This window comes from Pelophylax lessonae, assembly GCF_965119305.1.
Source record: "Pelophylax lessonae genome assembly, chromosome: 4".
NCBI lineage: Eukaryota > Metazoa > Chordata > Amphibia > Anura > Ranidae > Pelophylax > Pelophylax lessonae.
In genome coordinates this window covers 604,032,215-604,176,393 of record NC_138771.1, presented here as the reverse complement: position 1 = coordinate 604,176,393, position 144,179 = coordinate 604,032,215, and the positions used below count along the sequence as shown (strand labels likewise).

Sequence of the window (144,179 nt, the reverse complement as noted above, 5' to 3'; positions counted from 1 at the left end):
GTTTTTCTTTACGTTTGTGATGAGCAAACAAAATGCTATTCACGTAGGCTACAATAGACTTGCTCAGTATCTAAGCGATCGGTATTGATCATCTTGAATTTTGATGTAAATCTATTAAACTGATGTAGTGACTCCCCCTGGCTGGGAAAGGAAAAATCTCCAGTACAGGGGTGGACCTCTATTATTCCAGGGCCATTCATGGCCGCAGTGGAGAGATACAATAACGAAGGGCACCTGTCACTTTAGTCTTTTTTCCGAGTGTTATCTGCTCAGGCTCACAGGCAGAGAGGTTTAGGGCTTCAGATACCTCCAGCAACATTGGTTCCAAGCTTTTCACAAACCTCCGTCCAATGAGTGCCAGGATCCTCTGAGGGAAGATGCCATCCCCCTCGAGGAGAACTCTCCCTGGTTCTCCATTCTGGGTGCTGTACGCTTCTTGACCTGCCAAGGCGGCTTGAGGGTTCTGTGTTTGGTCCAAACCGGCTTCTGGCCTAATGAGCACAGAACTGCGCACACCAATGGCGCTTTTCCACTGCATGGAACCGAACGGTTCGGCTCGCTTTTGTGCTTTTCCACTGCTGGTACCGCATGGTATAGTGTAGGAACGGTTCGGTACGGCGGCGCTTTTCCACTGCATGGAACCGAACGGTACGGCTCTGAAAAAACAGTACCTACTCGATTGTGGTTCCAACAGGTACCAAACTGGTACCATATCCCACAATCCTTTTGCATGCAGTCACTACTAGCCACTGATTGGTCAGAGAATCCCACCCACCCCGTTGTTATCCCACCCACTTAACTTTAGTACTACTTTAGTGGAAAAGCAAACCTATACCGTACCGTACCGAACCGTACCATGCGGTACCAGCGGTGGAAAAGCAAACAGGGCCAAGCAGGACCGAGTAGAGCCGAGCCAGTACTTGCAGTGGAAAAGTGCCACAAGAAAAGAAGCTCACCGGGCCACCCCACCATCTTTATACCCTCCTCCAGCTTCACCACTGGCCTCCTAGTGGTTGACCAGGAGGGACATAAATATTCATAGCCCAGTATTGCTGCAGCTCCCTTGTCCATTGCCCTGTGTCAGTGATGCCTAGGAACAGCAACACTGAGCTTAACTAATTGAAAGTCTATAAACCAACCCGGGGTACTTACCATCTGGCAGAGCTAAATTTACAAGTCACCTCTGCTTATGGCAGGGTGCCTACACTGGGCAATTTGAAATGAGCAAATCCATGAGCTGGAAAAAAAAATATACGAGCAGAGGTTACATTGAGGGAAACCTGCTTGTTAAAACGTTCCGTAGATCCAGAGATGGAGGCAGCTGATGATATATGCAACTCAGCATTTTTACTGGAACTGTTGTATTCCCAGCCTTTCTATTGGCATTTTTATATTGCTGACCAATAGAGAAGGGGAGGGGGGGATGAAACCCATGTTTTCTAGAACAAGTTAATTTGCATATAACTTTCCCTGCCAATATCTCTGGACCTGAGGATTTGTTTCAGCATGTGTCTTTCTTTATTGTTTCAGCATGCAGCCTGTTTATTGTATGCTCTCTATGAATTGCTTTAAGAAGGGCCAATATATATACTCAGACTAGGGTGAGATGGAGGTGATTACTGTATAAATCCTGCTTTTATGGGTCAGTCCATCTGAAATGGATATTATTTATTCTAGGGGGTGATTAGTAAATGAACCCCTTTCTTTTCTCAGAAATACAAAGTCTTCTCCCTAGGATTCTTCACCATTATAATGCAACAAAAGAGGCTGACTGTTTCTGCTATTGTGCTGTGTGTTGCTGTTGTGCTTTGACTGCACCCCCACCTAAATCTTTGGATTCCTTAAAGGATAAGTTCACCTTTTAATAAAATAAATAATAAATGCACATATTTTTGTAGGTAAGAAAATATGCATTTATTATGTTTCTGGAGCCTCTGAAGCATTGCACCAGGGATCAGCAGATCACTGGTGCCATGCAGGTCTCCTGCAGATCTGTCAGTGTATGTGTGTGCCCATACATTGTACAGGCAAGCAAATGCAATCTGACAGGAAGACTCAATGAACTACCACAACGCATCATTGAAAACTATAAGCCGGAAGCCACAAAGGCTGTCGTGGCTTGTAGTTTTCAATTCACAAAACACTCTGAGTGACTTGGCCTTGTTTTTAAAAAAAAAAAGTGGCAGCTGGCACAGGGGAGAAGTTCCCTGCTACCTGGCAGATCCAGGGGAGCATGGACTGGGCCATTCCATCTGTAAAATGTAACCTGTTACACTCATATTTGGGGTGTAACATGTTGTTAAGAAAGATGCACTTATCCTGTTGGCAAATGGAAAATATCCGGTACAGCAGACCCTGGTTTTAATGGCAAAGTTGGAGTGCAGACAGTACCAATAAGGGGGTAGCACTGGCCCTTCTGTATGGGGGTCCAGGCTGCTTTCTGGTGCAGGCAGTTCACCAAAGGGGGGGGCTGCGTTTTTCAGCACTATTTATGAAACTGATCCCCCTGTGCCCCCACCCCCCAAGCACAGCTAGATTCTCCTCTCTCTCTCCTGTTGGATTTCAGCTCCAGGAGAATCCATGGGGGGGGGATTGGTTCCAGTAATTGTGTTGTGTTTTCTGGCCCATTCATTCCTGAATGAACACAGTGGACAATTGGTACTGGGAAGGGGGAGGGGTAATGGGGCCTTGTCAGGTAGACTGTACAGGGCCCCATGATTTCTAACCGCCCTAGCAGACAGGTTAAATCAGGTGCAGAGGTCTCTGGTAGATTACCTGCAGGACTTAGAAAGTTAATAGATGACTGGTCCGGTCAACAAATTCCCCAAAGCAGAAATACTTACATTTCTCTTACGTCCTCCGACAGTCGCCGCCTCCTCTAAGTCATCACTATTGGGTATTGACTTCCGCTCCGCAGGAGTAGCTAGGCATAAGACTTAGGCAAAAGAACAAAAGCATTTGCATAGACACACCCATGGGGGCTGTCCCACTGGTCAATACCCCCCTGCAGTGATCAATCCCAACTCAGTTTGTTTCTGCCTAGCGTCAGGTCTGCGGCGACCATTGCCAAATGGATCAGACAGTCCATTGAACAGGCCTATGCTTTGAAGGAACGGGTTCCACCCTTCCCTGTTAAGGCGCACTCTACTAGATCTTTGAGTGCGTCCTGGGCCTATTGGCATCGAGCCTCGGTGGCCCAGGTGTGCAAGGCTGCGACTTGTTTGTTGGTGCACACCTTTTCCAAATTCTATAAGGTGGATGTTCTGGCATCAGCTGATGCCTCCTTTGGCCGCAAAGTTCTCAGTGCGGCAGTGCCATAGGGGACCCTTGTTTTTTTTGTGGGTCCCTGGCTGTTGGGGTTGTTTATCCCCTGGGTTATTTGCTTTCCTGGGCTGTTGCTCCTGTTGAGCCTTGTTTTTTTCTATTGCCCAGAAGGTTCTCTTACTGTGCTGGTAAGGTTCCTTTCTCTGATGTGGGTACTGCGTTGCCTTTTCTACGGTTGCGTCTCCCACCCCTCATGTCTACACTGCTTTGGGACATCCCAATAGTGATGACTTAGAGGAGGCGGCGACTGTCGGACGTAAGAGAAAACTGAATTTTTGTAAAATCTTACCTGTAATATTCCTTTCTTTGTGTCCTCCGACAGTCGCCGCCCCCGCCCCTCTTTTGGGGTTTTTTCTTGTACACCTACTGCTATTCTACCAAACTGAGTTGGGAGGGATCACTGCAGGGGGGTATTGACCAGTGGGATAGCCCCCATGGGTGTGTCTATGCAAATGCTTTTGTTCTTTTGACTACGTCTTATGCCTAGCTACTCCTGCAGAGCGGAAGTCAATACCCAATAGTGATGACTTAGAGGAGGCGGCGACTGTCGGAGGACTCAGAGAAAGGAATTTTACAGGTAAGATTTTACAAAAATTCAGTTTTTTCATGTGTTTAGGCCGGTCTTCTTCCTTTTTCAGATCTTCCCTGGCTTTGGGCAATCAATGAATGTAAGTGGAGAATACTGTGGTGATTCCAGCTTAGGAGCCTGACCCCCTGTACTCACAGAATGTCCTCATCACCCAGAATGGTGCTGGATGTCATTTCACCCAGATGATTGAGGACAAATAGTGTCAGAAAGTATTACCTGTGTGAGACAACACTTGAGGGGAGGTGGATATGTATGGTAGATACAGATTTTTTTAGTTCTTTAAATCCCTAATGGGGTTTTAATTAAAACAAAAAATGATCTGGAGTTGGGCTCTCTGTTGCTACATTCTCATTCAAAGTTGGTCACTTGCAAAGTATTGAAGACGCTGGATTAGCATGGAAACCTTTTGGAAAGGAGATCAGTAATGGCAGCTTAGATATTGTCATTATACTTCAGCCTTGCACAGGCTCATCTCTTGTACTAAAATTGTATAGGAAAAGTGGCCACACGCTGCTGCCTTGATCTGAATTAAAGTCCTTTATTGTGTGAAACGCATTAACAGCTTGTCAAGTCCCAGTTTGGATAAATAAAGTGTTTAATCATAACTGAAGTTGCATACAGTACTCTGATTTCACTGCACACTGAAAGCTTCTCACAGTATGCATTTGAGCAGCAAGTCAGCACTCTCCTCTACTGCCTTTCTAAGCTGGAGGTTTTAAGCAGGGATCCTCAAACTATGGCTCTCCAGCTGTTGTGGAACTACACATCCCATGAGGCATTGTAAAACTCTGACATTCAGACATGACTAGACATGATGGTAATTGCAGTTCCTGAACAACTGGAGGGCCCTAGTTTGAAGACACCTGATGTAAAGTTTCATCCAGCTCATTCCTCCTCAGCCTAGGTCTCAGCTCATTCAATCATGGAGGCTCGGTATCACATATGGGTGCTACCTAGGTGGTCTGAATGCAAATGCAGTCTTCCTAGGAAAGCCCACCCCAGACTGACTGCCATCAAGGCATCTTGATATTTTCATAATTCCTCCCAAAAAGCCCGCCCACTGCTTGCATCAGGTCTTATAGGTGCACTGACACAAGGTGCTGTGATTTTTTCAGGAAGTTATGTATAGCACACTACCAGGCCCCTCCCTCCAGCAATAATCTGCCTACATTACATAGAGAGGTACAGAGACCCAGTGGTGAGATTACCAGGTAAGGTATGTAATGAAAATGGAAAGGTCTTTAAATATTTCATTAGCGAGTTGAGGCAAGGGGGTCCTGGGAGGGCAAAATACAAGCTGATCAAACTTTGGCAAAACACAAGTGAGAAAAACCTATCTCGCCAACAGTAATCCAGGTAAAGATGATCTGCACCAGCCTGCTACCTTTTTTTCTTTTTAAATCCTCTGTTTCCAAGGCTCCTTGAGACACTATATGTGCATGTCCTTTAAATTCTGATCTCTGCCCATTTCTTCCTGCCCTCAAGTAAATGCCATTATTCTGTGTGGTGAGCCTGTCCAATCTGGGGTTAAGCCTCACTTTGCAAATCATGAGGCCACAATACCATATAGCATGTATAACATATGACCTATTTATTCTCCTGTGTTTTACTCTGCACTGAAGTAATAAAACGCTTGTATACGGTTTTCTTTGGCCAGGAGCTCTTCTTTATTCCAACTCCTTTAAAAAAAAAAAAAAAAAATGGTGTTAAAGGGCATAGCTTACGTGCCGTCATTCCGTGCTAGGCACTGCGTTGCCCAACTCCATGAAGTGGGGTGCCCTGGAACTAGCGCTGCTTTCAAGATTCAAGCAATGGTTCTGCTGTAAAGTGTACTTTGGCACCACCTGCTGGTCATTTTTGATAAAGCAGTCACCTTTCTGATTTTATATAAATTCTCACCATGTACCTTTTGTATCGCATTCATTTGAAGAGAATACTATTTGTGTGGAAGAGTCTTGCAGGCATGCAGAATGCATTATTAGCTGCATGTGCCACAACCAAATCTCCATACCCTCTCTGTGTGCAGCTCCTGTGTAATCTCATCTCTACCACTGTCTGTGGCTCCTGTGTCATCCCATCCCTACCCTCTGTGTGGCTCCTTTGTCATCCCTACCCCGTGTGTGGCTCTGGGAAACTTTCTCCTCTATATGTAGCTTCTGAGAGCTCTCATCCCTCTCCCCTATATACTGCTTCTAGGACCTCTCGCAGCTCTCCTCTGTCTTCAGCTCCTGACCTCTCTCCCCTTTCCTCCGTCGTTAGCTTCTCCATCTTCCTTTTCCTCTGTTCCTTTAAGTATAGGTACTGGGACCTCTCACCCCTCTCCTCTGTGTGTGCCCCCCTGGACCTCTAACCCCTCTCCTCTGTGTGTGCCCCCCTGGACCTCTAACCCCTCTCCTCTGTGTGTGCCCCCCTGGACCTCTAACCCCTCTCCTCTGTGTGTGTGTGTGTGTGTGTGCCTCCCTGGACCTCTCACCCGTCCTCTGTGTGCAGCTGCTCGCTTTGTTACTCAACATATTGTATCTCCTCTATCTTCCCTTCAGACCCCATCACTTCCCACATTGAGCTGTACTTCACATCACTCCACTGACTCTCTACACTGTGCTGTACATTATGTATTGTGCATTGCTTCACTCTCTACACTGTTCTGCACATTACATACAGTACCTCGCAAAAGTGAGTACACCCCTCATATTTTTGTAAATATTTTATTATATCTTTTCATGTGACAACACTGAAGAAATGACACTTTGCTACAAAGTAACATAGTGAGTGTACAGCTTGTATAACAGTGTAAATTTCCTGTCCCCTCAAAATAACTCAACACACAGCCATTAATGTCTAAATTGTTGGATACAAAAGTAAGTACACCCCTAAGTGAAAATATCCATATTGGGCCTAAAGTGTCAATATTTTGTGTGGCCACCATTATTTTCCAGCACTGCCTTAACCCTCTTGGGCGTGGAGTTCACCAGAGCCTCATGGGTTGCCACTGGAGTCCTCTTCCACTCCTCCATGATGGCATCACAGAGCTGGTAGATGTTAGAGACCTTGCGCTCCTCCACCTTCCATTTGAGGATGCCTTACAGATGCTCAATAGGGTTTAGGTGTGGAGACATGCTTGGCCAGTCCATCATCTTTACCCTCAGCTTCTTTAGCAAGGCAGTGGTTGTCTTGGAGGTGTGTTTGGGGTCGTTATTATGTTGGAATACTGCCCTGCGGCCCATTCTCCGAATGGAAGTGATCATGCTCTGCTTCAGTATGTCACAGTACATGATGGCCTTCATGGTTTCCTCAATGAACTGTAGCTCCCCAGTGCCGGCAGCACTCATGCATCCCCAGACCATGACACTCCCACTACCATGCTTGACTGTAGGCAAGACACAATTGTCTTTGTAGTCCTCACCTGGTTGCCACCACACACGCTTGACACCATCTGAACCAAATACGTTTATCTTGGTCTCATCAGACCACAGGACAGGGTTCCAGTAATCCATGTCCTTAGTCTGTTTGTCTTCAGAAAACTGGACTTTCTTGTGCATCACCTTTAGAAAAGGCTTCCTTATGGGATGACAGCCATGCAGACCAATTTGATGCAGTGTGCGGCGTATGGTCTGAACACTGACAGGCTGAACCCCCCCCCACCCCCCCACCCCTTCAACCTCTGCAGCAATGCTGGCAGCACTCATTGCTGCAGAGGTTGAACTCACTGGTCTAGGCCATCTTTATGTAGAGCAACAATTCTTTTTTTCAGATCCTCAAAGAGTTTTTTGCCATGAGGTGCCATGTTGAACATCCAGTGACCAGTATGAGAGAGCCATAACACCAAATTTAACCCACCCGCTCCCCATTCACACCTGAGACCTTGTAACACTAACGAGTCACATGACACCGGGGAGGGAAAATGGCTAATTGGGCTCAATTTGGACATTTTAACTTAGGGGTGTACTCCCTTTTGTTGCCAGCAGGTTGGACATGAATGGCTGTGTGTTGAGTTATTTTGAGGGGACAGTAAATTTACACTGTTATACAAGCTGTACACTCACTACTTTACATTGTAGCAAAGTGTAATTTCTTCAGTGTTGTCACATGAAAAGATATAATAAAATATTTACAAAAATGTGAGGGGTGTACTATAGTATACTATACTACAGATCACACAGGGCTGTACATTATGGATTGTGCATCACTCCACTATCTACACTGTGCTGTACATTATGTATTGTGCATCGCTGCACATTGCCTTGTGTGTTACCTACTCCTAATTGGCTAACTGTATAAACCAATGGGGAGCCAATTATTTGAAAGTTGAACACTAACAAAACCATGCTTACTGGGAATTGTCAGCTTCACCCGAGCGTATAATGCCAGGGCCGGGGGTATCCCTCTCAATATTAGGCAAAGTGCTGGTCATCAGTGTTGCTTCCTAAAGGGAAGCTGTAAAAGTGTGGACTGCAAAAAAAAAAAATTAACCTCCTTCTTTTCCGTGGATGGGCAAAGCACATGTTCAACTTAACAAAATCTCCAGGAATGCTAATTAGAAAGGACATTACAATATGTATCCTCTTTTTGTGGGATTTTTAAGGCAATTTAAACATCAATATATATATATATATATATATATATTATAAATATCTTTTATTTCTTTATTACTTAAAAAGTAGAAATATAAAAAAATTTTCAAACCTCATAGATATTTTATACAATGGCATATGACACAGTGACATCAATCATAAAAAAGCATCCAGATTGCATTGAAGTGGTTTTCCCCAGCTACTTGCTGTTCAGTTCCATCATCAATTGAACAACTGGAGATGGTTCCCAATAGGTGGGGATATCCAACGCGTTTCAAAAAAAATACAGATAAATTCTTCTTCAGGGATTCTTCCCTCTTCTGTAACATAGAATAATTTGGCTTTAGAATTAATAATCATTTATTTGTACATTAAATTTGTTTAATTCATTTAACAAATGCTTACATTGTGTGCTATCCTTAGCTGGAGTTTTCCCAAAGAAAACTTCTATTCCATAATTGTGATGCCTTATTCATGCTATGCAGAGACTGCTGGACAGTGTCCAAAGGATGTTGACACCGTAGCTTAAAAAAGGGGAGAGGGGGGAGACTAATTAAAATAAGTAATGTGCATTTTCCACTGGATGGGAGATAAAGATTATTGTTATCCATTTAATCCATGTATCGAAAATCAAAACTCAAGAATGGATTAACACCCAAAAGCGGGAAATGGGCCACAAAAACTTACAGAAAGCAACTCTGCAATGTGCCTGCACAATTCAAACCCATCTGGTGAAGAGGCCGATCCACATCCATGTGCAATCCCCAAGCTCTCTCTCCCATGTAGATCAAAATAGTAGCTACCAGGGAATCCACCTATCCATCTCTATCAATGAGGGCAAGGGAAATGGCGTCAAATGCAGTCCATGGAATGCTGTGAAGGTTCCTGACTATGCCCGCCACAGGAAGGACCCTACAAATCTGTTAGGGGACCTTACAACTTTCGTGCGCGTACTGAGAATTATTGGGACATTTCCCGTCTCTGGCAATAGAGACATCCTGTGTCGGCAGCGTTTTGTCTCCAATATGGCTGCTACGGGTCTCCGGATATTGTCATCGCGGATACTGGAAATGAGGTGGTGACGCATAACATCATTGCGACGTGCATGGGTGATGTATTAGCTGGAATGAGGGAGTTTGGGGTGGAGGAGTCCTGACCTCAACCTGATAGAACACCTTTGGAATGAATTAGAGCAGAGACTGCGAGCCAGGCCTTCTCATCCAATATCAGTGCCTGACCTCACAAATGCACTTCTGGAAGAATGGTCAAACATTCCAATAGACACTCCTAAACCTTGTGGACAGCCTTCCCAGAAGAGTTGAAGCTGTTAAAGCAACTCAATATTGAACCCTAAGGACTAAGACTGGGATGCCATTAAAGTTCATGTGCGTGTAAAGGCAGAAGTCCCAATACTTTTGACAATATATTGTACTGTATCTGCGCAGGTCTGTGTTCTGCATGTAGGCTTCCCATTCATTTTGCACACATTCCCCACCTGCAGATGTGTGAACCTAGCCTGAGGCCTAGGCTAGGTTCACACTTGTGTGAGCTGTGCGGCCCACATTTGCTCGGGCAGGACAGCCCATTCATTTGAATGGGCTGCTGTGCACAGTGAAACACAGGAAAGAAATCCCTGCACTACTTTGGAAATTGCAGCCCTCACGGGAACCGCTAGTTCAGCACAGTTCCCAGTGTGGGAGCGATTTCCATTGTGGGCGGCATGCAATTAGGATCACTGTGAGGGTTCCGGTTGCAGGAATTTGTGTGGGTCCTGCAGCGGCACCACCCTCACAGGTGTGAACCTAGCCTTAGGGAAGGTTATAACCAGTGGTGGCTGGTGCTCGATAATTTGCGGGGGGGGGGGGGGGCGGGGGCACTGGAAACCAATGACAGCCCCACAGAGATATACATAAATGCGGGGAACAGTGGGAACAACACCCCCTCCCCCATAGGAGACAGCCTCCTTACCTTGGGAGGCGGATGTCCTGCCCAAGAGGACTCTGATCTCCCCTCCTCCTCCCTCCCCTGTCCAAGTCAGGGAGTGCTGGATGGCTAAGCGGCTGCAGGTGAGTCATCCATGGAGACAGTGGTGGCTGGTGGGTCGGTCCGTTGAGCTTCTTGTACTTCTCCTCCAGCCATGCGTCTCCTCCTTGGCCAAAAAGATTGCTTCTCCTTTCGGCTAATCAGGAAACGGGTCTCATGACCTGCTTCCTGATTGGCTGGGAGGAGAATCAGTGTGACAATAGCGAATATTCTTTTGCTATTGTCACACAACTCTGTGCTCCAAGCCCACCTTTTTTTTTTAAGCCTATTAGAGCCTCTGGCTCTAATCACGTGCTTAAAAAAAAAAAAAATCCACTGGAATCTAGTGGTCGGGCGCCCCGCATGTAGATTAGAGGGCCAGACGCATGGATGGGCAGCCACACGTTATAACCCTTTGACCATCTGTGTCTCAGATGTGTTCACTTCACTTCCTGTCCCATAGCCAAACAGGAATGAGAGGAAATCCCTCCAAAGTGAGGGAATCCCGGGGTGTCACCAGAACTAGTGTCACCATTGGATGATTTCCCCTCTCCTGGTGCCAATCCAAAATTGGAGATTTTCTTTCCCTTTCAGTGATAAGGGTTGCCAGGACAAATAGAAAGCGGCTGAATCTCCCTAACGGGGGGGGGGGGGGCAGATAGCAATAATCCCCATTCACTATAGCCAAAATTAAGAAAATTTTACCTTTAGTTCTACTTTAGGCTGCTTTCACACTGATGCGTTGTTAAAAATGCAATAAAAATATTTCCCTTTAACCACTTAAGCCCCGGAGGATTTGGCTGCTCAATGACCAGGCCCCATTTTGCGATTCGGCACTGCGTGAATGTAACGGACAATTGCGCGGTCGTGCGACGCTGTACCCAAATTAAATTAACTTCCTTTTTTTCTCAAAAATAGAGCTTTCTTTTGGTGGTATTTGATCACCTGTGTGATTTTTATTTTTTGCGCTTTAAACAAAAAAAGAGCGACAATTTTGAAAAAATAACAACATTTTTACTTTTTTTTATATGAAATTCTCAAAATAAATGTAAAAATCAAATTTTTTTAACATTTTAGGCCAATTTGTTTTCTGCTACATATTTAGTAATAATAAAATAATAATTAATTTAATAAGCGTATTTTGATTGGTTTGTGCAAAAGTTATTGCGTTTGCTAACTACGGGAAAGATTTATTTCATTTTTATTGTTTTTTTTTTAACTAGTAATCGATCTGCGATTTTTTTTGCAGGACTGCGACATTGCGGCGGACAGATCGGACCCTTGACTGACATTTTTAGGGTTACCAGTGACATTACTATCGTAATCAGTGCTATACATATGCACTGTTACTGTAAAAATGACACTTGCAGGGAAGGGATTAATGCTGGTCATACACGCAGAGAATTTCGTCCGAAAATGGTAGTTTTAGGAAAGATCATTCGAAAATCGGGCCGTTAGTGAACACAAGTTTACCAACGATTTTGATCGTGTGCCCGGCTAATGTCGATGGATCCATAGTGAAAACTTTTATCGTTTCTACGAAAGTTTTTACGTGTATGGTAAAATTGAAATGAAAATAATATTCTGACTCGTATTGTGCATGTTATCGAACGATCATTATGATCATGAAAACGATTATGTAAAAGAGTTTTGACCGACGAATAATCGTTCAGTCAGCAAACGGCCGAAATTCTGTGCGTGTATGGCCAGCATAACTTTATTGGTGATCAGAGGGTTAAATGTATCCCTAGGGGCGTGATTCTAACTGTAGAGGGGCGTGGCTTGTGATGTAACCACAGAGACATACGATCCTACAGATCGTATATTCTCTGTGCTTACATCAGGGAGAAAGACAGGCAGCTGTGTTTACATCGGCCATTTGCCTTTCTCCCTCTCCTGCGGGAGATCGCGATTGGCCGGCGGACATCGGAGCCGCCAGTCACACGCGCGGGGATCCCTGTGAACAAGCGGGGGCGGGAGCGCGCCACCGGCGGTGCGTGCTCGCCCCCTACAGACTCCTGGGCGAGCGACGTAGCCCTATGTTGGTTTGCCCAGGAGCGCGGTAAATAGGGTAACCCGCAGCCTAGGACAGGTACGATTCTTATAACTCTTGGGCACTTTATAGGCAATACCACTTCAGTTTCTGTTCTGATAGGCTGCACTGATGGGCACTGATAAGGCTGCACTGATAGGGCTGTACTGTTGGGCACTGATGGGACTGTACTGATGGGCACTGACATGCGGCACTGATGAGTAATGATGAGGCGGCACTTACGGGCACTGACAAGGCCGCACTGATGGGCACCTATAAGCTGCACTGATAAGGCGGCACTGATAATGCTGCTGTGATGGGCACTGATGGAGCTGCACTGATGAGAACTAATAAGGCTGCACTGATGGGCCCTAGTGAGGTGGCACTGATGGGCACTTTTAATGTACAGAGAGGAAGAGGTGGAGCTCTAAGAGAAAAAGGTGGAGCCTAAAGAGGAAGGGGTGTGATTTATAGAGTACAGGGCAGGTCTTAAACAGGAATGGGTGTGGCCTTGACAGGAGGGGTGGGTCATATTTAAATTAGGGGGTGCACTAGTTTAGTCAGGCCTAGGGCAGCACAAAACCTAAATACACCACTTACACCAGCTGCTGTAGTATTGCTAACATGACATTATCTCCTGGGTCCCAAATATCACAGCTAAAATGACACATAGTGGTTGCTGTGTGAAGGAGGAGGTTGCAGACACTGAGGCTGTAGACATCCCCTTGGACTCCTGCTGGGCACTAGATTTCCACTTGTGGTGCTTTGTGACCATGGTGCCATGTCTTGTTCTGTACTGTGTCTCTATGTGGAGGCGGCCATGTTGGTAGAGGCAGGGCTTTTCTTCCTCATGTCAGAGCCTCCAGCAAGGAGAACAGTGAGCTGCACAGTAGTGACAGCACTAAACCTCACTCCAAATTTCCTTAGACTAGCAGTCAGTGACAGCAGTGCCTTAGATCTCACACTGAAGATATAGAGCTATAAGGCTGTAGGAACAGGAGTGCCTAGGCACACTCGCATACCATTTTTCCAGGAAAAATTTCAGATAAAGGTGAAATTTTGAGGGCACTGCCTAGCCATAATAAGGTTTGTACCACCTATAGAGGCTGGCACAGTGTCCACTCTGGGCACTCCATCCTCAGTACATGTCCAGCCCCTGGGCCACACTGCGTCATTGGTTGTTATGGTGCAAGTGACAAAAATGGCCGCCAAAAGCAGCATCCTCCCCCAGCATGGCCCTGGGCATAGTTAACATTTATAGATGTTTCCTATAACATAGAAAATCTTCTCTTTTTCAGTTCAGTTTCCAAATAAATAATACAAGGGTGCAAAGCTGCCAGAGAGGGATCCCTTTGATATGCACTATAATATATGGGAACGGAGAATTCTTGGGGGGTGTACTGTATTGCACTATGCATCTTATCATTGTATTTGGTACTTGTGGTCATGGTCACACCCCTCTAGTGCCTCAAATATTGTATCATAAAAATATTTGTCCAAAACATATTAGTCCAATTCCCGGGGATGCTGTCACCTTCATCCATGGTCCACACTTCATACGTCCACTTTCCAAGAGGGCCGTGACCACTTTCTGATGTATTTTCACCCCTAGATATGTGGGAGCCGCCCACTCAACATCACACTCACCTCAGTTGATATCCTTTTGTTTAGTTACTGAGCATGCTCAGTAACTCAAGAACTCAAGTAGGGGGGGTGCTGTGATCCCAGGACACAGCATCATTGGGACAGAGGTCCTAGATGCAGGACTATCCTGGCAAATGTGGGACAGTTGGCATCTATGCATACAGTAAGGCTCCGTTCACATGTAGGCGTTGGCGTTTTTCAGGCGTTTGTTTATCGTTTTTCAGGCGTTTTACAGGCGTTTTTATAGGCGTTTTTGCAAGCGTTTGCAAGCGTTTTACAGGCGTTTTTTTGGGCGTTTTTAACAGGTGTTTTTGGTGACCAATGGAAAAGCAGAGTGTTTTTTTTACAACATTTGCAAAGGAACCTCCCAGGGACCTCCTCCTCTGCATGATCTTTTTTTTTTCTTGTTCTGGACATGCTACAGAGCTGAAACTTCACAGGTACACTTTTTAGACCCCCCAGACACTAAATCCAAAGAAATCTTTTTTTTTTTATTTTTTTTATGTTTTTTTTAATTTTTTCAATAATTGGCTCTCTATCAAAAACGACAATTTTTAAGAACTTTTTTTTTGCCTGATTCATAGTCCCTGGGGCATGATCCAGAACCCTAGGCACTTTTTAGGGGCATTTATTGGGTTTTAGGGCTTCAAAATGGTGTTTTTTGATTCCATATATATATCTACATTACGGTCACCTTGGCATAGCAGAGTCAATTTACCCTAAACTACATTACGGTCACCTTGGCATGGAAGAGTTTGGTCACCCTGGCATAGTAGAGTCAGTTCACCTAAACTTCGTTACGGTCACCTTGGCATGGAAGGGTTTGGTCACCCTGGCATAGTAGAGTCAGTTCACAGTCACCTTGAGTTTGGTCACCCTGGCATAGCAGACTCAGTTCACCTAAACTACATTACGGTCACCTTGGTATGGCAGGGTCTGGTCACCTAAACTGCCTAACTGCTGTTCTCCATGTTTCAGGAAAATGTGCTCACAGCAGAGGCATGCCAAGGGGTGGAGACCTGGGTGGAGAGCTGGGTGGAGAGCTGGGTGGAGAGCTGGGTGGAGAGTTGTGCTGTTTGAGCTGATCAGGAGCAACTAAACGCTTGTAAAACGCCTGTGAAATGCCAAATATCACTTTACATTGAGGTCTATGGGACAAAACGCCTGTGATCTGCCCAAAAAGAAGCTCAAGTACTTTTTTGAGTGTTGGGCGTTTTCCTTAGGGCGTCAAAACGCTCAGATGTGAACAGGGGTCATTGCAATGAATGGGATTTGTCTTGTTGGGCGTTTTGAGAGCTGATCAGTGAGCAGAAAAACGCTCCAAAAACGCCCAAAAATGCCTACATGTGAACGGAGCCTAAATGCTGTTGGATTTGAGCACTTTTTGGAGTTTTCTAATACAGTAATCGCTGTTCTAAACAGAAGACCTTCAAGCAACACAGGACAGCTGCGGATCCCCCTCACTTAAACTCCACTTTTGCTGAAAAAAAAAACCCCCATTCCGCTCTGGATGATCTATGTTGCAAACATTTTTGCAGATTCCTACCTTTTGTTATCCTGAAGAAAAAGCTGTTTGTTTGTCTGTGTCCAAGTGTAAAGTGAATCTGTATGGGAAGGATTTTTTAATTATCAATCAGTTGCTCCACTTGCAAGGTTCTAATGAGGAATATGGCAGGGTCTGCACCCTTTTCAGATGTGATTTTCCTTTAGGAGTATCTCGCTAAAAAAAATGTTGTTGCAGGGGATGCCCAAAATCGAATTTGCAGACTTCTGGGAAATTCAATAAGCCAATCAAGAAAGCAGGAAATGACATTTCTGGGGGGCGTTCTGTACACCATCTGTGTGTAGAACTCCCCCAGGTTGCCATTGGTTGCATTGCATTTTACAGAAAATTACAGCGGCTGCAGATTGAAAAGGAAAGGTCATTTTTAATAACATTCAATTACAATATGACTTGTGTCACAATTGTATAGCTCCCAACTGTCCCTGATTTCGAGGGACTGTCCCTGATTTGGAACAAAGTCCCTCTGTCCCCCTTTCCTCCTCATTTGTCCCTCATTTTGGTCTGATCTATATAATTGTATATAAAATGCACTTTTTATCTGTCCAAAAGTGTTTTCCAGTGCTAAACTTTTCATCACATTTCTAAATTGCTGAATTTGTAAATTTCAAAAGCCAGTATAAAGGAATAATAGTGATAAAAAAAACACTTGTTGGTTTAATGAATCATTTCTTTTTGTATAATTCTTCTTTAACCACTTCTGGACCGGGCCTTTTACTGACACTTGTTTATAAGTTAAAATCAGTTTTTTTGCTAGAAAATTACTTAGAACCCCCAAACATTATATATATATTTTTTTTTTAGCAGAGACCCTAGAGAATAAAATGGAGATCGTTGCAATATATTTTATCACACCGTATTTGCGCAGCGGTCTTACAAATGCGATTTTTCTGGGAAAAAAAATCACTTTTTTAATAAAAAAATAAGAAAGAAGTAAAGTTAGCCCAATTTGTTTCTATAATGTGAAAGAGAATGTTATGCCGAGTAGATACCCAAAATGTTATGCTTCAGAATTGCGCACGCTCGTGGAATGGCAACAAACATTGGTACTTAAACATCCCCATAGGCGACACTTTAAAAATTTCTACAGGTTAACAATTTAGAGTTACAGAGGAGGTCCAGCACTCAAACTATTGCTCTCGCTCTAAAGATCGCAGCAATACCTCACATGTGTGGTTTGAACACATATACGTATGTGGGCGCGACTTGCGTATGCCTTCGCTTCTGCACGTGAGCTAACGGGGACAGAGCACTTTCATTTTTTTTTTTTCCTAATTATTTTATCTTTTATTTTTACACTTTTTTTTTTTTTTTTGATAACTTTTATTCCTATTACAAGGAATGTAAACATCCTTTGAAATTAGAAATAAGCATGACAGGGCCTCTTTAATGTGAGATCTGGGGTGAAAAAGACCTCACATCTCACATCTACAGTGGTGATCGAAAGTTTGGGCACCCCAGGTAAAAATTTGTATTTATGTGCATAAAGAAGCCAAGGAAAGATGGAAAAATCTTCAAAAGGCATCAAATTACAGATTAGACATTCCTATAATATGTCAACAAAAGTTAGATTTTATTCCCATCATTTACACTTTCAAAATTACAGAAAACAAAAAAATGGTGTCTGCAAAAGTTTGGGCACCCTGCAGAGTTAATATCTTTTGCTGCCCCCTTCTTTATGCACATTAATACAAATTTTTACCTGGGGTGCCCAAACTTTCAATCACCACTGTACACTAAAAAAGAAAAACAAATAAAAAATAATTTTTTTCGTGATGAAAAAAATGGGCTCTTTAAATCCGTTGCTAGGAAGCGACGTATGACATCGCTCCGGTCCTCCAAGGCCATAGAGTGGAGTGGGGGGGGGGTTTGTGGAACTCAGATGCAGTGTAGTTGCGCTTTATCTGATTGCCGACCACATGCCGTGCATTTACTGCAGCAGTGTGGCTCTCCCAGGCAAACCGACGTATGGCTACATTGGTCGCAAGCAGGGAGCTAGGGGGCGGTCGTCAGCAGGGAAGCCGATGCAGCGGGCAGGCGGCTCCGATTGTTGCCTGACACCCGTGATCGCTCCCCGCTGAGAGAGAAGAACGGTCAGCTGTTATAAACACAGCCGACCGTTCTTCTCCCTGGAATGATCATAGAGCCCATGTGATCCTTCTAAGTAGGAACACATTTCTCTATGATCATTTTAGAAGCCACACCCCCCCCCCCCCCCACAGTTAGAATCACTTCCCTAGGTACACATTTAACTCCTTGATCACCCACAGTGTTAACCCCTTCCCTGCCAGTGTCATTATTACAATAACAGTGCATATTTTTAGCACTGATTACTGTAGTAATGTCACTGGTCCTCCCAAAAGTGTCAAAAATGTCAGTTAGGGGGCCGATCTGTCTGCCACAATGTCGCAGTCCCGCTAAAAAACGCGGATCACCGCCATTACTAGTAAAACAAAAAATAAAAACAATAAAAATGAGATAAATCTTTCCCGTAGTTAGTAGACGCGATAACTTTTGCGCAAACCAATCAAAATACGCTTATTGCGATTTGTTTTACCAAAAATATGTTGCAGAAAACAAATTGGCCTAAAATATTAAATATATTTGATTTCAATTTTTTTTTTTTAGAATGTTATATAGCAGAATGTGAAAAATATTGTTTTCTTTTTTTCAGAATCATCGCTCTTTTTTGTTTATAGCGCAAAAAATAAAAATCGCACAGGTGATCAAATACCACCAAAAGAAAGCTCTAGTTTGTGGGGGAAAAAGGACATCAATTTTATTTAAGTACAGTGTCACACGACTGTGCAATTGTCAGTTAAAGTAACGCAGTGCCAAAATGCAAAATATGGCCTGGTCATTAACCACTTTAGCCCCAGAGGATTTGGCTGCTCAAAGACCAGGGCCTATTTTGCGATTCGGCATTGCGTGACTTTAACGGACAATTGCACGGTCGTGCGATGATGTACCCAAATGAAATTGACGTCCTTTTTTTCCCACAAACAGAGCTTTCTTTTGGTGGTATTTGATCACCTGTGCGATTTTTATTTTTTGCGTTAAAAACAAAAAAAAGAGCCACAATTTTGAAAAAATAACAATATTTTTCACATGTTTTTATATGAAATTCCCCCCCCCCCCAAAAAAAAATTTAAAAATCAACATTTTTTAACATTTTAGGCCAATTTGTTTTCTGCTACATATTTTTGGTGAAAAAAATCGCAATAAGCCTATTTTGATTGGTTTGCGCAAAAGTTATTGCGTTTACTAAGGGAAAGATTTATGTCATTTTTATTGTTTTTTTTTTTTTAACTAGTAATGGCGGTGATCTGCGATTTTTTTTGCGGGACTGCGACTTTGTGGCGGACAGATCGGACCCCTGACTGACATTTTTGACACTTTTGGGGGTACCAGTGACATTACTACAGTAATCAGTGCTATACATATGCACTGTTACTGTAAAAATGACACTGGCAGGGAAGGGGTTAACTTTATTAGACATCCAGGGGTTAAGTGTGTCCCTAGGGGCGTGCTTCTAACTGTCAAGGGGTGTGGCTTTTGATGTAACCACAGAGACATACGATCCTACATAGCAGGACCGTATGATCTCTGCTGTTACACCAGGGACAATGACAGACGGCTGTGTTTACATTAGCCACCTGCCTTTCTCCCTCTCCAGCGGGAGATCGCGAGTGACTGGTGGACATCGGAGCCACCGGTCACTCGCGCGCGCTCGCCCCCTATTGGCTCGCGGGTGAGTGAACGATACGTCACTTTGCCCAGGGGGGCTGACCGCCGCACTATATGTACTTGCGGCGGTCGGCAAGTGGTTAAGGGGGAAAATCTTCTGGTCCAGAAGTGGTTAAGGCTTGACAACATAAGAGGAAGGGGTTTTGTTTTGCACCTTATCTACATTTATAAATTGCTGAAGAATGATGTTGGTGTACTGACAGATACCTGTAAAGCTGGAAGAACAGAGGATGTCTAGGTCCTAGGTATAATCCTAGACTCTGAACTATCCTTTCAGCCACACATCCAGTCACTGTCCAAAGCTTGCCAACCTCAACCTCCGCAACATCTCCAAGATACGTCCCTTCCTAACCAATGATGCCACAAAGCTTCTAATCCGCTCCCTGGTCATCTATCGTCTCGATTACTGTCACTCCATTCTCATTGGCTTACCTTTAAAAAGACGATCCCCCCTTCAGTCCATCATTAACGCTGCTGCCAGGCTCATCCACTTTGCAAACCGTTCTGTGTCTGCTACCCCTCTTTGCCAATCCCTCCATTGGCTGCCACCCAACCAGTGAATTAAATTTAAGTTACTAACCATAACTTACAAAGCCATCCATAACCTGGCGCCCAGCTACATCACTAGCCTAGTCTCAAAATACCAACCAACTCGTTCTCTTCGTTCCTCCCAGGACCTCCTGCTCTCTAGCTCCCTTGTAACCACTTCCCATGCTCGCCTCCAGGACTTCTCCCGAGCTTCTCCCATCCTCTGGAATGCTCTACCCCCATCTGTCGGACTATCTCCTACTTTGTCTACTTTCAGACGATCCCTGAAAACACATCTCTTCAGAGAAACCTAACAACTGTACTTTTATTTTCTCCATCAGCCCATCCCCCACAGTTATTACCTATTGTATCTCTTAACCGTCCCTCTTAGATTGTAAGTTCTAACGAGCAGGGTCCTTTGATTCCTACTGTATCAGCCCCGGTTCACACTTGTGCGTGTGCGGGGTTCGCATGTAATGTCGGAGCGCACTGCTCCTTCATTACATGCGATCGGCTGTGCGGTGCGAGTTTAGCCATACAGTTTGTATGGCTAAATTCGCACCGCAGCCGCACCAAACACGCACAGGGACCCTTTTTTGGAAGCCGCATCAGGATCGGATCGCACAGCGGTTCACACTTGTGCGATCCGATCCTGTGCGAACTGCACGATCGCACTGCGATATGCGATCAAACTGGGGGTGTCGTTAAGATTACATTGACACCCCCAGCGTATCGCATATGGCAGTGTGAACTGCCGGGGGTGCGTGTGCGATGCGGGAACAGGCTGCGGATTCGCAGCCTTCCCGCATCGCATCAGTGTGAACCCAGGCTTAAAGTGTATTGTATTTGTACTGTCTACTCTTAAGTTGTAAAGCGCTGCGTAAACTGTCGGCGCTATATAAATACTATATTATAATAATAATAATAATGTCTAGGTACTGTCGCATGTTTTTTTTTTTTTTCCTCCTAAAATCAATCTTTTTCTTTTGTTCTTCATATTATTCACTTTTATTGTCTTGCACTCTTGATGGACAGCTTCCTTACCTGATTTCCTTTTTTTTTTTTTTTTGTATATTATTCACTTTTATTGTCTTGCACTCTTGATGGACAGCTTCCTTACCTGATTTACTTTTTTTTTTTTTGTTTTCTTTGCTTACCTTTACTCCCTTGATCCTGAAGCAGCATTTCGTTCATCCAAAATAATCAAACGCAAACATATATATTTTTTTATTAATAATTATCTTTTTTATTTTCTTTTTATACATTTTATTATTCAGTGCGCTCAGCTCAATGGATTTTCAAACCAGCTTATAAAAAATGCACATTATTCTTTTTTTGTGATTTGTGTTTTTTTAAACAATGTTTCAACCCCCTTTCTTCTTTCTTTAAATAAATTATCACCTTTTCCTCCAATGCCGAGTAAACCCTTTTTCCTTGGTGAAGAAGGGCTTTGACAAAAATAAAAAAGAAAAAAGAAAAAAAAAAGAAACTTTGTTTGCTTAGGCTCTGAACAAACATAAATATGCACATATTTATACCCACACAAATAAAGAATAAATACTTCGAAATAAGTTAAAACAACAGTTCAAAAGATCTCGCCAGGTGTTTTTTTTTTTTCTTTAAAGATTTTTGTTCGCTTTTTTTCTTTACATAAATGTCCATTTTTTTTTTTTTAACCTCTGTTGACTCTTTTATGTTTAATTTGAGAGATCCTACAACATTCTACTAAACACAGTCAAATAAACCACACATAAACTAGTAACAAATAACTAACTAAAATTTGGGGATTTTTTTTTTTGGTAAGAGATGTTGCTCTCCACCTTATCCCGACTACGTTATTTTATTTATTAGAAAATAAACACAAAAAGCAATTAAATAATATTAAAACACATCCACTGGGGCGTTAACCTAAAAATAAACGAAAAAACGATTTAGAGAACAGACGCTAACTTAACTAATGAACAACCAAATTTTTCTTCTAGCTATTATTTTGCTACACAATGATTCGATGCCAAGCTATTTCAACTGATATATTATGAATATTTGCTATAAATTAAGGCTGCAGTCCCACTTTCAATTTTTTATTTTTTTAACAGTATGTGTATCAAGTGTACTTTAACATTTATTTGCCACAGAGAAGAGCCGGCTCAAGGCTGTCTGGTAGGGAAACTGAAACTATGGCTATAGGTGACTTGGCAAAAACCAACTTTTTAAAATATTTGTTTAGCCTCTTAAAAAAATGGCCAAGAACAGAGTCCTTTTGCCAGAAAAAAAAAAAAAAAAACCTTTGTGCTATAGTCCTTTGCCAGAGATAGTGCTTTCATTTTTGTCCAACAGATAAAAAAATATTTGGACTAGAGATGTAAAATTATATAAATCTTAGATTTAATATGTACCAGGAACACATTTGACCTATCTTTCAACAAAACCCTATAATATCTGAAAACTACCTTCCTCCAAAGGAACTATTTAATTGCTCACGACACACCAGGAGCCGGTCCACTTATTTATCCCAGGGATTTTTTTTTCCTAAATCTTAAATCCCACATTAAAATTGTATTTTTTTTTTCAACATACTTTTCTCATTTCAAATAAAAATCTTAAAAATATATATTTGTTCTCTGTCAGGATGCAGAAAATGTAGATTTGTCCTGAATAAGTGGGGCTGAAGCTATAATTTTCATTTGCTCTAATTTTTTTTAACCCAAACCTGGCACAATATTCACTATTAATATTTAATAAAAATACACAAAAATTTGGATTCCCCTTTATGAGTGGGGGGTGTGTGAATGATTTTAATTACCAAACCAGGGGCCAATGTGTAAAATATATAAAGTCTCAGAATGAAAAGGCTTTTAACAAGTCCCAAAACGTAGGAATCCCTTAACAAATAAGTATTTTATTAAAATATTATTACTTGGGGGATAATTACTTATAAAGATAATATATAATATGTTCAAAACATGAATTATATACATATTTAGTGACATGATGCATATTTATGTCTTTATATTTTTCTTTCCTTTTTTTTTAGGGAGTTTTTGTTTTTTTTTTGCTGGTTCATTTTAATCCCTTATGGAATTGACAGTCACAGAAAGGAATTAAAAAAAAAAGATTAAATCCGATAGTGACTTGAACACTATTTTGTGTGTATATTTGTTAACGGACTCATGTGTTTTGGGACAAGTGTGAAAGGCTTAAAATGTTCACGGGATTTTTTTTTTCCTTTTTTATAAAAATAGATATTTTTTTTCTCTCTTGTTTCTGCGCCCGTCTCATTTCTTCGTTTATTACTCTTTAGAAGGAAGGATGTTGAGTGGTAAAACATGGAGTAGAGATAGAGGCAGTGAAACGGTGCAAAGCCTTGTGGCAGAGGGAAACCAAAACTAGTTCATGGCCAAAGTGAGAGAGGCACTCTTAGTCTTAACCATAGAGTTTTCAGGCTCTAAACCTCCCATACCAGCCACAGAGCTCCTAAGTATCTGTTTTCCTTGGAAGTGCTCAGTTTACACATCTCAGTACTTTCTAAATACACTTTTAGTCTGCCCAGCCATTCATTTCTGATTCCTTTTTGGTTCTGAAGCTTCTAAAACTGATTTCATAATGTCCTGTGTTCATATTTTACAGACAAAATCTACTCGGACCTGCACATACTTACTTATTTAAAACCCAATGGCATCGGAATCCCAACAAGAACATCGGAATCCCAACAAGAACATCGGAATCCCAACAAGAACAACAGAAGTGCCATTTTAGCTCTAGCATCGCCATACTACAAATCGATTGCACCAGAACTGGGGATGCTTGTGTTAACATTTTTTTACCCAGCTTTAGAATTAGCATATTGCTTAGCCCTTCCTTTATTCTAAAGCCCCTCATTTATTGGGGCTTGTTTCCCCATGTGTCCAACCTTAATGATGGTAAAACATTTTAAAGTTCCACTGATTTTTGCCTTCTCTCTCCCTTTTTCATGCCCCCTCTCTTGCACCTCTTCCCCCATTTCTATCTCTTTCTCCCTCCACTCAATGTGCTCCCTTTCATGCTTTGTGCTGTTTACTGGTCTTGAATGACACTTGCAAGACCCTATCTCCAAGCCGGTATCCGTTCAGGCTGGCGATGGCCATGGCTGCTTCATCGTAGTTTGTCATGGTGACAAATCCAAAGCCTTTGCACTTGTTGGTGGTAAAGTCCCGAATTACTTTCACATTTGTCACTGCTCCGAATGGCCCAAACAGTTGCCACAGGACACTCTCATCGGCCTCTGGGGAGAGGTTGTAGACGAAGATACACCAGCCCGCCGAAGTGGGACCGGTCAAGCTGACTCCAGCAAGGTTGGTAACACTGTCAATGGTGATAGGAGAGAACCTGGGAAGGAAAGAGAGCGGACTACATTGGGTGTAAGGAATAGGTCTATGACAGACGGAAGGAGGAGTGATGGTTTGAGAAGAAAGACATAGAAGATGTAGAAAAGCTGCACATGAAAGATTGAAGGAGGAGGTACACATACAATGCAGAAGGTGGTCAGAACTGCACTACGACTAGATGAAATCTATGTACTAAATAAAGGGCCTATGCCAAACAGGCAAGTAGATTAATCTAAGGTTTGAGCAATAGAAGTCAGCAGATGTTTTCTAGACCAAATGGACCAAAGCATGATGACTAATGTAAAGAAAAATTAATTCAAGTTATATATAAGAGAGAAACAATAAGAACAGAGATCAGAAAGCTTGAAATAAAATGATCTAGTCATGAAATGGAAAAAAGAGGAAAAAAATGACCCTTTGGTTGGGAACAGTGGCCTATCAAGTGGAAGACAACATGTTGATTTACTGAAACCTGATGATGGCAAACAATGGAACAGAAGTAAAAACAATGCTACAGCCATGAGAATATGTTAGGAATGACCTGGATGAAACCAAAGCGTCAGGTAACCAATGCACAAATCTAGTGCCCAACAAGGCCTTCTCCAACCATCAAATATTGCTGAGGGATTCTAGATGCTCCTAATTTCCACAATAATTTGATATCTTACAAGAGAGTAAAAAGTAAAAAGCAGAAGAAGAAACTGCAACTATTGAAATGATCATGTTACCGTAATAATTGCAGGAGGCATACAAAGGGTCTACAGCGATAGAAGTGAAAACAAAATACCGTACACACAGCAATGGACAAAATGAACTGAAATTGAATGTACTGAGCTAATTAAGAAACTTGGTAGTTGGATCTACTGTATAAAATCCAATTTTTGGAATTTAACAAAAAATTATTAGAAAAATTATGATGATTAATGTTGTTTGCCATATTTAAACTTTTTGCAAAGCAGGCTTTGAGGGTCTGTCATATAACTATAAATCTAGACAACTTCTGCACTTTGTACTGTTTGACAATTCATTGTTTTGTCCACCATTCTCTATCGGTAGGGGAGATATCAATTCATTTGATAGTGGCTGTGGGAAGTTGCACTGTTGTTTTTTTATCTATTCTAGTTGGAAGTACAGTTTTCGTTTTTATTTACTTACTATACTAATCAATTATAGTACTGAACTACTATACTAATCATTTATGGCATGATTGCATTGAACTACTGTACAAATAATTTATTGCATTGAAAAATAAGCATGACAAAGTGAACCTCATTAAGAGCTGGGCACAGAAGAGGCTTTTCTGGTCAATAAAGGTAATCATTGTGCTGTCTGCCCTTTAGCCAAAGATTCTCTTTAAAATGTAAAATGCAGTACAGGTTCACTTATATTGCTAGAATTCAGATGTTCTATTTTATTTAAATTTATAGAATATGAACACCCTGTATAATGCTTCTGTATTGAAGAACTGAAAGTTCAAGGTTTCTTTAAATAAAGCCTTCCTGTTTGATGTTTCTGCAAGGAACAGGCACGTCTTATTTGATGTTTCTGCAGAAAATAGGCACTTCCTGTTTAATGTTTCTATGGGGAATAGGCACTTCCTGTTTAATGTTTCTATAGGGAATAGGCACTTCCTGTTTAATGTTTCTATAGGGAATAGGCACTTCCTGTTTAATGTTTCTATAGGGAATAGGCACTTCCTCTTTAATGTTTCTGTAGGGAATAGGCACTGCCTGTTTGAAGTTTCTAAATGGAATACTACTTGACTGATATTTTTTAAGGAAATAGGAACTTTCTGTTTGATATTTCTGTAGAGAATAGGCACTTGCTGTTTGATGTTTCTGCAGGAAGTAATCACTTCCTGTTTGATGTTTCTGCAGGGAATAGGCACTTCCTGATGTATGTTTCAGCAAGGAATAGGAATTTTCTGTTTGATATTTATGCAGGAAATGGGCACTTCCTGTTTGATGTTTCTGTATGGAATAGTGACTTCCTATTTGATGTTTCTGCAGAAAATGGGCACTTTCTAGAAAGTTTGATGTTTCTGCAGGGAATATGCACTTCCTGTTTGATGTTTCTGCAGGGAATATTGACTTCCTATTTGATGTTTAAGCAGAAAATGGGCACCTTCTGTTTGATGTTTCTGCAGAAAATGGGCACCTTCTGTTTGATGTTTCTGCAGGGAATATGCACTTCCTGTTTGATGTTTCTGCAGGGAAAAGGCACTTCCTGGTTTATGTTTCTGCAGAGAATAGGCACTTCCAGTTTAATTGGAGAAATTGGGTGCCATAGTAAGTAAATATATTCAAAGTACCTTCGTCCAAAAGAATATAGAAAAGAGGTGTATTGAGGCGTAGATGGACTTTTATGGTACCGTATAAGAGCTTTACACATATGCTTTCTTTAAAAAGAAATTTTTTTATTCAAAATATATTAAATTCTAAAACATCAGCAAGAACATTTATGTGTCTTATTTGCTCAATATAAATTGTTACATAAGATAACCTCAAAGTCATATCCGGTGGTTGACATCATTTGAAGATTCTTAGTCTGAGAAGTTGGAACACAAATAAAGCCACTGTGAAAAATGGTTCAATAGAGTCCTCCTTAATTATGCACCATGAAATCAGACTTTATATAACTAATTATGGTTATTATTCTATATTGCAGCATTTGATGTCAATTTTTGCTCTTTTTATGTTCTGATATAAGCTCCTGAAGAAGCGGTGAAATTGTTTCCCCTGAAACATGTTGAGCGTCCAGCCTTCCAATGATGTCAACCACTGGATATGACTTTGAGGTCGTCCTATGTAACAATTTATTTTTAGCAAATAAGACACAAAATGTTCTTGCTGATGTTCTTTGCTGGTGTTTTGGAATTTGAGACTTCCAGTTTGATGTTTCTACAGGGAATAGGCACTTCCTGTTTGATGTTTCTGCAGGAAATAAGGACTTCCTGTTTGATGTTTCTGCAGGGAATAGGGACTTCCTGTTTGATGTTTCTGCAGGGAATAGGCACTTCCTGTTTGATGTTTCTGCAGGAAAAAAGGACTTCCTGTTTGATGTTTCTGCAGGGAATAGGCACTTCCTGATTTATGTTTTTTACATAAAATAGGTACTCCCTGTTTAATGTTTCTGTAGGGAATAGGCACTGCCTGTTTGAAGTTTCTAAATGGAATAGGCACTACCTGATTTATATTTTTTAAGGGAATGGGCACTTCCTGTTTGATGTTTCCATAGGGAATAGGCACCGGTGTTTGATGATTCTGTAGGGATAAGGCATTTGCCGTTTGATATCTCTGCAGGAAATAAATACTTCCTGTTTGATGTTTCTGTAGGGAATAGGCACTTCCTGATTGATATTTTTGTAGGAAATGGGCACTTCCTGTTTGATGTTTCTGCAGGGAATAGGCACTTCCTGTTTTATGTATTTGCATGGAAAAGCCACTTCCTGTTTGATATTTTTGCAGGAAATGGGCACTTCCTGTTTGATCTTTCTGCAGGGAACAGCCACTTCCTGTTTGATATTTTTGCAGGAAATGGGCACTTCCTGTTTTAGGTTTCTGCAGGGAAAAGTCACTTCCTGTTTGTTATTTTTGAAGGAAATGGGCACTTCCTGTTTGAGGTTTCTGTAAGGAATAGACAGTTCCTGTCTGATGTTTCTGCAGGAAATGGGCACTTCCTGTCTGATGTTTCCGCAGGGAATAAGCACTTTCTGTTTGAGGATTCTGCAGGAAACGGGCACTTCTTGTTTGTTGTTTCTGTAGGGAATAAGCACCTCCTGTTTAATATTTCTGCAGGGATTAGGCACTTCCTGTTTGATGTTTCTGCAGGAAATGGTCACTCCTTGTTTTTATGTTTCTGCAGGAAATAAGGACTTCCTGTTTGATGTTTCTTTAGGGAATAAGTACTTTCTGTTTGATGATTCTGCAGGAAACAGGCACTTCTTGTTTGTTGTTTCTGTAGGGAATAAGCACCTCCTGTTTGATATTTCTGCAGGGATTAGGCACTTCCTGTTTGATGTTTCTGCAGGAAATGGTCACGCCTTGTTTTTATGTTTCTGCAGGAATTAAGGACTTCCTGTTTGATGTTTCTTTAGGGAATAAGCACTTTCTGTTTGAGGATTCTGCAGGAAACGGGCACTTCTTGTTTGTTGTTTCTGTAGGGAATAAGCACCTCCTGTTTAATATTTCTGCAGGGATTAGGCACTTCCTGTTTGATGTTTCTGCAGGAAATGGTCACTCCTTGTTTTTATGTTTCTGCAGGAAATAAGGACTTCCTGTTTGATGTTTCTTTAGGGACTAGGCACTTCCTGTTTAATGTTTCCGCAGGAAAAGGGCACTTTCTGCTTCATGTTTCTGCAGGGTAAAGGCACTTCCTGTTTGATGTAGGGAATAGGGACTTCCTGTCTAATGTTTCTGTAGGAAATAGGGGCTTCTTGTTTAATACTTTTCTAGGGACTAGGACTTTTACACCAAAGACTTCTCTAGGGAATATGGACTTCATGCTGAAAATTCGTTCAATTTAGTATCACCACTTAGTCATGCAATCTGTGCATCTCCATTGCTGTTCATTATCATTATAAAATGTCAGACTCTCCACATAAACAACATGGCAACCACACCTAGCAAAAGCTGACATATACTGTTTCACAGTGAAGAGGCATTGCTGTCATCAGGTAAGAAGGACAGGGGGTCTATTAGCTTCAACTGCGTATACACCGAAAATAAAGAGAACATGTCATAAACCACCAATTTACCAATAATCAATGGTGAGGTTAAAAATACAACAACACACCAAGACTTGATTAATAACATGGCTCACAAATTTGCTGTCCCCTTTGACAACCATTTAATTGGAATAATGTTTTTCTTGGCCTATGGCAGTAAACCTATTTCCAACGCAGTCCCGCTAAACTCAACCGAATGAGAAAAAACGTGTCTAACATGACAACATATAGTCCCCCCACAACCCGAGAACACAGTCCTCTTCTATTTTGTCTTCATCATGTGAAGCTTGGACCCTGAATACACTGTCCAGTCCTGTCTCTTGAGATTTACTTGGCTGGACTTGAGGAGGTATGTAACAATGTTATGTTGCTATGTGCCCCATATGGCACAAAAAAATCCAAAAAAGGCAAAAAAAAAAAAACCTACAAAGAAACGATGCACATGAGTGAGATTTACTTCCTACATCAGAACATTGACAACACAAACACAAAAGAGGCAATAATGTCCCAGAAAAGAAAGCTGCCCGTGATAACAAAGAAAACCACAGCCTGCAAGTTTTCGTCAGCAGGTTGAAGACAAGCTTGTTTTAAAATGAATGGTTAAAAATGCTCCTCCTAAATGGTTAGTTTACCAATAAACCACCCATGCAGGTAAGGGGCACCTGTACATAAAAACTAACCGTGAGGCTTTAACTACAGTTAGAAATTGCCCTCTCAATAGGTGTGGGGCATATACCTCCCAAAACCTAACTGAAAAACTCCCATCATCCCATCCTGCCTTGTTGCTAGGATGTTGCTAAGACACTCCCAGCTGTTACTGCTCACCTCCACCATTACTGGAGAGAGCTCTAAAACCCCCACAAATGTGTGGTCTGCTATCCTCTGTCTCAGTTTCTCTGAGCATAGAGATACTGCAACAGGGGAGAAAGTGCTTGCGAGGAGGTTTTAGTGTCTTAGCAACATCCTAGCAACAAGCTAGGCTGGGATGATACCATCCATGGGCGTCGGCAGAACTTTTTTCAGGGGAGGGACATCATTTTAAGGTCACCTATGCTCCGCCCCTTTTCAACAATGTCATGAATGGGAGGTCATTAGTCATTATACTTATTTATTTTTAAAGAGTAAACAGCAGCATTTAGTGTCAGTGTCAGTGCCTGCCCTCCATCTCCTCCTGCTGCTGTAGTGTCATTTAAAGTTTCATATCCTGTCTACAGTCTGTTTAATATTCCTGTATGCCCCTGTGTCTGTGTTTTATAAAAATAAGCCATTCTTTACAAGTTTTCAGAGCGCCACTCGCCGCTCACGTGACCCACCGCCTCTCTCCTCCTCTCTCCCCTCCCGACTGACCTCAGTGAGGAATCCTCGGCCCCGCCTGCTGCAGGCAGCTGTCAGACGGGGAGAGGAGAGCTGACGGGTCACAGACACACATGCACACAGGAATATTAAACAGACCAGAGAGGATGGTATAAAGTGGCTTAACAACCACTTGAAAGGGGAAGTTGAGATTCTGGGGGGATTTTTCAGCAAGGCTTCAGGAGGTACATAAATTGCCTACATCTATAGTAAGGGCATTATTTAACTTTGGTCAAAGCTGCACAGTTTGTTTTTATCTACAGATACCCCTTATCTGCATAGGCAGTTTTTTTGGTAAAGTTGAAATAACCCTTTAAAGTTAAATAGACAGCAGCTCACAACAGATGATGCACAAAATCAGTCCATGAAAATCCACAGAAACGCCATCAAAAACATAAAACAGGTATCATACTGCTGGAAATTTAGAAGAGTGGCTAGCGATCAAGCAGAGGATGCGGATAGACTGTTGAGCGCATTGGAGCTTACAATTGATTAGGGGTTGTACCTATCTGGTAAGTGGTTTGTAGTGGGGGAATTGTCACACTGGTAAATTTTTCAGCTCTGGGTGGAACAGACTAAATTATCAGAGAAAGAGCTATAATTGTTTTTATTTGCAAAAAAAAAATGGTGGGCATCACTGTGCATTATAGAGAGCAGTCAATATTTATGGGGAAGAAATAACTATGGACTGTTTTTGAAAATTACAGGATATTACTCATAGTTACTAATATCAGACAATCGTTTTTTTTTTTTTTTTTTTGCAATATCTTGGGCTTTGTATTTTGATATATAATTTTGTATAACTGCACTTTTGTGCTCCTATGTTATCCTTACGAAAAAATTAAATCCTGTTTCCAACAGAATTTCCTGGCTCTAGGTTTGCATCCATCTTTGCTATAAACAAGCCGTTCCTGGCCACAGGAGGCCAGCTTTGCATTGAGCTGATTTTCCAGAGCACAGCAAGAGAGCAAAAAGCATTTCTGGAAACAGGATTTTTCTTCAGCTAAAGGCTCCATGTACACGGGACGTTGTTAAAAGTCCCTTTGAATGCTGGAATTTTTAGGACGTTTGAAACGTCCGTTCAGTCGCGTTTGTACCCGCGTTTAGCGGGCGTTTAGCAGCGTTTGCGGGCGTTTGCGTTTAGAAGCGTTCCTAGAGGTCAAAAAAATGATTCCCCTTTAAAATGGAAAAACGCGAACGCTAAACGCGGGTCATCGCGTTTAGACGCGTTCGAACGCGTTTGTGCGTTTGAAACGCCGGGGAACACACGTTCGAACGCAAATAATTGCGTTCTAAAAACAGTCCCTGAACGCAACTGCCTGCAAATGACTGTAAACGACCTGGTGTACATGGACAGATAAGATAAAATGTAGATGGGTTCAGGGGCTTCTGAAAAAAACGCCCAACTGCTCCTAAACGGCCATTTCCAGCGTCCCGTGTACATGGAGCCTAACACTCTATATTGATATTTGTTTTTGGGGTTGGTCAAACAAATCTGAATGTAAATCTTTTAGTGAAGGTGCAATTATACTTTAGGGATTGTGCTGCAATACTCGATTTCACCAACAGGTGGAGCTGCAGACAGCACTCTGCTTGAAGAAACACCAGAGCCGTAGGGCAGTTTGATGTTATGACACCCCAATGAAGGGTTTCACGTTCCTACCTAAAGTCCTACTATGGCACAACAGTCTATTAACTATGAACTAGAGCTGATTAGAACCATGTTATTGAACAAGCTTTATGTATTTTGTTATGTACAACACAGAACACAACAAATCAAAGCCAAAACAGAAAAAGGACTAAAGAACTATAGGGGGAAAAAGGGCAGAAAAATCCTTTTTGAAGGGGTGTCCATCTTTAGACAACCTTACCTAATAACGATTTTGGGGTAACTATAGACTACTTACGATTGTCAAATTCTGGCAAGAGCAGGACAGGATAGGAGCATATATAGTTATTTTTGGACAACATCTTTAGTTGAAGGATAAGACCGAAAAAAAACAGAACGTTCTGTCAACCGAAAAATGAAAATGGCGCATACATTTGTGCCATCATTTTTTTTTTTTTTTAGTTTTTCTAAACAAAATCCAGCATGTTGGGTTAGGCACTTTTTTCAATTGCGGGATAAAAATAGTGTGTCGAGGCGGGCACACTAATGATGTGAAAAACGAAGGACCACTAATTTTCGTTCGATTTTCGACTTGTCTATGGCGTGCTTAAGTCTATCAGGCTGGAATTTTGTGGCCAATATTCTATTGTTTTACCAGGGGAACCTGCAAACTCTATACAGATAGTGTCCCACATGGGATTTTAACCCAGAATCCAGGGCTGCAAGGCAACGCTGCTAACCATAGAAGTTTACATTCACTGTGCATGAGTGAATTGAGACCCCAGTTGTGTATAAGCCCTTATAATCATGAACAAATGTATTGCCTCACACCATTCTGTGTTAGAAATCAGCCTTAAATCCAACTGCACATAGCCTGAACTCACCAAGAACAAAAAGTGGAGGTAGATATACCCATGTTAAGACTGCCCCACCTCTTGGATCTACCAAAATGGCTCTCTCTCATTTTGACCACAATTACAAAGCAATGCATGTGTAATAAGTGAAAATGTTCCTTTTTCTGTGGAGAAACATGAAAGGTACAGAAATTCTCCAATGTGCTAGAAAATCTCTGTGTGCAAATTAAATGGATCCTAATACAAGTACTCATCACCCTTGGCAAGTTGAACACCTTACTTGCAAAGGGTAGAGGTGATAGGAAGATAATGTAGTCTGAAAGTGGAAACCCCACTGTTACCCTCAATAAAAGGACACAGATGTGACACAGAACATCAAAAAAAATCCAAAAATATCTCAGAGCAGCCAAAAGGATAGCAAATAATTACAGCCATGAGTCTACGGAGAAGAACTGAAGATTAACATATGGAGTCAGAGATACCCAAGCTCGCTAAACTAATTATAAATGTCACAGAGTCAACCAATTGGATGGTGGTCACCATCCACTGGGTTTTCTTGAAAATATATAAAACCCCATTGCTGTGTTGGATGCCATTTAACCTAGCAGTATATTTTAGAGTTGGGGGAGGAAATCTGTGCAATCCTTTCATACTGCATAGTGAGAGTCAAACCCAGGACCTAAGTGCTGCCAAGCTAGAGGACTAACCACCAGGCTAGCTTTCCAACTTTTTACTTATAGTTAACAGCAACCCCTGAAAAACAACCCTATACCTTAATCCCCCTCCACCAAATAATTTGGTCTAGTGCACAAAGCAAGGTCCATAAAGACATGGATGAGCGAGTTTGGGGTGGAGGAACTTGACTGGCCTGCACAGAGCCTTGACCTCAACCCGACAGAACACCTTTGGGATGAATCAGAGCAGAGACTGCGAGCCAAGCCTTCTTGTCCAACATCAGTGCCTGGCCCCACAAATACGTTTCTGGAAGAATGGTCAAATATTCCCATAGACACACTCCTAAATCTTGTGGACAGCCTTCCCAGATGAGTTAAAGCTGTTTTAGCTGCAAAGGGTGGGCCAACTCAATATTGAACCCTGCGGACTGGGATGCCATTAAAGTTCATGTGCGTGTAAAGGCAGGTGTCCCAATACTTTTCACAATATAGTGTATATATAAACAGGAAAATATACAGTGTATATACTGTATATATATATATATATATATATATATATATATATATTGCAAGTTGTAGGAGGAGATGTTTATGCAAAAAACTAATGACATATAGGTAAGTCCTCTTAAATTATATAACATATTAATACTGCAGTCCTTATTGATATTTGCATATGCTTTTTTGTAATTAAGGATATCAGTAGAGAATATTCTGCGTTCCATATCGGAGCAAGGTATCTCTGTCCATTTATTAAGCCTCAGTAGATAAAACTAAGAATGGAGCGCAGAGTGGGCATGGGGTTGGGGGTCTAGGTCTCTTATTTACCTCTTGACTCCATACGCCATGTTTATTAAAGAGTCCAGCCTGCAAAGAAGGGACAGGAGAGGGAGTGCAGTGTTAGTCATTGCGCAGGATTACAGGGGTGGGAGGGGCCACAAAGCTGCTCTGGGTAGTTACAAAGAGACAAAAAACAAACAAAAAAAAAAAAATCAGCAGCACAAGTAGACTCAGTATAAAACAAATCTAAACATTCACACACATGCTAACTGATACGTAAGTGCCTTGAGTTAGCATAGAATTTAATACTGTTTATCTGATAGGCAAAGATCACTAAATTCTAAGCTAAAAACCACAACAACAGAAAAGAACCACAAAACTACTATACAAGACTCACAATTCACAACACAAAAATAAAAAATCTAGAAAAAGAAAGCTCCACTAGACAAGCACTTAAGTTGATTGATTAAAAAAAAAAAAGAAAAAGATATGTGTTGCCTATGTCATATTTGTTGGTATGAACATAAAAACAACACCAGTTCTTCCTCATGTTTTACAAATCGGGACCAATGTGCTTAAGAACACAGCTACAGACTAAACTCGCTCGAAAATCTATCTTTTAGGATGGATGAAAAAACAGAAATCGCACAAAAGAAAACATCGAAAATGAGAAGAAGGCATCCAATATTTTTGATTATTGGTGTATCAACTGTTTGGCCAATGCACCCAACGTAATGTTAGTGAAACTATGAGGATATTCTTTTACTGTTCAGATGATTGTAAAAAAGTTAAAGCCTTTCCATCACCAAAAAAAATTGCTATTACCAAAGAAAGCTGCAAGACATTCTGATGGAACAGACCACAGAAGTTGACTGCTGATGTAGCCAGACACAACGATTTAGGGATCAATGATAAGGTGCCACAATACCATGATCTGGACATTTAGATGAGCCCAAACAACAATCTGATCATTTATCAGTTTGCTGGCTGAAATATTGACTATTGCTTGGATAGATATATTACCTGAATGAAGGTTAACACAAAAGTGTGTGAGATAGTTGACTAGAGAATCCAAGCAGAAGGACAAGTCAGGAAAGTCACAAATGATAGAATCTGACCTTGGTGTGATGTCAGCATGAAATAAACAACGGACATGATATTCAAGCTTCCAGACATCTTCACGAACGGTTACCAGTCATGAATAACGAATGGTTAGTTGGCCAAAAGACTGTGGTTCAGAGAGTATAGTAGACATAAGTCAACAGCGAAGGCCAGCTAAGCTTGTTGACTAAATAGTCTAGAAGTAGGATGAAACTGGATAAACAATGGCTTAGGATGCTAAATGCATGTTGTCGAGTCCGTAAAAATGTACAGTAAGATAGATGTCTACCTAAACATTACAGAGGAAAGGCCCCTAAGCAATGATATATAAAGGATAATGGAATGGCAAAAGCCTCTGCTCTTTGATGGTAGAGATTATGGCTACTTTAAGTTGGCATTATGGCATCACTACGGTGCATGAAAAACCACAAAGATTGAGTGGTGGATAGCCCCTGGTGTCGAATAATCCATAGATGAAAAATTGATTGAAGGGAACCTGTTTGGTAGTGGCAAATGAGATTTGGATGTTGACCACCAGTGTAGGATTACTAATGTTTGGGGTGTCAGCAAAGTTATGAGATGAGTGTTACATAGCCAGTAAAGAGGTGTAGTAGAAAGAGACACAGGATGACAGGAGTTGGGAAACAAATTGGAACTGTGATCTAAAGGATTTTCCTCATAACTGATAGGCAGTAATATAAGAGAAGAGACTAATAACGATGAAAGTAGCACAGACTCGGTCTGTTATGTGTTAGTTCTATGGTATGGGGGCATGGAGTGGAAAGGGGTTTATAAAGGAGTAAGGAGAGACTAAGTCAGGGATGAGAATGGGGGTGATAGGTTTATTGTAAGGGTGGCTTACCTGAATCTCTGTGTCTGGTGGTGAAGGGGTCCTGTGTACCTCCGGGCTGTGGTCTGGTAAAGGTGGGTAAGTAGGGCCTGACCTGTTTTCTGGCTGGGGTTGTTGGCAAATTTCACTGTGATTGGTTCACTAGCTCCCAGTGGTTTTTGCCCATTCAACCCCTTGATTGCTTCCTCGGCCTCTATCCTTTTATCAAACCGGATAAAGCCCACTCCTCGCGAGACCCCTGTAAGTGAGATAACCAGGAATGTCATAAGTGTACCTCTGCATAAAGCCATTCTCTTCAACCTCCATTTAAAACCAAGTTTACAGTTTTCGTTTCCATTCTAAAACAGTAAGTAACAGTGTCAGAGGTTTTAACCTTTCCCTACTCTGTCCAAAAAAAGTTTTGGCAAATGTTGGAAAAATGGAAACAGCATCTTTTTTGTTTCAAGAGGCAACTGAGCTGGAAGCAAAAGTAACTTGTATGTAATTAGATAGAGTCTTTCAGCTGTAAAATGTCTGTTATACCTGTGAAGTGCTTTTTAATTCTTTCCATAATTGATGTAAATGTTTAATTTGTGAATAATTTTTAGAGCGCACTAGAACACATACAATTTATACCTGTGACTTGGTCCACCAAGATACGAGAGGTGATGATCCTGCCATACTGTGAGAAAAGCTGCTCCATTTCCTTCTGATTCATAGTTTTTGGAAGGCTGCTCACATAGAGATTGGCATCGCGTATGGAGGCAGAGCTTGGCCGCGCATAGGAAACCTGTGTGAAAAAAGCAAAATAAAGGGCTGTCAACCTTTCCTTTAAGATGTCTCTAAAACCAAACAGTTTTTATTTTGTTCTGGATAAAGTAGGGAGGACTAGAACCCCTTTTATGACTGCCTGTGTCTCACCACTGGGGAGATTCCCCCTCTATCTATCCAAAGACCAAAGGTGAGGAAAATTGACAAAATTTTAAGTTTTTACAAAAACGGAGAAAAGGGTAAGTCTTTCAATGGGGACATCTGTTTCATGGACAACCCTCACTTTGCAGACGTTTCTTTTCACTTCATGTTGTGTCTACAAAACAGGGAATGGAGGGAAATCTCCCCAATGGGACAAAGACACAGAGACAGATCATTAAACCCTACTAGGAGTATAAACATTGTATACATAGACATCTCTCAGTGCAGGACAGAGAACCAGGTCTCACCAGCTCTGATGCCAGGCGGTGGTGTATAAGCTAGTGATCGCCCGATATAGTTTTTTCATTGCCAATACCGATATTTTGGTCATCGCGTATCGGTATCAGCCGATATGGACCAATATTTTCGGACATTTAAAAAATGTTTTTTTTATATATTTTTTTAAATTGACAGGTACTCTTTGTGGAGAGATCTGGGGGTCTAAAAGACCTCCTCTACACTTAAAAGCATTCAAAACGCCAAGTTTGGCTGTTTTGAATGCTGTCATTTTTTTTTTAATCTGGCGCAGAGTACCCGGGAGTGATGTCATGACATCACTTCTGGGTTTTTGCACGGAGACCCGATCAGAGCCGAATGCGGCTTTGATCGGGTCTTCGGCGGTCGTGCAGGCTGGTGGCCCGGGCGTCCCGGTGGGACGGTAGACCCAGGCGAGCTGCGGAAGGCGGCGGCAGGGGGGGCGTCCCCTCCCACTACTTGTAATGTCCCCCCCCACTACTTGTAATGACAGCCGAGCGGCTTCTCAGTCACATCGGTTGTCATGACAAGACAGTTGACCGTCGGCTATGGACGCCGGTACCGGGTTGATGCCTCTAGCTGCAGGCATCACTCCGGTACAAGCACTTTCAGAAATATAGGTAATATCGGTAACCTCAGGAGCCGATAATTGATCGATCCCTAGTATAAGCACCCCATGCCATGTAGTTAACCTTATCTGTTGGCCAAATTCAGCTTTTTTGGATGGTTTAGATACACTGAAAGATGAATATGTCCAGTTACTTAACCTAATGTGTGGTATACCAACTAGATTTTAGCTTTACACAGACAGGGCAATGAAAGATGATAAATGATTATTTGAATTGGGTTACTGTACTGTTAGAATTATGAATTACACCCCAAAAAATTGATTCAGGGCCTCACTTGAGGTTTGATCAGATTTAAAGCTTGCATAATTCAAGCTAATATCTGATCACAAACACATTTAAGAAAATATATGTAAGGTTATCTTTACAGGAGAGGATTTTTGACCATGGGGGCTCATGTCTTATTTGGATAGCCAAGTTAATTGGAATTATGTGTGATCCTTTTGTATCACTTAACCCTTCCTTTTAGATTTTAAGCTCTAACTAGCAGGGCCCTCTGATTCCTCTTGAATTGCATTGTATTGCAACTGTACTGTCTGCCTCCATTTTGTAAAGCGCTGGGAAAACTGTTGTCGCTCTATAAATCCTTCATAATAATAATATAAATAATATTAACAACTATGAAGAATGGTGTCTGTATTGCCCATAATGACCAAATTCTGATCATTCCCATAGCTTTGCAAAAGAGGGGAGGAACATTGCACGGTGTACACAGTTCTACCAGAAGCAGACATACCTTTTATAGTCCATTCACATTAGATGCAGTGGGACTGCATTGGGCGGGTATTCCAGCTCAGCGCCACCGCTGAACAAGGCAAATTGCCTTGTCTCCTATGTGCCTGGTTCACACCACTGCAAAGTGGGCGCTGGGCGCTGAAAAAAAAGTACACAGGCCGTACTTTCTTTCAGCGCAGCTCAATGCGAGGCAATCCACCACCGCGCACCATGCGATGGCAAAGAGAACATTATGAAATGTCAATGTGTGACATTTCAATAAAGTTTGTTCGATTAAAAAAAGGAACAATGCAATGCAACGGGATCAGTGCATAGGCACTGCAATTGTCCAGCCGCATCACATTTCACACCAGCTGCTAAGTTGTAATGCAGTGGCTGGTGTGAATAAACACTGATGCAGACTGCACAGGGGCATTCTGAGACTAATTTTTTACTAGATGTGGGTCAGATGGGTACTGGAATCTTGGCCAATAGTTTAATGAAGGGGTCCAACAATTGGTTTTGCACAGGGTCCCCTTGGCGGCTCTGTTTGTCACTGGCTGACACCTGACCCCTCCCTCCCCCCACCTCCGTGAGAAAGTGCAAAAATTCAAAAAAATTTGAAAAAGGCCAGATATGTCTCCATGTCAGTCACTGTCAGTGTAGCGTGCCCCCTAAAGAGCCACGTGAACTGGGACCCCCACCCTGCACAGCGAGGCACACTGAATTTTCACAGTCACTTCAGAGTCAGAAAACAGTTCAGTACTTTGTTTTTTTTGTTTTAATGGGGGTATTGAACTTGGATGGGGATAGGAGTATTATGGGATGCCCACTTGACTTCAAAGCAAACTTCAGAGACAACTGCTAGCATATACTGTCCTATATAAAGTTCCTTGCCTTCCTCTAGCACTTCACTTGCTTGCAGAATCTCCAGCAGTGCCACTCTGTAAAGGTTTGTAGAAATGGCCCATTACGGGCAGGGACTCATAGCCCCTATACTAGTGACACCACTAACACATTTACTGCACTTCCTCCCGTTGTCACTGGTCCCAGCTCCACCTCTTCAGGCCCTGCCAGCCCTCTTGGCTGCAGCAGCCCCTTTCACTAGCCCTCCTGGCTAACTTCTCTAGCAGATTCCTCCCAGACTGACACTCTACCCACAGTCCTCCCAGACTGCACACTCACCAGCCCACCCAGCTGACTTCTCAGGAGATCTCCTGGGCCTGCTCCTGCTGTCCTTTCACTTGCTCCTGTGCCTCCAGGAACTATATAGTATGAGGAGACATGGTATTTAGGGGGGAGGGTCTGTCATGTTCAATACAATATTGAAAGAGCAAAAGTTGTATGCCAAAACCTGCACCAAAACCCCTCATGGACTTTAAGGACAGACCAAAATTGTAAAAAATGTATTTTATTACATTGTAAAAATATATATAGAAAAACATACAAACATTACATTGCATGATCAAGAACCCCTTGTGGATGTGAAACAGCAGGCTCCAAGAAAGAGACATAAAAAGTCACAAGGACCCAGAAGCCAACAATCCGCCCGTATAACCAACAGCCAGGTAGATCATCTGTCTAATGTGTCAAAACAATGTTTTTACAGCAGCACCGTCCACCATTAAATCCATGCAGCATGGAGTTGATGGTGGACGGTGCTGCTGAAAAAACATTGTTTTTGACACAATAGACAGATGATCTACCTGGCTGTTGGTTATATGTGGGGGGGGGGGGGGGGGGGGTTGTCCTTGTGTCTGCGACTCTGTCTCTTTCTTGGAGCCTGCCGGTTCACATCCACAAGGGGTCCTTGATCATGCAGGTCCAACCGGCAGTAGCTATTTCTTACTCAGCTATGATGTGCAATGTATTTGTTGAACTCTAAAATAACAGTACCCACTGCTGCACCTCTGAAGAAGGACTCCACAGTAATAGTCCAAAACATGTTAGGTGTTCACGCATAAATGTATGGCAGCCAGCCTGATGGTTCACTATGGGTGGCTGCACATTTGCCATACTTCTATGGTGTAATGGGTACCTAGTTGTTATTTTATCTTTTTTCTATACGGATGTATAGAATGTTTGTATGTTTATATATATATATATATATATATAGATATATATTTATATTTACAATCTGATAAAAATTATTTTTTCAATTTTGGTCTGTCCTTAAAGTCCATGAGGAGTTTGGGTGCAGTTTCCTGCACACAACGTTTGCTCTTTCAATACTGTGCCTCCAGGAAGGATTCCTCCGTGTGTTGTAGAGGGTCCCTCCAGAACCCAAGCCCCGGGCCAGGGGGCATCCCCCTCAGATTAGGGGGCACCCTCAAGGGCCACCGACAGCCTGCTCAGCACTCCATCTCCATCTTCCACCCGACTGCCTCTGCTGGCATGACTCATGCACATTTATGAAGTAAACAGGCCCCCGATCCAGCCGCTCTGTTGGGGATTTGTAAAGCTCCTCCTAGACTCCACCCTCTACTTCTAGAAGCTTCTCCAAGGTTCCAGAAAGCAGGGGGAGTTACCAGAGGTGCTGCTTGCTGAGTCATCCAGCCTCCCTGAGTTACTCAGCCCTGACTAAGATTCAACCCAGGCCTGGCTCTCAGCCAAGCCAATATTCCTACACTAACAAACCTATTTAGATCTAGCACACACTAGAGGGTGCTACATCATTATGATATCTGTTCATCTATGGTAATGTTTAGGTTTGTTACAGATAGGTAGACACCTACCACAGGATGAAAGGTGAGAACATACCTGTACTTCTACTAACAACTAGCTGAAATACTGGGATTGACTGTGTTTCTGACCCAATACAGAAGAGGTAAGTATTAGATTTGCTCGTAGAGATATTTAAAAGCTCCACATGCAATACCAAGCTTCTTCGGGAGCCAGAGGTACTCGGTAAAGGCCCCTATGATGGTTCCAGGTTATTGCAGGTAATGCTTGAGTCTTATGAGTCATAAGGACACATCAGCAGGTCTTTTTCTTCTTTGACATCACTGGACAAACATGTGTTTGGAGATACCAGTCCACACTCTGCCCTACCTCATATCTTATTCAGAATATTTTTATATCTTCATTCATGAATTGAATTCATGGTTGGCTGATTAACCCCTTAAAGAAATTTTTGCTGATTTCAAAATTACAATATTAGAACCCCGCAGACCAATACAGAGCTTGCAGCAATGAAGAGGTTAATTGGTTGCTTTCCCCAGAGAGAAAGGATTGTTTGCTGAGCCCCTAGCCACCGTTACCACAGAAAGACTCAGTCGCTCAAGGGAGTCTCCCATGAGCCTTTGCAGCATCAACACTAGGCAGAGCAGATGGAGACAGATCTGATGCAATTGTCTCCATAAACCAAAACTTTAACGGAAGAAAAAAAAAAAAAAACATATATTTGACTTCAGTTTTAATTGTACAGATTTTTCTTAAATTAAATTTATGTATTATTAATGCTCTTTTGGGCAATGTATTCCATCTGCAACTACTGTTATGATTTACTACTGGCTAGAAGAGAAAAGCTAGCATCTGATTGGTTGGTCAACAGGAAAAATCACATTTGTTGCATCTGTTGACCTTTCCTTTAACCCACTCTGATTGTAATGTAAAGGACAGCTTCCACTTTTGAAATGGCAATATATAGATATGCAGCAACATTTTGACTCTGCTCAGGGCTCTTTAACAGTAGGATGGTCATAATCCCATAATTTCTTTAGGCATGTCTTAAGATAGAAAGCTTTTACTGTCAGTTGGCCAGTTTCTGGTCCCATCTCAACCCAAGGATATAAATATTTTTAAAAATTTCAAAGAAAATAATTAATTTCACTATACAATTATGACCAATTTATGGTGACGTGGCTGTAATGGATATGCTTTAAAATGTGAATATTTACAAACATCTGTAAACATTTTCAGGTACAATGCAGGTAAGACCTTCCTCAATTGAGCATCAGAAATGGGGACAAGGACAGGTAAAGGTCTCCTGCCATTCGTGGTGAGATATGTACCCACCTAGGATCAGGTTTAGGTCGGTTACAGATAGGCAGACATCTACCCCAAAATGAAAAGTGAGAAAATACCTGCACTTCCACAAGCAACTAGCCAGAATACCAGGATTTCTCACCCAACACAGAATGTATCAGTCCTGTTTGTAAAGGTATTGTAAAATCGCCACATGCAATAGTAAACCTCTCTGGGAGCCAGTGGTCCCCGCCTTCCTCAATTGAGCATCGCATGTCTTGCTTATTTTGTTTTAATTTGCCTTGGATGATTAGTACATTTTAATCCCCAACCCTATCCCTCTTATAACTTGTATAACTTATGCCTTATACCCCTTTGTTATGGTTAAAAAGTAAGTGTACTTTTATGTAAAACAATCCTAATCGCCCTCCGTCCCATTCTACCTGAAGGCAGGTGCAGTCTACTTTCTCCACTGCAGGTGGCACTCAACCACACCGGCATTGCAGGAGTAGGGGAAGTCAAGAAGAACATGGTTCCTCTATGGTTTCCTGGGTCACTGGGGGAAGCTATTCAACTGGATGCTGCCACCCCATGTGACTCTAGTGGCCACCTATTTTAGACCCCGACTCCCAGACTAGGTGTGCATTTCGCATGTGGGTAGTGTAGAGACAGGTCACTTGTCTGACTGGGACAATAATTGGCAGCAGGGAGAGGTTCCAGATGAGAATGGAAAAGTAAAGGTACACGTCATCCCTCCTGGACACCTCCCCATTTGGGTACAAACCGGGCCAGGCTGCATTCTGCCCCTCAAGTCAAACGCTCTCGACACGAGACCTGCTCTGTTTTTCGTGTTACTATTCTGAGAGTGTTTCCGTCTGGCGCCTTCCCGCCAGGCTTATTGTAACTGCTGAACTTTTATATCAATATAAATCCTGTTCTTTGCAACTAAACTCTGAGTGTATACTGCTGCCGCACCACGCTGCACCTTCCCACATACCTATACCAACTTACCTTTCCTTAGGTCAGCAGACTACTCAGTCGAGGAGCTGCAGTCAGCTTTGGTCCTCTTCTGAGCCAGTGGGCCCTGTGGTACTGCACATCAATGGCCTATTCTTCATAGAATCAATTGGAAAATATCTCTGCTTGTAAGCCTTCATGCTGACTACATTTCCATCAATGCCAATGAAAAATGTCATGTACTAAAGGACCTCATGGGCTCCGAAGCATATGTTGCAGCTCCTGGACTGGGTTGCTTGTTGATGTAAGTTAAAGATGATATAGGTAGAATGGGGATTGGTAAAGAGGCAATAAAGATTTATCTATATATACTGTACAGCTATCCTCACATGTTATAATGAGGTTGATTGAGTGCTTGACATTCTGTGCAGTCTCTCTTAATTATTTTTTTTTATTAGAAGTATGCATACCCCTATGAGATGGGGATGAGGGAAACCTCATAGCAAAAGAATGAAGGAAAAAGACACACCCCCCTGCCACGCCCCCTTAAAGGACAATCATAAAAAACGGACTGGTGTTGTGTTGGGAAGATCGGAGGATCTTCTCCTCTCTCCTAGGCAAGAAACTAGCACAATTTTTAATTTTTTTTGCCTGGAGATGACCTTTAAGGTGGCATGGTTGGTTTGAATCAGTTGATCAGCAAAGCTAGAATATAAAACAGAATCCTTTATTAAAGATCTCAATCTATCACACATTCCCTATACGGCAGGAGGTGCTATCATACAGATGATGTATGATTAAATGAGACCTTTAGCTTGTTTGCAATGGAATTTATGAGTAAATTAACTGCATCATCCAGAGGAACTTGTTTTGTGTTGTTTGCTCTTTACTTGCCTTAAATTGTTTTCAGTTGAATTATATTAAAGGATTTCATTTTAAATTCCGACTGTGCTGATTAAAAGAGATGTATGGGGAGGTTTTTTTTTTTTTTTTTAAGAATCATACTTACCAATGCTGCATCTGTCCCCGGCGCTTCTAACACTGAGAACTGAGTGATCGAACACCGCCGATCGCATGGTTCTCAGTGCTCCCTGAGCAGAGAGCTGGTGACTTCCACTCATTGGAGCGCTGGGCTGTGGAGGGGGTGGGAGTAGCTGGCTTAAGCTCTCAGCGGCTCACTGAGGGGCTGAGCCAGTCCATGCATGTGGGCGGATCCCGACTTTATTGTCGCGATCTTGCCCGAACCTGGACCTGCTCTGTGACCTCAGCCGACAGCGGGCTTCAGGAAACGGGTCACAGGAGTGCAGAGCGAACTGCACTCCTGTGATCCACAAGAGAAATACAGCCAAAGGAGCTTTGGCTGTACTTCTCCTTTAAGGAAAGCATAAAGAGGGTGAGCTGCTTTGGACATTTATTTTGTCACTCGTGCCTGAGTAAAGCTGAACAGAATTACAAGTCCTTTGGCAGACAACACATATATAATTAACAATATTATCATTATTATACAAGATTTCTACTAAATAAAGGGAGATACCATTACAATACAATTTAAAGATAGTTGACTTAGGGGGCTCTGCTTCTAAGAGCTTACAATCTACTAAAGCTGTGTTTTATCCTGCTGGGCTTTCTCTTTAGGTCATCCACTTTGTTGAAATATTTTAAAGGAAAATTCTATATACAGTGCCTTGCGAAAGTATTTGGCCCCCTTGAACTTTGCGACCTTTTGCCACATTTCAGGCTTCAAACATAAAGATATAAAACTGTAATTTTTTGTGAAGAATCAACAACAAGTGGGACACAATCATGAAGTGGAACGAAATTTATTGGATATTTCAAACTTTGTTAACAAATAAAAAACTGCATGCCCAATTTTTCAGTTTTTTATTTGTTAAAAAAGTGTGAAATATCCAATAAATTTCGTTCCACTTCATGATTGTGTCCCACTTGTTGTTGATTCTTCACAAAAAATTACAGTTTTATATCTTTATGTTTGAAGCCCGAAATGTGGCAAAAGGTCGCAAAGTTCAAGGGGGCCAAATACTTTCGCAAAGCACTGTACTTATTGTGTAATGGTTGAGGGATCTATCGAACTCCATTTATTTCTGTATTTATTACCTCTAAAAGTATATTTTATCAAACTGAGACAGTAAAGCGTATCAGCATCAGCAAATATTGCTACTGTTGTAATAGTTGACTATCTCAATCTGCTAAATTACATTTCTGTATTTTAGAGGTGAAAATAATTAATGTTAATGCAAAGAAAAAAACAAGAAGTGCGTCAACTATTACAGACAATCAAGTGTATATGATCGACAATTCATTTTTGTATTTTTGGGGAACCATTTGCATGGCTCCACCCGTTACCCTACACTGGGGAATAAAGGACCTGCTTTTTGTGATGACTTATAAACACCTTCTGTTTTGGGAAGGCATTGCCATACTGCAAGAATTATTTTTCAAATTTTCTGCAGCAATAAGTGTCAGCTAATAGGTGTAGTCATTAAACAACAGCTGCTATCCAAGATGACGGCTCTGCCAGTATAACACACATGTATCAGCTGTAGTCCTTGATGACCCATGTCACTTTCATTAGGAATAAGTGACACTGACAGCACATTAAATCCGTTGCTGTGCCGGGTCACAATGGGTCCAGCCCCTCTTTTCATTATCTCTGATTAGGTTACTTTTTGGCTTTGCGAGACTTTTAACTTTTTCCTGCATTGCACTGATTTGGCCTTTAATGGCAGCAGCTGGCTTCCTGTCCCAACCTATACTACACTCCCCTCCATTGAGATAATCTCCAGGGGCAATACCCCATAATTAGCCCGAGAGTGGACAGATGGCTGAGTGCTTTTGTCTCTTCCCCAATGCCCCTCCTTCCCTTCCCTCCCTATTCACAGCATCCCTCTCCCCAAGGGGGCGACATCTGAATAACAAAGGCAAGACAAAAGAATGTTCTTCCATCTTGGTGGACCTGCTGCCTGAACGATATGCTGTGACCTTAAGAGAGAAGGTATACTGCTTGGAGGGCATCTGTCAGTCTGCCATCAGGGAGGGGGAGGCATATCTTATTTCTTTGTTTCACTGATGGGAGGGGGGGGCGACAATCTGTTCCAGACAATTCTGTATGTATAGAATTGTATAGGAAAAAAATATATTTATCTGTCTTAAGTAACTTTTCTATCTAGCCTTTCTTTTTTAAGACTGTAAGCTCTTCTGGCCAGGTTTTTCATCCCAAATGTTTCCTGCCTTTGTCTGGGCTATACAGTAATGTTATCGTTATAGCACCTTCACATTGAACCATCTTTCTTTCTATCTCCCTACTATGTTTTTCTCTACGTATGTAAATATCTATCTATCTATCTATCTATCTATCTATCTATCTATCTATCTGTCTGTCTGTCTGTCTGTCTGTCGGTCTGTCTGTCTGTCTGTCTGTCTGTCTGTCTGTCTGTCTGTCTGTCTGTCTGTCTGTCTGTCTGTCTGTCTGTCTGTCTGTCTGTCTGTCTATCTATCTATCTATCTATCTATCTATCTATCTATCTATCTATCTATCTATCTATCTATCTATCTATCTATCTATCTATCTATCTATCTATCTATCTATCTATCTCATGTTTATACATCTAATTCATATCTACATTTACCCTAAAAATACACATATCTAAAGTGCTTAGTGCTCCTATCCAAAAATTCATTCATTGTTCAAGTGCAAAATCCACAATTAAAAGTTTCCAGTGAAAAAGTTCTCAGTGTTCATCTAATTGCACAACATCATTCAAATTTGTAGGGTTCCATCACTCCTCCACAATAGTCCCCAACCTCTACATGCACAATTCACTCACAAGATTTAATGACCCATTATTCCAGGGTCTGTATGCGTTCAGTTAATCTAAGGGTTTCACCACTCCTCCACTTATAGGGATCCTCCTCTCTACCTCAAGGGGGTTCCACCACTCCACTTATAGGGATCCTCCTCTCTACCTCAAGGGGGTTCCACCACTCCTCCACTTATAGGGATCCTCCTCTCTACCTCAAGGGGGTTTCACCACTCCACTTATAGGGATCCTCCTCTCTACCTCAAGGGCTCCACCACTCCTCCACTTACAGGGATCCTCCTCTCTACCTCAAGGGGTTTCCACCACTCCACTTTTAGGGATCCTCCTCTCTACCTCAAGGGCTCCACCACTCCTCCACTTATAGGGATCCTCCTCTCTACCTCAAGGGGGTTCCACCACTCCACTTATAGGGATCCTCCTCTCTACCTCAAGGGCTCCACCACTCCTCCACTTATAGGGATCCTCCTCTCTACCTCAAGGGGGTTCCACCACTCCACTTATAGGGATCCTCCTCTCAACCTCAAGGGCTTCACCACTCTTCCACTCAAGGGGGTTCCACCACTCCTCCTTCTTGGAGGTTTCACCACCACTGCTCTTAATATTTCCAGACCAGCTCCCCACTCTTTTACCAATAGCAATTTACTGTAGCACTGTATCTATATTGACTTTTTTCTGATGGTGTCATTTTGTGACTAACTACAGTAGCTTAAATAGGTTACTGAGGTGTAGTGCAGGCTTTTAACTACATAGCATACTTATCTATTTGTATCTACTTAAATCTATCTATCTATCTATCTATCTATCTATCTATCTATCTATCTATCTATCTATCTATCTATCTATCTATCTATCTATCTATCTATCTATCTATCTATCTATCTATCTATCTATCTATCTATCTATCTATCTATCTATCTATCCAAAAACCTAGGGGGGCAAACAAGCAATAGACAAGCAGCAACACATCTCAAAATATTCACATGAACCGGTCTAATTTTTTCCTGAACAGAATCTGTTCCGATTGTATTTTCCCATCTGTGAGCCATGATCCCAGCATGCAGGGAAGGCTCATCTTTACATTTAAACTTATCTGTGGCCATTGGGTCATTCCGTTTGATTTCAGCTGAATTTTCTTAGTGCAGATTGGATCTTTCATATTAAAGCATTAAGAAGAACTTTCTGTATTGCCCCATAATAACCAATGAGAACCCGTTTATATGATGCTAGGGCATGTGCAGGAATACAAAGGACATAACCAGGAGCTATGAGCCAACCCTATGAGCTCTATTCTCATACATGTTTACACACAAAGACCAATACAGAAATATACACCGGAAAGGGTTGGCATGAGTTACATCGCTCGTTCTTCAGTGTCATCCCTCTTGCTCACCTTGATGGTCTTAGTCTGTAGCTTCAGCCCGTTGAGGGTGTTAATGGCCTTATCTGCATCATTGGGATCCACGTAATTTACAAATCCATATCCTAAGCTCTGACCTGTGGGGAGGGAGAAAGAAAGGGAAAGTGTAAGGGGTGTCATGACGGAGAGTCCTGTCACACACAGATAAAGAGATCTCCACAACTGCTAGTACCATTGAAGGGGCAAAGGTCCCCCGACAGACAGCTCTGTGTACACAACAAAGGGGGACCACCTGCCTCTCGATGTAGAAAAAGCAATATGCGTAATCAGTCAAAAGCAATCAAACCCTCTTCACCGAATGAATGGAGAGCCCAGATCCTAAAACAATCCAAAGATTTCCTTGTAAGCAGACTCCACCAAAGATGCTGTTTGCTGCACTTTGCAGGACTTGGCTACAACCAGATTCGGGTGATGCAAAGCTGCTATTTTGATGTAGATGTTGTCTTGTTTACAGTAATCTTACAAGGACATAGGGCCCATTTACACTTTGTATTTCAGTAACGTGTTACATGTGCTGTTGAATTGCGGTGCCATTGATTTTGAAATAGGGCCCATTTACACTACTGTGCTGCGGTAACATGCGTTACATGTGCTGCTGCGTTGCGGTGCCATTCATCTTGAACGCCATCCCATCACACTAATGCAGTGCACCTGCCTTGTTGCATGCTGCATTATACAGCATTACATGGTAGAATGTTGCTTTAGAGAAAATAGCTCATGTCACATTTTGGGTGCATTTGCAGTCCATTAATTTCAATGAGCTGCCTTAATGCAAAGCACGCTAATGCACAATTTAAAGCAGAACTAAAGGTTTTAAACTAACCTCGTCTGTACCAGTCCAGGTCCATCGCTGGCGCTGGCATCTTCTCCCCAGGTGCCAGTCTTCAGGCATCTCCATGATTTAGGCTGGCTACACACTAAGTTCGATCTGTCCTGGCCCTGGCCCTGTCCTGTCGCCACCCTTCCATCTGGCATTCTTCAATTAAAAAAAATCAAAAGAGCCAGACAAAAGATTGTTAACCAAACAGCAGCTGCATCCAATCAGATGTAGCCATTGTGCAGGTATTCTGACAGCCACAGGTGCCAGCTGTCAAAATACAAAAGCCACAGTGGGAGATTTGTTCGTATGCACTACATAGGGTTAATGAAAGAATCTGTTCGATTTTTTATGACTGTGTACGGCCAGCTTTACTCTTTTAGTCTAAATGCTGATGGATACTAATTAATGGGCAACAAAGGGTGGGATTAAATTTATTACATAATTATGTGTTTACCCAGTAAGGAAGCAGAGTATTCCAATCAGTGAATGAGGGGGGTTGGGGGCCTGTGCATGATTTTCAGGCACCACTGGTGGCTTTTCACTCCATGTGATAGGGGTACACAGGAACCCTTTACTGGTTCACTTCATAGGTCTGCACAGATCAATATCTAACCCCTGCAAAGCTAGTCACTCGTGTTATGATAATACAGGCGTATATTTAAATACAACAGCATACAGCCATTCATGTCTAAGCCTGCAATCACATCTGAGCAGAGTATAAGAAAAGCGTTTTTTCAAACGTCTTTACATGTGTATGAAAATCCAGCTCTGTCTCTAACAAATTTGCCACTGTCAATAACCTTTTCCTCTCCAACCTACTTGCTGTTACTTAAACCTGGCTCTAGAAATCCGACACTGCCTCCCAATCTGCCCTCTCCCATGGTGACCTCTATTGGGCTCATGCTTTCTTGATGACTTCTCTGCATGGTTACTCTACTTTCTCTCCTCTGAGACCATCATACTCAGTGACTTAAACATGCCAGTCAATGTTAACACCTCAACCACTTCTCAACTACTCAACCTAACTTCCTCTTTTAACCTAATGCAATGGTCTGAAACCACCACTGACTCCAATTGCAACACCCTCAACCTTGTATTCTCCCACCTCTGTACTCCCTGCAACCTCTCTAACACCCCTTTTTCTCTGTCTGATCACAACCCTATTAGTTTCACACTTTCCCTGTCACCGACCTACTATGCCTCCAACTAGCAAACAGTTACCCATAGACATTTGCGCCACCTCAACCCTTCCCTTCTTCACTCTGCTACTGACAAAATCACACACCTGTCCTGCCTAGACTTGGCCATTTCTGTCTATGACAACTTATTCTCATCCTCCCTAGACACACTCACTCCTCTCTCTATATGCAGAACCAGGCCTTGCCTTCTAACCCTGGCAAACAGACAACACCAGAAGATACACAACTGTGCTCCTGAGCGAGTGTGCCATAAAATTAAATTCCTGCAAGACTTTTTCCTCTACAAATCTGCCCTTCTCAAATATAACTCCTGCCTCTACACTAAAAACAAACCTATGACACCACTCTCATCAAAACCCTCTCATCCAATCTCTAATAAACTCTTTTCTACCCTTAATTCCCTACTTCACAACCCAATACATCTACCCACTTTGCCAATCATTTCAAAAACAAGATTGATACAGTTTGTGGAGAGAACTCCAGTGTCCTGCATACCAGGTCCTACATCCTTTGACCCTGTTACCACTAAGGAAGTTGCCAAACTCCTCTCTCAGGCCCACCTCACCACAAGCCTTTTGGACCCTGTCTCATCACAACTACTAGAGCCCCCTTCCTGCTCCATCCTACATTCTCTAACCCGCATCTTCAATCTCTCCCTCAACACCTTTCTCTCCCCTCTCAAACATGCACTGGTTACCCCCCATAATAAAAAAACCCCCACTGGGCCCCACTCGTTTGAACAACTTAAAGCGTAAGTCCACCCTAACATCAAAATACCTGCATCTACAGACAGCCATGATCTAACACTAATCTATCTAGTCCTGTAAAGAAGAAATCAGTATACATACCTTTTTTGAAGCCGATCTGACCTGGTCTCCAGTGGCAGAAGCTCTGCAGAGGAAACAGCCGACAATGGCTGTGAAATGAATAGGAATTGAGGTCCCCCATAGACTTATTATGGGGCTTCCGTTGTCGGCTGTGTCCTCTGCATCCACCTACACAGTGAAGCCACAGATGACAGCTCAATGTGGGATCAGGTCGGATCGGCTTCAAAAAAGGTATTTCTTCTTTACAGGGATAGATAGGATTTTGTTAGATCGTGGATGTCTTTAGATGCAGGGATTTTAGTGCTAGTGTGAACTTACACTTTAAGACCCAACCCTCTACTCCTGATTGCCTCTAAGCCTTTGAACACCTTGTCAAAAATCATATGAGTTGCTACCTCACGGATAACAACCTTCTCAACCTCCAAAAGTCTGGCTTCTGCCTGCAACATTCCAATAAAACTCACTAATGACCCACTAACTCAACAGTCATTACTCCATACCATTGGACTTCTCTACTGCCTTTGGCACAGTCAACCACCCACCTTGAAAATTCATTTATTCAGGGAAGCCTACCCAACCACTACCTAAAAACTATACTTCTGCTACCTCCATCAGATCATCCCCTGCAGCTTTTACCTTTTGTACCACTTCCCTCCCCTCTTTAGATTGTAAGCTCCATGAGCAACGCCATCCTCTTATTACTGTGTTGAACTGTATTGTAATTGTACTGCCTCTTTTTGTATTGTAAAGCGTTGTGCAAACTGTTGACGCTATATAAATCTTGTATAATACTAATATACATGTTGGTGCATATACTAAAACCTACATCACTGGTCCAGCTAATTCCACCTTCTACCTCCCCTTTAGTTTTATTGTTTTCGGACAGATTCCGTATGAACAATTCTGACTGTAACAGTCTGCCACTGAGACACAACTAAACAGATAATTTATTTACATTTCTGCTTTACTGGGAAGAAATTCTAGAACATGAGGAGTGGATGCTGGTTTGCTAATGTAATAATCTCTTTTTTTAGCAGCTGCTCATAGAAGGGTTCTAATAAGGAAATGGGAAGATGATGAGATTACCAGTGGATGTGACCTATGGGATCTGTAACATACTGATGGGAAGATCGATGCAAACCAAAAATCTGGTCCCTGGTAAAAGGTGTTACAACCAGAAGCAAAACAAAATGGATTCTATCTGTGCTTTGTCTACTGCAGTTTAAAGCTGAAGTTTAATCTGCTTATATTTCGCCTTCCCTGGTTTCTCCCTCCCCTCCTCATCGACATGCTAATGAAACGTTTAAAAAAAAATCAGTTTTTATTCAGCTTATTTTAAGACACAGTGACGTCACCAACGGGTCTCTGTGCATTGGACCTGTCTCCTGCCAAATCCTGCTTTGAAGGCTTGCAAATAACATCCTAGCTATTGCATACAATGCAGTTCTATCAAGTGAGCAACCCAAAGTTCCCAACATTTTGTAATGATTTTCAAGACATATTAGCACTATTTGGAAGACTACAAACTGCTACATATCTACATTCATTTCAAATATTGGCATCCTTTGCATCTCAAATGCTGCCCATCAATGCATAAAACTTAAAGTGTAAACCCTAAAAATTAAAAACTAAACCCCCAAAAAAAAAAACTTTGTCCCAGGCTTCTAATGCTAATGGGAAATACAGGTGATGTCCCTGTACCTACTGTCCTACTGTCAGAGCTGGAGGTTCCAAGTACCATGAGAATTCACTCCAGCCTGTTAAGGGAGTGCATTCTTGCAGGATTTCGTATTTGAGTTCCCAGCAATGCCGAGAGGCACGGTGACATCACCCATGTCTCCCGCAACACTGGAGGCAAGTCTGAGAGGGTGGAGGAAGGTTTTGTTTTCAAATGGGCTTTGCCATGGAAGGTCCACTTTAGAGATTAACGCTGCTAGGTATTAAACACTGACCATATACCAGTGATGGCGAACCTTGGCACCCCAGATGTTTTGGAACTACATTTCCCATGATGCTCATGCACTCTGCAGTGTAGTTGAGCATCATGGGAAAGGTAGTTCCAAAACATCTGGGGTGCCAAGGTTTGCCATCACTGCCATATACTGTAATACAACTATTTCGTAATTTCAGGGAAAAAAATCAGTTCTTAAAAAAAATAAGGCCTGATTTTCTAATGTTTAATGAAAAGAGATAAGGCGAGGTGATGTGAAATACTGTATAGCTAATCATGTGAAATATTCCTCTTGACTATTGGACTACTGGATGTTTAAAGTGAATAAAATATGAATAAGTACAGTATATTAGTATCCCTCCAGATTGTTAAAGGTAACCTTTATGAGGGATATAGAAAGGCTACTATTGTTGACCCCTCCTCTAAAAATGCTAGCTGCCTGGCTGTTATATTAATCCAATTGCTTCCAGTAAGACCACTCTATGTCGCATGCGGTTGTGGCCTTCTAGCACCTGATATATGCTATTTGGACATGAACACAGATTTTTTTTCAGTTCTATTTTACAGTGCAGACCAGTGACTGAGCTTAGTTCTATAGTTCTCTTCTAACTGGGTCAGTTTATCACATATTGGCACTCCATGTCCATTTAAGTGTCCATTTCTTGAAAAATGTATATATTATGTTAGTTGTGAACAGAGTAGGGAAGGCTTAAAACCTCTGTTAGGTATTTTTTGCTGTCTGTTTCCTTTGGGGAAACTTTTTCTTCACTTCCTGTCTCGAAGACACAACAGGAAGTGAGAGGAATCTCTTCAACGTAAACCCCTTCCTAGATCATCAGAACAGGCGCTCCCATTTGAAGATTCCCCTCTATTCCTATTCTTGTGGCAAGTGTACCATTTTAGATTTCCCATCACTTCCTGTTGCAGGGACAAATGTATCCAGAAGAAAGGGAGGGTGATTCCCCCCACAGGGAATACAGACGGCAATAAATACATGAAAGGGATTCTTACCCTTCCATAGTTTATTCAGAATGTTTTTGGACTATGGAACCACCCTGTTGGAAAATTTCCGCTCAATTAGCATCACAGGCTTTAGACTGCAGAGCTGATCTGTATATTCTAATGGCAAAGAAGTTTCCCTGCTGTCAGAATACAAAGATACAACATGGAAGATTCTCCCATCCACCTCAAATGTGTGGATAGAGAAATAGGTTCAGATTCTTTTAAGTTCAATCTACTGGTTGAACAAAAAAAAATGGACTTATCTATGGCCAGCTTTGCACTTTAAGTGCGGCATGATGTATGTCCATTTGGTAAAGTATTTAGCATTTGGCCAGTAAAACAGGCTACTTAGAAAGGGATCACTTTAAAGTAGATGGCCAGCCTTTATATGAATATCATATCCCTGAGGAACCTGGCACATAAAATCCAGATTTAGGCATACATATACCAACAGATCTATTAAATCTAAATGTTTAGGATGAACCTTTGAGGGCAGCAATATGAGAGTTGCCACTGCCATCTTTTCTTTAAGGGTGCAGACTACTGGACTATTACCCTGATATACTTTATATCAAATAGTAGTTGGTCAACTGGACTTGTTCAGTAATGTTGAAGACATTTCCTTGCTCTCCCAAACCACTGAAGTTCTGAAGAACCGAAGAAGTGGCTTGGAGAAGCTATGAAAGGTCTTTAGTACTACATAATGGGTCCAATTGAATGTGACTACTACTGCTATTTAGGGAACACTGTGTAAAAATGATTCCCGTATATACTCGAGTATAAGCCGAGATTTTCAGCATGTTTTTTCATGCTGAAAATGCCCCCCTCGGTGACGTGCCACCGCTCATGTGCCGCATGCCCGGGAATAGCCGAACGTGTACGGGCTTTCCCGAGCATCGGCGGCGCATTCGCTGTGATGTATTGGCGCCGGGCGGCGCGATTTTTAAATCGAAGGTGCCTCACCGAAAGGTAAGTGAGACTCCTCCGCAGCCCCTGCATTTCCTCATGCAGTGCTGCGGGCATGGTACAGGACATTCTCCTGTACCATGCCTGCAGCACTGCATCTCCTGTGCCATGCCTGTACCTACTGTGCCATGCCTGTACCTACTGTGCCATGCCTATACCTACTGTGCCATGCCTGTACATACTGTGCCATGTCTATACCTACTGTGCCATGCCTGTACATACTGTGCCATGCCGGTACCTACTGTGCCATGCCTATACCATCACCTGTGCTATTCCTGTGCCATGACCTGTGCCATGCCTGTACCATGACCTGTGCAATGCCTGTGCTATGCCTGTACCATGACCTGTGCCCTGCCTGTACCATGACCTGTGCCCTGCCTGTACCATGACCTGTGCCCTGCCTGTACCATGACCTGTGACATGCCTATACCATGACCTGTGCCATGACCTGTGCCATGCCCTTACCATGACCTGTGCCATGCCTATACCATGACCTGCGCCATTTCCTGTACCATGTCCGCAGCCCCTGTTTTGTGTCTCCTGGTGGTCCAGTTGGGTCCAGTAGCTGCTGCATTTCCCACCCTAGGCTTATACTCGAGTCAATAAGTTTTCCCACTTTTTTGTGGTAAAATTAGGGGCCTCAGCTTATATTCGGGTCGACTTATACTCGAGTATATACGGTATATCTCCAGCTCAAAGTACATCAGCATGATCAGTAAGTTGTAGGAGGGCTTAAATCAAAGAATGAAGAATGTGGCAAACCTAGAGCACTTAACCACCAGAGTTGGTCATTTTACACCACCCCCTGCTATATAAGACAATAATGATCCTAAAATAAAACAAATAATAATAATGCCCATAAAAGAATCACAGATTGTGAAAACTGTACTGTCCTCCTACACTGGTGGTTAGTGGAGAACTGTTCCTGTACACTGGCCGTAAGTGAAGAAGTGACCCATCACATTGTATGTCAGTGGAAAACTGTCTTCTTACATTGGTGGTCATTGTAAGTGGGAGACAAATCTATCAATGCTCAATGAACCCATGGCAACCTTTGTGGGAACACCAGTTGGGAGACCCTATTCTAAGGCTGGATACACACTATACGATTTTCTTTAGATTTACCAAAACCATATAATATGTGGTCAGACCTAAACACTTTCAATCTGTATGCAATCAGGCAGGCCCTTGCACTACATAGTTGAAGGTAAATCTAATGGAAATCTACCAACAAAAGTTGTATAGTGTGTATTCAGCTTTAGGCATTTAATCATAAATAAACCTTACGCTAGATGATGTTGAAATAGGTAGATGATATTGAAATGGGACTGCTGCAATTAATTCCTGAATACTGGAATAAAGACACCGTGAAAACAAGAGTGCACTATCTCTTTAAATCTGATAACCAAACCAGTGCAACCATTGCTTACATTTATAAATTCATGTGCATTACTAAAATTCATAAATGTGGTTAATAAATGGCCATACAATCAAAATAGTCCATCATTAGTAAATTCATATTAGATCATGATATATCCGAGTGCTTCCAGAGTGCTCAGTGCTCCAAACATATGTAAAGTGCTCCAGTGCGAATGAGGTGTTCTTCTAAAAAGTATAATTGGCCTCTTACCAGACAGGGGGTATCTCAAATTATAGAGATCAAGCAGTTCTAAACATCTTTCCTGGATAGCCGACACTCTCACCATCAGGCGCCCAGTTAGCTAAGTCACCCCGTCAGTAAGAAATAGCTACAGTGTTCCCACTGCTGGAGTGTATGCCTGGTATCTTACTCCACACTGTCCACACAATCAGCAGCCATGCACATTAAATAAGAAGGAGAAGCCACATAGCGTAATATCTAATGTGCATGGCTACTGATTGCATGGACGAGGAGTAAGATACCAGGCATACACTCCAACAGTGGGGACACTGTAGCTATATCCTACTGATGGGGTCACTTAGCTAACTGGATGCCTGATTGTGAGAGTGTCGGCTATCCAGGAGAGATGTTTAGAACTGTTTGATCTCTATAATTTGAGATCCCCCATGTCTGATAAGAGGCCAATTATACTTCTTTGAAGAGCGCCTTATTCGCACTGGAGCACTTTACATATGTTTGGAGCACTGAGCACTCTGGAAGCACTCGGATATATCATGATCTAATATGAATTTACTAATGATGGACTATTTTGATTGTATGGCCATTTATTTTGCACATTTATGAATCTTAATACACAGGAATTTATAAATGTATTTGTATGCAATTTTGTATATATCATATTTTTGTTGCACCTGTTTGATTATCAGATTGAAAGGGATAGCGCACGCTTGTTTTCACACCATTCTAAAGGATTGACTTCTGTCATCAGTTGATTAGGAGATCTTACTATACTCTGACTTTCTAATCTGTATGTTTGTTCCTGGTAGACATGATGAAAAAAATAGTTTCATTCGATTCGTTAATCTAGTTATTTAGTTTTGTTAAATTTGGTTGATTTGTTCAATTCATATTCAGGATTCGTTTTGGAATTCATATTCGGAATTCGTTTTATGTCTTTTTTGAATTTTCTTTGAATTTTCCAATTCTTTGGTATTCAACCGATTCTAAATTTTTTTGGTACTCAACCGATTCTAAATTTATAGTTTTGAACCGATGAATTTAAAATCGGTTGAATCGAAAATTTTTGATTTTTTTTTAAAACGAATGCGGCAAAGCGAACAAAAGAAAAATCTTCATCAAATGATTACAATAAATCATTAAATCATCTTTGGCATAACAAAATACAGCATTATTTCCAAATAATACACTAATAACACACAGTCTTTGATTTCAGAAATATGTTTACAGTTCGAATTCAAATGGAATTGGAGAGGTGGATCCAGGAGAGGACGTGTGGACTAAGCACAGCCTCTGCCCTGCCAAAGGTAAGAGTCCTAATCAGGGGAGGCATGGATTAGAATAGGGAGAGAGGAAAGGGGACTGTAATCATTACTTCACAGGCCCCCCTTTTACAGAATAGTCCCCTTTACAATCACAATACCCCCTTTACATACTTTACATTACAGTGCACCCTTTACAGAGAAGTCCCCTTTTTATCACAGTGCCCCTTTACATATCAGCGCCCCCTTTACAGTACAGTCCCCTTCACATCACAGTGCCCCCTTTACAGTGCAGTCGCCTTTACATCACAGTGGCCCCTTTACAGAGCAGTCCCCATTACAATAATGTAAAAGGGCACTGTAATGTAAAGGGGACCCTGTAATGTAAAGGGGGGCTGTGATGTGAAGGGGAACTGAGGACACTGAAATAAATGGGGGACTGTGGTGCAAAGGGGGGTTGTGGTGTGAAGGGGGGCTGAGGACAGAATCTGTGAATATCCCATACCCATCCCATTCATCAAACAACCACTCCCCCCCCCCCCCCGGGAAATTGGCCACCATGAAACCAGTCCCTGGTGCCTGAAGGTTGGAGACCGCTGCTCTGTAGGATCCGACACACAGCTTACAGGGGGTAGCTGGATGGGGCAACAGGGGAGCTCTCGGAAAGTATTGGTGTGTGTTTGGGCAGGATGGAATTTAAGAAACCCTGTCACTTTCAACTCAACTAGGCACACAGCCTATAAGTGTATAAGGAATACTAAAGCATCTGATTTGGCAAGCATTTGCAAATCTTCAACCAGCACTTTTTAAGCCCTTAAAGTAGTCAAACTTCTAATTACCTGAAAGCACCATAACATTTTGTAACATGAAAAGCCCTGCAAAAGATGCAAACCTCCCCTCAGCTAACACAAATTACTGACCACTAACTGCCACTACAAATTAGTTATTCATAAGTAATACAACAATATTAATATCAGTGCAGTCCATTGTTGACCCAAGCCCCCTAACTATAACTATTCCTAAAAAAAAGTTCCTTCCTCCTCCTTCTACCTGTCCTGCCTAACCGGTATAAAAAAGGTGTGTGTACGTCTTTTTGATCCGCTCTGGTCATGTCATCCTGCAGCTTCAGCATTCCTGTGTCAGTGAGCTGCTGCTGCAGGGGAGAGGAGGGAGCGCCGACAACTGCAAGGCCATGGGAGCCTATGGGTGATGTCATGATTCCACAGCTATTGTCAAGCTCTCCACCGAGCTGTAGGATGACGTGACTGGGCCAGAGCAGACTGAATATAGGTAAGTACATAGATCTTTTTTATACAGGTTAGGCAGGAAAGGTAGGAGGAAAGGGGAGGAACATTTTTTTAAGAATAGTTATAATTTTCTTTTACTTTAAGTCAAGTGCTGGGAGTTGAGTTCTGCTTTAACTAGAAATGATTATATAAAGTAAAGAGGCATCGTGGTGTCTATGATGTTTTTGATGGAAGATGAATGACATGTGACATAAAAAATTATGCAACTCACCTGTAATTTTGTCTCTGACCAGCTTGCAAGATTCAATGTCTCCAATACTGCCGAACAGGCTCTTGAATTCCTCCTGTGTCATGTTTTGTGGAAGATAGTTGACGATCAGGTTGGTTTTGCTGTCGTCTGCGGCCCCATTTGTGCCGTTGAGGATGCCCACGCTGCCGGGACCATTACTGGCCTGTGTTTCCATGGTGCTGATTATCTGCTGGAGGGAAGAGAAGAAGAGGAAAGGCAAGACGTCAGCATCCATCAAATAAATGTACAAGGTGGTCATGTCAGCCATGACAGTGCAGTTCATATTATGTCATCTAGAAAATGGATGAAGTCATCTTTAATGGCCACGAGGTCATTGGTGGCCTTGTTAGGTTCCCATTACTGATTACATGATTGGATTCAGGAAAATCTTGTCACATCAGTGCACTTACTATAAACCAGTGAGCTCATCAAAGTTCCCGTCACCAACTAATGTCAGTCAGGACACATTCATCAGGATGACTCATTTGTATTACTCTATCAAATTAAAGTGCTAACCCAACCAAAACTCATTTATCTGTTATGGATGGCCAATGGTCAGATGAATCACCCACTGTTTTTTATATTCTAGGATAGTGATGGCAAACCTTGGCACCCCAGTATTACTTTTGCCATGATGCTCATGCACTCTGCAGTATAGTTAAGCATCATGGGAAATGTAGTTCCAAAACATCTGGGGTGCCAAGGTTCACCATCACTGTTCTAGGAACTCCTTCAGCGAGATCACCCCACCAGAAAACCTGTCACATCTATGGACATTGAATCTGACCTCCGGCCTTACTTTCAGTCTTGCATTGTTGTACAGGCCCTTCTCCTGTACTGAAATTGCTTACTCTGATTTCACTGCACCCTGTGAGTTTCTCACAATGTGCATTGGAAGATGCAACAAGTCAGATGGAGTCTGCATCATTTCCTGGCTGGAGGACGTCCAGAATCATCTAACACTTTCCTTCCTCGCTAACTTTCCCTGGCCCACGCTTTCCATTCATTGGAATTCAGTTCTTTTAATCATGGAGACTCCGCATCACATGTGGGCCTTACCATAGCTTCTTGTTTTCAGGATGCTATGTACAGCACCCTGCCAGCTGCTCCTGATGCTCCTGCCACCATCCCTAATCTGCCTGCATTGCATAGGGAAGCACAAAGTGATGATGTCACTGGGTCTAAAATAAGGTATGTAATGAAAACAAAAAGGCTTTATTTAATCATTTCATTATCATTTCGATGACAGGGTGAAGAGGAACCCGGAAAAACAAAATATAAGCACAATAAACTTTAGCTTTAGACTGTTTATACATTCCTAAAAAGCAGCTTTAAAACAAACCAACCTTTCTAGCTGCTTCTTGTGTGAAGTTATTTATTCTCAAAGAATACACAGACTCGGAAGACTCTAGTCCGATCCTTTGCCAGCGCAGCTCTAATTTTTCTGCTCCAGTAAAGGAACTTCATTAGCCTTGAATACTTTGGTTGTATACAGTGAAATAATAGCCCTGGCAGCTGGGTGGGGTATCTGTTAAAGTCATAAACATGGGGGTACAGTAAAGCCTGGTACACACTAGCAGTTTCTTTTTTCAGTCAACCCAGCGGGATGAACGAAAAAAAAAACTCGGAAGGAGATCCTGTACTAATAATCTGATGTTAGTACAGCGATCTCCCCGCTGAGCTATTGTGTTCTGACAGGGGGATGCCAGAACACAGCGGTCAACGCTCTCACCCTTTGGCTAAGAGCGCTGATCGGTTGCGGCTTTGCAGACCTTTTTCAGTCATACCCCTTTGAATGAAGCTGGACAATTGGTCAGCTTCTGTTGGCCCGGCTACCGCGCACATTGGCCGAATATCAGCCGGTTTGTATTGAACCGGCCAATACCCCCCGATATTGTGCCCTTGTGTAAGGGGCTTAAGGCTATGTTCGCATGAGTACCAAAAGGAGAAAAGTGGCATTGAGTTCTCAAGTGTCCATATTTCCATGTTCTTCAGGCATTGCAAAATGCTGTCCAATTCAATGGCTTCCTCTGGTGGGTGCTGACAGCAAAATAGAGAATAGCATGCAATCCAAGTCCTAAATAAATGTAGCCTAACATTGGCATGTGGGCAGTCACAGCTTGAATCTTCCGGCTTCTATGCTGACTTTGGCTGCCCACAGACTGATCCCAACTTCTCCATCCAACACCCAATATCAAACTCTAGTTAGAATCTGGTCACTTATGGATATATCTTGAGACGGAAATGACCACTGCCAACATTGTTAGACAACATATCTGGCAACAGAGATTTTGGAGTTTGATGGATCACCTCTGAGTGACCCCAGCAATCCAAAAATAGCAGCCCATGTAAGTTCTCAGTCGCTCCAGTTGGAGCTTACAAATGGCTGAGGGCATTCTCTCTGTTCCGATGTGACAATGTTGGGCTAATTACCCAGCTACAGCTTTGTCACATAGAATAACTCTATGTGAGTCTATGTGAGCAAAAAAAAGATGAGAATGTGCTTTAAGGGCCAACATCAGGATTAAAAAAGATTATTTGGGGTTTGATGGGCGTTGGGTGTTGGGGTTGGTTTCTTACCATACACCCAATGCGAAGAAATGTCACCAGCACACCAAGAATTCCTCAAACGGGTCCAAAGCTTTATTATGTGGTCACATGCTACATAAAAAGACAACGTTCCAGAGCCACGCAGGGTCCCTTCGTCAGGTCACTTGCCTGATGAAGGGGCCCTACATGGCTCTGAAACATTACCTTTGTATGTACCAGATGAGCACCTAAAAAAGTTTTGTGCCCATTTGAGAAATTCTTGGTGTGCTGGTGACATTTCTTTACATTAGGTGTCTACGGTTCCATGCCTGGGGTCACTGCACTAGTGGAGAGCCATTCCGGTCAGGAGAACACAGTGATTACTGCTAGCAGCTTTAATAGCCACTAGTAATAATCGCATGAAAAATTAGACAGGTTGGTTGTACCCAATCGATCAACTTGGGTAAATTCAGCCTGCCCATACATGGTTTGAATCACAGCGGTCCCTGCTGAATCGGTCGAGATTCAAATCGTCTATAGCCAGCTTTAGGTAGGGATCTTAGATTGTAAGCAACCTAAGGGCAGGGACTGATGGAGATGTATGATATACAGTATCTCACAAAAGTGAGTACACCCCTTACATTTTTGTAAATATTTTATTATATCTTTTCATGTGACAACACTGAAGAAATTACACTTTGCTACAATGTAAAGTAGTGAGTGTACAGCTTGTATAAGAGCCGGTTCACACTAGCGCGACTTGTCAGGCGATTTGTCAGCCTGACAAGTCGTGATCCCTCACGGTCCATTGACCGCTACAGGACCCGTTCTAATAGGAGCGACACAAGTCGCTCCGACTTAGAAAAAGGGTCCTGTACTATTTCGGGGCGACCTCGGAGCGACTTGCATAGACTTCCATTATGTGAAGTCCCTGCAAGTCGCTCCGAAGTCGTGGTGCATGGTAATGCACAAGTCGCCCCCGAAGTAGTAAGGAGTCGTGTCGCCTCAGTGTGAACCGGCTCTAACAGTGTAAATTTGCTGTCCCCTCAAAATAACTCAACACACAACCAATCATGTCTAAACCGCTGGCAACAAAAGTGAGTACACCCTTAAGTGAAAATGTCCAAATTGGGCCCAAAGTGTCAATATTTTGTGTGGCCACCATTATTTTCCATCACTGCCTTAACCCTCTTGGGCATGGAGTTCACCAGAGCTTCATAGGTTGCCACTGGAGTCCTCTTCCACTCCTCCATAATGACATCACAGAGCTGGTGGATGTTAGAGACCTTGCGCTCCTCCACATTCCTTTTGTCCCACTGATGCTCAATAGGGTTTAGGTCTGGCGACATGCTTGGCCAGTCCATCACCTTTTTGTAGCAAAGTGTCATTTCTTCAGTGTTGTCACATGAAGGTATAATAAAATATTTACAAAAATGTGAGGGGTGTACTCACTTTTGTGAGATACTGTATACGTAAAGCACTATATAAATACCTGTAAGAATATTCTGCACCCCTACACGTATTAATCAATTAAACCCTTGCAATGATTGCAAAAATCCTGGAGCTGGGCATTATTTCAAACCTGTTGCTTGGCTCTGCATGGGCAAAGCACAAGTTTGGTTTAAAGTATGCTTAAGGCATGCTAAAGTGGCTTCTCAATCAAGATTATCCTAAGCATGCCTTAACTGGCGCGCCTTAAACAATATTACAGCTTGATGAATCAGGCTCATAATATCCATCTTGTGCCGGTCTGACTTTAGTAGAACGAATTCTGATTGTCTGCCGAGGATTACTGCACTCTGCTCCCTGGATAAGCCCGTTAGTGTCTTAACTGTCACTTTTCTGTCACATTCATGAAATGCATCCACTGTGGCGAAGCCTGAGAATAGAACATGTGTTTTGTCCCGACAGTGACAAATAAAACTTGTTGAAGCATGTCGGCCTTCTCCTTATTCCCTGGTAATCTTTTTTCACAGGCCGCTGCAACCGTGAAAGGACTGCGGCGCTGCAAGACATCTGCCCTTTTTTTTTTTTTTTTTTACACCACATCTTTCTTTTCTATGCCACTAACATTTCCAGTGGAAGAGAAAGACAAAAACTCTCGTTCATCGCTAAATAAGGCCTTGGATTTTTTGTAATATTCTGGCTGTCCGGATTAGCACTGTAAACGTGCAGTAATCAGGCAGCCATGCTGAGCTTTCCTTCCTGCTATTAATGGGAAATTCTCAGGCACCGGATACATTGTGGATGGTTGTGGTGAGAGCAGTGGCGTAGCGTGGGTTGTCAGCACCTGGGGCAAGGCAAGTAATTTGAGCCCCCTAACCCGCAAGATTTTAGCACTCGAGTCTCTTCCACTCGATTAGTTATAGAAACTCTTACCCCCTAAGCACATGTATTGTTTGTTATGAAAATACTGATGTAAATAAAGTAAAATGCATCTAAATACAAGTTTGAATGACCAGCATGCCCCATTTCAATGCAGAGAGACAAGTATGCCCCCTTTCAATGCAGAATAACCAGCGTGCCCCCTTTCAATGCAGAGAGACCAGCGTGCCCCCTTTCAATGCAGAGAGACCAGCGTGCCCCCTTTCAATGCAGAGTGGCCAGCGTGCCCCCTTTCAATGCAGAGAGACCAGCGTGCCCCCTTTCAATGCAGAATGACCAGCGTGCCCGCTTTCAATGCAGAGAGACCAGTGTGCCCCTTTCAATGCAGAGAGACTTACCTGCAGCGACGGCTTCTCTTCAGTCCCCCGCATCTCCTCGAGTCTTCCCGCCTCCTCCTCGGCCAATGGCATGCGTTCGCATTTTGGCCAATCAGGAAGCGGGTCTCAGACCCGCTTCCTGATTTACCAGGAGGAGGATCCGTGTGACAATAGCGAATTTTCATTCGCTATTGTCACACAATGGGTGGGCTCGGGGCGCACTGCTCTGCGCCCCAGGTCCACCCTTTTTTGAAGCCTATTAGAGCCTCTGGCTCTAATAAGGTGATTAAAAAAAAACACTTTGTGACAGCGCCAGGCTGCTGAATCACTGCCTGCTAAACTGACTGAGCAGTGAGGAGAGGCGGCATAGGCGGGGCTTGGCTTGCAACGCCACCCCACCCTACACCAATGGACAGGTGAGGCACAGTCCAGCCCCGACCCACTATTTTCAGCCATAGGGCAGCCGCACTGGACATCTCCCAGCCTAAAGATGGAGGCAGCCGCAGACAGTGTGTGAACTGTGTATGTCAGAGCCAGACAGACAGAGTGACATTGTGGATGCGCCCCCCCAGATGTTGCGCCCGGTGCGGCTGGCCCCCCCTGCACCCCCCGCGCTACGCCACTGGGTGAGAGCGGAGGGAGCGGCAGCAGTGAGCAGCATCTGTCAAGCCAGCGAGCCAGCCGCCCCATGTAATTAGCATGGCAGTCGCGAGTAAGCAGGACGACTTTAACGAGATTTCAGCCGAATTAGGCCATAAAGACCCTTTTCATCCTCCAGGCTGGGATTAAGAAATAAACAGTGAGAGAAAAAGAGATAAGGCTTTAAACCCATTACTAAAATCCTGCTAGACGGCGGCGGGAGGGTTAACGACAAGGCCGCATTAAAACCCCTCCGAGCGGATTCTTATCGAAGAAGGAAATACTGACAGTTCTTTAACTTGGCAATCATTGTCACTGACCCAGATACGTGAGCCCTGGTATCAGACGTGTTCATACTATCCGAGCGACGCTTCTCCCGGGCACAGTTGTCAAATGTCCGTGATGTCCACCAAACAAGGCCCAGATTTAAGGGTAGAAAATGTGTGCACACATTAGATTCACTTCGTGTTTCTTCATGCTAATTTATAATGGCATATAAAGCCTCTGCCCTTTTCTTTGTTTGATCTGTTATTGCCTATTTTTGACAATTTTTTTTTTTTAGTCCTCCAACCATAACTTAAGACTAGATGTGGCTGTGGACATTCTAATATTGACTTATAATTAACAAGGCTGAAACGTGCTTTAATGCTTTAGTGGGCAGTACAGTGGCTAAAGTGGGGTACACACTATAAGAAAATCGGGCGAACGATCGTCCGATTTTCCTCGTTTTACAGCAAATCGGAACCGATGAACGAAAACTCATACGAAAGTTTTCGGAAGACAAAGGCCTTTTTTGCTGTTGTTTATTGTTTCTGATTATGCGCAGTCTTTCTTTTCTGACTTTTGTTGTACAAATATCATACATAAATGGTACACATTAAACGAAAATCGTTAATTTTTTTTCCCGTAACGAGAAAAATTTTGGAGTTTGTCCCTTTGAGAATTTTTGTACGAAAATTCTGAATCGGCTGTAGAAAGTTGTGTACACACTATATGAAAATTGTACGAAAATTCTTTGGGCGAAAATATTCGCCCAATTTTCTTATGGTGTGTACCAGCCTTAAGTGGTTAGCACTTCTGCCTAGCAGGGTTGGTTTGAACCCCAACCGAGGCACTACATGCCTGGAGTTTGCACATTCTCCCTGTGTCTGTGTGGATTTCCTCCTACATTCCAAAGACATGCCGGTAGGTAAATTGGACCTAGTATGTGTATGTTTGTGAGTTATGGACCTAAGACATACAGTAGCTCCCAACTGTCCCTGATTTTGAGGAACTGTCCCTGATTTAGAAACAAAGTTCCTCTTTGTCCCTCATTTTGGTCTGATCTATATAGTTATATATAAAATGCACTTTTTATCTTTCAAAAAGTGCTAAACCTTTCATCCAATCTCTAAATTGCTGCATTTGTAAATTTCAAAAGTCAGGATAAAGGAATAATAGTGGTAAAAAAAAAACACTTGTGGGTTTAAAGGGGTCGTAAAGTCAAAATGTTGACGCGTTTCACGATACTGGAGATCGCCATGGTTATGAATAAGCGATCTCCAGTATCGTGAAACGCGTCAACCTTTCGCATGTCCCTGTGATGTACTGTCTGTATTTTATCTATGGTGAGGAATAAATGCTTCGATGTTTTCATCAAGTTCCGGAATGCGGTTATTTTTTCTCTTTTGACTGTGAAGTTTATGGATGGCGGATCCGACTCGCACTGGAATGTTTTGTCTCACCTGAGCGGCTTTTCTGTGTCAGAATCAATGCAGTTCCATTTTGACAGACTCTGCTTGCTCAGCAGGGGATTGCTCAACTGATCCCCGATGAGCAGGCGCATAACAGGTCCATCTCCGCTCACTGTGCAGAGACGGACCTGTCAGAGTCCCGCTCTCCTCTATGGGAAGTTCGGATGAAAATGGACAGCATGTCCGATCGGTCCGAATGTGTGAAAGGGGCCTTAATCCATTCTATGCATTAGGATAAAAAGCCTTCTGTGTGCAGCAGCCCCCCTAATACTAGTCTGAGCCCCCTCTCTATCCAGCGATGTCCACAAGCGCCTCAGCCATCCGGGACTATTTCTCCTGGTTAGCTGAGACACAACAGCGGGGCCATTGGCTCTCCCTGCTGTCAATCAAACTCAGTTAGCCAATTAGGAGAGAGAGGGGAGGGGTGGGGCCAAACGGCAGCTCCGTGTCTGAATGGATACACAAAGCTGTAGCTCGGCGCGTGTGCCCCCATAGAAAGCCGCTTGCTTTGGGGGGCACTCAACAGGAGGGAGGGGCCAGGAGACCCGAGAAGATTAGGCTCTGGGCTGGTCTGTGCAAAACCACTTCACAGAGCATGTAAGTATAAAATGTTTGTTATTTTAATAGAAAAAAAAACAAGAATTTACAATCACTTAAACTTTTTCTTAATTTCTCCTTTAAGGGGGTGTGGCAGGGGGTGTGTTCTATGCCTTCATAGTTTTGCTGATAGGTGTCCCTCATTCCCATCTCAAAAAGTTGTGAGGTATGCTTAGATTGTAAGCTCCTTGAGAGCAGGGACTGATGTGAATATACAGTGCTGTGCGAATACTTGTAAAAAAGAATAGTAATAATGCAAGCCCTCACTAACCTCTGCAGCTGCAGCCGCAATGAGAAATTCATCCTTAAAGTGTAAGTTTACCAGGATGGATCATAGAAATTCTGATTGGTTAAAGTGGTCACATGGCAGAACATGACAGAACTGAATTGCTCTGATCTCTCCCAGAAGCCCTAAGGATAGAAAGGTGGAGCATTCAAATCCCAGACCACTGCACCGGATGCCTGGGCAGTGATAGATAATCACCCATAGAAGTAAGTGCAGGGTGGTTGTTAGTTTACCTTTTCATTTTTTGAGAAAAGGCAAACTTTTTTTAATGGCGAGGGACAGTCCACTGCCGGAGCATAAGCAAGCGCCATCCCAGGGGAGCGGAGGATCGGGTAAGTAAAAACTACAAGCAAGATCCTACTTAAAGACCTAATGTTCTGTGTCCATGAGGCCTTAAAGCTTACGTAAACCTGAAAACAGAAATGTAATATATTGCGGCTTACCAGCCCTTAGATGTGGTGGAGCATTCATTTTCTTTTTTCAAGCTAAGAACATTTTCAGCAAGTACAGAAAACACCTGTTGATCTTGCCTACTAGTCCCATCGCTTCCTATGCAAGGGAGATGGACAAATATACACATTTGAAGTCCAGCCTGGGTGGCAACCATGGCTACTTCCATAGATACAGTGGAGGAGTGAGTGTAGCCACCCAGGAACAGGAAGTGTGTTATTCAAAGGATTACCAGGTAAGAATAAAGCTTAAAAAAAAACAAATGCAGGTACCTCAGTTAAGGACTGGTGAGCTGTAATATAATACATTTATTTTATTTTATTTTAGATATGGCAAATGTTCGCAAGAGAAGCAATGAAGTTGTTCAAGTGGGGTCTCAGCATTCTACTCTACCCTCTTCCTGTGCTCCCACTTTGTGTTCACATTAGAGATTAGAAGGGTGGCAGAATGCTGAGACATTGCTGGGAGGGGGAGTAGGGTGAGTTGAACTGCTGAAAACCAAAGTGAAAGTTTTTGTGAAACTTTGAGAATGATTTTCTCCACAGTGCTTGCAGCTACAGAGGTCAGCGAAGGCATGTTTTAAAAGTATTTGCTGCTCCTGATTGTCCACAGCTTACTAAATACTTATTGCAATTTTGTTTAGCAAGAGTGAGGAACCCAGAAAGTATTGACTGCCTAGTAATTTCACTTTCAATAGATTTTTATAGAAAAAATATAAAGGTACAAAACATGGCATGTGAGAACTTTTTGATATTGTCAAGAATATAGTAGACAGCTAGAATGTAGCTGCTGAGAATGTAAATACATGCAACAATATAAATTGCATAATAATAAACAAAACTTGTAGCTTGTAAGTTAGAGTAGGTATTGATAAGCCAGGTACAGGGGCGGACTGACTATTCGGGCACTGCCTGAGGGCCCCGGGCCAGGAGGGGGCCCCATGCAGTGTTGTCAAACTGTCTCTAAAAATACTGAAGCTGGCTTCCCACTGTAGCTTTAGGAGTCTCTCACTCCCAACTCCTGCTGCTGCCTCCCACCTGTGTGCTGTGTTTGAACAATGGTGTGCGCAGAGCAGACCCGGCAGAACGGAACTGGCTGCTGTCCGGACCAGGAGTCTAGTCCCCTGTCATGACCATTCATCTTCAGTCTGCTGCCCTTTACTGATAAGAGGACAGCTGTAACAGTCACCACATTCCGACAAAGTGATTCTAAAAGGGTTCTATTTTTTCTTTAATTAAAAACATATACTTACCTGCTAACTGTCTCCTGTAGTAGGTCCGCAGTCTCTGATTGTCTCCTGTAGTATGTCTGCAGTGTCTCTGATCATCTCCTTTAGTAGGTCCGCAGTCTCTGATCCTCTCCTGTAGTAGGTCCACAATCTCTGATTGTCTCTTGTAGTATGTCTGCAGTCATTGAACGTCTTGAGAAGTATGTCCGCAGTCTCTGATCGTCTCCTGTGTAGGTCAGCAGTCTCTGACCATCTTCTGTAGTAGGTCCACAGTCTCTGACCATCTCCTGTAGTAATTTTGCAGTCTCTGACTCTTTCCTGTATCATGTCTGCAGTCTCTGGCCGTCTCCCATAGTAGGTTCACGGTCTCTGCCCATCTCCTTTGGTAGGTCAGCAGTCTCTGACCGTCTCCTGTGGTAGGTCGGCAGTCACTGACCATCTCCTGCGGCATATCTAGCACTAAATAATATGCACATCCTTTTGGTGTGTTAGGGGCTGCAGTTGAGGCCCCCAAAATCTCATCAATTGACCATCACAGCAATGTGTACACACCCAAGTAGCTGCTCTGTTCATTTAGAGGTAGGTGGTCAAGAGGCAGTTCTCTATTGAGCCACTCTTACACCCCGATCACACTGGCTGTCCCATCAGGTCCAACTGTGAGTTTTTCAGACGGACCTGATCGGACATTGCACTCTCCCCTATGGAGCGGCGAACAAATCCAGAGGCATGATGGTCCTATTTTCCATCCATCCAGCGGATTGGATCAAATATAATCGCATGAAAATGGACAGGCTGTTCGTTTTTCCCCGATCCCTCCAAAGAGGTGAGCGGGACTCTGAATGGTCTGTCTCTGTACAGTAAGCAGAGATGGACCTGTCATCTGCCCTGCTCAGCGGGGATCAGCGAAGCGATCTTCTGCTGAGCAAGCGGAGTCCGTCAAATGGAGGCGCCCGTGTGAAAGGGGCCTTAGACATAATCTGGTCATGCCCATTGCTCTCTGCAGTTTGCATAGCAGAATTTTTTTTAACTGATTTCAGGGAGGCTGATTTTTTGTCATGCTGTGTTGACTTTTTAATTGTAAATTAGGCAAATTACTTGTTATAACCGTTGTCAGTGCTTACATATTGTGTTTATACTGTTTAAATACAGATTGTCTTCATTCAGTGGCGGCCGGTGCATAGGGGGCGCCAGGGCGCCGCCCCCCCTGAAAAAAGGAAGAAAAAAAAAAAAGATAAAAAAAAAAAAAAAAGATTGCAAAACGAGCAATAAAGTTTGAAAAAAAAAAAAATTGCGTTCGCCGCCGCCGCCGCCAGCCGATGTGGAGGGGGTGGGGGGGTGGGGTTACCACCCAGAAGAGGCGCCGATTGGCTGCCTTCTGGGGGGCGTGGGGGGCGTAACCTGGGCGCAAGGCAGATTCCTTGGAAACCCCCACTTCGTGGATTCCTGGCTGTGATTGGTCCAGCCTCCAGCCTGGACCAATCACAGCATCCAGGACATCCAACGCTGACCCCGCTGACGTCACTCGCAGCAGTGGACCGGACCGCGGGCGATGGAGTCGGGTGGACACCGGACGGGAGTGACGGCGGCACCGGAGAGGAGACCAGACCACCGGAGGTCATCTGCTGGAAGAAGACATCACCACCGGTGAGTCCTCGTGGTCCTCCTGTCCTGTCAGTCCTCCATGACCATCCATCCAGCTTTTCCACCGCCATCCCCCTATGCTCTGCCTCATCCCATGAGTCATGGGATGAGGCAGAGCAGAGGGGGATGGCGGTGGAAAGGCTGGATGGATGGATGGTCATGGGATGAGGCAGAGCAGAGGGGGATGGCGATGGAAAGGCTGGATGGATGGTCATCATGGGCCATGACCATCCATCCATCCAGCCTTTCCACCGCCATCCCCCTCTGCTCTGCCTCATCCCATGACCATCCCTCCCACCGCCATCCCTTTGCCTGATCCCATCTCTCCCACTGCCATACCTCTGCAGGGGGCATGTACGCTGGTCACTACATTGAAAGGGGGCATGTACGCTGGTCACTGCATTGAAAGGGGGCATGTACGCTGATCACTGCATTGAAAGGGGGCATGTACGCTGGTCACTGCATTGAAAGGGGGCATGTACGCTGGTCACTGCATTGAAAGGGGGCATGTACGCTGGTCACTGCATTGAAAGGGGGCATGTACGCTGGTCACTACATTGAAAGGGGGCATGTATACTGGTCACTACATTGAAAGGGGGCATGTACGCTGGTCACTACATTGAAAGGGGGCATGTACGCTGGTCACTACATTGAAAGGGGGCATGTACGCTGGTCACTACATTGAAAGGGGGCATGTACGCTGATCACTGCATTGAAAGGGGGCATGTACGCTGGTCACTGCATTGAAAGGGGGCATGTACGCTGGTCACTGCATTGAAAGGGGGAATGTACGCTGGTCACTGCATTGAAAGGGGGCATGTACGCTGGTCACTACATTGAAAGGGGGCATGTATACTGGTCACTACATTGAAAGGGGGCATGTACGCTGGTCACTACATTGAAAGGGGGCATGTACGCTGGTCACTACATTGAAAGGGGGCATGTACGCTGGTCACTGCATTGAAAGGGGGCATGTACGCTGATCACTGCATTGAAAGGGGGCATGTACGCTGGTCACTGCATTGAAAGGGGGCATGTACGCTGGTCACTGCATTGAAAGGGGGCATGTACGCTGGTCACTGCATTGAAAGGGGGCATGTACGCTGGTCACTACATTGAAAGGGGGCATGTACGCTGGTCACTACATTGAAAGGGGGCATGTATACTGGTCACTACATTGAAAGGGGGCCTGTATACTGGTCACTACATTGAAAGGGGGCATGTACGCTGGTCACTGCATTGAAAGGGGGCATGTACGCTGGTCACTGCATTGAAAGGGGGCATGTACGCTGGTCACTGCATTGAAAGGGGGCATGTACGCTGGTCACTGCATTGAAAGGGGGCATGTACGCTGGTCACTACATTGAAAGGGGGCATGTACGCTGGTCACTACATTGAAAGGGGGCATGTACGCTGGTCACTACATTGAAAGGGGGCATGTACGCTGGTCACTACATTGAAAGGGGGCATGTACGCTGGTCACTACATTGAAAGGGGGCATGTACGCTGGTCACTGCATTGAAAGGGGGCATGTACGCTGGTCACTGCATTGAAAGGGGGTATGTACGCTGGTCACTGCATTGAAAGGGGGCATGTACGCTGGTCACTGCATTGAAAGGGGGCATGTATACTGGTCACTACATTGAAAGGGGGCCTGTATACTGGTCACTACATTGAAAGGGGGCATGTACGCTGGTCACTGCATTGAAAGGGGGCATGTACGCTGGTCACTGCATTGAAAGGGGGCATGTACGCTGGTCACTGCATTGAAAGGGGGCATGTACGCTGGTCACTGCATTGAAAGGGGGCATGTACGCTGGTCACTGCATTGAAAGGGGGCATGTACGCTGGTCACTACATTGAAAGGGGGCATGTACGCTGGTCACTGCATTGAAAGGGGGCATGTACTGTGTGGTCTGTGCTAGGGGGTCTGTACTGTGGGGTTTGTACAAGGGGCCTGTACTGTGGGGTTTGTGCCACTCTGTCAGTGTATCCCATAATAGGGCCCCTGCTCCCTATTATGGGATATACTAGTACTGATGGAGCCCTTAATATGTGATATATTGGGAGAATTGGTTCACGCAAGCAAAATACAGGGGACAAAATGGGTGGGGTCTATAAGGGGTGTGGCTTCTGAGAAATGGGAGGGGCCAAAATAGAAGGGCGGGGTCTTGCGCCCCCCCATCTTAAAACTTCACCAGCCGCCACTGTCTTCATTCCTAATAGGAGTTCTGTGATTTTTCAGGTTGTCAGTTAAAAATTAGCTCTTTCAGTAAATTTTCCATGTTTTGTCAGGGAACAAGGTTGATGTTCCTGTTGCACAGCCCCTGGTTGAGGAGGAAGTTGGCGTTCCTGAGGACTGGCTACGGGGAGTCCTGTCTCATAGTCTGGTTCAGCTGGTCTGGGCCCTGCAGCACCACCAGCCAACCCCTCAGGGCTCGTAAATAGCTGGCATGGCAGTGGAGGTCAGGCTGGCCTGGTCAATGTTGTCTTCCGGCAGCGGCTCTGCCCGATTAGTGAGGTCCATGCACCAGCTGGAGCCGTCTAGGCCGATGGGAGAGTGGGCAACCCTCCTCCGGGAAAAAGTTCTGTCAGAGGAGAAATGGTGCTGTGCAAGTTGATGGAGGCTCCCTCTGAGATAAAATAAAGGATGGAGACCTCTGAGGTGATATGAGGGATGGAGGCTCATCTGAGGTGACAGAGCATATATAATGCAATGTGTCCTCCTCGCCACAATGTTCTCCTCTCTGTGAGGTTTGCGTCCTCCCTCACAGGATCTTATAATAACAAAATTCTCTGAGGAGACTTTATATAATACAGGAACTTCTACTATGTCATTACTACACACAGCCTCCAAACTGTCCAGTCACCAAATATTTCCACATACATAGACTGCTATGTGTCCTGTCACTAAACATTACTACATGAAAAGCCTCCAAAATGTCTTGTCTTGGCAATATGGAGGGGAGGCTTTGTGTGGGTGGGGACACAGGGGGCCCATGATCTCCTATTGCCCCGGGGCCCCATGAGTTGTCAGTCCGCCCCTGGCCAGGTAATATTTCTATAGGCCGCAAAACAATAAGCAGGTCCAGACTTCAAGTCTAAATCAACAACAATATCTGCAACAAGAAATAAGAAAGAAGGAAAGAGAAAGGAAAGATGTCCACAGTAGGAAGATGGGAGAGAGAGGCAGGATAAGGGAAAGGGGGGGTGAGCGTTAGGGATGCCCAAAGCCAGCACCCCAATTCTGGACTAGTATTATAAGTTATAGCTCTCTGGGGACAATGACGGATGGGCATATCGTATCCATGGGGTCCATATCTTGGAGAATTTATTTTGCGTGTCCAGTAGGATGCTGATCAGTTTCTCATGAATAAAGAAGCCGTCGATCCGCTGATGAACTTCCTCAAAATTGTTTCTTCCAGGCTTTGGCAATAGTCTGTTTTGCCACTAACAAAATGTAGGTTACCAGTTTGAATTGGGCTTTAGTAAAATCTGGGGGGTTTATTACCATACTAAGGATCCCTGGGGAGAGGATGATCGAACAATTAATCGCAGAATGATGATCGAAGAAAGAATGAGCTTCTGAACTTTGGTCCAAAACCGTGCGAGCATGGGACATGTCCACCAGGTATGTAAAACGTCACCTGGCATTGGGGAGCCACGAAATCACAGACTAGTATGGGAAAGCTGAAGGCAGGCTATGCATTATGGGACCAGGTACCAATTGGGCTTTAGTAAAATCTGGGGGGTTTATTACCATACCAAGGATCCCTGAGGAGAGGATGATCGAACAATCAATCGTAGAATGGCGATTGAAGAATGAATGAGCTTCTGAACTTTAGTCCAAAACCGCGCAAGCATGGGACATGTCCACCAGGTATGTAAAACGTCACCTGGCATTGGGAAGCCACAAAATCACAGACTAGTATGGGGAAGCTGAAGGAAGGCTATGCGTTATGGGACCAGGTACCATCTGGTTACAGTCTAGTAATATCACTGAGAGAGGACCTGTCTAGATAGAAATATGGGAGGCACAATTACTAACTGTTTAAACATGCAAGCTTGGGGCTGTCATCTTCATCCTTCTGTTACTACTTAGTGAGTTACTGACCTGAATTAAACATGCAACCAGGGCAGCCTCAGGACTCTTGCATGTTTTTTTTTTTTCAAATCAGCGAGCCTCTAGGTGGTGAAACCAGGTTAAGAACACAGCATCGGAGCCTGCACATTCAGAAGCAATTCAGCTACTGTATGGCTGTCCTGAAAGGCTTTGTTGAAGGACAGAGAATGTATAGTCTGCTAAATGTTCTTCAGACTACAATGCCTACAAATAAAGACATACCATAGCAACCGCAAATGCATAGATAAATATGTCAGTGAATCATATATAAATACAGTACAGTAAGTACAGTAGAGTATCTTTACTATTTTCTACTATATCTAAAATGGCAAGTCCAAGTCAGGTGAGTGCTTTCAAAGTTTTGCCCACAGTCTACGCCAAAATACAGCCTTCTATTTTATCGAATGCCTCGTACACACGCAACGATTATTGGCCGTGAATTTTTCGGCCAACGTACGATCGGCCGATTTTAGTATGATGCTTCCGACAACCGACTCTGACTTTTCGGCCGAACAAAATCTGGTGTGCATGCTATAAAATTTTTGTTGGCCGTCAACACAACGGCCGATTTTCCGTCAGTCAGTACAGATTTCGGCAGACAAAAATCAGATGAGCAAGACTGGGCATGCCCAGAGAAGAAAAAACACACGGAAAGTCAACCAGCACATGACATCACTTCTGAAGTTGGTTTTTGTTGGCCGAGAAAATTTGTGTGCAGTCTAGAGCACATTTCAACCAACACAACAACACTGGACAAAAGACGGCCGATCGGTCGGCCGATAATCGTTGCGTCTATACGAGGCATAAGTACTTACAAGCTAAGGGACTATGCAAACAAATGGTGCAGCGCTACAACCTGCAATCTGAAGGTGGCTCTAAAACCCAGTACTCAGGCTGAAAGGTCTCTGGAGCCTCACTGCTGCACAATCCACGAAGAAATGCTGACACATCAGTATATAACAGCAAAGCAGCTATACTTTACCATAGACAGTGAAATACAACCAATAAAATTACAACATGTTTCGGCCATTTCAGAGCCTAATCATGACCCATGATTAAGGCCTGAAATGGCCGAAACGTGTTGGGATTTTATCGGCTGTATTTTACTGCCTATAATAAAGAACAACCGCTTTGCTGTTAAATAGTGATGTGCCAGAATTTCTTTGATAAGGCCCCCATGAAGTGGAATGCACCTGAAATCATACTGCATTTGTCCATCAACATAAGCCCCTGTTGACACAAAGACTTACAATATATAACAGTTTAAGAAGCCAACCATTATGTGCAAGTAAAGTACACAAAGCAACCAATTAAATTCCCTTTTGCATTGGTCTGAGTTCAGCAAAGTAAATTCTTATTGGTCGCTGTATGTTTTTCACTTCAAACAAGGTCTGCCTATTTAGTGATCGCCCCTGTTGAAGCACTGCACTAAATTGCAAAAAAATAAAACTTTGGGAGAAAAAAGTTATTATGCCAAACTTTCCCCTGGCTTCTATACTGCAGGGGGCGATGGTGGTAGCAACGTGCAGACGAGATCCCATGGAATGTTGAGTAGCCCATATTTCAAGAGAAGATTTTTTTTTAACACAGATCATCTTCAAATAAAGTTTGGGCTAACCAACATTCCCAGGAATCTTTCTGAAAGGATGGTGACATCCCCCTCACATTTCAGTAATTCAATTAAAAAAATGAAACTTATATTTATAGTCCATTTTCCAGCAGAATTTGGCACCTGCCCGCGCTGCCAAAAGTACCAATACCTGGTTTATTGATGATGGTATCACTGTGCTTGATTGGTCAGCCAACTGGCCTAACCTAAAGCCTATAGAGAATCTGTGGGGTATTTTCAAGAGGAAGATGAGAGACACCAGACCCAACAATGCAGATGAGCTGAAGGCCGCTATCAAAGCAACCTGGGCTTCCATAACACCTCAGCAGTGCCACAGGCTGATCACCTCCATGCCACGCCGCATTGATTCAGTAATTCATGCAAAAGGAGCCCCAACCAAATATTGAGTGCATACTATACTGTACATGGACATACTTTTCAGTAAGCCAACATTTCTGTATTAAAAATCCTTTTTTTTTTTTTTTTAATTGGTCTTATGTAATATTTTACTTTTCTGAAATACTGAATTTGGGTTGTCACTAGCTGTAATCCAAATTCATCAAAATTAAAAAAAAAGAAATGCTTGAAATGTATCACTCTGTGTGTAATGAATCTATATAATAGGAGGTTCACTCTTTTATTTGAATTCCTGAAATAAATTAACTTTTTGATGATATTCTAATTTTTAGATACACCTGTATGTCCTCATACCCCCTTCACCATAGTGTTAAAGCCATCATCTTCACTATTTTTTACATGGATAGCTAGGAAGGAAAGTGTATAAAACCTTTATCATATTTATTGATAATTATTTATATAAAATAAGAAAATCAAAAATTCACAACCTAGCTACAATTAGTGAGATTTTTGCTGCTGTTTTTGTGCAATGCAATCATGGAATCCAGGTCACGTTACGGATAATGCTCCTTGCGTGTCACTTGACACATCAAAGAGATTTTTCCACTTTGATATCAAGTTCCATTATATTGATAGTAAGATTCTAATCTAACATCTTTTTTATTTGTAACTATTCAGAGCCCCCGTCTCATCATTTCGATTACCATACCCTAAGCTTTATGGATACCCAATTTGGTTTTCAAACATGGTGAACCAGCACTAAAAGCCTTTATCTGAACGATGGTAAAGGGATAGTGTTGGTTCACACATATGGGATGTCAGATATCGCATGTGATTCGCACCGCACTGCTCTGCAAATCACGAGATGTCTGTACGATGCAAATTCAGCCATACAGATTGTATTTGCCTAACATTCGGACCAAAGTCGCACAGGACCCTTTTTTTGGTCCGCACCAGAATTGGATCACATCGGTGTTCCAACCTATGTCCAAACTGACAGTTCCCACTGCGATATTCAAAGTGATCTGGGGGTGTCGTTAACTTTTTATTGACACCCCCAGTGATTCGTATATGGCAATGTGAACTGCCTGCGAGTTGAGTGCGATGGGAACCCGCAGTGGATTCACAGGGTTCCCGCATCGCATAAGTGTGAACCGGGACTTAGTCCTCCCTTACCAAAAGACTGCCTATACAGATAAGGGGCATCTGAAGGCAAAAACAAACTGTGCAGCTCTGACCAAAGTTGAATAATGCCCTTGCTATAGGTGTGGCCTTTGACAACGTCTTGGTACGACGAAACGCGTTAGACAAGCCTGCCCATATGCAGTCACGCCTCTAGCCGCGGCCTTTTTATGCATACATGCCTTGATTCAAGCATATGTCATGTGAGTTTTTAATCTATTATTTTCTTATAAATAAATGTGCATACTTCACCATTGGAGCCCCATTTGTTTTTTGGAGGGTATATTCATCTATCCATCCTTCATGGAGTATGAATGAGTGGGGAAATGTCGTTCATGATGAGTTTACCATGAGGAACCCGATGCTAGATATCTGAGTGGACCCTATCCAGTCTGGCGGTGTCTGTGATCCATGCCCACTTGGCCTTCCTTAATCGGGGGTCTAATGTTCCGGTAAGGGAATTACTACACTAGAGCACGGGGTTCTTCCAGGACTTGGGTCTCTACTATGGTGTTGGAATCCTCATCTTATTTCACATCTGACCCTTAGCACTTGGTTTCATGGACTTTATATGGACTTTGATTAGTCTTTCCATTTACTGATGTTATTGATGCAAATTTAATGTTTGGCGCTGTACTTTTTCCAATAGGCCATTTATATACCTCATGAAGCCTGACTGCAATACTTTCAGGACGTTGCTTAGAACATTACTAAGAAAAGCCTAGTATTACTGCTCACCTCCACCATCACAGCTCTCAGCGCTGAGCTCAGAGCTACTGCATCAGGAGAGAGAAGGAGCATGTGAAGGGGCCTGAATCAGAGAAAGAGCGCACTGGTGCGATCCGGGAACCACTGCGATTCCTGTGAAGGTTCCTACACCGCATCAGAGTCGCAGGCAGTTCACACTGCGCTCTGGAAACCGCTGCGGGTGTCAATATAAAATTAATGACACCCCCAAATCGGTTTGCAGAACCCAGTGCGAACTATGGAATCAGGACACATTGCTCTGAACACCCATGCGATCTGATTCCAGGTTGGACACAAAAAAAAGGATCCCAATCCGCCTGTCAGTTTTTCAGGCGGACCTGATCGGATGCTCCATGTATCCCTATAGGGCAGCGGATGTCAGCAGTGACATGTCCACTGACACCCGCTGCTATCTGATCCGATCCTGTCCGTGAAATCCGGACGGATGGAAACCCTATTTTCCATCCGTCTGGAGGATCGGATGGGATCGGATGAGAACGGACAGGCGGTCCGTTCTCATCCGATCTCCCCATAGAGGACAGCAGGGATCTGACAGCTCTGTCTCCGCACACAGAGTGGCGATGGAGCTGCCATCCGCCTGCTCAGCGGGGATTGGCGAATCGATCCCCCGCTAAGCAGAACAGACCTCGTTGGACGGTGCGCCGAGTGAAAGAACCCTTATGCTCCAAACATCAAACTCAAATATTCCATCCCAGACCCTTCAACAATGCTCCATAATCCACAAAGCCCATGTATGGCACCTCCTCTGAGTTCGACCGGCTATGACTTTTAGTTCCATAACAGTTTTCCTATATAAGTGGTCTGCATTGTCTGAGCTACATTTGACACGGTTCATTTTCGGAAAGAATGTGTGTGAAAGACCGACTTCCGTTATTATCATCTACCCACTGCAATTCCTCTGCAGACATCTGTCAATGCCATGCCAGAAATACAGACCTGAGGCCTACTGGCCCAGTTTCCATGGAAACTGAGCATTGTATAAAGAACCAGCAAGACCTTCCCGACTCGCACCCCGCTATAACCCGTTCCTTTCCACCTGGAGACTAGGCCTGACACAGCCAAGGAACGCACGTCAGGGGCTAACAAAGATAAAGATGAAGGGGAGAAATGGCGTCAGAAGGGATGACAATGGAATTTGTTTTCACAATGGGCCCTTTAGATTGGTGATCACTCGCTGCCTGTCACCAACGTGGCATATTCTTATAATGAGTCTGGAGGGGTTAACAATACACTGCCCTGTGTGCAAGGGGCAGGCTGGCACAGCGTCTAGCAGAGTATGGGCGGCTGATGTTGTGCATCCTATGAACAAGCTGATGCTGACACTGCAGTAACTGTATACCGAAAAAAAAAAAAAAAATCGCTGCCCTTTACAAAAATTCTCCCATGATTCTATAGGCAAGGTTAAGCTAGCCTTGCAGGGGGATCTATTCTTGTTATTATAGGCCCTGACAAATCACCAGCAGCTCTGAAGGTTTATAGACATATTGCTTTAAAGTGTATATAACCCCACCATGCCTGACCCCCCCCCCCCCCACAAAAAAAAAAAAATTATTGGTAGCTTCAATTTCTTTAATGCATTGGGGGAGCTGCTTTATCCCCCCCCCCCACTTTGTTTTTATTCAGTTTTCACCCTTCATCCTACCAGTAGGGGCTTCCTGTCCTAGGGTGACAACGCTCACATAATGTATGCTTCTGTGTCACTTCGCAGTCGCCAACCAGTGGTCCATGAGAAAATTTGGGTGGTCCCCAGGGGTTCTGCTGCAAATCAACATTGTGTCGGTTGTATACCGCCCTTTGTGGTTTCCAGCGTTGTTCTGTCAATACTGTCAGCACGCATTGATATCCGATGCCTCCTCTGTAGTTCCGGCTTCTGTGAACTCAGGGGGAGACACCGGGAGTAGTGCAGAGAGCGGGAGGTGAAGGAGAGGACTTTCAATGGCAGCGCTGATCGCAGACTGTGGGAGGGAGCACAGAGCTCGAGCACATGGCTGGATAAGGAGGTGAGATCCAATTATGAGTCTGTGTAAGGTAGTATGTGATGCAGAGTGTGGGGCGGGGGGATCAGAAAGTCGTGTTAGTGCTTCGCGGGATTCAAAATTGTAATTTTAGTGGTCAGTGAGGTCCGAAAGGTTGGCGACCACTGCCCTAGAATACGTTGGCAGACATTAGAAATAAGCCTTCTGCTGCACAGTTCCCAGAGTCCAGTGACTGCCCGGTTCAGTTAGGCCCGGAGTACAAGAATAAAAGAATCAATGAAGGGCCAGCATGACAGAGGTTAAAGGGGTTTGGGTCCAGGAGGGGGTAGACAGCTTTGAAAGAAAATTATTTTTTGCAAGGACTTACCAGATTAGTGGTCAGGTTGGAGAAGGTGGGGTTTCAAGGGGGTGGTCAGCAGGAGGGTCTCGGGAGGTCCTCAGTTGGAAGAAACTTCCTGCCATCCCTCTCTTTATTCTTCTGCTGTTGGTTCACTGGCTATTTGATGGGCCATTTGTAATTTGTGTGGTTTTGTCATGCCAACTGGAGGTGTACAAGGTCCTTTTAGGTTGTTATGGGGTACAAATGTACATTGTAGGGACCCATCTAAAATACGGCTTCCATTATATGTTATGGTGTACCTGTGGTTTGTTTGTCTCCGAATGTTTTTGCGGCTGGAGGCCCACCATTGAGTGACGCAGGTACTAGCTTAATTTGAGACCTACTATGGCCTTGGGGCTCCATTCATACTGTGTGACAGGTTATTTATGTATTATTTATATAATAGTAAAGGGTTTCTATGGCCATGAGCCCCCGTTCACACTGGGGCGACCTGTCAGGCGACCTGGTCGCCTGACAGGTCGCCGTAGGTCGCCTTCCACAGAGAAGCTGTGGACCCGTTCTAATAGGAGCGACACAAGTCGCTCGGACTTAGAAAAAGGGTCCGGAGCTTCTTTGGGGCGACCCGGAGCGACCTGCATTGACTTCAATGTTATGAAGTCCATGCCGGCCGCTCCGAGGTCGCGGTGCGAGCAGCGCGCCGCGACCTGTGAGGTCGCCCCGGGAAGTAGCGTCGCCCCAGTGTGAACGGGGCCTTAAACTCCAATGAGGATCTTGGCTGCTCTGTGCAAAACCACTCCATAGAGCAGGTAAGTATACCATTTTTGTTATTTTTAAACAAAAAAAAACAAGACTTTGATATAACTTTAAGCCGACCAGAGATAGATCGAATCTCAAAGTGGATCGAAGTTCAGCAGGGACTGGCCGGGATTTGATCCATCTATGGGACGGCTGGTTGTACCCAAGTCATTCCATCGATCGACTTGGGTACAACCAGCCTGTCAGATTTTTTACATAGAATGCTGCCAGTGGCTATACCCTCTACCAGCAATTGTTGTGTTCTGCTGGCCAGGAAGGTTCAGTGCTGCGGGAGGGATTCCCCATCAAAGCTGACTGTGTTTTTGGGGAAATCGAACAATTCGAATAATCTATGGCTTGCCTTGGACTTCATTTACACTCATCTCCTGTATTCGGTTTATTTAGAAATTAACTGTAATGAATAGACAAACTTTATGCTTGCTAAACAAAGCTCCTCTGCATTTTAACGTATAAACACAGAAGAGTGATGGCAGAAAAAAGGCCAAGTGGTCCATCAAGTCTGCTCCCCCCCCCCCCCCCTTTTTTCTTTTTTTTTACATTTTAATTTTTTTACTTTTTTGTATGAGATGTTTGTTCCAAGCCCATTTGAATCCACTTATACATGGATCAAAATTCGGCTGGTTCAGCAGGGACCGGCCATATTTCCATCTATGTATTGGCTAGCTGGTTGTACACAAGTCAATCCATTGTGTACAACCAGCCTGTGGGGTGTTTCCTGAATGATCAGTACCACCAGCTATAGCCAACTTCATCTTGAAAATACTGTCCTCCTGAACCTTATTCATCCCCTTCATGTATTTAAAGATTTCAGTCATATCTCTCTTTCCCTTCTTTCCTTCAGACAATGTTCTTGCATTCAGCCATGTTCAGAGTATGTTCTTGAGTGCACAGGGTCCTAAACATGGGTACCACTCAGTACAGCGTTCAGGCCCTTCCAGCAGCAGCCTGCCATAGACTTCGACAGCTAGCCTGCAGCAGGGCTGAATGCTGCACCTGTTCCCCCTGTGCGCAATAAAAAACCGGGAAGAACGTGCTGCACCTAGACAGCCCCATGTGCAAAGGGACTTAAAATAAGTACATGAATTTATGTGCATTTAGAAATGTCCTAAAAAAATATACAGTATACTGTATATTTGTATGTATGCCATTGCCAATGTAAATGAGGCCTTACAGAGAGAGGAAAAACCTCTGAGCTGGAAATTATTTGTGACCAATGAGCAATCTTCCCATTCTCTCCGGACAAGAAAGTCATCTCTTTAACGTTTGTGTGCGTCATACATCAATGTCACCCCGAACTGGGAATCATTTTTAAGTGGGTCCCAGCAGTATGTTGTCAAAAGAACTGGTCATTCTAACTAAACATGGCCACATGGAAGTACATTATTTTTCTTCCATATAACAGCTTTATTTATGAATACAATCCTAAGATAGATCAATGCCTACTGAGGCACACCAGGACTGGACACCAATGTCATAAATACGAACGTTTAACTTGGAGTTCACCTGACTGGAGAAGGTAAGAGACAGGGGTGTAACTACAGGGGTAGCAATTGCAACCGGGCCCCATGCTCCAGGGGGCCTGTGCGGCTCCCTTGTACATCTGGATAGGAGGGGCAGCGGGGGTAGCATGTAGAGAAATCACTGTCCTCCTTTTTGCTCCTGTAGCTGCAGAAGGAAAATGGAGGAGATTGGTTCCTCTGTATGCTGCCCCCGCCATTCCTCCTATCCAGTTCACTTGTGTTCTGCTGTCTTTGGACCCCTGTGTGCTCCTCTGCCCCCCCCCCCCCGTGCTCCTTTCCCTCTCCTGCCGGCTGCTGCAGGGGATGTGTCACAATAGAGAACCAGGAAGGGGTCAGTAAATATGTAATTTACCAGCTCCTTCCTTTTTTTGAATGGACAGTCATAGTCAGTGACATTGTAAAAAAATAAAATAAAATGATAAAAAATAATACAATTAAAATACCAAAAAATAGAAACTTCTGACACCAGTGGGTGAACTTCAGGATCGCAAAGGTCACACTTGCGACCCGGCCCTGGCATTCCACCACCATGGGGAGGCCCCAAGATGGCAGGAAGGGGGCCCACTGAAGAACTTGTGAAAGGGTCCTGCTGCGGGACCATAATAAAGGGCCCCGCAATGAGAGTAAAGGGCCCCAGGATCAGTGGGAAGAGCCCCAGGCTTGAAGGGAAGTGCCCCGGCCAGGGGTCCGGGGGGGGCCATTCATGGTTTCTCGCACCGGGGCCCTGAAGGTTCTAGTTACGCCTCTGGTAAGAGATAAGTAGAAGAGGAGGGACATTAGTAATTGAGATGGGTAACTGGTTGGATTGCTGCTCCTCCCACATCGGCGGCCATCATGCGTTTGCCCAGCACCACACAAGAGATGGTTACCTGTCCCAGTTGAACACACTGCTGACAGTTGATTTAGTCTCGAGGTTCCCACACAACATGAATATCTTTCTTCAATTCAATTTTTTGTTCAATAGATTTTTTATAGATTTTTTGGTTTTACTATGTACAAATACAATGCATAAGTGTAAAGAACACTGGGAGGGGTAATTTACAATGCCCATAGTCTACTACAGCAAGGTTTACAATAAGTAAAGTCTACAATCCACACAATCAGAATGTACTGTGGCAGAGGGTTACATTGAGGATACAATGGAGCCAAGTAAGGCTACTGTGGAGAAGCTATCGCCTCTAAATGGCGAGTTGAAGGATGTGTTCCTTCGATCCAGTTTCTTTGACACACAGCTCGCTTATTGTCTGATATTTCCAAAAGAATACCGCCATCAGCCTTTTATTTTTTCTTTTAAACAGCTTAGTGCGACAAGTCTAACATAAAAAATTACATAAACTGACTCTTGACAGGGGACTTGACACCATTGATATTAATGAAAATGAGTCCGTAATCAAAATTCTGCCGAGTTCTGGATCATCCCCTTTAATGCAACAACCTTAACTAAATGCTTCATTCATTCAGCAAAAAGTCATTACAGAATGAATATATATTTGGTAATTTAGATGACCAAATATCAGCTACAGTCAAAACCTTTTCTAATTCTTATCTATGGTCAAAACATAAAATCATATACTGTATATATATTGAATTCTTTGACATGTAGTCACTATGCCCTGTGACTAGGCACTGCTGTGTCTCACATTTCACAGAGCCTGCCTTCTGAACTACAGAGGTGCTGAGAGGAGGAGTTTCAGGAGGCGGAGTCAGTACAGGAATTACTGCTTGCAGGCACCAAGGTACCATGGGATATGTAGTCCTTAGAAATTTAGGAGAAGCTGCAAAGCAGGCAGAGAATCCAGGAAGATTTGGAAGGAGACGACCATCACTCTCAACATGAAAGGAGACTTTCAAGTAAGCGTAGATTGGATTGAATGTCAAGTATAACTATTATTTGTATTGTTTTTACAATGCTGATGTTATAAAATTAAAGTGTATGCTGAGACCAAGGAGACCAGAAAACTTCTTTAAGTTATGGAAAGACTGGAGATGGGTTAGAGCCTCTGCCAGGATTGAACTGTTCAAATTGGTGGTGCTGGATTTCACTTATTAGCAGCTCATGGCTGAAGAAAATCAACTGAGTTCACATGGAGCGTAGTAGCTACGGTGAGACCACTCTCTAAAAAAACAAGTTGCCTCTTATTTTAGGGGAACCAAAGTTTAAGATCCACAAAATCGAATGAAAGTGCCAGACCAAAGATCTAAGAATCCAAATTTTTTGTTAGTGTTTGCTCATAACACAAGACAACATGAAACAGCCAACTCATTTCGGCATTCAGATGCTCCTCCCTCTTCAGGGCTTATACTGTAAATGGACTCAATAGTATATTGTTAGAACTTGTATGATTATAAAAAAGAGCAGTATTGGTCTGCTATGCAATCTACTAATACTACCAGTACTGCTCTTTATTAGAGGCACTTCCCCTCTGCTACAAAGCAAAACTACACTATGGGGTTGATATACCAAAACCGGAGAGTGCAAAATCTGGTGCAGCTCTGCATAGAAACCAATCAGCTTCCAGGTTTTTTTTGTCAAAACTTTATTGATCAAGCTGAAGTTAGAAGCTGTAAAAAGCAGTGCTCCCACAGTCCTTTCTGCTGAAGTCTGAGGGCTGCGCAACAAGTACCAAAAGGGCCACACGAGGCTCAAGGGACACATGGTGGGAAACATGGCCCTACTTCCTAATTATTTACATAGCAGGATTTGACATTAGATGCTTGATTTTTGCTTTAGGTAGGTAAGTGGCAATCCGGTCTCAAGACAGATAATTTCACTATCTGGACCAGAACATGTATTATGGCTTCTGAAAGAATCAATAGCGTGGCAAGGTGGTTTCTATATAATTGAAGCTGTGCTTTAAACCTATGGGGTTGTAGTATTGTGTGTGTTGTGCATGTGCAGGATTGGCGTCGTCAACGTGTCGCTGATATTCTGCTGGCGTATTGGGAAGGGAGGAGAGGTGCAGTCGATGTTGGCACTGCAGCAGCCCACACAGTCTGAGTCTTTCAGGTGAACACGCAGAGTAAAAATAACCCAGGTGTATAAAATCATCTCACCAAAATAGACGCTCTGCTTGTTCTTCAGCGCAGGCATCTAAGAATAGAGAGGAGGCGGCGAGGGGGAGTGTGAAGGGGGGGTTGGATGAACAAAGACACAGGAGCGAAGAGGATAATGGGAGCAGGAAAGAGGCTGAATGTCGGAGATCTGGCTGGATGCAGGTGCAGGGAGAGCAAAAAGAGAGCCAAGGGGTCGCATTGATTAAAGAGCCTGAAGGGTGAAGATGGCCTTTACTGTACCGCATCCTAAAGCCATTCTTCCCTTAGACGCTTTGAGAGATGAGGCCTGATGAGGCTGATGTGTACAAGACAGAGAACAAGGAAATGCAAGGGTTTCACCAATATCAACAGATCACTTCTGGCTGGATTAGCTGCACTGCTAGTCTTTGATTTAAAGGGCATCTCCTGCCTAATACACACACAATATACAGCATACAAACTGTTTTATCTGTCAAAGGGTTTGTAGTGTCTACTACTACTACTTCGATCCACACACTTATAATGTTATATCAATAAACAGCACATGAATAATACTGTTTTCAGCCTGCTATTGTGCAGACTTTGTGCCACTGTCCCGCTTTCTGCCAGCTGTCTGGACTACTAAAGATCATAACCAGACTGGTGGCACCCAGCCTGAGCCCTTTCCCTACTGTGAACCCTCTGTTCTGCAAAAAGCCCTTATCAGGAGGATTTGGTTGTGATTAAGCCAGATTATACCCTGACTGAGAGATCATTAATGCTGAATAAGCAAATATTGATGAATTACAGTGGGTATAGAAAATAACCCCCCCCCCCCCCTTTCAAAAGAATACTTTTAAACTCAATCAGGTGAAGCTAATCACCTTCTCAATGGCACACAAAGGCATTTGACTTTCAACTGTTATCAGCTGTGGTCATTTTAATTAGCTCAGCATGAAAATAGCTTTCCTGGAGCATTTCAGTCCCTGGTAGTGCAATTGAAGCAAATAATCAACTATGGGTGGCAAGGCACTTTCAAAAGATCTCTAGGATAAAGCTGTGGACAGGCACAAGTCAGGAGATGGTGGCAAATATATTTCAAAGGCTTTAGCAATGCCTAGAAGCACAGTGAAGTATATTATTAAGAAGTGGAAGGTATTTGGTACAACACAGACCCTCCCTGGATCAGGAGGTCACTCCAAACTGGATGAAAGAGCCAGAAGGAAACTGGTCAGAGAGGCTACCAAGAGGCCTACAGCAACTCTGAAGCAATTTCAGGGATTTATGACAAAGAGTGGTCATTGTGTGCATGTGACAACAATATTATAAGTTCTCCACAAATGTGGCTTGTATGGGAAGATTGCAAGTAAAAAGCCACTCCTCAAGAAAAGCCACATGCAGTCACGACTGAGCTTTGCCAAAACACACCTTAAAGATTCTGAGGCCACCTGGAAAAAGGTGTTCTGGTCAGATGAGACTAAAATTTAATTATTTGGCCTCAACAACAAATGATATGTCTGGCAGAAATCCAATATAGCTCACCATCCAAATAACACCATTCCTACAGTAAAGCATGGAGGTGGTAATATTCTGTTATGGAGGGTGTTTCTCTGTAGCAGGGACTGGAGCACTTGTCAAGAAAGAAGAAAAATGAATGGACAAAATACCTTCCAATTCTTGAGGAAAATCTGCTGCCCTCTGCCAGAAAGTTGTCAATGGAATAAAGGTTTACCTTTCAACATGACAATGACCCAAAGCACACAGAAAAAAATGGCCACACAGTGATTAAAGGAGAAAAGGGGGAATGTCCTTGCATGGCCTAGCCAGAGCCCAGACCTAAACCCCATTGAAAATCTGTGAAATGACTTTAAGGCTGCAGTCCACAAACAGTCACCATCACATTTAACTGGACTTGAGCAGTTCTGCAAAGAAGAGTGGGCAAATATTTCAAAGTCTAGATGTGCAAAGGATGTGCAAAGTTGGTAGAGACAAATCCCAACAGACTAAAGGCTGTAATTAAAGCAAAAGGTGGTTCAACAAAATACTGACACGAGGGGGGGTGATCCTTTTTCCAACTCACTGTTTTTTTTTTTTTTTTATATATATATGTTGGTGTTTATCTTTTACTTGGATGTTATACGTTGCATACAGCTGGATAAAACAAAAAACTGTGTCTGTCTTCATTTTAGGCTGCAAAGCAACAAAATTTGATTATTTAAAAGGGGGGTGATTCTTTTTTATACCCACTGTATATTCTTGAATCTTAGTGTGCTTTGTGTATTTCTTCCAGATCTGTGCAGTAATCCAGAGTGAGACTTTCCCTTTGTAGAGGAGCTTCCTGTAATAAAGACTGCTCACTGCTGCTCTTTTTTTGTGCAGGGTGACTGGTCTTGTCCCCGCCCCCTCCTGTAGTTTTCTGCAGGAAGCCTGTAGTGGGTGTGGCCTGCTCTCTGCACACACACTATGTACAGCACAGGGATGATGTCACTGCTAGTTTTACAGGGTAATACCTGGGCCCATGAAGGCATATTGTGAACACGCAGTGGTATTATTTCCTTTGTTGTTATAGAGGATGAGGAATATTTTTCAATAAATAATTTTGTGCCCAGAGCTCAACTTTAAAGAGTAACTAGCAGATATAAGGACATATACATTTCAATAGTTGAATTTTTGAATAATTTTTTCAATAATCGGTATTTGCAAGCCATTTGGTGTCGGTGGGAATAATTCTGTCCCATTGTTAGTGTCAGCGGAAAGGAATTCTGCCCCATCGTTGGTGTCAGTGGGAGGAATTTCGCCACATTCTTGGTGTCAGTGGGAGGAATTTTGCCACATCATTGGTTTCAGTGGGAGGAGTTATGCCACGTTGTTGGTGTCAGTGGAAGGAAAAGTGCCCCAAAAGTCAGAAAAAGGCAAGCAAAGGGCTACATTTTTGGAGACCACTGCTTTAGGTGACAGAAGAAGCCTGTGGTCTGCACCAACATGGCAGCGGCAGTGTAAGAATTTTAAAAAGTTAGGCTCCTTTCACACAAACGAACCGATCAGATCCGCCTGTCAGTTTTTTAGGCGGATCTGATCAGATCCTCCATGCATCCCTATGGAGCAGCGGATGTCAGCAGAGACATCTCCACTGACACCCACTGCTATCCGCATCCGATCCTGTCCCTGAAATCCGGACGGATGGAAAACCTATTTTCCATCCATCCAGGGGATCAGATGGGATCGGATGAGAACGGACAAGCGGTCTGCTCTCATCCGATTCCTCATAGAGAACAGTGGGGCTCTGACACCTCCCTCTCCGCACAGTGAGCGGAGACGGAGCTGTCATCCACCTGCTCAGCGGGGATCGGTGGATCGATCCCCGCTGAGCAGAGAACGGACCACAGCACGCAGCGCAGCGTGTGAAAGGAGCCTTACACTAATGAGCCCTGCAGCTGGAGATTGCTATAGTATTTCAAGCAGTTTGGCTCCTGCTTGAAACATCCTGAAGGCTTAAAGTAGTATTAAAGCCTCAGTGTTTTGTAACATAACCCATTGAACACAATAACATAAACATTCCCCAGCAATTTTGTTAATACTGCTCTCTCAATGCTGCTTCCCTGAACTTCTGGACTGGACAGTGCAGTTTACATCCAGTCTGTTAGCTTGGAGAAGGGGGTGGGCGGGGGGGGGCAAGGGATTACCTTGGCATCCTAGGCTATGGGATGTGTGTTTCCATTGGTGCATACAGTGTAGGTAGATACAACTCTAGACCCTGAATACAAGGGTGGCTTCATAGGACGCTGCAAGAGAAAGGAGCCACCCTGAAACAGGAAACCAGGGACAGAGGTCATGGAACCAACTTATACTGGAACAAAGACAGGGATTAAAAGATAAAGAGGCTGCATAATCAGAAAGTGATTAAACCAGCGGCTGAAAATGTTTAAAAAAACACTTCAGTCCTGAAGAAGCGGGGACCACCTTGAAACGCGTAGACTGAGTCAGATATATTATATTGGGCTTTCAAACATATGTCTGTTGCAGCTATTAAATAGATCCTGTGTATTTTATGTTATTGGTGGTGTTTTAATATTTTGTATACAATAAAAGTGCATTTTTTAACTGACAATAGTTGTAATGACGAATGCCACTATATGTCTGTCTGTGTAGATCTTTTGTTCTTCTGAATTAGCGGCAGATAATATAGAAAATATTCTTCATTGATGTAGTATGTGTTATTTTGATAATGTTCATGATGTGCTACTGTACAGGACCAAAAATGTCAGGAGGATTATGGGTTGGATTTTCTGCCCACACCAAAGACTAAATGCCAACACAAGTGGATCCCTTTCCTAAAGAGAACCAGTCATCACTGGTATCAAACAGAAATTTTTACTTAATTTTTCGCTGTTGTCTAAGTTTATTTTTGAACAAGTTACGGTTGTCCCTTTTCTCTGACTTTTCAGTTAAAGAGTCTTGGAAGATCACTGGAAGCCTTAGGGCCCATTTACACCATTGCCTTTTATGGGCACTACAATTATGATCACAGCGTGCTAAAAGCGCATTGATGTAGAAATGTCATATTTCATAATTATTATGGCTCACCAATACATAGGAAGGCAATCTAAACCTGGTTACCTTAGATTACTTCATTCTATAGGAATGCCATTACAAAGCGACCAACGGACCAAGCCCCTTCAGGAATGTGCGCTACCTTCATTAAAAGGTAATACTGTTTATCCAAGGGTTACGATTGGTTACTATTACCATTTAGTCCTGTATACACCACAGCCAAAATTGGAATAAGGTAGTCTCTGACCAGAGCTGCATTATGCACAAGTTTGGTTTGATTAACTTGCCAAGCCCTATATTTTTAAACACAAATTAATAATAGTTATACAAATCAGTTGAAGCTGCAGCTATCCTACACCACAGTACATCAAAATTTTAGTTATATATTTATAGCTGTGCTAGATGATCAATAAAAACTATCTATATATACCAAACCTTACACAGGCAATTGTGCATATACAGAGGGTAAAATAAGTATTGACCATGTCACCATTTTTCTAGGTAAATATATTCCTAAAGATGCTATTGATATGAAATTTTCACCAAATGTCGGTAACAACCCATGCAATCCAAACATACAATTAAGTTCAGAAATGAAGTTATGTGTAAAAAAATGCAATGACACAGGGAAAAAGTATTGAAGGCATTAAGAAAAGGAGGTGCAAAAAGACATGGAAAGCCAAGACACCAGCTGAAAACTATCAGTAATTAGAAAGCAATTCTGCCCCTTGTCAGTGCAAATTAATATCAGCTGGTTCAGTCTCAACTGATGGCCTATAAAAAGGTGTCTCATTACCAAGGTGTTACACAAGAAACATCTTATGATGGGTAAAAGCAAAGAGCTCTCTCAAGACTTTGACAACCTTACTGTTGCAAAACATACTGATGGCATTGGTTACAGAAGGTTTTCTAAACTTTTAAATATTCCAGTGAGCACTGTTGAGGCCATAATCCAGAAGTGGAAAGAACCTCATTTCACCATAAACAAGCTACGACCAGGTGCTGCTCGCAAGATTTCTGACAGAAGAGTGAAAAAAATTATCAGAAGAGTTGTCTGTGGTGAAAATGTCATGTCAATAGCACCTTTAGAAATATATTTACCTAGAAAAATGGTTACCTGTTCAATACTTATTTTACCTTCAGCATAAGCACAGTTCAATATGTGTTATAGACAACCAACACAAAGTGTTCATAAAGTGCCCATCACATCTGGTATTTTTGTTGTGCTTCAATCTGCCTTAATTATATTCTTCCAAGTGAACAGAAAACACCCAAATACCTTTGACAGAGAACACTCACCGGATCACCATGATTCTATTCACCTTATGGGTCATATAACACTTTTCCCCTTTAAGGGAAGGGAGTCCTGGACCAGAAGGTCACTCATCACATCTAACAGTCTTACTTAGATACAGCCAAAGAAAAAAGAATGTTGCATGGTGTAAAATCCTCAATTTATTTAAAGTCACCTCCAAAAAACATAAAAATGCTCACTGACATTCACAGGTGCACAGCCTTGTACTAGGACAACAGCACTTAATCACATCTAGCAACTGCTCCGCTGGCCATACACAATCCCCAGCGCGAGCAGAGCTATACTTACTGAGATATCTCTCACCACAGCATTCATCAGCGGGATGACTTCACCTCCTTAACATGGCGTTTCATTGTGCTGACCAGGTTACGCCCCCTGAAGATGTAAGCATGATGAAGCGCCATTTTCTAACGTGATGGCATGACCCGGCCAATTCACACTGGTGCGTTGCATTAAAGCCTGATGAAAAGGTCCGGTGTGGCTTTAATCAAGGTTAAACAATAAATTAAATCTACCATTAGATATATTTTCTTGCACCAAAGTAAACTTTATTGTGACCATAAGTCACAGCCATGGTATGATGCTGATGAGTACAGAGTGGTACTCAGTAAGGTGGAAATAACGTCACACCTACGCAGGGGCTTTATAACAGACATTAAAATGAAATTGGAAGATAGCATATATATCTGAAGCAGTCAGGAGTCTAAATAATATGTAATAATAAGTCTAAAAGAGGGAAGTGTACTTACAGCGTCACATAATGTTGTTGTGTGCATTTCAGTATTAAACTCTGTATCCCAATGATGGTCCTTGTAATTGACCCAATGGTAAGAGCATCAAAATTGGTAGGTTACAGTGGGGTGGTGTAAGGGAATAGGTTACATACAAGAAGCCAAGAATTGAGAGAACTAGGTGGATTGATGGAAAAAAAAAGGGGAATAAAGAAAGGAGACAAGAGGAAAGAAACAAGACAGGAGAACAGGGGGTCTACCCCAGAGGTCACTCCAACACATCCCCAGGGAGTAAACAAGCAGATGGTCACCTCTTGGTTCAAAGTTGGGCCAGTCACAAGGTGAACCACAAAATGAGTTGCTAGTTTTTTTTCGGGGGGGGGGGGGTTTCCCCTTTTTTTTTTTTTTTGGGGGGGTTATTTGAGTTGATTGGTAGTTTAAGAAGAAAAGGGGAGGAAAAGGTGATTTGGGATCAGTTATAGTTATATAATTAAGATGGTTCTGGAATGAATTAATATGTTTTTTTTGTGTATGGCATTGGAAAAAATTAAAAGATGTATTGTAATGAACAGACTGTATATGTAACTGAACTTAAATAAATAAAGATAAAATAAAAAAAAAAAAAAATGAGTTGCTAGTCTAGCCAAGGTTGCCATATTGAAAGGAACTTATCGAGCTTATCTTCTAAGACAACTGTTATTTTTTCATTAATAACGGTGCCCTAAAGTCTTGACTTCTTCAAAGTTAAGGGATGGTGATCCCCATGCACATTCTATTTGTTTGGTAGCCATTGTTAAAATTATGTTTTATTTAAATGTAATATAGTCATGCTTAATTGAAAGATTGGATTTATGCTTTGACGTTTTATTTTACTGAAAATCTCTCTCTTTGTAACTTAGACATTTTTGCTGTTGAGGATGTAAATTTCTCCCCATTGTTTGTGAGTTGTGAGAACATTTTTTGGTCGCACAGTATTTTGCCATTCTGAGATGTTTCTTTCCTGAGTTTTCTTGTATACATCTGTTTCCTACTATGTATATGCTATGTCCATTGTGCTTAAATATTATATGTATATTTTTAGTTGGTCTGGGGAAATAATGTCACATCCCCTTTATGAACTGTACATAAGCCATTGAAATAACATATCTGTCTCGATGTCTTATTTTCGAGTGCTCGTAAATTCCTTACAAGTGGAAGGGAGGCTGGCCAGCAGAAGTATACCTACCAAGGGGTATTATCTTTCAGAACTGGTGTCAGAAGTGGGATGGTAAGTGAGATTTTCTGTCTTATGACACCCTGAATGCGGGCACATTTCAAAATACCCTAGTCCCGGCGTGTCTACGCGCACTTGTTGTTTGCACGATGGGGGTGGAAACGTCTATGTCAGTAACTCTAGGACATGAAACTATTTTGCATACTACTCATTATGTACTACATGCATTAAAACATGTGACTACTCAACACATGACGGCCCAATGAGCATCTGGTTATGAAGTTATTTTGACTTCAACCAGTAACTTGTCTATTAAATATGCTTCCCCAACTTCATGCCCCATAGCTATTCTTAATGGAATGCCAGGTAATAGGGGGGAAGAAGATTCCCGAATCCCCATCAGAAGAACATGACTGTATACAGGTTATTCATGAGGATGCCACACCCAGAGCAGACATGATGCAAGATCCCCAACCAGGTAGTATAGACATTTTTGTAGATGGCTCGTGTACTAGACCAAATGACAACACATACTTAACTGGGTATGCTGTAGTACAACTCCCAGATATTATTTTGGAAGCCTAAGCCATTTGTCATTGTTCAGCACAAGCCGCAAGGTTGATTGCTTTAACCCATGCATGTCAGTTTTTTTTTTAGGGAAAATATGTAAACATTTACACAGATTCTAAATATGCTTTTGGTGTGGTACATGATGTTGCCAAAATCTGGCAAAGAAGAGGGTTTGTAGCAGCTGATGGTAAGGGAATTTCACACGCTTCATTGGTGAATGATTTGTTAGAAGCCATACACAAACCTCGTAATGTTGCAGTGATAAAATGTAAGGCACATACTAATTCGAATGACCCTGTTGCCCTAGGTAATGCTTTGGCTGACAAACTTGCCAAAGAAGTTGATTTTATTGCCCATGCAGGTTTCCTTGCCCCAAGAAATGCTACCTTTGTCCTTCTAGAGCAACCCGCAATTCCAGAACACTAGTTGTTGAAAGAACTACAGTATACAGCCACTAAGGAAGATGTAGAATACTGGAAAAAGAAAGGTTTTTCCTTAGACCAAAATGGTCTTATGACAAAAGAGGGGATGATAGACTTTCTACAACATAGTGCATCTATCGTTATAGCGCAGTTTCATAGTATATGACACAGAGGACAACAGTTAACAATACAAGAATTGAAGAAAAAGTTTTGCATTAAAAATATCAAACACAGAGTCCAGGACCAGTTGTGTAGATGCATAACATGTATTAGGAACTATACACAGGGTACTCAACATGTAAAAACATGATCATTTGCCGCCACCCCACAGTCCATTTCAAGAACTGCAGATTTTACACACATGCCTAAAGGTAGCAGGAATAGAACAAAGTATCTGCTAGTTATAGTAGATAAATTTAGTAAGTGGCCAGAAGCTTTTGAAACTCATAAAGAAGACGCACCTACAGTAGCCAAAATTTTGTGTAAAGAAATAATCCTAAGGTGGGGTTGCCCATTAACCATTGATTCGGACAAAGGTCTTGCATTCACTTCTAAAATTTTGCAACATATTGCTAAATTAATGGTGAATAATTGGAAGTTTCATATTCCATACCATCCTCAGAGTTCTGGGGTGGTGGAAAGAATGAACTGTACAATTAAAGAAAACATTTTGAAAAGCTACAGGAGGCACTTATGTTAGGTGGGAGGCATACTTGCCAGCAGTACTGGCAGAAATAAGGATGACTCCTAACAAAACCACTAAAATGTCTCCTTTTGAAATTTTGATGGGAAGACCCTTTCCCACACCTTGGACAAGATGGTTCAATGGTATTAATGCCAGGTGATTTGGAGCTGATTCAGGAAGAGTATGTTGTAAATCTTATGCGACTTTTGAATGACATCTACGGTGATGTGTCTCTTTCGTTTCCTATTCCTTCACAGGAACCGACACATCCATTTTAACCAGGAGACGAGTAGTAGTTAAAGCACTCCACAAGCACAAGGGTTCAGATCCACCATATGGGGAGCCAACTGTTGTGACTGCTGTAACAAGAACTGCAATCTGAACGGCCGATTTTCAAGCCTGGAGTCATGCTTCAAGGGTGAAAAAGGTCCCAGAGGATCCTAGGATACAAGGCACAGACAAAGAGGGTGAAGTAGGTGTAGAAATCCCTGAAGTAGATGAACAAGAGAGTAAAGGAGGTGCACAAGTCTCTGAAACAGACGAATCAAAAGACACAGGGCAAGATGTCGATTCTCAGTCCCCAGACATCTTAGAGGTTTTTCCTATTGATAGGCTTTCTCTCACTGACAGTTTTCTTGCCGGTATGGGTGATTAGTACCTGTTACTATCATCCACAGGACTTACCTTTCTGTCCAAGAACTGTGCAATACAACGGGACTCACTATGGACCAGCAAGAGACTTAACATCAGTAGAGACCACATCTCCTACTGATAAGATGTTGTTGTTACAATTCAAATATAGCTATGCACAAAAGTCAAGGTATGATAAATGTTTTTTATATGGCACCCCGGCAGTAAGTATACAAGACATATCAGGAGTCCAGGGAAATGAATCAATTTCCTTTCCTATAATTACTCAAATTTACCCCCCCCCCCCCCCAAGCTGGTGTTTTAGACTAGGTAACGAGTCAAATAGGAGAGAGCAAATGTTTCAGAAGTCACAGTTCGACATATCTTCAAGCCCGGACCTATCTTCTATGTTTAATATTTCTAGCAAAGACTTACATGCCACAACTTGGTCCATAATGAACGAAACACACCCACTACATAAATAAACTGGTAGGGTTTTGTCAATACTTACTTTATCTAGTTATTCTGAACAAGTAAAAAAGGCACTTGCTTGCATCCTTTCACATTAGGTAATAGTTTGTTTATCTATCGTAGTAAGGTATGTTACCCATAGATCCCTATACAAGAGAGAGGATGGTGCTATCTGGCCTTTCTGGTTCCAGTTATGGAGATAATTGGGAGTGGGGGTCCTCGCCATGTATTACAAGCAAGTAAACATCCAAAATATTCCCTTAAACATGTAAATAGGAGAGAGCTCTTTAATAAAGGGGACATGGCATGGTCATGGTTCCGATCATGGACTGGATGGGGAATTGAGTTAATGAAAAGATTAAACAAGTGTTCAGTTATAATGGATGAGGTATTAAATAAAACGTCAGCTGACTTAGCCCTACTTAATTGGGAACAAAGGGCCTTACGGAAACAGTTAATGTTACATAAGCTGGCAATTGAATCTTTGGGAGCTGCACTTACTGGTCTCTGTGAAGTAACAGAAGATTATGAGTGTTGTACATGGATTCATAATAGAAGCATGAAAGTGCCTGATTATTATGAAGTAATTGATCAACAGCGAAAGGAGGTAGCAGGACTTCAGGCAGAAGCCAGGAAAAATGTTAATGATGGGTGGAATCCTTTTAAGGCACTGTGAAGTTTTGGAGATTTTTTTGGGTCTGTACTATCATGGTTTAGACAAGCTGGAATGTTAATTTTAATGCAACACAATGCAACACAAGATGATGCATATTGGAGACAAGATTTATAGTTGACACTTATGTGACAAATGGGAGGGAATATTGGAATTATGTTTTATTTAAATGTTATATAGTCATGCTTAATTAAATGATCGGAGTTATGTTTTAACTTTTTATTTTTACTGAAAATCTCTCTCTTTGTAACCTAGACATTTTTTTCTGTCAAGGATGTAAATTTCCTTCCATTAATTCTGAGTTGTGAGAATATTTTTTGGTCGCACAGTATTTTGCTATTCTGAGATGTTTCTTTTCTGAGTTTGCTTTCCTGTTATGTATACATCTGTTTCCTACTCTGTATATGTTATGTCCATTGTGCTTAAATATTATATGTATGATTTTAGTTGGTGTGGGAAAATAATGTCACATCCCCTTTATGAATTGTATACAAGCTGTCCTGACCAGAATGCCGTTGAATACAGACTGAAAGACCTGTCTTAGATGTCTTATTTCTGAGCGCTAGTAAATTCTTTACAGGTTGAAGGGAGGCTGGCCAGCAGAAGTATACCTACTAAGAGGTATTACCTTTCAGCCTTGAAAATGTGGGAGATCAATCAGTGAGAATGCTGTTGGATGTCTTTTATTGGCCTCTGGAGGTAAGCTTTCCATGATTTTTTACGGATGTTGATCTGTGTTATCAAGTGTATCATAGTATATACTCTTATCCATAGGTGCTTTGCCTTGGGACAAGACCACCATATGCGGGATATATCGCTCTCCACCCTACAACTTCGAAAGCATTAAGATGGCCAAGTATGGATACGTTTAGCTATTCATGCTGGTGTGAAGTACCAGCGAGAGTGTACTTTATATGAATTTTCTAAGGCCTGAATGTTAGAGCAACATTTAGAGGTTGCTTGCCAAATTCACGCCCAGATCTCCGAGGCTAAGGTCTCATTGAAACCTTACTGCCATCTGTCACAGTAAAGCGGTGTTTGCTCAAAAGTATTTCCCAGGATTGAAGCATAGATTAGGGATAAGACTTCCTTTGTGGTTGAAGCTGTTCTACATAGGGAATCAAAACTTGTAAGAGATTAAGGAGAGGTGTGATTCCTCACCAGGGACTTTACAAAGTGTTGTAGTTGCAAGTAATGCAAGAACTCCCTCGGGGGGACTTGATGAGACTCTCTGTGTTTGCATGAGCGTACCACCTAGACCGTTAATAAGAAATATGCTGTTACCAAACCATTCAAGATCCACCAGGTAAACACATGTTTCTCCGTCACACCCAGGGGGAACAATGGATAGTCGAACAATTGAAGTAAAGGTAAGTAAGGAGATATTACCCTTGCCAAATATTTCACAGAATCCCAAATATTTAGTGTAAGTACTAATATGGGGTTGATGGATTTAGGCCAAGGGGGTAGTCAGCAGAATAGGATGTACATGTAGTGCATGAAGCATAGCCCAGAGGGGTAGGTGTTGATTAGAAAATAGTTGGATCAACCGGCTTTGGGCTGCTGTATAACAGTGTATGTTAGGTATTTCAAAGCAACCTTCAGCTTTAGCTCTATAGAGCAAGTGGCGATTCAACCAGGGTCTTGTGGAGTTCCACACAAAGTTCAAAACCTGTGTTTGTAGTATAAGTAAGATGTGGGATAGAAATCAAATTTTGGGCAAATATGTCATCTTAATGGCATGAGCTTGGCCAAAGCAAAAAAGAGTCATGTCGTTCCAGGAGGAAAGCAAGCCTCTGGGGTGTTTAAGTTGAGGAGGGATGATGTTAGTTCAGTACAGAGGGTCGTAGTCAGGAGTGAGCACAATTCCCAGCTGGGAACCATTGAAATGGAACTGGGCTTGAACCGATTAAAGGGCAGTGGGCGGGAGTAGACCATTCATGGTGGTGGGCTTAGAAAGGTTACAAGAAGGCCTGATAAAGTATTGAATTAGGAAAGGAGTAAAGGTTGGGAAGAGATACCGTATATGCAGAGAGGTAGGGTATAGTAAAATATCACCTGCGAAGAGGGCAGCTATATGATGGACTACAGCAATTTTAAGACCCTTAATATCCAGGTATCAGCTAATGTGAACCATAAGGGGCTCTAGTGTCAATATAAAAAGAAAAGGGCATAGCAGACAGCCTTGGTGTGTGCCGCTGCGGATTGGAAATGGTTGAGATTCGATGCCGTAGTGTCGCATGGTTGCTGATAGAGTGTCCTAGATTGCCTTGATCCATTGTAGGAAATCTGTGCCTGAGCTCCATCTGTGTAAGGTTTGATGCAAACATGACCAAGATAGCGTACCGTAGATATATTTTCATGCTAAGTACATTCAAGCTTAGTAATGGGTCAGTATAACACTTTCAGGTATGAATTACCTCTCATAGAGATCACAGTACTCCTCCTGACAAGGCCTTCATCTGTTTTTCCCCAGAAGGACCACACCTTTTTTGATCAGGCCTCATCCAGGGTCATCATCTACTTCCTGGATTGAGATGATGAGTCAGAAATGATACAATCATGTAATCATGTAAATCCTGGTGCCTGTACAGTTTTTTGGTTATGTTTAGAGTTGAGCGGACACCTGGATGTCCGTGTTCGGGGGGTTTGGCCGAACTTTAAAAAAAAGTCCGGGTCAGTGTCCCGGACTTTTGCCGAACTTTTCCCGGACACCGAACCCCATTGAAGTCAATGGGGACCCGAACTTTCAGGCACTAAAATGGCTCTAAAACACCAATGGAAAGGGCTAGAGTGCTGCAAATGGCAGCAAAACGTAGTTAAGAGCATGGCAAGTGCTCTGCAAACAAATGTGGACAAAAAAATGTCTGACACAGATTAGCCTTAAGGTGAGCAGCCTCTTGAGCAGCAATACACAGTGGAGCTGAAGTTGCACTGACATGCGGCTTTGAAATTGTGCGATTTCAAGTGAAGTCACGCAAATTTCAAAGTCGGATTAGGTGAGAACGGGGGCCTAACTTCAGGATAAGCAAATATTGTCTAAGTACACAAGTCATATATATTACCACTCCTGTGCAGAAGCTTCCTGTAATAAAGACCAGTCACTGCTGCTTTCTCTCTTTGTACAGAGAGGTCTGGTATCCGCCACCCTGTAGTGAGTTGACCTTCTGGGCCCGTCCCATAGCAATGCAATGTCCAGCACAGTGATGATGTCACCACTACTTTACAAAGAAATAACTGGATTTACACAGAGTAGATTTGTATCCTTTGTGGATATTGAAGAATATATTTAAATTATGTTTTTTGTGCCTAGCGTTTGGCATTAAATTGCCCTTAGCCAGTGTGTTTTTTTAGTGGGAACGTGGGGAACGTGGGTTCCGGTACCTCCAACACTGAATGTATGTAATGGTAAGGGGTGCTTGGGTGTGATGGAGGGTCTATGGATGCTGGCTGCTGGGGGATCTATTGTTGCTGGAGGGGATTTATGTTTGTGTGCCAGTGTCCTGCCAAAAACTCCAACTCGCCAAAATCTCCATTCACTTCTGGTGACTGTACAGCAGCAATAATTGGAGATTTGGACAATTTTCTGTTTTCACAGACCAACGACCGCCTGTACACTATGGTACATGGTGAGTTGCCTGTTTTCAAAGAACACCGGATAAGGAGGAAAAAAGTTGTTGCCGCCTTGGAGGTGGCCATGTTTTTTGGTAAGTAGAGGGCGGACTAACAATGTCCACTCATTATAGCATATACCATAGTGTATAGGCTGGCAGTGGTCTATGAAAACAGCAACTTGCTCAAATCTCCAATTGTTACTGAGATTTTGGTGAATTGGAGTTTTCGGCAGAACACCGGTCTATTTTTACTGGTGGGGGATCCTTTGTTGCTGGGGGTCAATTGTTACTGGAAGGGATCTAGTGTAGATGAAGGGGTCTATTGTTGCTGGAAAGTCTATTGGCATTGGCTGCTGGGAGATCTGTTGTTGTTGCAGGGGGGTCTATTGTTGCTGAGGTGGTATTTTGTTGCCAGGGTCCATTGTTGCTGGTGGGGTCCATTTTATTTGCTTTTTATGTTGATATTTACAAATTACTTAGCAATACAATATTATACTTGTCTCTGTATTCTCTAAAAGGGGCAGTACTGGAAGGTGGGAAGGAACCAAGGGTCGATGCTTGGAGTTGGGTAGGGAACGGAGACACGAAATGACTCAGAAGGGGGGAAGCTCCTGCAACTTTTCTCTGAGAAAAAAAATAAAGCCCTGCCCTTAGCCCTTGTAAGTATAATACCAGAATCAGGTAAGGCCAATTACATGATGTCTATGTTCCTTAGCAGAGACGCGGTGGCATTCAGTCTGCAGATGGTCTGCACACCCTGAGCTGACTCTCAGGTCGCATCTCTCTGGTTTAAGTGTCATTAAGAGCCTCTCACGGTGCCGAGCTTCATTGTCCTGCCTGCTTGTTACACAAAGAATAATGCTAATTAGCCCAAACAAAACTGTTCAGTTGACGCTGCTGCTTTGGCCCCTCTCTAATTGTCAGGCCTTTCATGCTGCACTATAACGCAGCAATTTCATATCTAATTACTTCATTAAAATATCGAATGGTGATTATGCAACAGGGCACAGAGTAGCGGACTCATGAATGCGGTAGCGCTATTTCAGAGTTGAATGGAAGCCAGCTGGGTGGAAAAGCTATTCAGTACGCCGACTACAGTAATGTTTTCGCTTGCAGTGACGTTTGATTAGCATTGCAAATTTCTCAGCAAATTAAAAAAACAAGATGGATTTCTAAAGCCATGAATTCTACCGCAGCTTAGGATCTGGCTGAAAGGTGGGGTATGAATGGCCATCATGAGATGGAGAATGCTTCATAAATTGCTCTTTGCTGCAAGTCAGGATTATTCAAGTTAAAGGTGCAAAGAGCAAAGCGATAAGTACCAAGTGCTGCACCCAAAAGAACCGATCAGAAGTCACTTAGTCCTGGTACAACTGCAGGAATGGGGTTGCTATGGGTTACAGAAGTTTTCACTTATCAAACTTTGTTGACCAAGGCATTTAGAATTTGTCTTTCCTACCAAAAAATTTGAGAGATGAGATATTGGTGTGTGATGGAACACTGTCCTTTGTCTTTCTGCCCCCCAACAGGGTGACTAAGGGGTGGTATGCATTCAGTGAGATTGATTCAAGACAGAAAAACCAGAGTTTTAATATTCCAACTGCAATGGTTTACTGCATAAACTGTTATCAGTGGTGCTACATTTCCAACTGCAATGCAAAAATGGCAGTTGCAAAGGGTTAAGGGTCTCATTACAACTGATTCAGTTCCCCCTACCACAGGATGACACCACCCAGGAGAAACTATGTGAAATGGTGTCTGTCCCTTCAACCACAGGGTAACACCACCCAGGAGGAGCTGTATAGATTGAAGTCTGTCCCTCCTACCACAGGGTGACATCACCCAGAAGGAGCTATGTGACACAGAGTCTATCCTTCCTACCACAGGGTGACACCACCCAGGAGGAGCTTTGTGGAATGGAGTCTGTCCCTCCTACCACAGGGTGACAACACCCAGGAGGAGCATCATGGAATGGAGTCTGTTCCCTTCTACCACAGAGTGACACCACCCAGGAGGAGCTGTGTGGAATGGAGTCTGTCCCTCCTACCACACGGTGACACCACCTAGGAGGAGCTGTATGGAATGAAGTCTGTTCCTCCTACCACAAAGTGACACCACCCAGGAGGAGTTATGTGGCAAGGAGTCTGTACTCCCTACACAGAGTGACTTAGACAGGAGGAGTTGCGTGGAATGGAGTCTGTCCCTCCTACCACAGGGTGACAACACCAAGAAGGAGCTGCATGGAATGGAGTCTGTCCCTCCTACCACAGGGTGACAACACCAAGGAGGAGCTGTGTGGAATGGAGTCTGTCCCTCCTACTACAGGGTGACACCACCCAGGAGGAGTTGTGTAGAATGGAGTCTATCCCTCTTACTACAGGGTGACACCACCCAGGAGAAGCTGTGTGGAATGGAGTCTATCCCTCCCACCACATGGTGACACCACCTAGGATGAGCTGTGTGGAATGGAGTCTATCCCTCCCACCACATGGTGACACCACCTAGGATGAGCTGTGTGGAATGGGTGGCACCTCAGGGTGGCACCATCCAGGAGGAACTATGTGACATGAAGTCGGTTTCTCTTTTCCACTAGCTTTCGGTACAGTCCAGGTCCCATGTTCTAGCAAAAAAAGCCCACCTCTTTTTGGACATTTGCCAAGCCTGTTTGATAGAGCAAGAGGCCGAATTTAACAAAAAATCTGAAAGAATAACTGAAAGCAAACATGAAGTTCTCACTTTTTGGAAAAAAAAAAACATGAAGTTTCACTTTTTGTCTTGCACTGAATTCCTGAGGGCTACAACATTGCCAACTAGCTATACGCTGGTGGTGTGAAGCATCTGAGGTTTTTTCATGGATCAAAACAATGCCCACACTGGGCTATACCAACCAACCAGTAATAAGCTTAGAGAAAAAATTATTTTTTTTATTAGAAGAAAGAAAGATTTTTGTTTGATTGATTAATATGAGCTACTGCACTCTGGGCTTCCTTGTCTGGCAGAAGAACTGTGTTGTAACTATTCAGATTAGAATTGTCTTTTTATTTCCTCTACAAGTTTGGAATTGAAAAGAAGAATCTCCGAATCTGCCATAACATGTCACAATATGATCGTCAATCTCATTTCGATTTACCAGCAATCTCCAGAATGACAGCCTACCCAAATAATCCATTTGATTGATAGGCCCTCAAAGTACTTAAGGTCTCCTTCACACCCTTGCGTTTCACATGTCCTGCAACGGAAGATCACAGTGCTAAAAGCGCATGAAAACTAGTAACCATTATAGTCTGCAAAACTCTTCACATCTGTGCATTGTGTTGGATGGCTGTGCATTATGTTTTTGAAAAATCCTACTTTCTGCATCTTTCGTGCATTTTGGTAAAAACTCATGCTACATTAATGTGAATACCAAAGCATGGGGATATCATTTCAATTCACATGTCCATATGTACCAAGTTATGAAAACACATGTAAAATGCATACAAAGCCCACGTAAAACATGTCTTACATTGCATTAAATTTTAATGCAATACATAAAAAATTCTCTAAAATGCATTTTGTGCCCTAAGGAATACATGTGCATTTTCAAAAGCGATGGTGTGATTGGGCTTTAAAAGGTTCACACGCCTCTGTGTGTGCCAGGACATGTGCCTGAATGTGAATTTTACATGTGTTAAGGTGCGGCTAGTTTGGTCACCCCAACACACCTCAATTGCATGAACTTGCATGAACTTTTTATTTTTTTTTAAACGTGCCACATCAAAATGCATGGCACCTTGTTACCCTATGTTTTGGCATGTTATAATTGCAAGCGTGTTAGCAAGGCACGCTGGTGTGCCATTATAGCGAAACTAAAGTAACAGATCGAAAATTGCATGCAGGCAGGCTATTTATTGCAGAAAAGACATGTTATGTGTCTCTTGCGATTACACAAACTTACCTGCCGGTTTGCAATCTTCTGTAGAAGGTTCACTGAACTGCGCATGCACAGCTCAGTTTACATTCTCAGCACAGTGTCTTGATGCCAATATATGTAAACTCCTGTGCATGTGCGGGAGTTACGTCATCTCAGGTCAGCCAACAATCAGAACCCAGAAGAAGCAGGAGAGAATATGTCAGTATCAACAAGGGATCTCACAGCCAATGGATCACTGGAGAGGAGGTATTTGCAGAGGTTTTTTGGCTTTAAGACTGAATTACACCACAACATGCCTGCAAGAATGACACATGCTGTCATGCAAATTCACGCGCATTCCCCTAGTGCACAGATATGAACGTGGGCTTAAAGTGGAGCTCCACCCAAAAGGGGAAGTACTGCTTTAAGTCCTCCTCCCCCTCTCCTCCTTCAATGATGACATGTTTAGGGGATGGGGGAGACAGGAACTGGATTTTGGCAGGTACCAGCTCCCAATTCCGCTCCGATCGCCTAGGCGATTGGAAGGGGAAGTTCTTCTCCTCCCCCTCCCTTCCTGCAGTCTACTGGGACACGTGACAGGTCCCAGAAGACTACAAGACCATTCACAATGAGCTCACAATGACTTGTGCATGAGCGGTAGGCACCCGGTTCTGAACCCACGAGCTGTCACAGCCGGGTGCCCACACTTAAGATGCCAGCGCCGAAGACAAAAGATGAGATGTCAGAACGGCTGGGGTGAGCCCATCACTGGATCAGGAGTGGCGGTTTATTAAAAGTCAGAAGTTACAGTTTTTGTAGCTGTTGACTTTTGATTTTTACACAGGAGCCTGGAGCCTGTTCTTAAAATTGCAAAAGGTGTGGCCAAGCTTGATATACATCAAGGCCAGTTTCACACCTATGCAGGTCGCGGTTGATGCGTTTTCCGGGTGCATTTTTGATGCTTTCTTAATGCGTTTTTGATGCGTTCTTGGAAGGTGTCTGTTATCTTGTGGGATACATCAGAAAAAACGCAAGCATGGCGTTTCTGATGCATTTTTTATTGCATTTGCATTGAAGTCTACGGAACCACAAACGCAACTTGCTGTGGAAAAAGTATTTTCTGACCCTTTCCAAAAAAATGCACAAGTGGAAAACGCACATATGTGAACGTGACCCATAGGTAACCATGTTAAATGGACTGTAGTTCATTTCTGCAATACTGAAAACGCACTGAAAAACGCATAGGTGTGAACCAGGCCTAAGATATTGCAACCTGCATGGTGCAGTAATTCACATCAACCAATCATGAGTAATTGTGAGTCAACTATACATTAAGCTGATTTTTTACTATGGAAAACCGCACTCCACATGTCATTGTTGCCCTCTGCGCTGCGGTACCAAATAAATGTAATTTATAGTTCGAGTATGTTGATAAATGAGACACCTTGGCCTCTACATAACCCTAACAAAGATCAAAAGACATGATATACTGAAACCCCATCAACCAATCACAAAAATCAGTTCAATGCAGACGAAACAAAGGTGATTTCCAATTCCTCAACAAGAGTGTCTGCACTCAACCATAATGTATGCATTTACTCATTTGGTCATATCCAACTCTTGGTGATTCTATGGGCCAGCTGTCTGATACCCTTGATCCTTTACCATAGAATTTTCCTGCAATTTTTTTTTTTTTTTTAAGAGTTAGGCCAATGGGTCTTTCCTTAACCCTGACCCCTATTGCTTGGCTTGGGACCCACATGCAGAATGTGATAGCACATGTACATAGTCAATTACCCTGCCAAGATGTCTTTGGAATGTGGGGAGAAACTCATGCAAACACTGGAAGAACATCCAAAAAGATAGTGTCCTGGGTGAGATTCAAACCAAGGACCCCAGTTCAAGGCAGAAGGCCCATCACTAAGCCATTGTGTTGCCCCCTTTGCACATTGATCGTGGGTCATCTTTGAAATGTATTGAAGGGGGTTCTGGTACATGCCACATACTGGAAAACAACAAGAGAAGGGCGCACCGACCTTGTGCATTACCACTTAAAAGTTTATTAAAATCAAAGAAGGGTAGCGTACAATATACTCACAAACGTAGCATATGAACAAGCATATAGGAAATGGGCACCGCTCGCTTCCAGGACACTTCTCTACTGCTGGATAGCGTGATGGCGTCCTCAAAACCTGATGTGGCTTACGCGTTTCGAGGGAGGACCCTCTTCCTCAGAGCCAAAATCGCAGTTTGTGAGTATATTGTACGCTACCCTTCTTTGATTTTAATAAACTTTTAAGTGGTAATGCACAAGGTCGGTGCGCCCTTCTCTTGTGGTTTTCTTGTAGTGCCTTTTGGATACCCTTGGTCCTGAGGGGGGCAGCAAGACCACTTAATTTGTGTCAGAAAACCGCCTAGAAGATTCCCCTTCCCGCATACCACTCGAGCGCAGGAGAGATATTGTTGATTTTTGGAAAACATGCCACATACTGCCTGAAGGCCACACATTGTATCAGGGTATCTTCACCATCTGCACAGTGTGGCTACTGTGGAGATAACTGATATTTTTAGTGGTTTGGGTGGAAGCGCGTCCACCATGGGCAAAGACTGCAAAAGCATTCAGGCCTCGCATGTTTCTCAGTCAGGTGTTCCTTTATAACATTATCTTTCTATTTCATCCACAGATTGTCTCAAAGCGTTCAGTTTGTGAACCCTACCTCCTCTGTCATCAACATCTTTCTATCCCAGACCAAATCTCGCAGTGCCACATGATATATTTTCGCCATAACATCATCCCTACCCCTACTCCATCATGATCTCCCGATATATGTGACCCCCATTCTCAATTCCCCTCACACCATATATCACAATGACAACCTCCGCCCACAAGACCGTGCATTCAAATCTCCTCTCTCCATCTTGCCGTCTCACAATGTCACCCTCACTCCTGCCTCCGTGTCTCACAAATTCCCTCCTAATCCATCTCCACCTGTCTCGTTTCTCGCCATTCCCTCTTCTCCTCTATCGCTATGTATCTCATTACCATCTCCATCATCCATCTCTCTGTCAGCAACGTCCCTCCTGCCACCCCCAGGCCATAATGACACTTGCCGCTGCTAAAAAAAAACCAACAATCTTTTTCTTGGGTTAAGGTATTTTTATACCTGAGGTCATTATCAGAGCAATGGTTGACCATCGTCTTTGGATGATGGACTACCAAGGGGCCCCCGAAATGGTCATGGGCCTGTAGGTGTAGCTCTGTCTGCCTTCACCTAATGATTGCTAATGAGGACACCGGCCTTTTTCTTTTGTTTTTTTTGTGAGAAATGAATTTCCAGCAGCCATTTTTGTTTATTATGTCTATTGTCGGGGGGTAGCATGTGAGCGTGGTACGTGAATCGGAGGGCTAAGTGTGAAAGTGGAGTGTCAGACAGAGGACGGATTGTGTCTGAGAGAAAGGAGTGGATACTGCAGAGAAAACAGGGAGGAGGGGTGGAGGCTGAGGAGAGAATGGAGCCTTTCAGGAGATGCGTGCCACTGACAGAATATGACACAAGGTGAACTGTCAAGGGCCAGTTGTGGCTCCGGCACAGGAAATGGAGAGTGTTTGCTATAGCACCGAGGATAGTCAGCAGATGCAAAGGGTAGCATGGCCTTTGATTAGATAACCCTTGGCCTAAACTGGCCTCATTGCCCATAGCAACCACGTATCTGCTGCCATTGTAGGAATGTGTACACATGATGGGTTGCTATGGGTAACTTAGTCTTCTTCCTTCCTGTGTTTATATATCCAGATGCAAGGGCGTGCGGTAACCCATGGCAACCATCCATTGGGCTGCCAACCATTCACTCACACTACTGAAAGATTCTCTGCAACTTCTACCAGGTGTAAAAGCCCTCCATGTGCAGCAGTGTGTAACAAAGGGCACAATGCACGTTCACTCACTATAGCACTCCGAAAAGCGCATACTGCTGTAAAGCACGCAGGCCAATCAGAATGCATCTTTCACCTGTGTGGCTTAAAGAAATGAAGATTTGGTTGCTATGGGTTATTGTGCTTGGTCATCACTTCTTGGTCAACCGAACCTGTGCAGCACAGGGGAATATATGCCAGCCAGAGCATGACACCGGACAGCGTTGTCAGAGCCAGTGTGAAAAATAGATGACAACCAGTCAGAATGCATCTATCACCGGTGGGCTTAAAGAAATGGAGATGCGGTTGCTATGGGTAACTGTGCTTGGTCATCCCTGTTTGGTCAACCGAAGCTGTGCAGCACAGGGCAGATGGCATGACACATGCGACAATGTGTGTTGGGAGACTGTGGGGTCGATTTACTAAAACTGGAGAATGGAAAATCTGGTGCAGCTGTGCATGGTAGCCAATCAGCTTCTAACTTCAGCTTGTTCAATTAAGCTTTGACAATAAAACCTGGAAGCTGATTGCTTTCTTTGCAGAGCTGCACCAGATTTTTGCACTGTTCAGCATTAGTAAATCAACCCCAGGCAGTAAGAAGACAAGGTTATCATTTGCACAGTGCAGTAACTCATACCAACCAATTGGATTTTGGTTAAGATATGATCGATGAATGAAAGATGATTTCTGATTGGCAGCTATGGGTTGCCGTACTGTGCTCACTGCCTTATCGAACAAGACCTTAAAGTCAGTTAGTATGGGGAAATAGGGTACCCAGTGTTGCAGAGGACACTATATATATATCTATATAGATATATATATATCTATATAGATATATATCTATATAGATATATATATATTTAATGGAATCAATTTTCACAGCTTTCTTGGAAGAATCCTCAGTGAAAGTTTGGAGAAAACCTTTATAAATAGACCCCTATGTGTTTATTATATATTATGGCATGGGCCACCACATAACAAAAAAACCACAACATCAACAGTAACATAGGATGTTCCTCAAATGGAAAGAATGTATAAGACTTTATATATTAAGTTAATATTTAATTTAGCTTAGTACTCAATACATTGCCTATACACATCATATGTCTATCAAGCAGCCATGCCTACATGCACACGCGTGCTCACACGCCCAATCACTGCCATGTCTCTTCTATTGTTCTCAAGAACCTTCTCTCCACCCCCCCCCCCCCCACCACCACCACCACCACCACCATCACCATGTTCCTGTAGGTACCAGCTGCAACTGGGCTGGGTGTTTGTTGTTTTGGTCTGCACATCATCTATCTATCTATCTATCTATCTATCTATCTATCTATCTATCTATCTATCTATCTATCTATCTATCTGTTTCCGATACGTAGTATGACTCTACTGTACCCAAGGACACAGGGCAACCTCCCATTGGAAATGTCTTTTCTTCTTCTGCATTGTAAGACGTAGTCAAGTCCCATATGGGTGTCCCCTGGGAATTGTACCTCCATCCTTCCAGCTTTTTCTATCCACCTTTCCTGCAGAATACAACCCGTCATCTTCATCCTTAACCCCTTCCTGCCATCACACTCGAGGAGACCTCAAACCACCCACCCCACCCCCCTCTCCCCGTTGGGGAATAATATAAAATGGCGGTACTTACAGTCACCATGCTGAGGGAACGTAGGTTGGATGCTGTGGATTTTCGGTTGCGCCTCTCTTGCCGTCGGGATCCCTTCCTCAGCGTCCTGGCGTCCGAGGTGCGCCTGCCCACCCCGCCGCTCCCTTGCCCCTTCCCGGCGGCCGTCACGGGATCGAGACAGGGAACGTTCGTGAAAAAAAAAACAAGATAATAATCAAACGGTACCAAAAAGATTCCTCAGCTTGGCAAAAAATAAAAAAATATAATATATATATTATATGGAAACTGAGAAAAGCATCCAAAGGTGGCTCAAAAATAGGTAGAAAAAAAGGTTCCCAAAAATCAGTAAGGAGAAGGGATGGATAAGCAGTTTAGGGGGGTGGGGGGCCTTTGTCTGGAAAGAAGAGGAGGGGGGGTTGCTAGAATTTGGAGAAAGGGAGTGAGAAAAAAGGGAGGAGGGTAGGGTCCGAGATGATGCTCTGTGTCTTTTCCCAAAGTGTTGACACCTATTCTCCCTTCATGTGAACAGTCGGGTCCCCCTCTCCGCACTTATATATGGAAGTGAGGATGGTGCAGCTCTTTCGGCTATTGGCTGCGAAGAGGAGAAGGGGGGAGAGAGGAGGGGGGGAGGAGATGCCTCCGTCCTTCCTCTTTTCTTCTGATTTTTTTTTTCTTTTCTTTGCTCGAGGGCCCCCTGAGAAGAGGGACACGGAGGAGGAGACTGTCACACCTGCCGATCAGCTCTCCTTCTATATGTACTGCCATTCTATCCGATTTAGAATTCAATCTCAGTCCCCCCCCCCCCCAACTCTGGTCCCTGGTCCTCAATGCAGCCTTGTCAGTCACCTCCTCCTCCTCCTCCTCCATCACTTATTCCTCCTCTGCATCCTTCACATCTCCCTGCCCATCCTCCATCCCTCTGCCTTGTCCTCTCTCCAGTCTCCCTCCGGTACCCCTGTCTTGTCTTTGTAGTGTCAGCTCTGAGCAGCCTGGCATGTACTGTGTATGCGACATCTTCCTATGTGTAGCCTAGGAATTCAACCCAAGGTTCATGATGAGAACCGTCTCCTATGTATTATCCATAGATCACAATCTATTACCTACATACAGATAAATCATGTCCTACAGTATCACATCACTGGTCTACAAATATTATATGTTAGATTGTACAAACATGACATCATTATTCTCCAATAAATATTAGATTGTACAAGCATGACATCATTATTCTCCAATAAATGAATGTTAGTTTGTACAAGGATGACATCACTATCTTCCAATAAATATTAGATTGTACAAGGATGACATCACTATCTTCCAATAAATATTAGATTGTACAAGTATGACATCACTATTCTCCAATAAATGTTAGATTGTACAAGGATGACATCACTATTCTCCAATAAATGTTAGATTGTACAAGTATGACATCACTATTCTCGAAAAAATATTAGAATGTACAAGTATGACATCACTATTCTCGAAAAAATATTAGAATGTACAAGTATGACATCGCTATTCTCCAATAAATGTTAGATTGTACAAGTATGACATCACTATTCTCGAAAAAATATTAGAATGTACAAGTATGACATCACTATTCTCGAAAAAATATTAGAATGTACAAGTATGACATCACTATTCTCCAATAAATGTTAGATTGTACAAGCACGACATCATTATTTTCCAATAAATGTTAGATTTTACAAGCAAAGTATCACTATTCTCCAATGTATGTTAGATTGTACAAGCATGACATCACTATTCTCCAATAAACGTTAGATTGTACAAGCATGACATCACTATTCTCCAATAAACGTTAGATTGTACAAGCATGACATCACTATTCTCCAATAAACGTTAGATTGTACAAGCATGACATCACTATTTTCCAATAAATGTTAGGTTGTACAAGCATGACATCACTATTTTCCAATAAATGTTAGGTTGTAAAAGGATGCCACCACTACTCTACAAATAAAGTACATGTTAGGTTTTACAAGCATGACATCACTCTTCTCCAATATATGTTAGGTTGTACAGGAACATCATCACAATTTACCAATGTATGATAGATTGTACAAGGATGACATCACTGTTCTCCAATACATCTTAGATTACACAAGGATGACATCACTGTTCTCCAATATATGTTAGATTGCACACGGATAGCATCACTACTCTACAAATACATGTTAGGTTGTACAAGGATGACATCACTGTTCTCCAATACATATTAGATTGTAAAAGGACGACATCACTGTTCTCCAATACATATTGGTTTGTAAAAGGATGAAATCGCTGTTCTCAAATACATATTGGATTGTACACATCACTGTCCTCCAATACATATTAGATAATAAAAGGATGACATCATTGTTCTCCAATACATATTAGAAAATACAAGGATGGCATCACTGTTCCCCAATACATATTAGCTTGTACAAGGGTGACTTCACTGTTCCCCAGAAAATATTAGATTGTACAATGATGACATTGCTGTTCTGCAATATACTGTAAGTTAGAATGTACAACAATGACATCACTGTTTTCAAATACATGTTAGCTTGTACATAAATGACATCACTGTTTTCAAATACATGTTAGCTTGTACATAAATGACATCACTGTTTTCCCAGTACATATTAGATTGTATAATGATGACATCTCTGTTCTGCAATATACTGTATGTTAGATTGTACAAGGATGACATCACTGTTCTGCAATATATGTTAGACAGACTGTACAAGGATGACATCACTGTTTTTAAATATATGTTAGATTGTACAAAGATGACATCACTGTTCTGTAAATTCATGTTAAATATTCATAGGTGTGACATCACTACTCTCTAGATATATGTTAGATTGTACAAGTATGACATCACTCTTCACTTTTTTTTGAATAGTATATTTTTATTAAGGTATTCATCATAAGAGTTTACAGAAAAAAGGGAGAAATGAAACTTACATATAAATACAGTGTAGAGCCCATGGGTACTAAATAATTCAGTTAAAGTGGAGTTCCACCCAAAAGTGAAACTTCCACTCTTTTGTTTCCTCCCCCCCTCCGGTGACACATTTGGCACCTTTCAGGGGGAATGGGTACCTGTTTTTGACAGGTACCCTTCCCCACTTCCGGGATACGGCGCCGGGGCTCCATCCCTCTGAAGTTTGGCCCCCTCCTCCCTCCTCCGCCGCCGAGCCAATAGGTATGCGCTTCGCGCATGCGCAGTAGGGACCCGCCCGGGAAGCCACAAGGCTTCAGTGCCGGGTTCCCTCACCGGCAATGGCGGCGGCAGCACCCGACAGCCGATGGAAACATCGGCTGCGGCGCCGACATCGCTGGACTCCAAGACAGGTAAGTGTCCTAATATTAAAAGTCAGCAGCTACAGTATGTGTACAGTATGTGTAACTGCTGACTTTTAACTTTTGGAGGGGCGGGGGCGGAACTCCGTTTTAACAATATACTGTAGGTATAGCTGTTGGTATAGATTGTTTTCACTCTCCTCTAAATATATATTATCTATTTACAGGAGTGGCATTGTCATTCACCAATTACAGGACACATATTGCACAATAGAGATACAGTAAAGTGGGGTACACATTATAATAAAATCGGGGGGAAAAAATCATTCACTTTTCCTCGTTGTTTCACAGCAAATCGGAACCGATAAGAAAAATTTGTACGAAAATTCTTGTAAGACAAAGGCTTCTTTCGTTTCTGATTTTTCACGTACGAAAATCGTACAAAAACGGTACACATTAAATGAAAATCGTTTGTTCTGTCCCCGTACGAGAAAAATTTTGGAGCTTGTACCTTCAGAAATTTTCATTCTCTGCAGAAAGTTGTGTACACACTATACGAAAATCGTACGTAAGTTCCTCGGACGAAAATGTTCACCCAATTTTCTTATAGTGTGTACGAGCCTAAACTGCTTTACAAACATTACAATTACTTTTTTCAGGGGTGACATCACCACTCTCCAGATATATTTTAAAGGAATGATTTCACCACTCCGCAATTTACATAATATTCTGCAGAAGCGACATCAGTCAAAACACATTCAATTTTACAGGATTGACATAACTAGTGTCCCAATAGTTTACTGGTGTGATGACACTACTCTTCAAATACTTTACATGTTAATGATAGAAAAGTGAAATCACTACTTTCCAAAATAGGTTACAGGGGTGACATTACGACCCTCCACATACAGTATATGACATCTTTGACAAGGAGCACCTTGCTACCCCCAAAACATATGTTGTATACCGGTATTTACATAAGTGACATCACTACTCTACAAATATTCTACAAATATACATGAATAACATCACTACTCTCCAAAATGTATATATTTACAAGAGTGACATCACTACTCTCCAAACTTTTTACAGGAGTGACATCACAACTCTCCATCTCCAATTATATACGAAGGTTATAAGGAAAGTAATGCAAAACTGGGTATAACTTTTTTTTAATAAAAAAGTTTATTCAAAGTTTATAAAAGTGGTTAGCACTCCTGCCTAGCAGCATTATAGTGATTTGTCCGAATCCCAACCATGGCACTGCCTGCCTAGAGTTTGCATGTTCTCCCTGTGCTTACCTGGGTTACCTCCCACACAAAGACATGCTGGTAGGGTAATTGGATCCTGTCTAAATTGGCCCTAGTATGCGCATGTCAGTTAGGGACATTCGATTGTAAGCTCCTTGAGGGCAGGGACTGATTTGAATGTACAATATATATGTAAAGCACAGTGTAAATTGACAGACCTATATAAGTACCTGTAATAATGGGATTTTTGACTTAGCGTAAAATCCAATTCCCTGATGTTCATTGACGTACACAGCTCCTCATCTTCTTCACTACGTGGGTTATACTGCCCCCTACAGGAGTAGGACAGTAGGCATAAAATAACTTGACTATGCCTATGGGGCAGTCCTAGGGGGTATAATCCCACTCTCTGCTATAGTTACTCAGTTTTGTTACAAGCAGTGTCAGAAGAGAAAAACCCAACTCCATAGAGTAGTGGGTGCTGTGTTCGTCAATAACAATCAGAAAAATTGATTTTACGATAAGTCAAAAATCCCATTTTCTCTTTCGTTCATGGATGGACACAGCTCCTCATCTTCCTTACTACGTGGGACGTCCCAAAGCAGTGTCAAACATGGGGGTCGGTAACAGCAGGAAAAAAATACTTCCCAAGGCTAAACATAGCCAACCAGGTAACATGGAGCTCAATCATAAAACAACTGGAGCTCACCTGAAAAAAATTAAAACACCCTCAAAGAGAACCAAGTCCTCTAAACAGCAGCCTGCAAAACCTTGCGGCTGAATGAAGCATTCAGAGATGTCAACATATCCAGATTATAAAAATTTGTGAACATGTGCACAGACGTCCAGGTGGCTGCCTTGCAAACTTGCATCACTGATGCCTAATGACGGAAGGCCCAGGAGGCACTAAGTGTCCGAGTAAAGTGAGCCTTAACAGGGAAAGGAGGAACCTGACCCTTAATGGAACAAGTCTGAACCACAGTCTGATCCATCTGGAAATGGTCGCAGCAGAAGCAGCCAGCCCTTTGTGAGATCCAGGTAAGGACAAATAGTGAGTCTGACTTTCTAAAAGACTCCATAGCTGTCAGGTACACCCTTATTGCCCGAACCACATCCAGGGAATGCAAGAAAATTTCCTTAGGATGCTAAGGCCTGGGACACAGGGAGGGCAACACGATGTCTTTATTCAATTGAAAATCAGACACAACCTTTGGAAGGAACGACATGGACGAAGAACCATCTTATCCCTGTGAACCACCAGGTAAGGCGAACAACAAGACAGCGGCACCAGCTCCGACACCCTGTGTGCAGAAGTAATAGCCACTAATGAGGCCATTGTCCGGGACAATGTAAGCAGAGGAACATCCTGAATGTCTTCAAAGGAAGGCTTCTGGAGAACTGACAACACCAAACTGAGGTCCCACGGCGGCAATGGAGACTGCACTGGAGGAACCAAGTGTCTCGCTCCCTGGGGAAAGGTACGCACCAAGGAGTGTGTGGCTAACAGAGGTTGAAAGAAAATCACCAACAAACCTTGCTCTTGATGGTACCCAAGGCCAGGCGCTGCTCAACCCCTCATTGGAGGAAGGCCAAGATCCGAGTCACCGAAAATGTATGTCTTCCAAGTACATGAGAAAATCTCCCTAGAAGTAGATGTTCTAGCTTTTAACAGTGTAGGAATCACTGAGCCAGACAACCCTCTATCCTTCAGCCCCTGGCTTTCAACAGCCAAGCCATCAAAGCCAGTGACTGTAAAGCAGGATGGAAGATTGGCCCTTGCGACAACAGATCTTCCCTGAGAGGAAGTCTCCAAGGAGCATTGACGACCAGCCGTACCAGCTTATCGTACCAAGACCGGCGAGGCCAGTCTGGAGCCACTAGGATGACCGGAATCCCTTCTGCCTTGATCCGGCGCAGGAGTCTCGGCAAAAGCTTGAGAGGAATAAAAGCGTAAATCAGATGATACCGACTCCAAGGAGCCACTAATGTGTCTGTGGCATCAGACAGAGGATTCAGGACCATGCCACAAAACTCTGCACTTTCCTGTTAAGGCGAGAGGCCAACAGATCCACCTTGGGAATACAACACCGGAGACACAACTGATGAAACACCTCCGGATGAAGTGACCATTCCCCCTGGTCCAACGCCTGTCGACTGAGGTAATACGCCTGCCAAATTTCCACCCCTGGAATGTGCACAGCAGAGAGGGCTGGAATGAGTCGTTCTGCCCACCTTAGAATGCCGGCTACTTCTTGAGCCAACAGGACACTTCTCGTGCCCCCTTGGTGATTGACATAGGCCACGGCCATGGCATTGTCGGATTGAATCCGTACCGGACACCCCTGGAGACGACATGTCCGATAAACCAGACAGAGTCTGATCGCTCAGAGTTCCAATCATACAGGGATGACCTCACTGCTCTCCCTATATCAGATATGTTTGACTGCGGCACCATCAATTGTCATAAACAAATAGAACTGGACAAGAGTGACAACTTTACCCTTGAAGAGTAATATATTTCAAACAGGTGTCACCCTTACTCTGCACATACATTTTAGGGAAGTAATTACATGATTATTAGTTATATTGGATATACAGTACATGAGTGGTTGGAGCAATGTACTGTATGTAGGCAGACAACTGAGATTTCTTTGTACTATAGGGATGTTTTACATTGTAATGAGGACAATGTCACCGGCATATACAGTGTAGAGAGGGGAGTGGGGGGTGAGCAGCCCATTCACATCCCAGCTGTCTATTATTGTGCATCTTCCCCCATCCCAACACATACTACGACCTCTTCTTTGACAATGATGACACAATGAGCCCACAATACTACAATGACTTGGACAACCATGCTCCATTCCATAGGCTAAGCTACATATTAGATGTAACAACAACTACAAGTCATCCCTTCTTAATCCATGGGTCGCAGGTTGGGTACCTTTATACAACGGGCCAAATGCTACTAGCTCCTGGCCCCCAGGGCGGACATCCCACTAACAGATTTGCAGGTAATGGATTCTTGGATAGTGAGCTGTAAAGATGCAAATAGCTCAGTCTGCTGATGGTGCATGTTAGTTTACAGCTTAGCCTGGATGTTTCATCATCATCAATCTAATATTCATGTTAAGTCACTTATTGCACCTGAAAAATAAACTGGTAAATCCACCCAAAACTGATATTTCACCATTAGATTGATACTAGAGAGTTACACTGCCTGGCATTGTATGATATCACTCAGGGTTCACAGGTCTACATACGTGGGCACAGTGCCGGGACGAGGTCATCGAGGTCATTTTCAACCAGGGTGCTTAGGCACCCCCCACCCCCCCCCCCCCCAAAGAGCATTATGTGTCAGAAAAAAAATAATAATTGAGCACTAATCTGTATGCTTAACCTCTAAGCACCAATCCCCCCCTCTTCCCAGTACAAATCTCCCCTGGCAGCACTAATTGTTGCCTGCCCCAACCCCTTCTACGCTCAAATACCCTCTCTTTCCAAATCCCCCCTGCTAGCACAAATCCTCTACCCCTCAAATTTTCCCTCCAAGCACAAATCCTCTCCTTCCACTTCAAATCCCCCTTCCCAGCACAAATTCTCCTGCCAATCCCCCCTCCTAGCACAAATCCCCCTCCCCCTCACCCCCATCATACCACCTCTTCTAGAACAAACCCCCCAACCTCCCCTCCTAGCATAAATCCTCATCCCCATCCCCCCTCCGAACTCAAATCCCCCCAAATCACCATTCCTAGCACACACCCTTAATTTCCCCTCCTAGAACAATTATTATCCCCCACCACCCTCCAAATTTCCCCTCCCAACACAAATCCCCCCAATGTCCTGGAGGTGCCCCCCAATCTCACATGATACTACAGTGCCTAGGGCAGCCATCCCTTCAGCCCAACCCTTGTCCCGGTTCTGCATGGGCAGTCTGATCGGCAGCGTCATTTGACCCACTTCCTTTGAACCCAGGTCACCCTGGCCCCACTGCAGCCTGCAAATGGACAGTTAAAAGACAAGCACCACAGTGGTAAGTTCATTCTGCACTCTCCTCCTATCAGCAGGCTTCTTGTCAGCACATGAAATGATTGATTCCTTCCTTGTACTGCAAGGGGCTGATTCCACTTCACATTCCGGTACTTACACTGCTTGTTTTTTAAAAAAAATAAATCCAATGATGTAATAATGATTACAGAGCTGCATTCATTTGTGTCTTTTATATCTGTCTGGAGTTCATCTATAATATTTTATGAAGATGCAGGAACAAGGACAAGAACAACAAAAGCTTCCGGATGGACGGGAACAAATTTGGGACTTATGATGCACTTGGCATTTCAATGACATACCCTAAAAGAAGCTTGATTCAGCCCATTGTGCTCCGCCTATAACTCAAATATTACTTTTTGGTAGAGTGGATTTTTAACTTATCACAACAAAAAAATTTCTTGATGACCTTTGAGCTTCATGTAATCCCTAATACTAAATTAAACCCTAAACCTAACCAATAACCCAGTGCCGGTTCACACTTGTGCGGCTGCGGAGATCGCATGTAATTCGGAGCGCACTGCTCCTTCATTACATGCGATCTCATGTACGGTGCGAATTTCACCCATACAATTTGTATGGCTGAATTCGCACTGCATCCGCACCAAAGACGCACAGGAGGCATTTTTTGAGCCACATCAAAATCGGATCGCACAGTGGTTCACACTTGTGCGATCCGATTCTGTGCGTACTTGCAGATCGCACAGCAATATGCAATCAAACTGGGGGTGCAGTGACCAGCATGCAGTGCCCCCCTTCAATGCAGAGAGATCATTGTGCCCCCTTCAATGCAGAGAGATCATTGTGCCCCCTTCAATGCAGAGAGATTATTGTGCCCCCTTCAATGCAGAGAGATTATTGTGCCCCCTTCAATGCAGAGAGATTATTGTGCCCCCCTCAATGCAGAGAGACTTACCTTTAGCGGCGGCTTCTCCTCAGTCCCCCGGCGTCTCCTCGAGTCCTCCCGCATCCTCCTCAGCCAATGGCATGCGTTCGCCTTTCGGCCAATAAGCAAGCAGGTCTCAGACCCGATTCCTGATTGGCCAGGAGGAGGATCCGTGTGACAATAGCGAATTTTCATTCGCTATTGTCACACAGTGGGTGGGCTCGGGGCGCACTGCTCTGCGCCCGGGTCCACCCTTTTCTGAAGCCTATTAGAGCCTCTGGCTCTAATCAGGTGATTAAAAAAAAAAACCCATTGAACTCCATGCGTCCAGCGCCCCGCATGTAGATTAGGGGGGCGGACGCATGAATAGGGGGGGCGGCGCCCCTGCACCCCCAACGCACCGGCCGCCACTGTGCATAATGGGAACAAAAGAAAAATAACTGGGACATTATTATGCTCTGTAACTGTCAGGAAAAGGCCTTGTCTAAGCCAGCCTTTTTCAACCAGGGTGCTTAGGCACCCTGAGGTGCCTTGAGGTTTCTTCAGGGGTGCCTTGGCAAAATGCCTAAAAATTGCCCAAAAATTGTATACAAGCTGGTGTGTGGATGAACTCTGCCTTTTTAGTTACACAAAGCCACAGGATTTCATTGTGCACCATTACAACCTTCTAGCTGCCGGCGTCCTAATGACCAATGGCATCATCAGTTTATGTGGAGGATGTCAGTCGCCAGCATAGCATCCTTGTTTGACCCTCCCCTGCCCCTCTCCGTCAGCATTGGTGGTCACATTAGCTGAGTGATGGAGAAAAACTGAGGGAGAAGCGAAACATTGGAATACTAGTCAGCACCAGTTTGTATAAGTGTATTTGCTTTGGAAGAATAAATCACCTCTAACGTTGGGTGCCCTACTTGGACTTGGTGATGTTGCTGCATTATGTAAAACTAGAATAGCTTTTACATTTTAGAATGGGGTGCCTCAAGACTGTCCATCATTTTTAAAGGGTGCCTCGAGATTGTCCATAATTTTTAAAGGGTGCCTTGAGATTGTCCATAATTTTTAAAGGGTGCCTCGAGATTGTCCATAATTTTTAAAGGGTGCCTCAAGATTGTCCATGATTTTTAAAGGATACCTGGGCTGAAAAAAGGTTGAGAAACACTGATCTAAGCTATTTTCAGTGGAAAATCTGTTTCACAATGACCAGTAGTTCTGCAGGTACAAGCAGCTGAAGTTATATGCAAATTCTGACTTTTCCTGTAAAGTTTGAGCCTGGTCCCAACCCCCCACCCCCCCCCCACCCCCTTTGTGTCCTTAAATTTGATGGGCAACTTCACTGACCAATAGGAAGTCTTAGGTGGTCATTCACAGGGAAAGCTGAGATCTGCTCACACTTTCAGCTGCCCCTATCTATTGATTTGCTGGTGCTTCGGAAAGTGACATCTGCCGCTGCTTTTCCCATCATGTGCTCAGTTTGAATTGCTCAGATTTGTCACAGAAAGGTACAGGACATCCTGAGCGACTGCTATGAGTTGCACTTCAGCCATTGCCTACAGATGTAGATAGGATAGGCCCCTGTGAATGAGGCCTTAGGGCATACAAATTGCTTTGTATGGATCCATTATTTATACCGATGTGAAAGCAGCAGCATTGTATGATATGGACCCGTGCTCCATGCTGGTCTGTAGCATTAATTGTAGCATTAATTCACATCATGTGCAGTGACCAATCAACCAAATCAACGCATGTCACTGCATCCTCGTTCACCTCACTCACACCACAATGTTGTGTACATGTGTGTTACATTAAAAAGCAACCTGCCTGCATTTTATTGCATGCACATAAATGCATCTAAATGCAACGCAACGCAGCTGAAAGATATAAAACATACATTCTTAGTATTTTGACCCTTCAAGGGACCTGTCACTTCATAACAGAGGACATGAAAATGCATGCCAACGCGCATGAATATGCAATGTAAAACGCAACACAATGGGGTTTATTTACTAAAGGCAAGTCCAGTGTGCGCTACAGGTGCGCTGTAGGTGCACTTCTTGCAAGCGCATTCGCTGTAGATCTGAGGTGGATATGCTAATGTACAGTATACATGGACTCTAATGGCTTCCACCACTGCTCAGGGCTGACATAGAAATATCATTAGACGGTGTAGATAGCAGTGCTGATGACATGCCATTGATGTTTGCATCTGCCCCTGAATGAGTCAATAATGCAGCGGCACATGCTCATTAGGGAACTTGGACTTTGGTCATTCAGAATCAGGCAAGGTCATGCTGCACATGCGCCACCACTGCTTGCAGGGCTGATTTGGGAGGGAGTTGTAAACATTTAATGGTGTGTAATCAGCAGTGACGCCGCCACTGTATAAACATTTATATGTCGGCCCTGAGCAGTGGCGGCGGTCGATAGGGTTTATGTTTGCTGTATCCATGTAAAGGTAGCTATGGGAGATGGGGAGATATCAAATTCTATGTGTCCTCCATTTTGTATGTCCCTACCCCATTTTGTATGCATTAATGTCTTATAAGCTGTGTGTTTGTGTGTGTATGTGACCTTAGTTACACAAGATATGAAAAGTGCCTACGTACCATGGAAAATTTCTGCAGTTCGCGATAAGGCTGTGTCAGGTGATTCTAGTCACACGAGATATATGTCCTATATGGTATTATTCCCCAAGGTGACCTTTTGTCTCCTGAAGCTGTTTAACCAATAAGAACGTAACAAGTGCCCTATACCTATGATTATATGCCTTTATCTTTACTATATAAGCCGCAACGAGCCTATAATAAACTGAGAGCTTGGTTTCACTATACATCTGTCTCCGTCTGTGTTATTCCCAGAAACCAGCCTCCCAGGCCTGCCAGACACAAAACGAGCAAAGGAGCCATAGGTGGTCCGGGACCACCATTGGGACCAGGGGTCCTAAACACTAACAGCTGGGGGCTCGTATGCCGGGATATGAAAGTCATCCCTCGCGGACAACCACGCTCATTCGGTAAGTAGAAAAATCCTTTTCTATACAGCCGATTGTAGTGTGGCTCCGGGGCGGGACACTGACTAAAATCATATCAAAGTGAACCAAGGGGGTTGGTGTGTTCCGGGAACACACGCAACAGACCCATAATTGAAATATTTCAGGGAAATATTTTTAGTCTCAGGGAGACTTAAGAAGTGTTAGAGAAATTGCTCGTTTTGTGTCTGAAAAATCTTTAAGCTTTCCTTCTCTGTCGCATAGAAGTATAAGATAATTTGTATTGTTTGTCTATAATGGTAGGAAAACTTTCTTGATAGCCACTGTAACCGGGAGGTATTGGTCAAGACTCGGAAAGGGTTTTTTTTCTTTTTGTCCTAAAAGGGACACCCGAGTCCAAAAGTATATGGGTTTAATTTATATACATCAGTGGCTTGAAGGAGGGTTTTGAAACCATAAAGGGTTACCATGGTAACAAGTGATTATGTGAATGTGTAAATCATAGAGACATGTCTTATTGAGTGAGAGAATATTGGTATTTGTTTATTGTCTTGTTATGTAAATGGCCAGGAATATTTGGTGAGTAATATTCCTGGAAGTAAATTAAGGTAGAAGAACGGTCTACCTTAAGTTAGAGTATTAAGAATTAATATACATTATTATGTGAAATGTATTAAAGGTTTTAGCCTAGAAGATATTAAGAGTCAGGTATATCACAGAAAAGAAAGCTTTATAATCTGTACGTATTCTCTGTCAGGGAGAGATATTTGTGATATCCTTGGGAATGGGGAAAAGTCAGTCTAAGAACATCCCCCCACCTGAACCGGGGGGAGACATGCAAAGCGTGTGTCACCCGGGTATCGGGTGGGTATACATATACAGACCCGTGGGTCGATAATTTAGCAATCTGGACAGAGATTAATAAAACAGACAAGAGGACAAAAAGGCCGAAAAGTAACCTGAAAGGCAAAGAAGCTCCAGGTCTCCACGCCGTGGAGAAACAGAGATTCTGCTCAAATACAGAAAAATCCCATCTGGGTCATTCGGGATGTCCACCCTCGTATGCCCCTGGTGCCCCCATTGCTAGTCTATATCCTTCACTTGCCACAGCAATCACCTGTAAGCAGAAGTCAAGTGATTCAGACATTTATCAATAATTTAAAGTCCCAATACATGGTGATTGTGAAACAGCAAGTTTCAGACTGGACAAACAAAGACATGGATGGTTTCCAGAAAGCCTTAACAGAAAAGGATGCGGCGGGATGTTTTGATCTCCCCAGAGAGAAACAGCCCGTTGCTACATATTTTTAGACACCCTATCAGGGACGCTATCAAAGTGGAAGAGGCAAGGGGGGATTCAGGGGCAGAGCAGAGCATTCTCAGAATAGGCCCCCTTTTAATAACCAACAATGATGGTGCCCAGAAGGCGGGGACTCGGCATTTCCCCGTGTGTCTCTCAATTACCAACAACTGCCTATGATTTCACTTTGTGTAGATGGCATGAATCTTCTAGTTCTCGTGGATTGTGGAGTGATTAGCAGTTCCATATCACAAGAATTCTGGAATGGAGAGACATTAGAAGCCGAACCTTCAATGGGATCCCCACCAAGACATTTAGAAACCCCCCCCCCCCCTTTACCAATTATAGAAGAGTCAGGAGAGTACTCAATCATTTGGCACGGTTTCAGAATAATACCTAGGTGTCCACTTAGTTTGTTAGGGAGTATGAAGTCAGGCATACATTAGACAGACTCTTGGCCGAAGGTACATTTAAAATAGTGTTACCTCACGAGATAACATGGCGCCCCTGTTTTTTGTTGTTCTGAATATTCATTTTCCAAGCTAGACATACATAATTGTTTGAAACTGCGATGTTGGCTTTGACGTTGGTACATTTCTAGGGAAAGGTGGTTCCCACATTCCTAGGGAGGGGGTCAATTCTTGCGCGGAGCCTGATAGGACTACGTGTTCCAGCTCGTGGGACTATGGGTCTCAGCTTGCCAAACATATGCAATTATCTTTTTATGGGATTTTTGGAGTTTTGCCATTTATACATTTGTGCATAAAGCATAGGAACCTCTGGGAAGAGTAATAATAGTGAACAAATACAGTTTTTATCAGGCAAAACATAGTTCGCCGTAGTCGGCAAGATATTTTGAGGTTATTTTTTATAGAATTATAGATAATGAGAAATTACATTTTACAAATGGGTCCCTTGTGTCCCTAAATATAAAAGGGAGCTCTGGTGCAAAATTTTGAGAATTGGCTACTTGCCAAGAAAGGGTTCAAACTTAAATATTTTCATTCCTGTTATAAGTTATGGAATTTATTTTGGGACAGAAAGGGTTACCGCAATTAGTGTTGGACCCTATTGGCACCGAGCCAAAAGTTTCAAATCAGATTAACTTTTTATCTGATTTCAGTTTTTGGGTGATATTTTAGGGGAGTCCTCTGTTGAGGGAGGGGAACCTCTGGACAGGTTTTTGTTAAATTGGCAGAAGGCCAAAAAGTTTTTTTTTAGTAAGATTGGCACAGAGCAAAAAAAAAAAAAATGTTAGTTTTATCTGACTGTAGTATGTAGTATGCAAGTGGTATCTGATGTGCAGTGGCGTAGCGTGGGGGGTGCAGGGGGGGCCAGCCGCACCGGGCGCAACATCTGGGGGGGGCGCATCCGCAGTGTCACTCTGTCTGTCTGACTCTGACATACACAGTTCACACACTGTCTGCGGCTGCCTCCATCTTTAGGCTGGGAGATTTCCAGAGCGGCCACCCTATTGCTGAAAAAGGACGGGTCGGGGCTGGACTGTGCCTCACCTGTCCATTAGTGTAGGGTGGGGTGGCGTTGCAAGCCAAGCCCCGCCTATGCCGCCTCTCCTCACTGCTCAGTCAGTTTAGCAGTGAGTGAGTCAGCAGCCTGGCGCTGTCACGGAGTGTTTTTTTTTTTTTTTAAATGACGCTGGTCCTTCTGCATTGAAAGGGGGCACGCTGGTCATTCTGCATTGAAAGGGGGCACGCTGGTCATTCTGCATTGAAAGGGGGCACGCTGGTCATTCTGCATTGAAAGGGGGCATGCTGGTCTGTCTGCATTGAAAGGGGGCACGCTGGTCATTCTGCATTGAATGGGGGCACGCTGGTCTCTCTGCATTGAAAGGGGGCACGCTGATCTCTCTGCATTGAAAGGGGGCACGCTGGTCATTCTGCATTGAAAGGGGGCATGCTGGTCACTCTGCATTGAAAGGGGGCACGCTGGTCTCTCTGCATTGAATGGGGGCACGCTGGTCTCTGCATTGAATGGGGGCACGCTGGTCTCTCTGCATTGAAAGGGGGTACGCTGATCTCGCTGCATTGAATGGGGGCACGCTGGTCTCTCTGCATTGAAAGGGGGCACGCTGGTCATTCTGCATTGAAAGGGGGCACGCTGGTCTCTCTGCATTGAAAGGGGGCACGCTGGTCATTCAAACTTGTATTTAGATGCATTTTACTTTAATGACATCAGTATTTTCATAACAAACAATACATGTGCTTAGGGGGTAAGGGTTTCTTTAACTAATCTAGTGGAAGAGACTCGAGTGCTAAAATCCCGCGGGTTAGGGGGCGCAAATTACTTGTTTTGCCCCGGGTACTGACAACCCACGCTACGCCACTGCTGATGTGCCATCTCTACCGATAGCCATACCATCCGATGCTACCCACTTTACAGTGATTGGTTGAAGTAATGCGTTTTTTTTTACCGTCCTAGTGGACGAGGAGACACGGCCATCTTTGTTTCTTGTTTTGTTAATCAGTCCAGGTAACTGACCTGGTGTAGAAATGCCTCAGGGCTAAATAGACAGTTTTAGTTGTCTGCTCTATAGTTCTCCAGACCACGCAAGAGGGGATGGACACCTGCTCATGAGTCAGTCCCGCTACAATATGTGGATAACATATGTAGTCACTCTGTGGAGGCCAGTCAGAGCGAGTGAGTTCATTGAGAAATGTACATGTATGTGGACACAAAGTGTCACAGGAATAATGACAATGGTGTCAGGAAAGTGTTGTTTACCTTGGTTTTGTTCTCACAGAGGGGGAAAAGGAGAGTCAGTCACGTGGGTCTTGCCAGCCCACAGTGGGTCTTGCCCGCCCACAAAACCAGGATCATTGATTGCAATGGATCCGACTGCTCCTATTTTTATGACAACATTTTGAGACAAGCCACAGGTCCAGAAATGTCACAAGTAATGTTGAATGCGTTTATGTATCTGAAAAATGCTATGGTTGTAGCGCCTGCACTGGGCCTCCCAAATTATGGAAAAATGTTTTGTGTTTATGCAAGGGACAATTGTAAGACCATGACAGATGTACTTGCCCAGGAGTATGGTGGTGGACTTTGCCCTATAGTTTTTGTCCAAAGATGGTCGCAGTCCAGGTCTAAGGCATGCCTGAGGTGACTCCAAACATAGCATCTTGTGAGATGGTAATAGGGATGGCCACATCTTTTGCCCTAGGTAGGCCCCAGTTTTAAATGGGTTACTGGGATTAAAGGGTGTGTTACACAACAACATGATTGTATAGACATAATATATCTAGACAGCCATAGAGGGAGAAGAGGATGTTTTTGTAGATGGTTCCTGGTTGTAGAGCTGAAAGTCAGGCCAAAAGATCACACATTATTAGAGCTACAAACGCATGCTACAGAACAGGTTTAAGGAATTAGGTGATGGTTTAGAAAAAGTTGAGAATAGCCTTTTTCTAAAAGAGGGGAGATCTTGTATCCCCACAGCTAGCGCCCCACTGTCTATTGCCTAGTATGATGGAATAGGACACAGGGGGTGGGAAAGAACATATGAAGTATTACTGAAGTTTTTTTTTTGCATTTACAGGCCTAAATTAGTGAAAGCATATGTTGCTAGATGCATCACCTGTATTAGGTACAAACAATCCAAACATATAAAGGCCAAATATGAGCATCTCCAATACCCATCAACCCCATTCACACATCTACAAATAGGTTTTCACATATAGGCCCAAAGCAGGGGAGAAATAAGAGTTCCTTTTAGTCAATAGTAGATGGGTTCAGCAGATGATATGGGCCAAGAACCACATGACTGCCTAGAAACTATTGAAAGTGTCACTTCACCCCGTGCAGACATGATGAAAGAGCTCATCACCAACCTTCTTCAGGCTATGTTGTTACCCTCAGAGTTAGCTATCATTCACTGTAGGGCACATACCAGAGGTACTGATGACATCTCCAAGGGCAACGCACTAGCAGAGTGCTCCTATTTGCATTGCCCAGAATTCAGGTACAGTGGAAAGGATAAATAGGACAATACGAAAAAGTTGCTCGCACCTTTCTTTTCTTTTCACAGGTATCAACCCATCACTTGAAGGAAGGAGATGAAGACAAAGGTAGTCGCAGTGACCAGAATCGCTGTCCTTGTGGAGAACCAACAAGCCTGGATCCATGCTACTCGAGTGAAATTGGTGAAGGAGGCTCCACCCCCAGAAGCAAGTCCAGATCCAGACCCAAGAGAGGTACTAACGGGGGCGGACGGCCCTGACCTTGAACAGGAAGGTCCAGAAGCAAGAGAGGTACTAACGGGAGTGGACGACTCTGACCTCGAACAGGATAGTCAAGAAAAGGGGGTTTTTCAGAGGCAGGCGGCCCTGACCCTGTAGAAAAATGACATTCCTAATAGCACCAGATTCTGGAAAACTTTGGCTACTTATGGGACTCGTATCATTTTCAGTCTTCTCTGTAGTATGGGTTACCACTAACTGTATTTATCATTCAGAAGACCTGGTAGGGCTACAGGCCATTTGCGGAGCTTCCAACACCCCAATACAGAGTAATGCATATAACAGACAAAAGAGAGATGAAAGCTCAAAAAGTCTTACAGATAAAATGTCATTGTTGCAATTTAAATATGCATATGCCCAGAAGTCCGGATATGAAAAATGTTGGATATGTAGTAAACTCCATCCTAGCACCGCTAGAATCCCCCTAATAGCGATACCTTTAAACTTCACCCCTTTCCTAAATGGTACACCTCCTGTTGTCCTCACCAATGTCACGAGAACACTCTCAAATGATACCCTCACTTTCCAAATTATTGGTAGGAGTCATTCCCCAGACTGGTGTTTTAGGTTGGGAAACTCCACCAAGGGAGCTGAAGTGTGCCGGCAAACTAAGATTAATTTCTCAATGACCTCGATGGACAGCTCCTTCTGGCACACCTCAGAACCAGCCCTAAACGCCACTCTAATGAACTTTCTTAACTCCAGTTCCACTTCCTCTTCCCCAGTAGGACAGTTGTTGTCAAATTTAGCTTGGTCCAGTTATGATGATCAATTAATGGCACTACTTCACAAACGTCCCCTAGCTTTGGGAAACAGTACTTATATTTGTTGTGGAAAGATTTGTCACCCTTGGATCCCCATTGAACCCCAAGGGTGGTGTTACCTCGCATCCCTAGTTCCCATCATGGGTGTAGTGGGAGACAACGAAGGAGGACATCTCCTCGAAGCTAGTATGTATCCTAGGTACCCCCTCAAACACCGCAATAAAAGGGAATTATTCCTTGAAAAGGATATGGTATGGGCCTGGTTCCCCTCATGGACCGGATGGGGAATAGACATGATGAAAAGGTTGAATAATTACTCTAAAATTCTCGATGACATCCTAGATAAGAACTCAGGGGACATTACCAAATTAAATATAGAAGTGAGGGCAATTAAGAAACAACTTGAGCTCCATGACCTAGCCATAGAAAGCATGAGTGCTGCTCTTACTGGGTTATGTGAAGTTACGGAGGATTATGAATGTTGCACATGGATACACAATACATCTGTTGAGATACCCGATTATTATGATATTATTGCACAGCACCGGAAAGAAGTAGACAAGCTGCAACAAGAAGCTAGGAATATTGCTAAGACATGGAGTCCTTTTGGTAGTGGGAATTTTGAATTTGGAGGAATATCCTCATGGTTGAAAAATATCGCTATGACTGTTGTAATGGTTTTGCTTTTTTTATTATCCCTATATGCATGCTTCAAACTTGTAATGTGTATTGTTGCTAGAGTTTCCCGACCAAAAGTGAAAAATGTCTCTATGCTATCCCACCAAGTCCCAGGCTACCAGACCCCCTCGACTAATAACCCTAAAGAATATACTGAGTACATTAAGAGGTATAAACAGAAAGAAAAAAAGAACCTTATTGTTTAAAGGATGATATATGATCTGGTCTTTCAAGCAGCAGGGATATAGAAAATTAATCTGCCAATCATGGTACTATATTCCTAGGAGGTTTAGGACTCCTGATAATATCCCTAAGAATTATATATTCCAATGATATACAGGGGGACAAGGGAAAATCAATTAAGGGTTAATGATTTTAAGAGGGGATTATGGGAGATGGGGAGATATCAAATTCTATGTGTCCTCCATTTTGTATGTCCCTACCCCATTTTGTATGCATTAATGTCTTATAAGCTGTGTGTTTGTGTGTGTATGTGACCTTAGTTACACAAGATATGAAAAGTGCCTACGTACCATGGAAAATTTCTGCAGTTCGCGATAAGGCTGTGTCAGGTGATTCTAGTCACACGAGATATATGTCCTATATGGTATTATTCCCCAAGGTGACCTTTTGTCTCCTGAAGCTGTTTAACCAATAAGAACGTAACAAGTGCCCTATACCTATGATTATATGCCTTTATCTTTACTATATAAGCCGCAACGAGCCTATAATAAACTGAGAGCTTGGTTTCACTATACATCTGTCTCCGTCTGTGTTATTCCCAGAAACCAGCCTCCCAGGCCTGCCAGACACAAAACGAGCAAAGGAGCCATAGGTGGTCCGGGACCACCATTGGGACCAGGGGTCCTAAACACTAACAGTAGCGGACAACTTTTAATGCAGGATCATGCTGTCAGCAAGAGCCTGTGTAAAAACAATATGCCTGTGTGCACGGGAACTCCTATAAGACAAACAGAAACTTGCATCCATCTGAGAATATGATGAGATCTGAGCAATGTCCCCTCCCCCATTAAACTGGTCACCATAAGAAGTCTGCATGCCCAGCAGGCTTTCTATGTGGAACACAAAATAATGGACAGAATCACCTCACCACCGCATGCAGTGCAGCTCACAGCAGCCTCAGGCAACAATAATCTAATGCTGGCGGGGGCCTTTTGTCCGGCTTTGGTAACAATACCATTGCTGATACTTTCCCTAAGTTTCTGTAAGAGAACGGAGTTTCAGATGTGCAGCTTCTCTGTCCATGGTACTGAATGTAATGCAAGCCTCCATAATAAAACCCGTGAAGATCTATCAGACCGGGACTAAAGTGATTTAATGTCTACAGCATGGGTGCTCAACCTGTGGCCCTCCAGATGTTGCGGAACTACAAGTCCCATGAGGCATTGCAAGGCTGACAGTTACAAGCATGACTCCCAAAGAACGAGACATGATGGGACTTGTAGTTCTGCAACAGCTGGAGGGCCACAGGTTGAGCACTCATGGTCTACAGGGCTGGAATTCCCACTAGGCACATGCAGCCAGCCAGCCTTGAACCCAACACTCTTCTTCTTCTGCAGAAGACAGTCCCTATTTTGAAGGGTCTGTCCCCAGCAAGCAAACATCCACGGTGATTTAGTCTTTTATCTCACTCTGATGGGTAACTGTGTTAGAGATGGTGCCAGTAAGAATAACAGGTGCCATCCCAATATCGCCCTTTCAGGGCCCGTTCACACCGGATGCAGTGACTGCACCTGCATATGTAAACGGTGTTCAAACCACAAATGTGAAGTATTGCCGCGATCGTTAGAGCGAGAGCAATAATTCTAGACCTTCTCTGTAACTCTAAACTGATAACCCGTAGACATTTTTAAAATGTCGCCTATGGAGATTTTTAAGTACCAATGCTTGTTGCCATTCCACCAGCGTGCGCAATTTTGAAGCATGACATGTTAGGTGTCAGTTTACTCGGCGTAACATTCTCTTTCACATTATAGAAAAAAATGTGGCTAATTTTACTGGTTTCTTATTTTTTTATTCAAAAAAAGTGTATTTTTCCCCCAAAAAATTGCATTTGTAAGACCGCTGCGCAAATACGATGTGACATAAAGTCTTGCAACGATCTCCATTTTATTATCTAAGGTCTCTGCTAAAAAAAATATATATATATATAATGTTTCGGGGGTTCTAGCAAAAAATACTGATTTTAACTTGTAAACAACACGTTTTAGAAATAAGCCTGGTCCTTAAGTGGCTAGAAAATGTAAATCCCACGCTCCGAATGAACACTGCTGTTACACGTTCTCTATGTGTTCTCACACCAGTCATGCAGAATTATTTTAAAAGTGATCAGCAGTCGTTTCTGTTAATCTCTGATAGCATGCATCAAAATCTTCAAGCATTTGAGCCCAGGAGGGATGGACAGTGAGGAGCAGCACTGCTTATGCTGTAAATTTAGCTTTTTATAAAATTCAGAATAAAAATAGCCAATAATTACAAGATCTGTTTGGATACTATTGGGATAGTCCCTAGTTGTGAATGAGGGGCTGGATTCAGATTGAAGGTGTGCGGTCTACTTCTAGGGCCATTGCACACAAGGCCGTCTAGCTGCAGTGCATCCCTCTCTGTGTTCTAGTGCTCCCAGGAGGGACTTGTAATGCATCCAGCAGGTTGCAATCCATGGCAGGCAGTGATGGAACAGGGCTCAATGCTGCAGTGAGTGGTACCCAAGTTTAGGGTCCTAAAGGGGGAATGCCTTCAGGGGGAATGCATAGGCATTGATCACATGATCTCAGTTAATGGGGTTTTAAGAAAAATGACATTCAAGTGCAATGACCAGCTCTGCAGGAACTTTTTCCCCCATCATTAGACAAACTACCAGTGGCTGGGCATTTGACCATGTGACCTTTCACTATTGGAAATAGGAGCAGAATTTTCTGTAGGACAGGTAAATATCAAAACCAGCTGCAATGGAATAATGTCCTATGACACGCGGCAACCACATGACATCTGACTGATCTGTGCTGGCAGTAACATCAAAGGTCATATCTGACTGGGGGATATGGGCCAACAACTCCGTCTTCTCTTCTTCTATGAATAGATACAATCCCTTCTATGGGTGCAATGAGGTGAGCATGCGTAAAGAGCCAATATTATATTCTCATATAGATAACTATCAGTAGATAGAAAGATAGATAGATAGATAGATAGATAGATAGATAGATAGATAGATAGATAGATAGATAGATAGATAGATGCAGAAGAAGAAAAGACATTTCCAATGGGAGGTTGCCCTGTGTCCTTGGGTACAGTAGAGTCATACTATGTATCGGAAACAGATAGATAGATAGATAGATAGATAGATAGATAGATAGATAGATAGATAGATAGATAGATAGATAGATAGATAGATAGATAGATAGATAGATAGATAGATAGATAGATAGATAGATAGATAGATGATTAGCGATTGGTGCACAACAGACACCAAGTCTATTTATCATATACTGCATTGCATGTTGTTGTCTACACATACTCTCTCCCTTACACAGTGCCCTCTGTACTGTCAGTGACGATCAGTGCCTGCACAGTGCCCTCTAAGGTGTCAGAGCATGGCCACTGAGGTGCCATTGGAGGACACCGTGCCGAACTGACACCATAAGAAAAGAGGTAAATTGTATTTTCATTGTGGTGGGACTGAGGTGGACAACACTGCCCAGGCCATTCCACACAACTGGCGTAAATGGACCACAATCTTTTTTCCTATCTTTTTTGCCTGCGCCATTGAATTGATGTAACTTACTGTACATTCCCCCTCTTCTGCTATATACAGTACTTACCTAGTTCTGGTATACTGTCCAGCCGCTATGCTTAGCTCCAGCCGGAATTTCTTCTTCTTCAAGCTGCAGTAGAATGTATGGGCTTTTAAATGGATTTCCCCTATCTTTCATAAGTAGAGGGTTGGCCCATTGGAGAAAAACATAATGGCGGGCAGTGGTTGGACTGGGTACCAGAACTAGGTAAGTAGCTCCTGAGAAAGCCTATGACAGCAAAGAGCATCAAGTCTGGGTAACATCAGTACATTGATGGTCCCATTGGTGGTAAGCCAGAAGGGAGGATAGAGTCTAGGTAACAACAGAATGTCTCAGCAACTTGGCATTTCCATCACATGCAAGATACCGGTGCATGGCGGATAGTGGCTAACACACCAAAAGGAGATGAAGTCAGAAGTTTAATTACTCTTAAGCCCCGTACATACGGAACGATTATCGGCCGACCGATCGTCTGTCTTTTGTCCAGAGTTGTGTTTTGTTGGTTGGAATGTTCCTAGACTGCACACGAATTTTCTCGCCCAATAAAATTCTACTTCAGAAGTGATGTCATGTGTTGGGTTGCTTTCTTTGTGTTTTTTCTTCACTGAGCATGCCCAGACTTGCTCATCAAATTTTTCCCTGTCGAAATCTGTACTGACTGCACGAAAATTGGCCGTTGTGTTGACGGCCAACAAAAATTTTATAGTCTGCACACCAGATTTTTTTCGGCCGAAAAGTCGGAGTTGGTTGTCGGAAGCATCATACTAACACGTCGGCAGATCGGTCGTCGGACGAAAATTCCCTGCCAACTTTCGACGCGTGTGTACGGGGCTTTAGTCTCCATTGTTGGTAAGCCATGATGGTAAAAGAGGATATAGTCTAGGTAACAACAGAAAATCTCTGCAACTTGGAATTTCTTTCACCTACAAGATACTGGTCATGGCCAGTGATGGTTGAACTGGATAACAAAACTAGGTAGTTCTTGAGAAAGCCTATGACAGCAAAACACATCAAGTGGGGGTAACGTCAGTACATTCTTGGTCTCCATCAGTGGTAAGCCAGAAAGGAGAATAGTCTAAGTAACAAGAGAAGGTCTCAGAAACGTGTTTTTTTTTTAACATGCAAGATACAGGTGTCCCTCATTCACATCTCAGAAAGTTGGGAGGTATGGTTTAACTACTTCCCATCCGCGCTACAGCCTATATACGGCTGCAGCGCGGACTCACATTTTCAGGAGGCCGTCTTTATACGGCCTCCCAGAAAGAGTCTCCCCGCGCGCTCCCGCGAGCACGCATCGGGGAAAATCTGTGTCGGCCATGTCCCTTGGACACAGCCGATCACAGATCGTGGTGAATGGCCAATCACAGCGGCCATTCACCACGTGATCGGACCGTCCAATGAGAGATGATCTCATATGTAAACATATGAGATCATCTCTCATCGCCAGCTCTCCTTCCTCACACGGAGCCTGCAGTGTGAGGAAGGAGGGAGAGCTGCACAGCGCCGGGGACACAGAACAAATGTAATCAGGGCACCGATCACCAGTGCCCTGATTACTAGAGGTAAAAAAAACATACACACAGTGCCCACAGTGCCCGCCATCAGTGCCCCCCATCAATGCCCACAATCAGTGCCCATAGTGCTGTCAGTCAGTGCCCATCAGTGCCTAAGCACTGATGAGCACTGACTGGCAGCACTATGGGCACTGAGTGTGGGCACTGATGGTGCTGCCCATCAGTGCTCATCAGTGCCGCCCATCAGTGCTAATCAGTGCCACCCGTCAGTGTCCATCAGTGCCATCCGCCAGTGCCCATCAGTGCCACCTATCACTGCCCATCAGTGCCGCCCGTCAGTGCCGCCTCTCAGTGCCCAGCAGTGCCACCTCTCAGTGCCACCTCTCAGTGCCCCAGCAGTGCCACCTCTCAGTGCCCAGCAGTGCCGCCTATCAGTGCTCATCAGTGCAGCCTATCAGTGCTCATCAGTGCCGCCTATCAGTGCCGCCTATCAGTGCTCACAGTGCGGCATATTAGTACCTTCTCATCAGTGCCCATAAGTGCCACCTCATCAGTGCCCATAAGTGCCACCTCATCAGTGCCCATCAGTGCAGCCTATCAGTGCCCATCAGTGCCGCCTCATCAGCGCACATCAGTGAAGGAGAAAATTTTATTTTCAAAATTTACTCGCAGAAAATAAGAAAAACTTTTTTTTTTTTTCAAAATTTTCTGTCTTTTTTCTTTTTTTTTTGTAAAAAATAAAAAACCCAGAGGTGATTACATACCACCAAAAGAAAGCTCTATTTGTGTGAAAAAAATGATAAAAATTTCATATGGGTATAGTGTAGCATGACCGCGCAATTGTCAGTCAAAGTGTGAGAGTACTGAAAGCTAAAAAGCTCCAAATCCGGGACAGTCCCTCCAAATCCGGGACAGTCCCTCCAAATCAGGGACAGTCCCTCCAAATCCGGGACAGTTGGGAGCTATGCCATACACTAGCAGATCATTTGAACGAATGTTCATTCATCTGAAAACTCTCAGTACATCTGATGACTTGACCAATGTCGTCTGAAAGAACTTTCCCGGGCGGAAACTACATTCACTGTCAGGAATTCATTCCTTTGAGAAAAACTTTTTTCCATCACTGCAGTTGAAAACGAATGTTGAGGCGACCTCACCAATGATTAGAAACAAACAAATGTTCTCTAACCTCTAGGCGCTGAGCGCACGGAAATACGCGGCCTCTTGGCGGCAGGGCCTTGGCCCCCGAGCGGCCGCATATTTGTATGCAGTAGCGCTAACAGTGCTGTGCTGAGACCGCGGGCCCTTTACGCTCCCGACACAGTGACAGGCGGCTCCGTGCATTCGAGAGTTTTCCGATCATGTGACCACCGTGACAGCTAATTATGGTGGTCACATGTCCATAAGCCCCGCCTTGCCTCCCGGCATAGCAAACCCCAGAAAGGGCCAGCGGCAGCTGACACCAAGGGGTTAAAGTAAAATTGTTGAATGAAATTTTGCAAGTATATGACCGGCTTTAGCGACCTTGTCAATTGTTTTATTTGCTGTCTGATCCCCGGTGTAAAGGTTCGCTCTCTTTCTGCTAAAAAACCATTTCACTGCGACTGCAAGTGAAGGAAAACTCCAAATTCTGAGTTGTCATCAGAACAGGAATAGGGAGGAAATGTTCCAATGGGGACACTTGTTGTGGTGACAGAGGATTTCCATACATTGGAGAGATTTCCTCTCGCCTTCTGTTCTGTCTCTAGAATGAAAAGGAAACTTACTCAATAGGACACAGATGGCAAAAAAAGATCTGACAGGTGTTTTACCTTTCCCCTCTTTTATCAGACACAAAAAGAGTTTTGGGTTTAGATATACTTTAACCACTTCAGCTCCAGAAAGTTTTAGTGCCGATTCACACTATAGCGATGTCAGACATCGCATGTGATTCGCACCGCACTGCTCTGCAAATCAAATGCCAAGTCTGTGCGATGCAAATTCAGCCATACAGATTGTATGGCTAAATTTGCATTACATTCAGACCAAAGTTGTGCAGGACCCTTTTCTTGGTCCGCACCAGAATCGGATCGCATGGGTGGTCACAGCTATGCGATTCAATTCCTGCCAGAATTGACAATTCGCACTGCAGCACTGCAATATGAGAACTAATCTGGAGGTGTCATTAACTTTGTATTGACACTCCCAGAAGTTCGCATATGGCAGTGTGAATTGCCTGCGAGTCGGGTGCGATGAATCTACTGCAGGTTCCCGCATCGCATATGTGTGCACTGACCCCCTTCATGACCTGAGCAATTTTTGCTATTCGGCACTGCGCTACTTTAACTGGTCATGCAATGCAATGCTGTACCCAAATGATGTTAATGTCATTTTTCCCCCCACAAATAAAGCTTTCTTTTGGTGGTATTTGATCACCACTGAGTTTTTTATTTATTATTATTATTATTATTATTTTTAAAAAAAGACCAAAAATGTTGAAAATAAAAAACAATATTTTTTTACTTTCTGCTATAAAACATATTCAATAAAAAACATTTAAAAACTCTAATTTCTTCATAAAGAAAGGCCTAAATGTATTCTGCTACATAAAAATACAAAAAAAAATCCCAATAAGCATCTACAAACTATGGTATATATATACTGGAATTTTTATTTATATATATATATTTTTTTTTATAAGTAATGGTGGTGATCAGCGACTTATATTAGGACTGTTATAGTGCGGTGGGAAATCTGACACTAACTGATGCTGGCTGGGAACTGACTGACACTGACATCTCTAGTGACATTAAAAGAGAAGTATGCATTTATGTTTTTTTGTTATTTTTTTTAATTCCTACTTACCTAGGTGGATGTAGCATCGGTCCAATGCTGCATCTCTCCCCCGGCATCTCTACACTGAGAACCGAGCGATTGAACACTGCCAATCGCTCGGTTCTGGCAGCTCCCCGAGCAGAGAGCTGCTGACTGTCAATCACAGCTCTCTGCTCTGCCTCCTGGAGCGCTGGGCTGTGGAGGTGCGGGGAACGGCCGGCTCAGGCTCTAAGTGGCTCGCTATGAGGCTGAGTCAGGTGTCGGTGCAAAGGATCTAGCAGATCCCGCCTCTGTGGTCACGATGACGCAGTGCCAGGACCGACTCTGTGACATCAGCAGAGAGCGGACTTCAGCCCCCTCTCTGCTGAAAATGGGTCACAGCAGTGCAAAACAAACTGCCCTCCTGTGATCCACCAGGAGATGTAGAGCCACATGAGCTTTGGCTGTACATCCCCTTTAACCTCTTTGTGCTGGCCCTTTAAGAGGTTTAGGATGCCAGACGGCGGGGCGGGGTTTATGATCATGTGACCGCCCTGATTAGCTGTCACATGATTGGAAAGCTCCCATTTGCAAGCAGCGATCAGAAACTTTGTTAGCTGCTGGAAACTGATGCCTGGAGCATGCAGGGCCTGCGCTCTCGGCACAGCTCTGTTTGCCCCGATTCATGCAAATATGCGGCCGCTTGGCGCCAAGGCACACCCATGTGCAGCCTACGCTAAGGGGTTAATACAGTGATCAGTGCTAATAATATACACTGTCACTGTACTAATGACACTGACTGGGAAGGGGTTAACATCAGGAGGTGATCAAGGGGTTAACTTTGTGCCCAACAATGTGTAATGTGAGGTGCTTTTACTAAGCAATGTGACTGTTTCTACTCAAGCAGGGAGAAAAAAAAAAAAAAAAAAAGCCGCATCACCGCTCTGTAGAGAGCCCTGTGTTGTTTACCAACACAGAGCTCTCTTCTGTCATTCGCTCAGACGATCAGCAGGTCCCGGCAATAAGTCATTGGCCGGGACCCACTGAGCAGCTTGTGCAGTAGCAACTGACAGCACAGCTGGGGCGGCATGCGTTTGCGCTCACCCTACCGAGAAATGCTGGATAATGTGCATGCAGTATCTCACAAAAGTGAGTACACCCCTCACATTTTTGTAAATATTTTATTATATTTTTTCATGTAACAACACTGAAGAAATGACACTTTGCTACAATGTAAAGTATTGAGTTTACAGCTTGTATAAGGCTCGGTTCACACTATGGCGACACGACTCTGTACTACTTCGGGGGCGACTTGTGCATTCCCATGCACCATGACTTCGGAGCGACTTGCAGGGACTTTGCATAATGGAAGTCTATGCAAGTCGCTCCGAGGTCGCCTGAAGTAGTACAGGACCCTTTTTCTAAGTCGGAGCGACTTGTGTCGCTCCTATTAGAACGGTTCCTGTAGCAGTCAATGGACCGCGAGGGAGCGCGACTTGTCAGGCTGACAAGTCGCCTGACCAATCGCGCTAGTGTGGACCGGCTCTAACAGTGTAAATTTGCTGTCCCCTCAAAATAACTCAACACACATCCATTAATGTCTAAACCGCTGGCAACAAAAGTGAGTACACCCCTATAAGAAAATGTCCAAATTGGGCCCAATTAGCTATTTTCCCTCCCCGATGTCATGTGACTCGTTAGTGTTACAAGGTCTCAGGTGTGAATGGGGAGAGGGTGTGTTCAATTTGGTGTTATCGCTCGCACTCTCTCATACTGGTCACTGGAAGTTCAACATGGCACCTCATGGCAAAGAACTCTCTGAGGATCTAAAAAAGAATTGTTGCTCTACATAAAGAAGGCCTATGCCAGCCTTTTTCAACCAGGGTGCCTTCAGGTTTTTTCAGGGGCGCCTTGGCAAAATGCCTAAACATTGACCCAAAAATGTATACAAGCCAGTAGGAGCATCAAGCCTGCCTTTAAGTTACACAAAGCCACACATTTTTATTGTGCATCATACAACCCTCTAGTCGCTGATGTCCGAACAACCAATGTTGTAATCGGTTGATAAAGAAGATGTCGGACACCTCCATAGAATCCTTGTTTGCCCCTGCCTCTCTCCATTAGGTCACATTATCTCATTGAGGGAGAGAAACTTAAGGAGAAGAGAAACACTTGAATACTAGTCAGTACCAGTGTGAATGCGGTCTTAAAGTGGAGTTCCACCCTAAATTTATACTTACCTCCATCTTCTCGCTCCGGGTCACCTGAAAAACAAATGGATAATCGCAATTTTTTTTTTTTTACTTACCTTGTAGAGAAAATATACTTACCTTACTTCCTTCTTCCTCCCCTCGGCGGCTGCGGCCCGTCGTCACTTCCGGGCTCTGCAATGATTCCTGGGAGCTGAACGTCATCGCTCCCAGGAATCATTGCGCCTGCACCGGCCCCGACGTCAGTTCCGGCGCGCGCGTCATTCCCTTCTAAACAGCTCCTGGGCATGCCCAGAAGCTGTGGAGGGATGACGCGCGCGACCTGGAAGTGATGTCGGGGCCGGTGCAGTGCATCGTGGGACCGAAGAACAAGGAAGAGGACGCCGAAGAGGATCTCGCTGGCTTCAAGCTGCCCACACCTGAGATGGCAGCGCTGGAGAATACTTTTTCAAGGTAAGTATTTCTCCTAACAGGTAAGTGCAACCCGGGACAGATCAGAGGCTATCCATTGTGGAATGTACTAGCCCTGACTGTCCCGGGGGTATTTTTTTAAAAAAAAATGTGCACTGGGTGGAACTCCGCTTTAAGGAGAAGAGAAACACTGGAATACTAGTCAGTACCAGTGTGAATGCGGTCTTAAGGAGAAGAGAGGAGGAGAAGAGAAACACTGGAATACTAGTCAGTACCAGTGTGAAAAGGTGTGTTTGCTTTGTAAGAATAAATACGCTGTTGCAATATTTAATTTAATTTTTTTTTTTTTTTTAGAATGGGGTGTCTTGAGGGTGTGCACAATTTTAAAGAGTGCCTTGACTCAAAAAATATTGTGAAACACTGGTCTAGGCTATAAGAAGATTGGCAAGACCCTGAAACTGAGCTGCAGCACGGTGGCCAGGACCATACAGCGGTTTAACAGGACAGGTTCCACTCAGAACAGGCCTCGCCATGGTCGACCAAAGAAGTTGAGTGCATGTGCTCAGCATCATATCCAGAGGTTGTCTTTGGGAAATAGACGTATGAGTGCTGCTATAATTGCTGCAGAGGTTGAAGGGGGGGGGGGGGGTCAGCCTGTCAGTGCTCAGACCACTCAGCACACTGCATTAAATTGGTCTGCATGGCTGTTATCCCAGAAGGAAGCCTCTTCTAAAGATGATGCACAAGAAAGCCCGCAAACAGTTTGCTGAAGACAAGCAGACTAAGGACATGGATTACTGGAACTATGTCCTGTGGTCTGATGAGACCAAGATAAACTTATTTGGTTCAGATGGTGTCAAGCGTGTGTGGGGGCAACCAGGTGAGGAGTGCAAAGACAAGTGTGTCTTGCCTACAGTCAAGCATGTTGATGGGAGTGTCATAGTCTGGGGCTGCATGTTGCTGGCACTGGGGAGCTACAGTTCATTGAGGGAACCATGAATGCCAACATGTACTGTGACATACTGAAGCAGAGCATGATCCCCTCCCTTCAGAGACTGGGCCACAGGGCAATATTCCAACATAAGGACCCCAAACACACCTCCAAGACAACCACTGCCTTGCTTAAGAAGCTGAGGGTAAAAGTGATGGACTGGCCAAGCATGTCTCCAGACCTAAACCCTATTGAGCATCTGTGGGGCATCCTCAAATGGAAAGTGGAGGAGCACAAAGTCTCTAACATCCACCAGCTCCGTGATGTCATCATGGAGGAGTGGAAGAGAACTCCAGTGGCAACCTGTGAAGCTTTGGTGAACTCCATGCCCAAGAGGGTTAAGGCAGTGCCGGAAAATAATGGCGGCCACACAAAATATTGACACTTTGGGCTCAACTTAGGGGTGTACTCACTTTTGTTGCCAGCAGTTTAGACATTAATGGCTGTGTGTTGAGTTATTTTGAGGGGACAGCAAATTTACACTGTTATACAAGCTGTACACTCACTACTTTACATTGTAGCAAAGTGTCATTTCTTCAGTGTTGTCACATGAAAAGATAGAATAAATATTTACAAAAATGTGAGGGGTGTACTGACTTTTCTGGATATACTGTATACACGTGATCCAGCGCAGCAGGGCCGCACTGTAGCAGTAAAGCAACAAGAGACGGTCCGGAACTGATACAAGCGCATCTCTACTCAAAATATAAAATCATATATTCATTGCCACATTGCAATTCAATTATTTCTACCTATTACTCTGAACAATTCTGAAGTTTGTGAACTTACTTTGTGAAGATCCGCACACATTTCGTTCTTTGAATTCTGTGACACGTAGTCACTATTCCCTGTGGGAAGGCACTGCTGTGTCACATTTCACAGAGCCCCGCCTTCTGAACCACAGAGGTGCTGAAAGGGG

The 144,179-nt window shown here is 43.3% G+C and overlaps 1 protein-coding gene across 5 annotated transcripts; it reads right to left on the bottom strand.

Annotated features, from left to right (window-relative positions):
• Positions 1 to 23,740: 23,740 nt before the first annotated feature.
• On the bottom strand, positions 23,741 to 112,653 carry ELAVL3 (ELAV like RNA binding protein 3). 5 transcript variants are annotated; one of them, XM_082254150.1, is made up of 7 exons: positions 112,075 to 112,653; positions 60,215 to 60,419; positions 49,025 to 49,128; positions 36,942 to 37,095; positions 36,339 to 36,564; positions 34,424 to 34,462; positions 23,741 to 24,404 (listed from the first exon to the last, which is right to left on the bottom strand). In XM_082254150.1, the coding sequence occupies exons 1-7, from the start codon at positions 112,081 to 112,083 to the stop codon at positions 24,056 to 24,058; spliced, it is 1,086 nt and encodes a 361-aa protein (XP_082110276.1). In that variant the 5' UTR covers positions 112,084 to 112,653; the 3' UTR covers positions 23,741 to 24,055. The 5 variants fall into 5 exon arrangements, with proteins under 5 accessions (XP_082110276.1, XP_082110277.1, XP_082110275.1 ...); XM_082254151.1 differs by having other exon boundaries at positions 23,741 to 24,383; positions 60,215 to 60,422; positions 112,075 to 112,650; XM_082254149.1 differs by having other exon boundaries at positions 60,215 to 60,422; positions 112,075 to 112,649.
• Positions 112,654 to 144,179: the final 31,526 nt, after the last annotated feature.

Bases quoted from the DNA above. Each gene is read 5' to 3' on its own strand.
- ELAVL3 (XM_082254149.1), bottom strand. The intron at 36,565-36,941 runs GTATAAATTGTA...TCTCACTTACAG, and splicing joins CTTGGTGGACCAAGTCACAG to GGGTCTCGCGAGGAGTGGGC. The intron at 24,405-34,423 runs GTAAATAAGAGA...CACCCAATGTAG, and splicing joins ATGGCGTATGGAGTCAAGAG to TCCGCTCTCTTTCCTTCCCA.